The 110,281-nt window shown below is 40.7% G+C and overlaps 4 protein-coding genes across 7 annotated transcripts in view; 3 read left to right on the top strand and 1 right to left on the bottom strand.

Moving 5' to 3' along the window:
- The window catches only part of cfap65 (cilia and flagella associated protein 65), a 13,277-nt gene extending 6,021 nt beyond the window's left edge, over positions 1–7,256 (top strand). The window contains exons 17-35 of one of the 3 annotated variants that reach the window (XM_049594752.1): positions 1–117; positions 289–454; positions 892–1,020; positions 1,127–1,340; positions 1,517–1,645; positions 1,941–2,031; positions 2,170–2,255; positions 2,343–2,409; positions 2,674–2,784; positions 3,144–3,335; positions 3,612–3,767; positions 3,927–4,070; positions 4,380–4,496; positions 4,686–4,820; positions 4,904–4,954; positions 5,082–5,287; positions 5,505–5,636; positions 5,733–6,116; positions 6,243–7,256. The exon at positions 1–117 is cut by the window's left edge and continues 30 nt beyond it. In XM_049594752.1, the coding sequence (XP_049450709.1) occupies positions 1–117; positions 289–454; positions 892–1,020; positions 1,127–1,340; positions 1,517–1,645; positions 1,941–2,031; positions 2,170–2,255; positions 2,343–2,409; positions 2,674–2,784; positions 3,144–3,335; positions 3,612–3,767; positions 3,927–4,070; positions 4,380–4,496; positions 4,686–4,820; positions 4,904–4,954; positions 5,082–5,287; positions 5,505–5,636; positions 5,733–6,116; positions 6,243–6,378 (2,763 nt within the window). In that variant the 3' untranslated portion in view covers positions 6,379–7,256. Of the gene's footprint in view, positions 118–288; positions 455–891; positions 1,021–1,126; positions 1,341–1,516; positions 1,646–1,940; positions 2,032–2,169; positions 2,256–2,342; positions 2,410–2,673; positions 2,785–3,143; positions 3,336–3,611; positions 3,768–3,926; positions 4,071–4,379; positions 4,497–4,685; positions 4,821–4,903; positions 4,955–5,081; positions 5,288–5,504; positions 5,637–5,732; positions 6,117–6,242 lie in introns of those variants that run through there. The other 2 variants (XM_049594753.1, XM_049594754.1) reach the window with 2 other exon arrangements.
- A 16-nt stretch (positions 7,257–7,272) lies between these two features.
- LOC125900016 (FAST kinase domain-containing protein 3, mitochondrial-like) lies at positions 7,273–14,690 on the bottom strand. Of its 2 annotated transcripts, none has more exons than XM_049594756.1 (10): positions 14,639–14,690; positions 10,891–11,805; positions 10,550–10,700; positions 10,246–10,433; positions 9,957–10,125; positions 9,637–9,722; positions 9,307–9,478; positions 8,725–8,794; positions 8,438–8,552; positions 7,273–8,219 (listed from the first exon to the last, which is right to left on the bottom strand). In XM_049594756.1, the coding sequence occupies exons 2-10, from the start codon at positions 11,761–11,763 to the stop codon at positions 8,115–8,117; spliced, it is 1,929 nt and encodes a 642-aa protein (XP_049450713.1). In that variant the 5' UTR covers positions 11,764–11,805; positions 14,639–14,690; the 3' UTR covers positions 7,273–8,114. The 2 variants fall into 2 exon arrangements, with proteins under 2 accessions (XP_049450713.1, XP_049450712.1); XM_049594755.1 differs by lacking the exon at positions 14,639–14,690 and adding an exon at positions 12,050–12,168 and having other exon boundaries at positions 7,274–8,219.
- A 15,266-nt stretch (positions 14,691–29,956) lies between these two features.
- Positions 29,957–63,927, top strand: wnt6b (wingless-type MMTV integration site family, member 6b). Its single transcript, XM_049594615.1, has 4 exons — positions 29,957–30,800; positions 43,578–43,798; positions 57,694–57,998; positions 59,391–63,927. The coding sequence occupies exons 1-4, from the start codon at positions 30,721–30,723 to the stop codon at positions 59,850–59,852; spliced, it is 1,068 nt and encodes a 355-aa protein (XP_049450572.1). The 5' UTR covers positions 29,957–30,720; the 3' UTR covers positions 59,853–63,927.
- A 15,344-nt stretch (positions 63,928–79,271) lies between these two features.
- Positions 79,272–109,661, top strand: wnt10a (wingless-type MMTV integration site family, member 10a). Its single transcript, XM_049594614.1, has 5 exons — positions 79,272–79,440; positions 79,696–79,764; positions 81,557–81,822; positions 88,067–88,440; positions 107,253–109,661. The coding sequence occupies exons 2-5, from the start codon at positions 79,703–79,705 to the stop codon at positions 107,811–107,813; spliced, it is 1,263 nt and encodes a 420-aa protein (XP_049450571.1). The 5' UTR covers positions 79,272–79,440; positions 79,696–79,702; the 3' UTR covers positions 107,814–109,661.
- The last annotated feature ends 620 nt before the right edge of the window (positions 109,662–110,281 follow it).

The following is a 110,281-nucleotide window of genomic DNA, read 5'->3' as shown; positions in this document are numbered from 1 at the left end:
GAAAAAATATACACACTTAAACCCACTCTGACCTTCTGGCCGGTCCAGACTCCAGGATGTAACAAGTCACAGCTTACCTTTAAAGTGGTGGGGATGGGTTCTAAAGGCTTTATAGAGGTGGGAATGTCATGGTGTTTGTTTGATTTTTATGTGTGTGTATGTTTATGTGGACATGCACTAGAACTGTATGTGAATTTTCAACAAATTTGAATGGCTGTTGCATTCACATTCTGGAGTGTGAATTACTCTGAAACCTAAGCAGTGCGTGCATTTTTGTTCCCTTCCCAGGTAGAGACAGCAGTTCTGGATGTTGGGGAGACTCTGGTTGGAAGCTGTCAGTCGATTCAAATTCCTCTTGTAAACAACAGCCCCTGTTCTGTTTCCTTTGGTATCTCTGTACGGCAGATACTTCTGGATAAGGAGCTTACTTACGACCCCGAGACTGAGCCAAATGGTACTCTCCTTTTGTAAAGTTCATGCTGTCTTTTACGTACTGTGTTTACATCATAGTATTTAATTCAAACATGTGCACCTGTCAGTAAGTCATTGCTGCACAATCTGTTTGTCTTCCCAGCCCATCACACAATTGCACCATAGCATTACTGAGACCAACCAACCATTTAATGTGCTGTAAATAAAATATTTCCCGTCTTTTAGGGTAACCATTCAACCAAACTAATGGTTCCATATTGGTTTGTATGAAAAGTAACTTAAACAATGCCAATGCTAAGTCAGCACCAGTGCTGTGACCTCACCTGTCTGACTTAAGTAAAACTATGACCATATGATGACAGACACCAAAGTGGAGACAAAATCCACTACTGATTATAATAGATATAGATATAGCTGAACCAGTGTTGTAGACTACTTGTGTCCTCTTTCATTCTCTAGCCCTACAGCTGGACTGTAAGAGGGGAACCATTGCCTCACACTCCACAATGCTGCTCCGAGCCACTGTCAGACCACACAGACGAGCCCAGTACCTGTGGACCATCAGCTATCAGATGCTGAATACCAGCGGTAGATGGAAACACAGACACTACAAAACTAAATATATATTCTGCCATTTTTCTTTATCCTTAACACCTACTGACCTCTCCCTTCCTATATCCGTCTCTCTTCCCAGGGTTTGTATCCTCTCCTCCCCAGGCAGTGTGTGAAGTGCGAGCTCAGGGCGTGTTTCCCACCCTCCAGGTTATCGATGTGTGCAGTGGTGGCAATGTGGGCAGACTCAGCAAAGTGCACCTGTGGAAACTCTTCTCACTGGACAGCCTCAATGAGCACATGCTGTCCAGCCCCTCCCCTGTGGAACTCACCTACAGAACGCCTACCAGGCACAGGTTAGTGGCAGAATATGTTAATGCTCGATTAAACATTAACTCTGAAAACACAATTAAAGATCACAGCACATATTTTTTTGTGAATAATAGTTACATAATACTGTTTTAAGAGATATCCTGCATCTACATTGTCAAGATGTGGAGTGTGCATGACTGTCTTTTTTTCCTCCCGCTAGTGTGAGCAGTTGTCCTTCTGTTTTCACCAAAGCCATGTTGGACTTCAACTTCAGTGCTGCTCCCCTGAATTCAGAGCCCTCAACATTTGTGTTTATGTTTCACAACCCTGGATCCATCCCTGTAGACTGGTGAGTAACAACCAGACTGCTGGAAATACAGAAAATCCAAGTCAAAGATAACTGCATTTGCATTCTATTTATATTTGTCATAAATTGCTCAATTTGTGTATACAGCACAGTACAGTACAGTATACCAGACCAGACTGTCGTATACAGCTAATCATTTTACCATTTTTCCAACTGACTCCATTTGACTGTGGACTGTGGAGTAGAGCTTGATAGGGTCAATTTGAATAGACCTTTTCCTACCACTCTTTGAAATCTTTGATTAACTGACTTTTGGCCTCTCTTCTTTTTAATATAGGGCATTTTTGTTTCCAGAGGACCAACAAATAGAGTTGGAGTACTGGGCTGAGACCGGAGAGTTTAGCAGCACCGAACTGCACCAGATGAAGGTTTGACATGTCCCCTCTTTATCCAAAAACATGACGAAATTTTAAATATAACTATGGGATTGAAATGCACCAAGATTGTAACATTTCACATAATTTTGAAAATTTAGAGATGCAAACATTTCTCGATCACATCAACAGGTTCAAGACAACCATCTGTTCAGCATTACTCCCCGTTCTGGAACTTTGCTCTCTGGCCAGCAGAGGGCAGTACACTTCACCTACAGGTCAGAGATGGTTGAAATGAGACATCACAGAAGTCAGATAGCACTAATAACATGATCCTACAATAATCTAAATGTCGTCTATCTCAGCCATGACTTCGCTGGAACAGATCGGCTTCCTGTTGTGTTCAAACTTTCTTATGGCAGAGAGATCTGGGTGAGGCAAAAATCTATACAAACTTGCATGAGGCTCAAATTCATTCAAGTCTAACAACACACAAATTTCACTCAACTATACTTGTAGAATCAAATTTAAAATTCCACAGTTTTATATCAGTAGTACTATTCCTATATTTTCCTTTTTTTCTGGAAAGCTGGAGAAATCCACTTACCTAACATGTATCACCAAGTATGGTGAACTTTATATTTGTTGGATATTTTATTTGAACTCCACATGCATGTCTTGTGGTTCTGTGTGCAGCTGAACTTTCAGGGGGTAACGGTGGAGAGAGACAGGCCGTATCTCCACTTTGCCTCCAAGCGACATGTCTTCACTTCGGTTACCATTGGGGACTATACTCCTCCAAGGCAGGTGTGTAATTCCTGTCACATAAAGCCTTTTAGGTGCGGCACATTCACAGTGAGCAGTGAGCTGAAATGTATTGCACTCTGATTGATAGTATAATATTTTGTATATGAAACCATATTAAGTGAAACAGCTATCATTAATTTTCCTTGTGATTTCACTTGCAGCAGTGGAATCAAAATAAAAAATCTTTTGTTTGATTTGTTCATACAAAGACAAAGCGATGAATTCGGCTTCTGTGATAACTGTGTTTGGAAATCCATCGTCCAGTGTTGGACTGCATTGTTACATTACAACCTGAGATTCCCGAAAAGGATAGAAAACCCGTGTGACTTTGCACCTGTATATCTTTGTTTGTCCTGCAGATGTATGAGTTACACAATGGTGGTGCAGTGCCAGTCCATTATGAGGTGGACACAGCTGTGCTGTCACAGCTACAGGCGCACAACTTTAACCATCCAGTGCTGTGCTGCCTCAATCCAGAGGGAGAGGTCCTACCTGGGATGACGGCCACGTTGGAATGGATCTTCTCTCCATTGGAAGCTAAGAAGTACCAAGTAATGATCGAGCCATTCTCCCCTGCCTTCTCACCACTGTCCCCTTAAAACTTTTATGCAACTGGTTTGGGCAGCTTATATTGTAGGCAGCCTGTTTTCTCTTCACTGTCACCAGCAGAAGTTGGTATACTTAGATGGATATACAAAGAAACAATTTAATTACTTTTTATTCATCCATTTATTCAGAATAATGACATACACCAAAGCATTACTGCTGTTAGGTAAGTACCTAAATGTACAACCTGTGATTTTGAGTCTGTTTTTGTGCATCATCAGATGGAGATTCCTATCCATGTCCAAGGTGGGGACTCCACGCTGGTGAGGTTTGAGGGATGTGGGTTTAATTCTCCTTCACGTGGCTCCAAAAACTCATTTACATGTGATACTGAGGCAACTGCACCCTTTGTCCAGAGGCTGCTGTTTCCAGGACAGGTAAGGGGTTTTCAAAATCTTTTCAATTCCTAATTTAACTTAAATTCATTCTGCAGAATGCCAGCAGCCTACTCTTTTTAAGTCCTCTTGTTTTTGTGTCAGTGACCATCTGAGGCTGTATACATGCATCTCAATGTGTATGTGTGTGTGTGTGTGTAGGTAGTATCTCTGTCTGAGGACAGTGTCTCTCTTGGCGACATCCCTGTGTGCTCACAATCTTCACGAATCCTCTTCCTGACCAATGTGTCCCACACAGACACTATCCACTATACATGGGACCTGCTGCAGCAGAGCAATCAGCAGGTACAGTTTAGTTTAGTTTAGTTTATTTGAAAGGGACAATGCACATTAATAAACATTGTGTACAAAAAAACACACATGTAAATGCACTCGAATTAGCTTAAAAAGCTAGTTTTTCATCGATTGTACAGAAAGGTGCTCATGTAGCCTGTGAATAATGTTGCATGACAGTAAGTAGATTTCAGCATTTTGAGGAAGACACACACAGATCTACCCTTTTTGCATCGGCATGTCTTTTATAGACAACACAAAGATATGCAGGTTGTATATCAGTGATTCTCCCATATCTGTCTGTGTGTTTTGTGTTGTCAGGTGGTGCAGATCCAACCAGAGCGAGGTCATCTGTGTCCAGGGGAGAGTGCCCTTTGTGTCCTTACCTTCACCTCTACTGAGTACCCTACTGTTTATCAGCTTGATGTTGTCTGTCAGGTACTGCAGCAGCACTGGTGTAGATTTAAAGCTGCATTAAGTGGCATAAGGGTTCTGCTTGTTTTTTTGAGCCTGGTGAATTAATGTCCAATATTCAATGACATTGACGTCCTGGTTTGGCGGACGTTTAAAGTTAAACTTTTCTGCAAATTATGGATGATGCAAGATGTTCTCTACTCTTCTTCCTAGATTATCCAGGAAGCTGCACTAGCTCTGTATCGTGATGCATTGCAGCGTTGGGAGGAAGAGAAACAGAGACAGCGAGATGAATTCACAATCACGGACAAAAATCTTACAGAAAGCCCAGGAGTTCTGATAGATAAGGTCCTTCCTCACGTTCAGAGTCGTATTTTTGACAGTGATATGACAGTTTTCGTTCCCTTTATTTACCCTTTGTTTTGTTACAGGAACCTGTACCAGCTCCAGTAAGAAAAGGGCCTCCATTCAGGAAATACAAGGTGTAAATACTATAGTAATCAAATTCATTTATAGACATGCAGTAAAAAAAAGTGAACATTTGAGACATTTATCAAGCATGTCTTCATTGTGACTGCATCTTTATGTCTCAATTTCTGTCCCCTCCAGACTCTTCCTCCTATCAGTGGTAGTTGTGAGACAGTGGGCATGATATGTACCAAGCTAACAAAAGCTGAGCGGCGGGCACAGCGGGAAACAGCAAAAACATGGAGGCATCCTGAGCCCCCTCAGCCTGCTCTGCTGCATCTGGGAGTTACAGCACACTCCCACAGGCTTCTAGAGTACCTTACACACTTCCCTGATCAACACTATCGGTAAAGCATTCCTACTCAGATCACACTTCACAGCAACTCTGATGGACTGAACTTTGATGCACATTTTTTATAAAGAGTGTCCTTTATGCTAATGTTCATACAAGACCTTATTCAGGATTTAGTAAATGAGTTGTGACTTCTGTTAAGCATCCTGTAGAGCCTGATCTGTATTCTATTGTAGGAGTAGAAACATTTGCATCTGTGCTGTCTTCCTTAGGTGCCTCCAGTCAGGCAGGTCCCAGCAACTGGAAACCACTTCATCAAGCACATCCCTCCCTGCTGGGCTGCCTTCAACGATACAAGGCCCTGATAGAGACATCACAATGCACGTACTCACCTCTCTGCTCAGGTAACAGTTACACAGAAACCTAGATACGCAGAGTAAAGACTTATATTCAATCATCTGTGTGTGTATTAATGTGTCTCTCTCCCTCTCTTCTCACAGGTCCATACTAGATGATCCAGCCTTTACCCAGTCTCTATTTACTCTTCCATTTAAGCCTATCACCTACCAGCTTCAAGAAACTAGTCCCCATCCATGCTCCTCATCTCCATTTCCTCACCCTACACCCCATCCTGAGGGTCTGTTGAGTGGGATGCTGGCTGGGCAAGCAGAACAGCACAACCCAGTGGACAGTGAGGGAATTACAAGATGTTCGAGAAAAGGGCCCCCAATACAAAACATGCCACACGCTGAACACATGCCTGCTGACATAAGTGAGGATTTTCTGCTGAACACCCTCCAGAACCTGATGATGGAAGCTGTCAGAGGAGAGCCTGTCCTCACAGCACACCCCTGCACTATTATGTTGCCACCTGTTTCCACCAGGTGAAGACAAACACACAGTGTACACAAACATTTACAGTACAATAGCTCTGGTAGTGACACCTTCCACCTCTGTTTGTTGCATTAGTCAGAAATAAGATATGGCTAACATAGTGTGTGTTCTAATAGAACCAGGAGGATGTTCGGAGCCACAGCTGAGGAGGAGGGAGAACATTCGAGAAACAGAAGGGAACCAGCAGGGATGAAAGTCTCACCATCTACTCAACGCCCCAGAGGTCCAACTCACTCTGCTGTATCTATTTAAATCCAACATATTGCCCATCAGCTTTTGTCTTTTCCTCATTCATTTTGCCCTGACACATAAACTTTAGCTCTCCTGTAGCCCATACAGAGCTGTCCATTTTCTGTCCGTCCCAACTGCTTTTCTCATGTCTCTTTGTCCTTGTCTTTGCAGCCTCATTTGTCATAAACTCCCCCACTAACATTTGATATATGTTTCAGTTGTATGAAGATGTTACCAAATGTTTTGGCCAATAATAACAGAGATTTTGAGTTATTGGAATCCTTTGGTTTTACACTTTATCCAAAAACTTGAATGGTATGTCAGTGAGAGACATGGAAACTTCACACTGTGGCGGTGATTTAAAACGTAACACAGATTATTTGGCCAAGATGTAGTGTGTCCTACATTTTGTTTCTTATCGCATTTGTGTGACATTTTGCAAGACTGAAAGATGACATCTGAATGCAGTATTACACCGCATGTAAAACTGACAAGATTAGAGAGACAAGAATCTTGTATGCTTGAGAATACAGAGGGTCAGCAGTATTTAAAAGCTGTCTTTGTCTGACTTCATTTACCCGTCGTATTGCACAGACACATTTACAGAACATTTGGATTTCACTCAGTCATTCAGTCATTTCTCATTTTGTAACCATATGCCTCAAGTCCCTTTTTTTTGAATGTGTTGCTGTATGTCTGATCAGCAGCCATTAACAATATGGCAAATTGTAGAGAAGGGGAATGTCTTCATAGCGGTTATTGACTGTTAAATGCAAATCTGTTCAATACCTCAGTAATCAGTGTTTCCTGCTTTGAAGAATCAACCACCAGTCCAGAGGATAATAAGGATAAAAGGCAATTTATTGCATATCTGCAAACATCAAATAAATGAATATTTAATGTAACACATTTTTACACCTCATGTACATTTCATTTTGACCCCCCTCCTCTGAAAAAAGAGGTAGCAATGCTATGACAAAGGTGGAAGCCACAACACTCTGCCATTCATTAATCCATCACATAAATAGTCACTATCATGTCCATATAACAACAATAAGTTAACAGCAGGCTAAAAATGGCCAGTATCATTATAAAATTAAGCTTCCTGAAATTCGAAAAAACTCAGCGTTATGATTGAAATAGTCCTGAATTTCAGTCCTACGGTGCAAATATAAGAAATAGTTGCAAATCGCCAGGGATGTTGTATTTCACCTGGTAGTACCCTTCTTCAGCAGCTGTATTTTCATCTTCATCTTGACCCCTATTCAATCTGAACAGGGAGCTTTGATATCGGATACCTTAGTATTAAACAGTGATCCCTGTAAAACTATCCAATTACTTTTTTTCACTTTAAGGCTCAAAATAAGGCAGGCTGTTTAATAAAATTAAAAAAAAACTTAAGGGAACATGGGAACAAACACAAATGCCAGATCTCTCTTATGTTTTACAGTGACATCTGGTACATTAAGCCTTGGTTATTTGGGGATGTAAATGCCTTTGAAATGTTTTATTCTGCCTTATTTCTGATGATTAGTGTCCTCCCATTAGGACATGTATGTGCTGAATCTGAATATCACAGACACAATTATTTTCATTTTCTGCCATGCTTTGTATCTTCTTCATACTTTACATACCTAGTCTGCATCACTCGGCTAAATGCTCATATACTTCATTGGAAGGACAGTTGATCTGTACAGCAACTGGAAGATCATCCAGTTAAAGACACTGAGGAATCTTCCGTTGAACTTGGAAGGTGTTTACAATCCATGACTAAACTTGAAGATGGTGGGAAAGATCTTGTTGTGAAGATATTGGACCTTTTCCTCCTCAGTTATCAGTTTCTCAAATTCAAAGTAAGGGATCTGGAAGAGCGAAGAAGCAGAGAAAGACATTTTTCCTTGGATATCATGCCTTGATGATAATATGTTAATGTAAGTTTCTTATAGTGGAGACTGCTTTAACAAATATAAATGCAAGATTGATGAAACATATCGGATAACTAGTAAAGTTCCCCAAGAAGCAGTGGCAAGTTAGCAAAACTTTGGTGCCAAAATGCAATGATCTAGTGTCTCAAGCATACCTGCACCACTTCATAGCCCATCCTGCGGAGGTGTCTCCTTTTAGTGGCTTCCTTCCCCAGCAGGTGCTGTGTGTTGCTACAGAAACGGTTTTGGCCATCCAAACACAGTGCAATTCTACACATATACGAAACATGAAGAAAAAGTTTTAATTGTCGGTTAAGATAAGGCTTTGATGTTATTCAGCTCACTTGCAACACTAAATAGGCCAGAGTTCGTTCACTTTCATTCAGTGCAAAATCTACACAATTGGTGCGTCAATTTGACTGCACCTGTCTCTGAGTCTCACCTTCTGTAGGTGTGTTCCCACTGAGAGAGAGGCAGAACACATCCCTCCTCGTCCAGGTATATTTCCACATCTGGATAGCAAAATGAAACAAAATACATTGTGTCTGTGAGGACAGCAGTTTGGGTTTTCACTGACTAAATGAGCAAATAGTTGTTTAAATAATGTTTTCTTGACCTTTCACTTGATCTGGTCTCTTTTTTATTGTTTTCCTGCAAAAACTCAACTTACGAGAACTCAGAACGAGACTTCTCCTTGAGACACAATAACGAGCAGACAAAAGCGAAAGGTTCCAGAAAACACTTAATTTCTTTGTAAGACACCTATAATAGCGATCTGAACCTGTCAGTGGCAAAAACAAGCACTTAAAGTGGATGTATGTGTTGCTGGCTGCGGTGCTCTTATTCAATGCCGGACCAATCTCCAAAAATGTTGTTACCATTAGACACAAAAAACATGGGGGAAAAAAGGGTCCAGGTTGAAAAATACTAACATTTCCCTTTAACCTTTGGTTCAGCATTAATTAAATTGATATTTTCCCATCTTGATCATACATCTGTGTGCATTTACATGGTTACTGCTTACCTATTGTGTATCCACTGGGGGTAAAGGTTCTGGTGGAGTAAAACGTCCCCCCCAGCAGCTCTGTCAGTGGCCCTTTGACCTGTCTGTAAAGGAGACTCTCCATAGGTGTCTCAAAGGCCTGGTCCACAGACGAAAACCTCTTCACATGGAGGAAATAGGGCAGTCTGGGACCCTGATGAGGAAAACATCAAGGAGAGTTCATCATTGTTATCAATACTTCATACTTGTGCAACTACGTACTCTCAACTATTAAACCACTAGTATAACAGTACTATACGCCCTATTTAATATTCAAAATCTCCAAAACGTATTAAGCTGCATGAAGCTTACCCAGTAGTGAGTGCACTCCAATGAGGTGGAGAGATGGAGCTGTGTCAGTTGTCCCAGTGCATTCTTGTCCAATGGCTCCCCCTGTGCTGTTGGACAGACAAGAGCAGCTTACATTACACACGCCTTTTTTTACACACTGACATGTTGTGCATGCTATGCTGTGAAAAGAGTGGCATAATAAAAACTGAGTGTACCCTCAGTGTCCGTTTTATTAGGTACACCCGCACAATCTAATGCAACTGTCACTGATCGCCCAGAATGACAGCTGTCTTTAATGTTTTTTTTTTTTTTTTGAGTATGCAGCCATTTACAGTTTATACCTTGTAGCCTTTGTAAGAAGTATGGGCTGAAGACTCTGGACATGTAGTTGAGTGGGAAGCGCTCCAGGTGGATGCAGGCGTGCAACACTTCTATCAGGGAGCGAGGCTGGAACTGGGAAAACCTCGTTGACAAAATGCTCTCAAGCTTTTTGAACATCTCACTGGAACACTGAGGAGTGACGGAGACATTAATTAGAGCAGACTGTTTGTAAATGCTTATCTTACAATAATAAAATATGCTTTACACACTATTATAGAAACAGTATTCCAACATTATAAACAGCCTCACCTGTGGTAGATAGTTGAGTCTCCCCATGGCAACTATCTGTTTGGCAATCTGAAGGGTGGTGTGCCTCTCAGCATGGCATACAAAGTTCTCAGCAACAGCTTCGAAGATCGGCTCAGAGCGGCACCTCATTTGCAGACAGTACTCCATGACGGTGCTGATCAGCTCCGGATCACACGTTCCCAGCCTCCCTGACACCGACACAGCAGAGAACATCAGGATTAATTCTAAATGTTGCCAACCTCACATTTCTGCCACTGAATAGCACATTTATTTTTTTCCCTAAGATGAAAAAAGTAGACCTCACCTGGTAGGTGTTTCTCCATAGCAGTCAGGAGCTCTTCATCGTGCTGTCCCAGGGTCATCAGCGCAGAGAGCACCTTAATAACTTCATCATCTCTGAAAGCTTTGAAAACCCGTGATGCTCTGTGACTCAGCCTCAGCACCAGGGAAATGGCCTGTGGGACAATATTTGTATTAATATTGTGACCTTGTCAGTTTGAAAACACCGATTACAGGGTGACACTTCAAGAGACACAAACACATACATAATGGCACAGAGCTTTGAAAAAATATTTAAATGTAAGATGTTCAAAAATTTCGAAGTGAAATCTCATTCAAGAGCTGAGAGGTGGCTGCTCTACCCACCTGTTCCTGCTGTAACTTCAACAGGGACTGCAGTATGTCGCTGACTTGGCTTGCTTTCAGCCGGTGGACCTGCCTCTGTGTGTGTCTGTGCAAAGTGGACAGCATGAGTTTCTGCCTCTGGCTGGCAGGGTCGTGACACAGAGCCAGCAGGGAGTAGACTCTGGCAGCCTCCCTGTGAGAGACATCCTCTTCTACGGCACCACCTATAGAGTCCAGAACCTCTGTCACAATGGCCGACTGGCGGCCTTCCAGGGCATATGCCACCTCACCCAGGTGGCAGAGCTGTGACACCTCGATGTCCCCGCTGGAGAGGAGCTCCAGGCACTCATTTATCAGTCTGATGACTAGAGGGTTGTGGGCTGCCAGGCCAAATTCAACACATGCTCCAAGTAAAGTGGCGAGTCCCTCTGCCCTGTCATTGCTGGGGAAGCCTGCCAGCTTGGAGCACAGCTCAGGGATCACCTCTCCTTCAGTCAGAGACCGGATGTTGACTAGTGCAGCTGCATTGCTCTGTGGCTTGGTGTATGGGCTGTATGGAGACAGGTGAGGGGCTGGTCTTGCACCCGTCTTTGTTGGCATATATCTGCCAAACTGGAACACAGTCAGTTCATCCTCTCCTCTCCCTGGTATGGGCACCGGGGTGGGCAGAGGGGTTGCACTCACCTGCTGCACTGCTGTTGCGTTTACGTGCGTGTTATGGAAAGTACGCACACCGGTTACACGTGGCTGCTGTGCCACTACAGTTTTGTTGGCAAAATCCACATGAGAGCATCTTCTCACCGGACTGCAGAGACCTCGGTTTACAGGGACACAAGCTGAGGTGTGCTGACACGCTGCTCTGACAGACGATGAGAAACAAGCGATGGACTTCATTGTTGTCTGTGATGTAACAGCCTCTTCCTGTCTCAGAACAGCCTGAAGACGAGACAAGTCACTGTTAATGCGTTTTCACTTTTATACACACAGTGCTTCAGTTTGTAAAGTCACCAGAAAGATAAAAGACTAACAGATTGCAAGTTACACAAGACAGCTGTCATTTTAAAAAATGGATGTAGCGGATTTGTACTTACATGGTTTTACTCCTAAGTGTAAATGAAACTTAAGCAACATCCCTGCGCTAAGAAACTTAACTCTGTCTGTAAGATTATAAGCGACTTACCTTCAGAGAGACAGGAGTATCCCGAGGAGGAGCTGCAGTGTGTTATGGAACCCTCTTTTCAATGTTTGGTAAGAGGTTGTGTAAGATTACATGTGTTCACACGTGTGGCCACCCTGTGGTCAAACCCTGTACTGCAGGCTGGCTGCATGTTATATACACACACCGCACATGTGCTCTCTGATTGGCCGAACCGTGCCAGCCTCAAGTATTGGGGAAGTGTGAAGAGGAACTGAAGGAAATCGTGCAAAATCGTATAAGGACGGTAGTGTCATAATTGAAATGACCTTACGCTCTAAAAAGTTCATTAATGTCATGTCATTCATGAAAAAAAAAATCAGTTGGATGTCATGGATATGATTCTGTAGAGGAAATATGGAATGCATTTATTTATTGAAATAAAAGTTGTAAAATACTGTAAAAAGCTGATAAAATGTCTATTTTTTGTTGTTGTTCATGGGTAATAAATCATAATAGTTTCTAGTTATGGTACAAGAAGCCATTAAGAACATCATGGTTAAGGTTTATCTTTCTATTTTTCAGTTATTAATGTTGTTATCCATTAATACATACTTGTGGGTTTCAGTTTCAAACGCCAGTCTGCTGTTATATGTGTCAATAAGTTGCCAATGAATGTTTTTTTTTTTTTTTCAAGATTCTCTGCAGTTTTTCCAAAAGACAAAATATCCATCAGAGGGTCTTCCTTATGAACTCAAGAGAAATGATCTGCTGCTGGAGGATTTTTCACAATATAACAAACGAAATGTTATTCTTAATAATACATTAAAACTGATCTATTAAGTATGAGTAAGTTATTAAACTGATGACAGACATTGATGAAGCAAGTAATTACAACTTACAACCCTTTACAAAAGGTCTCATCAGCAAGGCCCACAGACATGATCTTTTATCCCCACATGAAGCTGCTCTCCAAATAGTCCCGTCCTTAACTAAAAACACACCAAAGCCAGTGCACACATACACAGAGCCGGGCAGGTAGGAGTAGGCCTATTTCTTTGTGTACAATTATTTTGATAACGATATATATATTTTTTTTGGATGAGGATGTATTGTTGCAATATTTTAATAGTTGACAGTTTACACCATGGTAAGTATAGGAGTGCATGAACAAAGCCATTCAAGAGCAGGAAGCAGTAGGTCTGCACACATTTTTTTTCTTACTGGGCTTACTGGGTAAAAGGAAATTGCATATCTGATAGGACAGCTTGGCTGACCTGATATTTAAAGTTTATTCTAATGACACAACCCGTTTAAATTTTTAAAGACTCAGACATAATTCCACATACCTTCATCTCTTCACGCCTGGATGACCGATACAGTCTCCGTTCTTGCCGAATCAAAAATCTATTAATCGACTCCAGGATGTACAGAATTCAGCTGACAAGAGTCCCGATCACATCACTCCAGTTTTAGCCTCTTCACACTGGCTCCCAGTATGCTTTAGCATAGATTTTAAGATTTTACTGATTACTTTTAAGGCTCTTCATGGTCTCTGTCCCAGCTATATCTCCGACCTCCTAGTACCATACACGCCAGGACGTACTTTGAAGTCCTCGGGCAAAGACTTTTGTATGTTCAAGAGACCCAACTGAAAACTACAGGGAGCAGAGAGTTTGCTGTCAGGGCCCCGAGGCTCTGGAACAGTCTGCCCGAGGAAATCAGGTCGGCCGAGTCAGTGATCTCTTTCAAATCCTCTTTTAAAACATACTTTTATCAGAGAGCCTTTCCTGAGTTTACTTTGAGTTTTAAATTCATTTAAACTGCCATTTATTTCCTCAGTTTTCACATTCCAAAGTGTTTTTTATCACTTCTTCTAAAAGTTGTTTTCATGTCTTGTCAGTTATAATTACGGAAATGTAAAGCACTTTGTATCTCTGTTTTGAAAAGCGCTTTATAACATTGTATCGACACAAAGGCTCATATATTTTTTTAATGTGTAGTCACGTGTCTTTCCCTCAAAGTGTGAATCATAATTTACTTAATAGCCAGCCATTACTAACTCTTTTGTCATCTTCCTGCTGGTCATGTAAGCAGCGTCTATGTACAGCTTTTAACAATTGCCACAAGATGGTGCTATATACAAACAAACTGACTTGCCTTAAAGGTCACAGCTGAGCGTAGTTTTACCTACATTTAAAGGGAGGGGGGGCAGGCCATTAGTAGGTATGTTATAGTGACAGCAGGGAAACTGCATTAAACATGTTATCACAGTTAGAAAGTTGTTAATTGAGCACAGAGCACCATGATGGAATCACAAAAGCTGGAAATAGAGTTTCTATCATTTGTTCAACAATGACTTTTTATTCAGTGATGTTATAGCTTTTGCTGTGATATGCAGCGTGTGTGAAATCAGTTCAAATTCAAAGTTTGCATTTTTGTGATGAGCATAGATTGTGAAATTGGAATTTAAGAAGGTCAGTACCTCAACGTGCTTCTGTTCAAAAAGCTATGTGTCTGTGCTGAGCGCTCTGTGTTTGTGTGTGGCTGGTCCGAAAGTCATCTGCACCCTATATCTCTAAGACAATCTGTGTGTGTGTGTGTGTGTGTCATGTCTGTATTTGTGTGTGTTACCCATCTGGCTGGTTCCCCTTCTATCTCGTTGCAACACCACAAGCCCTCTGGACACGAGTTGGACCAAGAAGAAAGAGTAAAAAGACCCAGAGCTTTCGAATGGTGAGCAGGGCAGAGCAGATAAGATCTGTTATAATAAAGTTACTGTTCTGCCGGTAATGCTGATGAATCACACTGAATAGTCACTGGCTGTGTGTGTCCCTGTGTGTGTCCCTGCGTGTGTTATGAGAGGGAAGTGGAAGAGTGAGTAAAAATGTAGCCAATTTTCATTTCGTCAACCAAAATATGTTCAAACGTAAACAACCAAACAACAACATTTCTGGAGCTAAATCAACCCGTTTCATCATCATAAACCATAATCATGCACAGTGTGTGCGGGAATAACATCACACCACACTTTGGCCAAATCTAATCTAATAATCAGATGTTTAGCAGTGATGTTATCATGACTCACAAATGTGACGCATTTGGAGAACATGTCTATTCTGTCCTTGTCTTGCCTTAATTATTGCTGCTATTGCATTAAAAATAACACAGCCCAAATGGTTAACTTTACTGGGAAATTTACTGGGAAAGTTAATGCTGACACTCAAGCGATTTAGAACTTGACAGAAGATGTTAAATTGGTTCTCAGCGTCAAGACTGGTATTGTTTAAGCTTAACAATGGTGGAACTCTCCTTCATGTATCTGGACTGTTGAAAGAGACCAAAGCACACACAGACATTTATCTCCACAAAGAATTTATTATTAGGACACAAAAAAGCAGTTTAATTCACTGACAGGGAGCGTATTTCACTACTTTTTTTTATATGCTGTTGGGTAGTAAAAACTGTCACAATTCATCATATTTTATTAACTGATAACAGGCTCTGAATGTAAACTTTAAAGGTGCCCTGTGGGTTTTTGTTAACAAAGTGTCTGTTAACAGTTAGTGTTACCATTGTTACTTTCCCCCAAACACATTGTGTGTATCCTATAGACTGTATAAAATAATGGACGTAGCTATCATGATATCAATCATTAGTTTACTAGTTTCACTTTAAAGCCTTAAGTTCAGCATTTTGGCCATTGCCATCTTGTTTCTTTTTGGAGGTAGAAGTGACCATATTTGTATGAGATGGTCGAGCTGTTAAGGAGTGAGGGCTGGATCTGACTCATAGACTGTAGTGAGGCCTCACTAGACTCACAAGTCAGTCTTTAGACGGTTTGCTTAACTAAAGACTGATGTCTTTCTCCCTGATTTTGTGTTTAGATGGGCGGATACAATTTCAGAGTTTAAAAAAAACTCCCTATGTTGCAGAACCAATAGTAAATTCGCAGGGCGGTCCTTCGGTGGCTCGCTGAACTCTTGTGCTCGTAAACATAGTCCAATTGCGTTAAAAGTTTTAAACAAAGTCGCTGTAAGTACTTCATTTCCACAATCTTGTGGACTGAGCACATGTTTGATAAAATGGAGTTAAATCTTTTGGCGTCCATTTTCAAGCTCTCTGTGCATTCGTTTCCTTGCGGATGAGAAAAGGGGGAGCGCACATTTCCGGGAGGGCGTGTCCTTTTCAAAAATGCAAGAGGTGTTGCTTTGTTGCCGGCCGTTTTCTTCGGTGTGTTAAACACACTTTAGAAAGGAGTGTCCCCAGACTATCAGAAGGCGGAGATCTCTGATTGTCTGGTGGCGAGACTAAGGCCTCGCTGACAGTCTGTCACTTAACGCATCCCTGCCCTTAATTATGCATAACTTTAAGCCTTGATAAAATTAAAACAGGTGAGTTACATAAAAACTCACCCCCCTGTACAGTTGTCATTAATGGGAAAATTAGCCATAGAGACCAAAGCCGTTTTTGTACCAGGCTGTAAACATTTATATTTCTGCTGTGAAGTTGGGCATTTTAACATGGGTGTCTGTGGGAAATCACTTGCTTTTGGAGTCAGCCTCAAGTGGCCATTAAAGGAATTGCAGTTTTTAGCATTTCAATGTTAGCTTCACTTTTTATTCCAAGGAGTTGCCACTCGGTTTATTCTTGAAATCAAACAAACTTGTAGAATATAAATGTTAAGAAATATTTTAAAAAGCCATTTTTTTTAACATTTGTGACCTGGTTTACATCTATATTTGCTAGCTTGTGGTTTTCTTATTCCCTGCCTTTACTGGCACACCGCAGCATTTCTTGGCGCATTACTGCCAAGCTTGCTTGCTTGGAATAGCAAAAAACCATTGGCCAGCCCTGTCTGGAGGATACATTTTTATACAGCTAATTAAAAACAGTGTTTTAGAGGGAAATGAAATGCAGGGTGAATCACATTTTCTAATTAACATAATGGGGAAGTCGTAAAATTGTAATGAATGTATCAGCAAAAAGTCCACTGACAACGTATTCAAGTTGTTATCCACCAAAACAGGCAATTTTTCAATACACTATCCACTCATAGTGACCACAGCATAATTTTCTTAGCATTACTTTTTTTTAATTAACCAAAATCACAATCTTTTCCTAACCTTAACCATGCTTGATTGCCTGAACATAGACAGGAGTCTAGAACTACCTTGGAAACCCGTATTCTGGTTTTGTATGTCAACTCTAACCATCTCCCTGCAAATCCAGCATGGTACATAGATGTTCATTAACTCAAAGAATTGTCTCTAAACAAAGTGGGCACCGTACTGTTTCCTGTAGTTTAAAAAAGGAATCTAGAAAAACACAGATCAAAAACTAAGCAATGCTATTTAAATATGAACCAAGTTTCTCTTACTGTGTTTCTTTTTTCTTGCCTCAAATGTTTTCAGGAACATATTTTAGCTTACTGTTTAACTGCGATTTGAGAATGTTTGTTACCAGCCAGCCTCCATATTGCTTTCTGTGTCAAAATGAATGAGCATAAGTGGGAGCGTTGACTGGTCTGATGCAATGCAGTGTGTTCTGGTAGTCGTAGGTGTTATACCTCTTGAACAAAAGCAAATGCCACAGCCCTTTTTCTCCGTTTTCTCTGGTCATGTAGCACCAACTTTAAAAGTATTTGCATCTTCCTACTGCATAGACAGCCCAGTTTTGTGAAAAGACCATCTTTCCAGCAGTGAAATTCTTCTTTAAAAGCATTGCTCCATAATGCTATTGGTAGTCAGAACTTTCACAGGGCACTTTTAGTATGCAAATTAACCATTAACTATAGCTGTCAAATAAATATGGAAGAATAAACAGCATATACAGTAAAGTACTTATTATAGTATCTCAAAGTTGTACTCAAGTACGATTCTTGAGTAAATGTAATCTGTTACATTCCACTGCCGCTGCTGCTGCTGCTGCTGCTGCTGCTGGGTATAACTCACCACTAACTGTCAAAGCTATCAGATGTGAAGAAAGCTAAAGCACTTTTATAGCTAGAGCTAGAATTTATCTTGTAAATTTGCTATGTGCTCTAAGAATGTAAAAGTGTTTCCAGTTTTATGTTTTGAATTTGACTATTTCTTTATAGTTCTGCCTTTAAAGCAATGAAATAATCCTCTGAAATAAAGTTACAAGAATTGCATTTATAAAAGCAATCGGACAAAACCTTGCCAAACTTGAGGGCTGAGCACAGACACCACACAGTTAAGTGTTTTCTCCTCCACTCTCTGCATGTGTAAATATGGCACTGCGGGAGGAGATGCTGCCAGAGTTAAACAATTCAGATTCCTCTGGCAATTCAAGTGACATAAGTTAGACACTTACTGAGAACCAGCTGGTACCTGGTTCATTGGAACCTTCTGGTTTAACTCCTTATCATCGCCTTGCTGCGGATGTTACATCTCATTCTTCCAGTAACTGTTCAGATGGTTGATTCCAAGTGTTTTTTATGATCCAAATAATGTGTGTCCAATTACAATAGGGTCACTGTGAGCTGACACTGGCCCAGCCCTATGAGAGAGAAAAAGCAGGATATATCTGAATCACACCAAATTATGTAGCTTTTGTTGACAGATTGCAGCCATTCTCAGTGAACTCTCTGGAACAGGGTTTACTTTCATTACTTGCTGTGACAAGACCATCATTTTGCATAACTTCGGTTCCTTCCTCTTCAAAAACAGACATTCTGCTCCTGGACATGTAAAATCATGTGGCAACGGGAGGTATCAATATTTTATACAACAACCTCTCTCACACTTTCAGTATGTGTGTGTGTGTGTGTGTGTGTGTGTGTGCCAGTTATGAAGGAATTTCATGAACATGCCTTTCTCCTGGGGATTCCAGGGATGACTGTGGTTTGTTTTTAAAAGGTTAGGGCCCTCATGTGTTTCTGATTTAGATCTAATTGAAGTTGTCATATAAAATATTAGCTCCGATGGGATTTCTAATCTATCTCGATCTTAACCGCCTGGGAATGTGTTTTGTGGACTTTGCAGTGCGGGCGAGGCATTTTTCTATGGAAAAAAAAGGGCACACGTGTGGTACAGAAAAAGAAAGACAGGAAAAGAGAAGGAGGGTGAAAGAGAATCACATCCAGAGATAGGTGGTGCATTCTGGCAGACAGTAGGAATCCATTTCACGCCCAGATGAAAGCAGTGTGAGAGGGGGAATGTGTTCGTAGCCTGTGTATGATAGGTGTGGCAGGACAGGGGTTAGGCCTGTTAGCTTTTCCTAGGTGGAGGAGGGAGGGAGGGAACACTTCATAACCCAGACCAATGCTCTTTCAGTTCAATCAGTGACAGACCCAAGGGGAAACCGAAAGTTATTCCAACTGATTGTTTATGTAGTATTTTTTTCTGTACAGATAAGCCTTCTAACAAAAGATTGTACAAATATAGTGTGATGCAGTATACAGTATAATACATTGTACAACAGTATTTTATAGGAATCTAACAAGACCTCACAGTATGATAATGCTACAATAAAAAGTCCACAGTATATTTATCATAAAATTAAATACAACTTGAAAAAAATGTTCTTTATTAAATAATAAATCTGATGTGTCCAGCATTTTTATTTGTATATAATCTTCATTTCATCGTTTGCTGCCATGTTCATCTAATTCATCCACCGCTTTCTCTCTGGGTCTGAGCCTGTCTATGTTAAGACACTAGTTATCAGCGCTTGGCCTGCAAGCAAAGGATGATGGGAATCTGTCCTCTATTCTAGTATGATTGGGCCCTCTGCTGCTCAAACAAAAATAATACAATTTTCAACAAGCAAAGACAGGAGAATGCAGCTATATTAGCAAAATACCCATGTAATATTGTGGAAAATTTTGTCACAGTCCCACAACAGCATCAAGACTTCTTTTTTCTTTTGTCGCGTTATTGTAAAATTTGATATATTGTAACACCTCTGGTGTTTAATAATGATCCACAGTGACCTGTGTGACATGAAAGGAGGGGGTACAGTATCAGGGTGAAGTTAGTTTACTGTAAATTTGATAAACATGACTAAAAGTCCATGCCCTACTCACACACAACAATGCTTTCAGCTGTATGCTAACACTAGCATGCTAACATCTGTTAAAGAGAACTGAACACAAAGTTAAACATTTTTTAAGCATCGAACCATCGAGCAGTTGATTGAATATTTACACAAAGTGGTTGACTGACCCACCACTGTTACCATCTCAAGCAACCCCCCAAGCCCCCGATACACTTGCTGCCCTGCATCCATTGATACCAATCATGCCGACATGACTTGTCAGGTAGGGGACGAAAAAATACTCCAAGTTTAGGCTAAATTTTGGCAAGGAAAAACTGCCATAGCCATTTTTGTTCACTTGAAGTCTTGCCTCAAGGTGTCTGAATATAAATTAAAAAATCTGGTCTCCCTACATTTGAGGAGGCTTGTTCCCAGTAAATGTTTTCTTCCTTACAATCGGTGTACTCATTATGCTGTATATTTGTGTTTTAAAGGAAAACGACAATCAGCCAGGGTATATCAGTATATGATTCCCTAACTCTCCATATTGAAATAGTTTGAAACTCTTCCATATAATACAACAGCATAATAGAATTCCTGAGATTCAATTTTGGCCTTGGTTTTTGTGTGCCACTCCATCTGGCCTACACTATAAAAAAATTCTCAGGGCATGACTGCAGACCAGACAGCTAAACAATGAGCTGAAACTCAGTATAAAACTCCATAAAGCCAAGTGAGGTGCTGTAGTTTTATCACGATAAGTAATTTTACCTTTTACATTGTAGCATTGTTTACACATTGTAATTTGATGCTTTGTTAGTGTATAGCCCCTTTAAAGCTGCTCTAATCAATATTTTTATATTAACAAAGAGTCGGATAAAGATGTGTAATGAAAATGTGGTAATGACAAATCAACAGAAAGTCATCAGATACCTCAGCAGGCTAGGCCTCTATGACCAGTGAACCTATCACACCATGAATAAACATTTAAATTGTCCAGGCCCAAATTCATATGCAAACACTATCTTGGCAGTGGACAATAGCTGATGCAATCTTAATCCAGTTATGACAGCTGATAGATTAGATTTTCCACCAACTGAATCCTCAGTCTGCACAAATCACTTCTAAATCAGTTTGACAGCTTGTTTGATTTCATGTGACAAATCACATGCAGCCCAAACCATGACTGTGCACCTGCTGTGGTTATGATGTGAGTGAAATTTAAGATAAAAACAGAGAAACGGAGCCGGATTTAATCCTTGAGTGGGACTGTTTATTGAACAAGAGCAAAGAAAAGATAAACTTAACATCCTTTTAACTAAGAGAGGGATGCTAAGGTATTCTATGCCTGGACCCTCAAAACCATTTCTTGCGGAGCAACTGAGTGAGCTCCACGACATCTTGAACAAGAGCTTGCTGTTTCTTTTCCTTGTTCTTCAGCTTGTCAGCATCTGGTTTTATCTTTGGAAAAGTCCCTTCCCAGGGCTGAACATAAAATAAGGAGTTTGTTCAAGTTGAGAGTAATACAGTTAGATGCTTTTTGTCCTCCACCCCATGCAGTTCTTGCATTGGCAAGTTATGTCGACTGCTTGGCCCCCATCAGACGCACTGTTTGTGTGCTTTGGTAATGGTGTGGCTGGTAAGGCCCTATCCACAAAATGCCTTGCAAAGTGGTTTTGTAAGTGCGTCTCTCAAGCCTACAGGCAGGCAGGCAGGCAGGGATCCGCCCATGTGGTGTTGCAGTGTCAACAACCTTGCTCAGAGGGGTGAGTGTCAAGGACATATGTTTGGCAGCATCATGGTTTATGCCCTGCCTGTTCATCAGTTCTATCTCTTGGACATGTCGGGGTCCTTTTCAGGGTCTGTGCTCACTGGAACAACACAGGACTAGTGAAAGGGGTTGGGTGTATGTTAGCTGTGTTGCACCTGACTCCCTTCTGGGCATGATACACTCACAGTTGTGATCCTTGATGACCCTGGAAATGTGGTGTGCAGGGTGTCTATTGTCTTTTGACTCCTGTGAGGTAAGGCCAAAGCTCCACCGAGTTTGGTTGCTTACCACCTGGGTTGGCTGGGGCCCCCTACTTCTCTGATGCAGGTTATGAGGAAGTAGGCAGGCTAACCTTTAGCCGTTCTGGATCAGTGTGGCCGGGTTGATGTTATGTTGCAACAGGGTGTTCATTCATCTGGCTTCACTCACTGTACCCAAAGAGTCCAGTCAAAGGCAGAACCTGTGTGAGACAATACAGCAATTACAATATTGTAACCCTAGTTTTATTAGCACAGGCAAAGCTCTCTACCTAGGGGCCCTGTTGCTCCTACACTGCTCACTGAAGAGGGTATAGGATGTCTGATAGTGGTGATCTGCACCTGTATATACTGTGGACTCCACACGTATGTGGGTAGGCATGTTCTGATTGGCTAGCCATGTTTACGTATATTCTTGATTGGAGGAATGGTATTACACAAAGACTACAGCTCTGACTGTGCTAATAGAACTAGGGTTACAATGTTGTAACCTTCATTATGGCATTTGATTTTGGCGGCCTCATCTGGCTGTGCCTATGAAAAATTTCTGACTTGAAACTAAATGCCTACAATTTTATGAAATGCTGGCTATAACACAAACACACTTACACTGCACTGACACAGGGAATACACTTGACAGGCCAGGTGTTATTGTGCAAATTGTATCAGTGTGAACTTGCGTGAAATTAAATAAATATGTTTGACTGAACATGCCCATATACAAAGTGCTGGAGTTTAGGGATGCCAAAGGAAACATTTGGAGAAGCTGACATTATATTAAAAAGGTCTGACCCACTTACTTGTCAGGTCATGAGTAAATCCCAGTTTTGCCTGTCATTTCCCTCTACTTCTACTACAAAACATCTTACAGAACAAAAACAATGTTATAAGTTAAATGTAATAACTGAAAAATGCACTGTTGGCAGCTCCTAGTGAAGCTCCCGTATCTATCAGGGCGTTCTCCTTTACAACATTGAACTAAGTCCCCACAGATGTATTATACATGCTGAAAGGACACGTCACATATCTCCGCTCTGAGCTATGTGATTAAGATGAAACAATCAGGGAATAAACAACTAAGGGGACTCCAGTTGATCACAAAGCTGTTTAAGGTCAACATGGCGTCATGGGAAGGGAGGAAGGGAGGGTTGAGAAACTCCACTTAAACCAGAGAACTCTGGATCCAGCTCCTGTGCTGGCTAGCTGCTGAAGTGTCTTTGAGCAGCACGCTGACTCTCTTGCTCTGAGGGCTGTTGTTGCGAAACTAACAGGCAGGGAGGAGCGAGCGAAACACTTTAAGGACCACACTGATGGTTTTAGCCCATTAACCACAAATTGCTTACACTTCTCTGCCAAAGCATACCATGCGTATTTGGACTGGTTTACTGCTGAGCAGGCAGTCACCTGGTATCAACACAATTTATTATTAAAACTGGCATGAAATTCAAAATTCACCACACTGAATTAATTCTTTGTCAAACTTAATTTGTAATTGTGTGGCAATGCAGTAGCAAGCACAGACTAGAAAAGTCAATCACTGGATGCATTCAAGGGAACTCCAACATTTAAGAGTCAGCTGGAATATTAACCCTTTTCATGCAAAACCCAGATACGTACATCATTTGTCTTATATACTGTACAGATAAAATAGCTTGTAATTAAATGCTTTCTGTTTTCAGTAGCACAGTGCGTGCAACACACAATGTCAAAGCAAAATTCCACTGACATTAATATTCATTTTAAGGAGATAAGTACAGCTCAGTGACCATGGTGGTACAGTATGATTCTGCACACAGGCAAGAATCTGAACAATACACATAATGCATAATATGAATCTACTGTATGTGGGCTGATGGCCATCTGGTTAGGGGCTGTGTAGTGTCTCCTCCCAGCAGGCAACTAAAGCTGTGAGCCAAGACCCCAGGCCCAACACCCTGCCGGACTTTGAAATCAGATCTTTATTGTCCATAAAGCCTCAGCCAAGTATGAAGAATCAGCCCTCCCTAACAAAACACACTCACCCAGCAGAGAGAGGGACAAGACGAGAGAGAACCTGGGGGTGAGTGAGACACAGACAGAGAAATTGGGCAACAAAGAGAGGGTAAGGTGGCTGAGCGATAGATGTGGAGAGAGAACAGCCAGCACAAAGCATAGGACAATGCTCACGCTCACAACTATGCCACATGTTATTTATAGGTCATTGAGAGATAACTCAATTTTCATAACTTTCTAATTTTGTTATGGGTGGTCCCAGTTCACATATCAATACAGCACTCTCTGCGGAGATCTCTGCTAGAGCATCAAAGTATGTTCTGTTTCAGCTGCTGCATGCTGATTATTCACTTTGTCTAGATATAGATATAAAGTGAGATAGGCAAAGGCAATGGAGATAGAGGCAAAGACAAAAACAAAACATGTAAAGTGTCACCCTAATGACGTAGGTTTGAAATAATGTAAACAAACAGTAAAATACATTTAACTCTTCACCGTTTCTGTAAAGCAATAGAGAACTAAGGAAGCCTGGACAAATCTGGAGGACCAGGAATTGCTGCATACCGTAAAACTTCAATTAAAAGCCTGGTCCCAATTAAAAGCCCAGTCCCATTTACTAGCCCGGTGTGGCTACACAGTTTGACAAATAAAGGCCTGTCTCAAGTAGACGCCTGGTCTGGTTGATGAGCAGTTCTTTTTTTTAACAGAAATTGAATGAGCACAAATTCAGTCATGCAAATTTATGAAACAGCCTTTAATATAAATGTTTCTTTCATAAAAAATTAGTCCAAGTTATGAGTATTGTTTTAGCAGGATAAAGTTGTGTCTTGCCAATATGCTGGGTGCTGTAATCCTTGAGTGTTGTGATTTGCTTTCTCTCTGTCGGAGCTAGATCAAATGAATTATTCACAAGTGATATATTATATGAAGCCTAATTTTTATTCCTGTTCTTACTGGTTTAAATAAACATTTTGATTTTACAATCTTTGCTGAGCAACAGTTTTACATGAAAGGAATTAAAGGCCTGTCCCAAATATAGGCCCGTTAATTTCAGTGATAGCCAGGGCTATTAGTGGAACTTCTGCGGTACATTACTGGAGGACTGCAGAAACTAAAAAACAATAGAATAGCTTCATAAAGGCCTGATCAAAACTTAACCAGAGGCTGGTCCTCCCCAGCTGTTATAAATAAATTATGAGAGAAGAAAAAAAGTCTCTTAATCTAAGACCAAAATTGTATAGACAAATTAATGAACGACTGGTGATGAGATGCAAAAAAATGAATGGAACCTGTAAAGCACTGTATGTTGTACAGACTGTAAAGCATTTGCACAAGAGTGTGATTTGGAGCTATATGCAAAATTGGCTTGACTTTACATAGACAGAACTTTTGGAGTTAAAATGCAGAAGTTACAGGAGAAAACACGCGTTTGCGTCTGTTATAGCACCACCTAGTGGAGTATCTGCATAATTTTTGGTGAGGGAGGTCTGTGTCCTAGTCTATATGTACTCTATAAATTTCACAACCCTCAGTACAATAGCTCTGCTGAAATAAATGTTTGTTGTTTATCTTGTAATAAGCCACGCCCACCTCGACCAGTCATGACCACCTTCAATATATGGCCTCAGGAATCGACCTACATCTTACCTAAAAATCAGTGTAGCCATTTAGGACTCACGCTGGACTCGTGAAATACTGCTGCTTTGTCAGAGATTTTGGCATCAGATATTGACTCACTGAGGCTGTGCTAATAAGTGTTACCATGCTAAACTATTGACTTATGTCACCTTACATACGTAACATAACGTAACATTACATTAGTAAGAACTGCACTTATTTAAAGCCAAACCATGATGTGTTTTTCTATATCAAACATGCTTTTGTTGCCTGAACCTGACCAGGGAGTTTTGTCACCTAAACTTGAGGAAATAATCCTAAAAAAAAAAGTATTTTACTAATGTAGCAAGTGTATTTCAGACTGTATATGTATGTAACAAGTAGAAACTGTACATTTCCTGTGAAAAACTCAAATGTGTTTTGAAAGGACACAATGCATGTAACAAGAGTCAATTGAGATACCTTCTATGACGTCCAAAACCGACCGAGGAAGCTGTCTAACGCGTCATATTTTGACCTTTAGAACACTGACAAAGCGGCGGTACTTGACGAGTTGGGATGAGAATGGGTTGGTCTTTGCATCGCACCAAAAGCCAAGACAATTAGAGTGTGAAACCAAGTGTCAAATTTTTATCACTGCTGAGCTAAGCTGAAGCCGTTGTTTGTTTGTTTGTTTGTTTGTTTGTTTGTCCAATGGGATAGGGTTATTGAAAATTTTGCTGCAAGTGACCTGCTAATTAAAGGCAATTCAAAACATTTTAGTTCAATTCAGGAAAATCCACGATCTTCAGTTTGTAGATGTCTACCACTTTTCAACTTAAAGCATGATAAATACTCCAAGAACTCCACAACAAGCTTTTAGCTAGCTACAGTACAATAACTATTACATTGTGGCCTCATTTAGATGTTTTGGCTAACATGTTACAAAGCCATCGCATTGCACATCCAGCAGAAATTGTTGCTAGCTTTGTCTGCCTGCTGTTTTGCAATGAGTAGATCATGTACAGCATGTTTATCGGAGTGTTTTTGGTGAAAACTGCTGCCTGCTGCGACTGGAAACGCAGTGAGAGTGAACCGAAACAATGACGTTGTGGGTTAATGTAACAGCTGAGCTGAAAGATGCTAGAACTCCATGTAAAGTTAAGGGAAATGCAGACTCCAGTTGTCTGTGGGTTCATATCAGCAAACCCTCTTACATAACACATGGTGATTTGGTCCATACTTACATTTCTGCTTCTTATTTTTTCTGCATTCCATTCAGCAGTAAACGGCAGAGAGGTGTCTGGAAATGCGCTTTGGATCAGTCCATCGCCCACAGTAACTGAACCCAAATGTCAGGATCAAACACATAATTTGTTGCCTCCACATGAGGTCTATCAAACAGCCGGAAGCAAGTCATAACCATGAAAATCTTTCCCATCACTATCTTCCACCTGACATGATGTGAATACTACGTGAAGAGCATGCTCTCCTTCATATGGTTCTGTATATCAGAGAGTAATTTCCATTTTATAAGATCATAGCCTGTGCGTTGGTGTACAATACTGAAAGTCCAAATCTGAGGTGATTTGGTGCTCACACCCGCTTTTACAGACCACAGGCAATTGGTCCTAGTGTTCTTGACTGGGCTCCGAGAGGCTTCAGTCTTCTTAGAGAACACCATAGGGATGGGCAAAATGCTGTTGAAGATGGTGTCATACTTGTTTTTCTTTTTTGCTTCTCAACACTGCAAAAAGTTTGATTTGGTTCTATCCTTAAAATTCACCTTGCAGGTTACCATCAGAAACATATACATAAAATAAATTCACTAAGTCATTTAATGTTGTCTTTTGTATTCCTGAGTGCCTAAAATCTACATTGAAAAAATGTTGATCTAAAATACCTGCAAAACGCAGGTAAAAGTTCACTTCAGCTATGGACAACTTGAGAAGTGTTGAATCCAGTTCTGATACTCCTACAAAGGCTGAATCATAATCATCCGCACGAAGCAGTAGGTGTAACTTGTGTGTCCAAGCCGATTATGGGATATTTTCATTTATATAGTGTACTAACATTTGGGTGAAATGAAATGGCAAATGCCAAAAATGACTCAGATTTTACTCACTATCCAGCGGTTATGTGCATTGATTAGCTGATTAGCCCCTTCCATAGAATTAGCCTTTATTTAACAACTGTAGAGGGTTGGCACCTGCTATAATCAGTGGAATGTTAGGTCACAACCATAGCAATGTGGATTATATGATGTGTGAAAGGTTTCCTTAATACCTTCATTTTCTACACTATATGTGTGGTGTCTTCCACATTTAAATGCCAAACTAAGATACATAGATATTTTTCCAATGTATCCATGGTGCATACAAGGTTTTAAAGTGTGTGGGTTGACTTAAAACATCTTCCAATGGATTCCTGATATCTGAGACTTAATATTTAGGCTGCCAGACAGCTTCACAAGGTAGATTTAAAAAAGCAACAAAAAACTCAGATGACAGATAATACAAAAATGTGGATTTTATGACGAGATCATGTAAATGTCACCACTTCTTGCATTAAGGCCAATTCCCATGAAAGAAAGATGATTCTGACAGCACATGAATTCACTTTTCCAGCCACACTATAATACTCTGACCAATAGAAAGCATGAAATTAAATATGACAAATTACCTCCAGCGAGCTTCAAGTCTGTACAGGTTGGTGCTCATGCTGCAGGGAAATGAATGGGAACCATGTCTGACAGTAAGTAAGGGAAAATGCATCATAAGTTCTGAAAAGCTACGGTGTGATTTGGTCTGCAGCAATGTAAAGTATACATGATCTAAATGGACCAAATCAAGCAAAAACTCCATTGTGTTTTCAATGGATTTGTTTCAAGTTGTTTCAACCCTTGCATATGGCACTGACATGCAAAAATATTTCAATGGCTGAAAAGTTTGGATAAATAAATGAAACCTGCCACAACGGGTTGGGCTCCATATTTTGCAGACTATGGGGCAAAAATTACACTTAGAGTTGAAGTGTTTCCACTTTGAGTAAAACGTGACTTCATTTTATTCATTGCACTTGAAAAGGTTGTGTCTGAATGTAGGAGTCATCACTTTTCATTGTCAGCCTTAAGGTAGAGTTACAGCCATGGTTATGGTGTGTGCATGTAAGTGAATAGAACTGAGGCCTTCATAGTGGTGTCTCCAAGAGAGCCCCCACTGTCTCCCCCTGGTGAAAATCATTGGAGGTTCACATTCTTTAAGAGGCTGTGGTGTGCTCATTTCTTAAGCTATAAAGGTGGTGGTATGTTGTGAAACTAGATAACCTAAGGCATCCATTGGTACTAATCATGTCAGCATAGTTTGTCCAGAAGGGTGTTAAATAATGCTCCAAATTTAGGTTAAATATTGGCAAGGGAACAGCTGGCATGGCCTTTTTCAAGGGATCCCTTGAACTCTCACCTCAAGATATCTGAATGAAAATGTACTCTATTGGTACCCACATCTCTCCCCTCAAGTTTAAAGCTGTTTATTTGTCTTTTTAAGGAAAAGGACAACCAGCGTATCTAATGAGGACATAGGCCTGTGACATAGTTTTCAACTAACCTATATACCTCAACAGAACAATCAAATTCCTGGAATTCAGTTATGGTTTTTGGTTTCAGTGTACCACCTCAAGATTTTCAGTGGCCCTATCAAGCCACCCCGTTGAAAAATTTCTAGGGGCACCACTGGGCCTTGTGAAAGACAGTGGTACTTAACTGGGTGAGTTGCCTTGTGTTACACTCGTGATTGATTGCATCACTGCAGTGGAACGAAGTCGGGTGTCGGGGCTTTTATGGGCGACTACAGTACAGTGGTGTTGAATTTCAATGGATATGCCCTTGGCCAGATAGGTGATAATACTACCCACTCCCTACACACACACACACACACACACACACACACACACACAGATTTAGTAATGCAGAACACACAAAATGATTCTTCTTGAGGACAACTGATAAACTATGGCTTCTTTTGTGTAAATGATTGAAGTGAAACAACAGTTTTCTCCTCTCACCACGATGAGGTAGAAAAATAATGTCATCTTTTCAGCTTTAGCCAAAGAAAAGATATGACAAGACACCAGATGACTTCAGAACGTGCCAGTCTGTTGGCACTGATATCAGAAAGGTACCACCACACCTGTGCTGACATCACCTCATTCCATAAGCTCTGATTTCGGGTCCACCGTAAACACACTGTGTGACAGGTGTGTGCATGCATGCATGCATGTGTGTGTGTGTGTGTGTGTTTACCCCCTCTCTGCTCTCAGCCGGGTCCTCCTGAAACTAATTGCAGTTTCTTTCTCTCTCCCTCTCTGAGTGACAGCGAGGATTTCGCTTCGCCCGGAGCGACGTCACACCAAGGTGGAAGAAGACGAGCGCATTTTTCTCTCCCTTTATCATCCAAAGAAAACACATCGGCAGACTGTGGCACACAGACACCTCTACCTGCAGCCGGTGCGCACCGAAAACTACTTTACCAAGTATCTTTATCTGCGCGTCACTTCACAGCGCGTAGGGCACGACCAACATTCAGCAGCGCCAAAAGACCAAGATTTTGTTTGAAGTCTTTTAAAAGCCGCGGTGCTATTTTTCTTCTTTTGTATCATTTCATTGTTTTAAATATCCCCCAAAGAGTGGCGAGACTCTGAGTGTCCTCACAACCACCGTGCGCTGTTTCGCAGTCTGAGAGGACTTTACCGCTTGGAGTCACCTCTCGTTCCTCCTCAGATCGTTTTGGAAACATGTGATGCGCTGCGACAGATAGAGCAGAACGACAATGAAGAGGTTAACCACACCTTTGAAAGCGGACATCTCTTCAGTAGCCTCTTGACCAACTTTGTTGCGCATTAAGATGCGCCCCACAGAAGAGGAGTTGGATGAGGAACTTTTTGCGCTCTTGTTGACAGATAGTTTCCAGTGAGCTTTTGCCACCGTCAGAAAACAAGGACCTCCTATGTATTTAAGAAATAATCCAACTCGGTTTTGGCTGAGCTCGTCAGTACTTTAAAACATTGCTGGGGAATCTCCTCGAGGATTTGCTGCGTTCACCATGACGGTTCGTCTATCGCGGATCCAGCTGGCCCTGTTCTTTATCTTGCTCTGTCCGGTCAATATCATCGGACTCTGGTGGTAAGTGCTCTGTATTTACTTACCACGTGTTTTGTGTTGCTCTGTCTCGTGTCAAACTGGGATTTAAATGCTCTCACCTGACTGCTGTATTTACTTTTTGCGCACAAACATGGGGCGTATATATTTTCTATATTTACCCACAGCACCCTCACTCAGCATTGGCTTACCGGCATTTCACCTAAATACGCAAAGAACTTCTAGAGTCTGGTCCAAAGACGCATATCTATGGCTGCAATCCATACAAATGGACCAAATTAAGACTACAAATCAAGATGCATGTTGCCTAAATGTGAGAAATAAATCAATTTTAAAGTGCTTAAAAATATATAATCAAACAATTATTCACACTTTATTCTTCTCAAAACAAGCAAAGCTCAATGTAATGAAAAAAATCACTCTCAAGTCAAAATATGTCTCAGTGCGACTGGGAAATACGGGTCCCCAGGGTGACGGACAAAGAGACAGAAACAGGGTGGTGAGAGAGGTGTCTGCTGCTCATTGCCTGCAGTAACACATGGAGAAGAAAGAGGACATGGAGATTGGTGGAGGTGGTGTGTGTTTGTGTGCGTGTGTGTAGTGGGGGTTCAGAGTTAGGAATGTCAGGTGGCCCTCTAGGCACAGTGGATATGTCATCATAAAACAATCCATATAGGCTCAACTCTGCAAGGTGTGTGACATTCGGACAGACAGACAGACACTGCAGATCTGCTGATAACATGTTTTCTGCTATGTGTGTCTGTCTGTGTGGTGCTCTCACTGTCTTGTGTGCAGTGTTTCATTAGACAACATCCAATATTTCTGGCTGTCTTTCCCTCTCTCTTTCTTTTATGAACACACACACACACACACACACACACACACACACACACACACACACACACAGACACTCACACAGACACAGACACACACTCGTACACACTTCTGCAAAGCGGCAGTGTTTGAATGTGAACCTTTGTGATTTTTTTTTTTTCTCCAGCGAATCCTCCCACTGTTCATTCACAGCCCAGTCAAGGTCAATGTGGGTTGTAGTGTCACAGAGGCTGTGTAAGTCGACTGAATGTCCTTGTGCAACTGGCAGATGGACTGGCGGTTTCAGAGGACGTGTCTCTGAAAGTGAACTTTTCCATTATTCTGTCACTTTGCATGTGATCATTATAGATGTGAGGTAAATGCAGGTAGTCTGTGGGGATTTATTAGAATTACATTGTTAGGAAAAATAGTTTCCGTCAGTATCTACAGAATTTATTGGATATGGAATGGAAAAAATGATCTGCTCTCCGTTGCTTTTATAATGACTGATTTGACGTTAAAGACCTCTCTCGTCCTGTTGTAAATGTGGGGTTGACATTGCATACAGACGGATCGTAAGACGGATGACACAGATCCAAGCTCCTGCTGGAAAGCATGTTATCTTCTGGGGTGTCACTCAAAGAGAAAATGCAGCTACATCTATAAACAATGAGCATCCACACTCTTGTTCCCGGGATGTTTTCTTAAAGATGTAAGATGCCTGAACAGTTCAAAATCTGTTCTTTGTCATCTTTTTGTTGGCAAAGTACAAGAGTGCATCAAAGCCAACATCTGTTAAGGGAAAGGACAGACACAGTCCAGTTACTGTGCTGAGTCTCTCACTCACTGGACATCTTGGCTCAAAAATGCTACCTGTTGATCAGGAAAACAGAAACTCCTACACTGCAATGCTGAATCACTATTTTATGATCGCTAAGTTGTTATAAAATCAACATAGATGTATGAGTGAGTGACAGTGTGTGTACCGTGTAATGGCCAATATTGATGTTAAAATTACCAATACCACTTTTCCAACAACATAGAACCGATTCTGTGCCTGTATCTGATTTTGAACCATTCAGAGCATTTTGACCAAAAATAAAATGGTTCAGAAAATGAAAAGCGGGGGAACTGTGTGAACTGTGACAACATCAGAGAGTGTGTCATATTGTACAGGCTGAAAAGAGGAGGTAGAGAACAGCAATGGAAACGTCAAGAGAGAAATCTTTGGGAAAAAAAATAGCATGCAGGATTCATTACTTGTTAGTCCATACTTTTTTGATAAAAACAAATATCTGTAATAACTAAGGCTGCCACGATTAGTCAACTAATCGATGACTAATTGACTATTAAAATAATCAGTGACTATTTTAGTAGTCGACTAATCAGTTTGAGTCATTTTTCATAGAAAAGTACCATAAAAGTACCCCAAAATACTCTTATTGCAGCTTCTTACGTTCAGATATTGGCAGCTTTACACACTCTCCCGTGAAAGTGAACTAAAACCTTTTGGCGTGAGTATGAAACAAGACATTAGATGACGTAATTTTGGGGTTTGGGCGAGACAGACCAACATTTTTCAACATGTTAACACATTTTTTTGATGAAATGATTAGTCGACTATTTGAAGAAATAATCGACAGATTAGTTGACAGTGAAAATAATCCTTAGTGGCAGCCCTAGTAATAACACAACAAAAGTTTGCAGGTAATCAATGCAATCCTTGGCTTTGCTACTGCTGTTTATTTCTGTTGTGAATTGTGCAATGTCCTTCATTGATGACCCATCCTTGATTACAATACTTCTGTGCAAAATTGGTGGACATGCAGGCTGATTCACTAGATTACTCCAAGAATCCTGAACAGACCTGGTTCAAGAACCAGAGATAATTTGGTAGAAAATGGGTAAGAGAGGGTAAGCTAAGTTAAATTGTCATAACTTTACTGCAACATAGCCACTGACAGTGCCTGAGTAGGGGTTTGCTATCGTTTTCCAAGAGCTCAGTTTTCCTTATCCACACTGAAATGCCAGACCAGATTTTTCAGAGATGGGGTCACTGGGGGCATTTTTTGAAAAGCACAGTCCTCAGGTGCCTCAGTGTAGACGGAGGACATAATATCAATGTGGACAAGTCACGTTTACCCAGAGGGGTGCTGGTCTCGGGGGAAAGAGGGAAAAACAATGTCATATACAGGGGTCATTTACATGTACGTTGCTTTTAAACACTCTGTGTGTTTGGGCTAAATTTGGCAAAATCTTGTTGTCCATCAGGGCTGAATGCAACTCAAAAAAGAATGACAACTAAAAAAACACCAACATGAGAAGATATATATATATAGCACCACAATAAAATACTGTAGATTTTGATCCTTTATGCATCAATGTGTCATTATTATCAACAAAAGCTGTATTTACATTCACATAAACACTGTTCCTAAACGGTGGTGTAATCAATTGGAAGAGATAAAAGACAATGAATCAATGAAACACAAGCGATACATCCAAATTTATGAAGCTAAATTTGTAAGAATCTTCGACCAAGTAGCTCCTTGTGTTGAAAATATATTCAGTCTCTGGAACGCCCATGTCAGCGTTCCACTGGCAGCACATTCGACAGGACTCACGACATTCATTTTAAATAAAGCTGTAGTGGATTAAGGGAATCAACACTAAGAAATCAGCTACTTCCTTTTTATCCCCACTGACATACGTTGTCATCTTCTTTCACTCACTCACTTGTTTGCTGGCTAACTTGCACACTCACTCACAAAAACACACAAGTGCACACTTTCAGACACTGATTCACATACACACACACACACAGTGGCCAACTGTGGTGCAGCTAGGGTGAAGCCACACCTGTGGGTTTGCTTCCCAGTCTGCCAAGACAATGATGCTCTCTGTTGAAAGCTGCTGGACATACCATCGGTACATCTCTCTTTCTCTGTCTCATGCTCGCTCCTCTTCAATGTCTCTGTATGTCTTTTAGCCGTACTTGTCTTTTGAAGGAAAATACCTATCATACAGATAGGTTGTCGCTGAAGGAAAAGAGAGAGAGCGGCAATGATAGACGGAGAGTGAGGGAGATGAAATGCGGGGAGATAGCTGTCCTTTCAGAGCCTCTGCTGATTAGAGCACTCTAATCATTTGGCCTGAGAGCAGAGAGCACAGCTCAGAGACTCTGGGGAGTGAGGAATGCCTTTGCTCTCTTATACTGGTTTTGACTGCAGTGCTTAGCGGAGCCAACTTTGCTCGATGTGTGTGTGTATGTGAGTGTGTGTGTCTGTGACAGTCCCAGTTTGGCGGACAGCCTGCTTGGAGCGTGCCACTGGCCTACAGGTGCACACACACGCTGCATTTGTGTGTGTGTGTGTGTGTGTGTGTGTGTGTGCGTTTCAGCTTTCTCCTTTGTGTTTATGTGTGTGTCAGTCCAAATACGTCTCCGACCACTGGATCCCGGGTTAATCTGTTTAACATGCACTCAGAGATGGACGAATACACTCATTCAGTCGTACAGTTGTGGGAAAATATATGCACATGCACACACACACGCACACACACACATGCACACAGGCTGTATAGTCAGAACCGCCATCATCACCAGAGGAGAGTTTCATTGTAACAGATCTTATCTTGTCCACTCTACTCCTAGTCTGAAAAGCTCGATGTCTAATCAGGACCAGGGAGATGGGTACAGATAAAGAATAAATGACGATGTGGGTTTGGCATCAGAGAAAGGGCTGAATTAAACATGTTTATGTGTGTGTGGGTACGTGTGGGTCTGCACTACTGTGCATGCATGAATTTTGGGGTTTTTGCAGGCTTACATACTTTAAATATGTCCCAGTGTTAGATAAAGGGTAAATATAAAGGGTAGAGGGTTCAAATTGTCCAAGAGATGTCAAAATGCCTCGACAATTTGACGAAGGGGGCAAAAACTGTTCTCATAGTTTAGGGTCAGCAGGAGCCAGCTTCATATGTACTGTAACTGTAACGTTGCTAGCTAACGTGATGGATTTCACATTTCTGCATAAAGTAGAAGTTGCTGTAGAGTGGAGCCGTCTCTGGTTCTCCTCTACTGTTGTTTCTGTACATGTTACTGTTTCTGTACATGTTACTGTTACTGTTTCATGTTACTGTTACTGTTTCATGTTGCTGTTTTTATCATAGTTTTCCAATTTCATTTGTCAATCAAGATTATAGCTTCAAATTCATCAAATTGATTAATTACTCCTAACACAAACAGCGGCAGTCTCATCAGAAAACGTTTTTCATGGCATAACTTGTGGAGTTTGCAAACTCTCACATTTAGTTGATCAGTACATTTTACATTACATTACATTTTTAACATGGTGGACCCCCCCCCACCCCCCACATCTAACTTGCACTATAATCCAGTTCAGTGATTCAGTGCTATATAAAATATTTAATTTTCTGTGCCCTTAGTTCAGATTTCAGTGGGTATGTTTGCTCCAAAGATGCTCTGTGCTTAGTCTATTATAATCGCCACAGTCTTGGAACATATGATGAGACATACTGGTTTTGAACTGCCTGTGGGAAGAACAAACATGTAAGAGTCTGTCCATTCTTGATTTAAAACTGTGACTTGCTGTCTCCCCTATTTTTTTCTTTAGAACAAGCCAATACTTTTCTCTGAGTCTCTTATTTCGCCAACTCTTGTCTCATCACACGTGTGTGTATCACATCGACCCAAGTCAATTGTAATGCCTATCAGAATGCAAAGATTTGATTGGCTGAGTAGCATCACGCAATGTTTCCATACAATGGTTTGTGTGATGTCTTATGAAAATGCATATACAATAGTTGGTATGATAACTAACAAAGTAGGGGCCCTTGAATGATATCTACTTAACATAATGTTACGTAGGTTAGGTTTAGGCAAGGAAGTTACCTTAGGTTTGGAAAAAAAACACGGTTAGTCATCTTTAGGTTTAGGCAAGTAAAGTTACATAGGTTAGGTTTAGGAAAAGAAACATGGTGACAACGTACCTTAAGATAACCTGAAATTCATTTGGTTTCCCACATTCTTGAACACCAGTCTCCTGGGGGAAAGTCCTGAGTTGTTTGACCCACTCACCACCCCAACCTGCTTCCTTATGCTGACTATTGGTCTTTATTCCACTTCCTTCAACAATGTTGTCATCGCATTGGTCACGTGATCTCATTCATTCATTCATTCATTTCCTGTAGCCGCTTATGCTTTTGGGGGTCGCGAGGAGGCTGGAGTCTATCCCAGCTTACACTGGGCTTGAGGTGGGGTACACCCTAGACAGGTCACCAGACTGTCACAGGGATAAACGTGTTTCACCGATTAAAGTAGAAAGGCTCGTAGAAGTCAGTGTACTTTTCAAGCCATTAATACTTAGTTTGTCTTTACCAATGCCTGGAAATTATAAGGAAATAAATATTGCTTTTAAAAATATTTGTGCCACTCTCTGAAAGACATCACTGACAAAGGCATCAGCAGTATCTCTGATACAGTAGCTAATATGTCACAGCTACTGTTTACTTGCCATTAGTTAATAGAGCTATTCCAAGCTGAATTTGCCTTTAATCAGTTCCACGTATGATGTCTGCTTTTCCTCTCAGCCATACTTCAGATGCCCATGTGCCCAGAAAACACCAGCCTTCTTACCAACACGGCATTCCAGCTCTGCTCTCCATGAGATTGATAGATATTTCTGAGCCCCACAAACATCCGTGCACCTTTCCCCGTACTTTTCATCTGAATATATCCATTCTTTGACAATTTGTATCTTTTGGCTGTCAGTGCTGTTGGGTGTGCCACTGTACCAAGCTGTTACAACAGAACAAACTTGTGAATGTTTTTCTTTTGTGAAATTGGTTTGGTGGTGTTGGTTTCCTCTCGGTCACACTTTATTGCTACTATTTAGAGTGGGTGCATTATAAGTTATGAGTGCTGAAACATTTTATTGAGGCAAACTTCATTATTCTCAGTCTTGTTTTACATCAGCAAAAAACAACATGATCAAACATGTTTGAGAGTGATCAACGCGTTCCAGACAGCAGGGTCAGGAAAAGAGGGAAGCAATTAGTGAGGACACACAGACCCTCTCACACTGTCCTCGCAGGAACGCTGGAAAGGTGCTGGATTTGTTCACATACATTTTCCACCTTCTTCAGTTTGGATAATGGCCAAATTTTACTTGTGTTTCATTTTTATCTCCATTTCAATATCACTTTATCACTGCTTTATCTCTCTGTATCTCATTCTCACCTTGCGCTGAAACCCTCCACCATCTCTGTTGATGTCCAGACACCCTCTCTTTAGCTGTCTCTCTCTGACCCTTTTTCTTTGCCTCTCTCACTCTGGCGTCTCAGACTAGCGCTTGTCGTGACTGTCTTCATCTCCAGCATACTTGAGGGATTAAGGAGGGATGAAATTCACTCATTCGTGGGCGGAGTGAAAAAAAAAGAAGGGCCCCGTACAGTACACCACTTTATCTATGGTGCCGTGAGATCCTTAATGAAACCTGAGGTCGCTCTGAGCACCAATGTTTAATCTCTTTCTGACCCACCTCTAGGCTCAGAAAACACTGAATAAGGCATCTATTTCCAAGACACCTCAGTCTTTCCCTGCTAATATACAGCCACAATATGAAAAACAGAAACAAATGTGAAAAGCACATCACTAATACAAGCTTATTTAGAATGTTAAAGCAATTCAAGAAACCACAAGATAAAGGTTTGGAGCAGCTGTCAACCTGTCACAGATGGGAGCAGCACTGCTATAAGTGCTTTAGATTTGGGTATTTTATATTGCTTTGTCTTGTTTTATCTGGCACTGTATAACCCTCCATCTCTGTTTTGGGGCTTCATCATCATGAAAACGTATTCATGCGAGACAGTGTTTCCTTAAAGCCCTTGATAAAATCAATGACTACAAGTTCTAGACGGTGTTGTGCACTGAGTTATCTGTTCAAGAGTTATCATAAATGACAGTGGCACTTTGCATGAAGAGGATCTGATTACTGTCTGGCTTTGTAGTTCCTTCTCCAAGTGTACACATGCTTTTATCTCTGTGCATGCCCGCACAGTAGCGAATGCATTTGCTTGGATAAATGCGCGCATGTGTGTGTGTGTGTGTGCCATAGATGTAAGATGTTACGCACAAACTGCATTTGTATATATGTATGCATCCACTTGAAACACTCCATTGGGTATTAGAGCTTTAAGAGTCTTTTTCATCTTTATATGATGTGGTAGATAATATTTTTTTATCTTATCTTGTGGCTGCATAGGGCCACAGACCAGGAGACAAACATGTTCCTAGTAGGATCTGGGTCAAGCCAACAGTTGTATATCGTATACAGTACAAGATGCAAAGAACATTACGTCAGTGCCCGATTCTGTCCTATACTGCTCCATTAAAACCAAAACAGAGTGTAGACAATATTGCATATGACATGCATGAATGACATGTTCTGCACTTAAACCTTTTCAAGCTGCCCTAAGCAATTCTGCTTTTCGTCGCACCTTCCACACGCACTTTTTGGATTTTAGCAATATTACATGAGAGGGTGTTATGTAACCCCATTTGTGGCATGACGGTGATGTGGTCAGAACCGAGGCCTTTGCACCGAGGTCTGCAAGCGTCACTGAAGTGCTACAAATGAAGTTAAAGCACACTGTCTTGTGTAATGTTGTGATTATACAACTATTACCAACAAAGTAAAATATATAATCAAAATATATGGTGTTGAGGGGCAGTTGGCTCTCAAGGTAAAAGAAAACATTTTTAACTGTAGTCTCCATTTCCATAGAAATACATGGGATCTGACTAATAACCGGAAAGCAATCAGTCATATCACTAGACTTCTATATGCAAGGGAACCTAGTTTACTACTCCAGCAAGTAGGTTGAACCAAAGTAACAACCTAGCAACAGATGCATTTTTTAGTCCCTGTAGAATGCGCCAGCCAACTTGAGCTTCTAGATATAGTGGGGTTTTCCAAACTAAATAAATACCCCAGACATAAACACAAAAGTGCTTAGCTAGCCACCTACAGATTAAGCTACTACATCTACAAACGTCAAATGTATTTTTAAGATAGTATAGTGCCATGTCATTGGCAAAGCTGATGGAGGATTCCAGAGGATGCCAAACATTTCCAATAATTCAAGAGCATGTTTCAAAAGTCAAAATTGATTTAAGAAAATAGGTGTAATCATTTCCAAAATTTACAACATGCTTTTATTCTGCTTCAATCCATATTTGATGGCGATTAGCCTTTCAAATGCAACCTTTCAACTGCGGTCCAACACCTGTATTGATGGGGCGGTCAAGCAGCAAACAGCGCCAGAAATTCAAGTTGATTTCATAAAAAATAGCAAGTTCAGAAATTGTTTTATATAAGTTAGTTATTCTACAGATGTTACTATAACAGCTGCGAGAAACAGCCTATCATGAGCATTTGTTAGATAATTAGTTTATAAGATATCCTAACAACCCATTTTAGGTGGATTTTTGCTTATCAGCTTTTCAGGTCATTTGAAATAAGGAGCAAAATGACCGGAATGTACTGACTTCATTCCTAGACCTCTGTAATTGATTCAGCTCCTTATCTTACAATGCAACATATCTGTTGTTTTTTGGTTCACATATCTTCTTCAACCTCACAGGGATGCACACTTTTATGTACTAATCTCCAAACAAGGGCAAGAATGCAGGCCGCTTACAGTCATCCTATTATCCAATTATTGCACCCCATTTTTGGGTATATCAGCGGCAATGCGCTTTTCCACCTCAGTTCACTTCACTTTCCGATTCAGACCACATTCCCATTCTCCTCCCATCATGCCCTGTTTCTAAACTTATACTGAAGACACTCCAGTAGGGATTATCAAATAGGCCTTGAACTAAAATTAAGGGATGATTTCATCCTACTGTGTCAGAAAGGGTCTCACCTACAAATACTTACTTTGATATCTGTCTTAATCGTTGAAACTCACAGCAGCTTGTCGCCTAACTTTAATGAAAGTCAGCTATGCAATTAGCCTCAAATCAATTAAAGTCCTGCTATTGCTCATTTCTCTGCTCTGACCGATTGTGTGTTTCCAGTATCCCCTTGCAACTGTTGTGCAGCTGCTCGGTCTTTGGAAGGTAGTGTTGGAATTAGTTAAATTGCATAATAAAGCAGATGACAGCATGTGAATTTATTGTGTTTATTTTTTATGACCTGTTGAGAGAATGTACAGGTAGAGAAGAAAGAGAGAAGATGCTGCTTACACGGATGTAAGACAGATCCCAGATCCATACCACATTTGCCTGAGTCCAGATCTTCTACATACCAGTACTACACAGTACTGTAGTAATCTCCAGGATTTATCCTCAGTCCCAGTGTCAAACATGGAACCTGAAGAAACTGAAAGAAAAAAAGTGTAATGTATGTATCACCGGTAGACTCACCACTCAGGGTGACACATTAAAAACAAAGTGCATGCAGATTACCATATTCATCACAAAGTGCATAAGTGCACAAAACAAGAATAATTTATAACTACTGTTACATTTGATCCTCCACCAGGAGAAATCTTTTTTCCCGGTTCTCTTTGCAGTACTTACTTTTGTGCAAAAAGAGATCATAGGGAATTTTTTTCATTGTCAAAGCCCTCTAATTGTTTCTGTCTTTTGCTTCCAGGACACCATCCAAACTTCATCTAGTACATTCACTCGTTTTACAACTCTACACCTCCCATTGTAAAAACCAGGCTAGCTATTGTGAGCTGCTGACAGAGCTGGCTTCCCAGTGCTGCCCCTTGCACGTGCATGTGCACACGCACGCACAGGCAAACATACAGACAAACACAAATTATTTTTCTCACATCCATAAAAATCTACACATACTGTATAGGAATACACTTGCATGTATCTCTCTTTCTCTCTGTCTGTCTGTCTCTCTCACACACAAACACACACGTGCAGTCTGATTGCAGTGGGTATATAATGAGAGGTTGTTGAGAGGGAGTGTACGTTGCTAAGTATTGTACCTGTACCTGCTAATTAACACATACAGACTGTCTGTATGATTTCATTATCTGTGTAGCTCCCACACGCAAACACTTGAGGAGAACACACATATTCACACACACATTGTACACACAGAACACCTGTATTGCAAATACAGCATTGTCTCCATAGCGATGTTGTCAATACACTCTCAATAATCATAGAAGGAATGCAGCAGTGGGTGTCCCAGGAGTGTATCTGTGTAGACAGCACATGTATGCTTATTTGCCAATGCACTTATGATCTTTTACTATAATTTCCACATTAAACACCAGATATCAGAGCTCACACTGTAGGATTAGATACATTTACTTCCCTTAATCTTTGGACAAATTGAATTATTGGAATGGACTACAAAGAAACCATAACTGTAATCCATGCTGCCTGCCATTATCACATATTTAAGTCCTGGTGTGTGCAGTTTGCCTCTGGATCTTCCTTTCCATGATGTTTTTGGCTAAAAAGCTGACACCAGATTTCCTGTGAATTGTGCTTTCATTCAATCACGTGTTGACATGTTAGTCTGTCATATGAATAGCTTTTTTATAAAATAAAAATCAATCGTTTTTCTTTAAAAAAAACAAAAAAAACTTCCAAAACACAGAGACTGAGTGTGCAAGGATGATTGTGCATACATGTGTGTGGGTGTGCAAATGTCTTGCTTGGTATCAGACCGCCAGGAGAGGGGATTGGCGAGTGTTTGTTCTGCTTCTTAAAACAAACTCTCGAGGCAGATGAATGATATCAGGCGGTGTGATTAACAGAGACAAGGCTGAATGAAAACCTATGAGGTAGTCTTCTGCTCACTCTCAGTCTTTTGCACTCCCTCTTTGTGTCATTCATACCCCTCCTGACACCTATGTCATGGTGAAACTTGAAGTTATGGAGCAATTCTGTGAGCTAACGGCAACTGTGGAGAAGACTTGCAGAAAGCGATTGAGTAAATGAAAGCGGGGGATGTGAGAACAGGAATAAAGTGAACAGTATAGAGGGGATGAGTAGAGGACAGCTGAGGCAAGGAGAGGAGGAAAAGAATGGAAATAAAGTCATCTCATAAAGCTACTTTCCTGTTATGCCACTGAAGTGGCCACAGATGCTGGCAGTGCCTCTAAGTGCTAGAGCCAAGCCCCTCTTTCCCATTAAGAGTTGGAATAAACTATTTATTTTTATTATATACACTCATCTGTCAAAGCTATTGAGGAGGTCCAGGGTCTGCATTCATCAAATACAAAATGTATGTATATGTATTTTAATGTTTTAAATATTTAAACTACATGAGGCATGCTTGATTTACAGGTTTAAACATTCATTTTTTGTTCTCTCTTTAGTAATATAATATGTACATTTTTCATCTCAGTGGGTTTAATCTGGGAATTGTTTTAGCTGCGCTGATTCGAGGGATATGTGTGGTTTAAGCGGTGAAGCTCTTAACTGCTACAGAATCTCCAGAGAGGCTGTATCATTAGGAAATCTACAGAGTCTGCCTTCTGGTTTACCAAAATCAACTTAGCATTAAGATCAACAGTAAACGGCCTGTCTGTTAAGAGACTTCCAACTGTTTCACTTCCAACTCTGTGAGGACCACACAGTTTTCTCAAGTGCAGTCCAATAGCAAAATACAGACTTGTGAATCTGACGTCAGAGCTGAGATGTCTCTGGGAAACTCGGTGCCCTGTTGTCTCCCACGTGCCTATTCAAGAAGCACATTGTCGCCGCAGCCGAGAAGTGGTGGGTAGAGTTGGCAGGCTCAGCAGCCACAGAAAAAACTTAACTTGCATTTGGTTTGTGGCTGCTGATGAGTGCGGCCACATTGTCTACTGTGTGATTAAGTTAACAGGTGTTGCTCACCAAAAAGAAAATTGGGAACTATTCTATTGTTATAATGTTACTGAGATATTGTTCTCTGCTCTTACATAACATTCTTTAAATTCTTCCAGGGCGGTGGGCAGTCCGCTGGTGATGGACCCCAACAGCATTTGCAGGAAGGCAAAGCGCCTAGCGGGGAAGCAGGCTGAGCTGTGCCAAACTCAGCCAGAGATTGTCAGTGAGGTGGCCAAAGGAGCCAGACTGGGTGTCAGGGAGTGCCAGTACCAGTTCAGGTACCGCCGGTGGAACTGCACCAGCCACAACAAGTACTTTGGCAAAATACTGCAGCAAGGTGAGTGAAAGAAGAATGTGTTTGGCTTGTTGATAACTAACTTTGTGTTTCTCTTTTTCCCCTATTATCTAGTACGGATTTCCATTCATACATACATAAAGCAATACTTTGACATTTAAGGAAATAGGCTTATTCACTAGATGTGAAGATCAGTGCAACTCTTTTATCTGTCTGTTCAATATGAAGCCGGGAGCAGCTTAGCTTAGTGAAGACTGGAAAGAAAGGGAGCCCTACTCCGTCCAAAGGTAACAAAAGTTGCCTACAAGCACTCTAGGGCCCTTTCACACCTACCTTGTTTGCTCCAGACTTTTGGACTTATCAGCTTGGTTCGATCCAAAATTGCAGGTGTGAAGCCTCCCACAGACAACGGTCCAAACCACACAACCGAGCCTTGGTCCAATGAAAAGGGGCAGTCTCTGTCCAGATCAAACTGAAACATGGTTTGGTTCATTTCTGGAGTGATAACAGATTTTAGATGGATTCAACGTTTGGACCAATTACAGGAAGTTTTGGCAGGCTACCATAATGTGATAAGGGTAGTGTAGCTCCTCAGTGTGTAGTGTGTTTGTATGTTGTGTAGTGACAGAGAGAGTGATGGTGGCTGGGCTCAGAGCAGACAGATGCTCATGAGCAGAGCAAATTGTAGTAAATGTGCAGTGTAGTTTTCAGTTTATCCATGAACAACGCAGCATAACCAAATGAACTATGGTAGCACATGGGGAGTGGAGAAGATGACTTTATAAAGAGTCAGCTGGAAAAAAAAACTCGAAAACATTTTGACTCTTCTCAATTACTTTCCAATAGGATGAGAGAGAGGGGATATGAGAGGACAGGAGAGCCCGTCTACAAACCGGTTAATGTTAGGGATAGGGAGACACAGCTTAAGTAGGTGATGACACCAGGGCATAGGTGTGTCATGTATGGTTCTTTAGTGCACTTGCATAATTGCAGTTAGAAACCAAAACTAACCAGATTAAATGTATACAGTGTAACAAAAATGTAGACCTTGGTTCAGATTTTCAGGTGTGAAAAGGGTTGTAAGATCACTAACATGTTATTTGTTCTATGTTTAATCTGTACAAACAAGGAAGTGTAAAAACAGCACTGTGGTTTCATTGGGGTTGGCACAATGACTTCTTGAGGGTTACAGCAATATATGTAAGATCTTTCATATCAATTAGTAAGCTTTGGTGGTGCTTGTTGACAGATTTTGTTGCCTGTGGGAAGTGCTAGGCTAACCCCTGTTTATTTTTGCGAAGCCAAGTTAACTGCATCCTGGCTCTGTAGCCTTATATCCAATGGATACACATGAGAGAAGTATCAGTCTTCTTATAGTGCTCTTGGCAAAATTCCCAAAACATTGAATTCTTACTTTAACACACACATAAAAAAACCCAAAACTGTCTTTTTCATATTTTCATTTATTGCTAGGTGGCAACCTCTAATGGCTGTAATAATTTGGATGGGAGCAAAAAAATGATGTGATGTAGTTAAAATTAGAAAGCGATCAAGTCCACGTAGGGAAGCAGTTGGGGTGGATGGATGGGTCAAACAAACACAGGACTTTAACCCAGGAGACTGTTTTTTTAGTGCTTTGTGAAACCAAGGGCAACGTTAATTATTTTCATTTACGTACGTAACTTCAGTAAATTACGCACATATGTGACTTGAGTTTAGTATGTTTTATAAGTTAGGCAATAAACATACTTATTTTAACACAAACCATGATCTTTTTTCTCAGCCTAACCAAGCAGTTTTGGTGGATTATTATGACTGTTTTACAATGTTAACCACATGTTTAAAACTGAGACCCTTACTATGTGTGCCCATCACTGGTACAATGGGCATACATGTCATATATTTTGGGAGTCTTTGGCAAATTACCTATGCTGTTGTTTAGGTATGAGGACATGTTGAAATTGAAACAGATCACACCAGTTATTTGGATTTTGTCAGAAACTTAAAAAGAAAAAAAGGTGCATGTGACTCATTTCTATGGATGTTTTTTACCCTTGACCTGGATGTACATAGCTGATGGAGGAGATATAAATTCCCACAATCATCTTTGTGGCTCACTCCATCAGTCCTTCCAAAAGCCTGTCAGAGGGTTTTTAAAGAACACATTAAAAATATTGTCATGTTCCATTTTTCAGCCATGAGTACCTTAGGATCTGAACCCGTGGCCTCATGACCGCAGCTGACGGCCTTACGTCAACTTGAGGTCAGATCCCTGTCTGATGGCACTCCAACAGACAAGGGCAGCTGTTGTACTTCAGACCAGACGTATTCACACTTGACTGACTCTCCTCTTCATCAGATTGGGCACGCTTGAAATGATCAGCGAAAATTGCCCTTTTCTCTTAACATCTTTCGCAAGATCTCTTAACATCTTCCTCCAGCTCTTTGAAGTCTGTAATATAACTGATGTTGGGTCACCGCTGGGTCCTCTCCAATTACTGTGTTGGTTTTACTCTTGTATGATTAGATTCATAGAGAGCTGCCTGTCTCTTCTTTGACTGCAACTACAGAGAGCCTTTATCTCTGTGTTTCATAAACAAACGGGGAATAACTGATATTAATATATGACAAAAGATGTGTCAAGCATGTTATTAAAACCATTTTGGGTACCATTGCTGGAATATGTGCATACTGAAGTTTTGTGCTCGCCTGTCATTAACGTCTCCATTAAGTGGCACTTGACATTTTAATCATATTAATTTTCCATGGCACAATATAACAGTCAATACTGAATTGTTATTTTTCAATCTCCTGAACTGTTTACATCAAAGCTGCACAACCTTCCCATTTTTGGAAAACTTGTGATTACTTCTTGGCCTAAGTGTATATAAAAAAAAAAGTACTTTCTAGGCAGTATAATACTGTTTGACTGTGATGCAAACTTTTGAGATCAAACATTTTCCTGTTGTTGGTCTCTGCTGAGACAAAGCCATGAAATTGACATTTTACATTATTCAAAAATATGTAAAGTAGCAGATGAATGTTTCCAAGAAATGTTTTCCTTGATCTGTGCCAGAACTTTGCACTGTAAACAAGTCTGTTATCATTTGTAAATGGTAAATGGACTTACCACATGGAACCTTTCTATCCACTCAATGGGCTTTACACTACATGCTACATTCACCCATTCACACACACTTTCACACACTGTTTGCAAAATTTGCAAGGTGCCAATTTGCTCATCAGGAGGTAATCATTACATGCACAAAGGTGGCACAGCTCTCAGTAGCAATTGTGAGTTCAGTATATTGCTCAAAGATGCTTTGACATGGGGACTAGAGGAGCTGGGTATCGAAGCACCAATCTTCCATCAGCCTGCTCTGCCTCCTTAGCTGCTCAAAAATCAGTTAGTGCATATTTATTCTGTTCCAAGGAAGATGATATATGGCTGCATTTATATACCATAATTTTTATACTCAGAAAGATAAGTTAGGATAGTGACATTGTCATTCTCAGTTTTTTGTAACTGCATGTCATTGATACGATTTTGTTCTAAATCACATGAGCTACTGAACATGAATCCACTCAAAATTAAAACTCTTCATTGAGAGCATCCTCTCTCCACATGAGGTACTTTCAGTGGTGCCACCAGAAATGTGTCATAGGGGTGGCCAGAGGGGTCCACTAAAAATCTTGGGGTGGCACACCAGAGGCAAAATCCTTAACCGAATTTCAGGATTCACTTAGGAATTTGAGCATAATTTGGCCTCACACCATCAGAAAAGTTCACATAATTTTTCAATAACTCCTGGAGCTGAGCCTAACCATAGGCTTAAAAAGCATATTTGTTTTTAATCTTATCTCTTTTGACACTGCTGGAGTTGCCAGTGTCTCTGAAAAGAGAAGAAAGGCAGAGAAAAAAAGACACAAAGATAGAGTGAGGCAGAGAGGAAGAGAGAGGGAAAAGGGGACAAGAATCTACCAGTAGAAGACAGACTTGCAATTAATCATAAATTCCTGCCTGTCTATGAGGGAGGCCAAAGTGCTCCTCTGTTTTGAAGCCTTTGTCCTCAATTACCTGGATGTGCTCTTAATGACTGTTTGTCATGAAGTAGTAGCAGTAAATGTCAAAATAAAATTTCCTTTGTGTGTTCACTCTCTAAGTGGTGTACTTAAACTCAGTGACCTCTGCTTTGATTGTATGTGATATGTCTTTCAAATTATTTTAATGACATGGGTTATTCTTTGTAAAGATATGAGACAATCCTGGTGAAGTCTTTGCAGCTTTCACTCCATTCATGTGTGTGTCCGTGGGGGTGTTGGGCATGAGCATACTGTGTGCTTTCTTGTCTGCTCTGTTTTTGATATGACTGAAATTAGAAAATATACACATAGTGGCTTTAAAGATGTAGGTCTACCTCACTTCCTCTCAGACTATTAGTGAATTGCATGTCTTACATAGCTTTAGAGTATATGTCACTCTTAATCTTCCAGCTTGCAGCCCTTTGCTGAATGTTATCCATTTTAACCATGAACCTATTTAGCAGAAACGATTCATAGTCGTTTTTGTTATTGTTCACTAGCACATGGTAAATATTCTTTGCTTTTCAACATGGGATTGTGTTGTCCATGTGCTAACTAGCTAACTAGTGTCATGACGGTTGTCTGGTTTTCTTTTTTTGAATGAAGAATCCAGACTGCCGCCGTCTGCTGGTATGGAGAGTTATTTCCTTTCATACAGGCGCAGAACATATGTGCAAGTGTGCCGCTGATTGTCGCCTTTGTGGTGTGTTCAAGTGCAACTTTGTGCAACATATCCTCTTAGAATGGCTCTTTTGGTATCTCATGAAAAATAATACACATAGTTTATATAATATCTTACAAATTAGTGCCCCTACTGGCAAAGTAAGGTCACTTAACATAAGATGATGTCATGTTATGTAACATAATAAGTGGAATGTGATGACATGAAGTGGCATGATGAAGTAATGTGTCCAAAGATAATTTGTGGACTTTTGTTTTGTTTATTTCAGGACACAGACCCCTGTCTCCAGGTTCAAAGTCCCGTGTTTGTTTGGCTTTGTTACTCTGTATACTCCTTGACCTAACAGCCTACTCGGTTTCTGTCATATGGTGGAGTAAATAAGAACAGTCTGCTTTGTGACATGTTACAGGACGGCACAGCTGCTGTGTGACAACATGTCTCTGACTGTAAAAGTTGTTAGGGGAGTAATAAGATAAGTTGAAGGTATTCTGCTCTGATGACTGACTGCACAGCCAGCATGCATGCATTTGTGTGTATTTCATTCATTCCAGTGTTTTAGATGATGAACATGATAATGCATACATCAAATCTCCAGCTGTATGGCTGAAATAACACACACAGAAACATTCATATGACATGCTGCAAATGTCTGCAGTATTTTTGACATGATGACATTTGCATGAATCCACTTGAAGAGAGACAGTGGCAGAGGAAGACGGGTGTGGAAATGTGTGCATATAGGTGTGTGTGTGTGTGTGTGTGTGTGTGTGTGTGTGTGTGTGTGTTTGTATAATAGGGGTTTAAGTTGATTTCACAACATGACTGAAACACTGCCATTTCACACCTTCATTGCAACAAGTCTGAATGAATGAACATGTCGACACAAGGATGACAACCTATTTGCATCGGAATTGAACGGACATGAACCTTTCACGTACAAGCAGCTTCAAAACAAGGTCAAATTTCTTGTTTCTCATCATAAATTGTTATTCATTATCCTCTTTTCCTTAATCTCATCCGTGTTTAAATAACATACAGACCCTGGAGCAGTCATGACTGACAGTGTCAGCCAGCATACAGTTATGCTGGTAATCACACAAGGGATGTTGTGGCTCTTTGAGCGTCTCTATAGATTGTGCATGGTATGTGTGTGTGTGGAGTCTTGTACCACTGTGGAATAAACAAGGACTCTTGCCCTAGGCTGTGCAGTGGTTGCAAGGTAATTAAACTAGTCATAAATTGTTTCAAACATTTTGTCATTAATGATTTTCACAGGTAGACACTCAGGTATAGAGACACGCTCACACAGTGGTTTTCTCCACTGGTAGGGCACCCTAGAGGGCACCTCATCATGTTTTCTCCACTGGTAGGGCACCCTAGAGGGCACCTCACCATGTTTTCTCCATTGGAAGGGCACCCTAGAGGGCACCTCATCATGTTTTCTCCACTGGTAGGGCACCCTAGAGAGCACCTCATCATGTTTTCTCCACTGGTAGGGCAATTCTAGAGGGCACCTCATTATGTTTTCTCCATTGGAAGGGCACCCTAGAGGGCACCTCATCATGTTTTCTCCATTGGAAGGGCACCCTAGATAGCACCTCATCATGTTTTCTCCACTGGCAGGGCACCCTAGATAGCACCTCATCATGTTTTCTCCATTGGAAGGGCACCCTAGAGGGAACCTTATCATGTTTTCTCCACTGGAAGGGCACCCTAGATGGCACCTCATCATGTTTTCTCCATTGGAAGGGCACCCTAGATAGCACCTCATCATGTTTTCTCCACTGGCAGGGCACCCTAGATAGCACCTCATCATGTTTTCTCCATTGGAAGGGCACCCTAGAGGGAACCTTATCATGTTTTCTCCACTGGGAGGGCACCCTAGATGGCACCTCATCATGTTTTCTCCATTGGAAGGGCACCCTAGATAACACCTCATCATGTTTTCTCCACTGGCAGGGCACCCTAGATAGCACCTCATCATGTTTTCTCCACTGGAAGATCACCCTAGAGGGCACCTCATCATGTTTTCTCCACTGGAAGGGCACCCTAGATGGCACCTCATCATGTTTTCTCCATTGGAAGGGCACCCTAGATAGCACCTCATCATGTTTTCTCCAATGGAAGGGTGCCCTAGATAGCACCTCATCATGTTTTCTCCATTGGAAGGGCACCCTAGATAGCACCTCATCATGTTTTCTCCACTGGCAGGGCACCCTAGATAGCACCTCATCATGTTTTCTCCATTGGAAGGGCACCCTAGAGGGAACCTTATCATGTTTTCTCCACTGGGAGGGCACCCTAGATGGCACCTCATCATGTTTTCTCCATTGGAAGGGCACCCTAGATAACACCTCATCATGTTTTCTCCACTGGCAGGGCACCCTAGATAGCACCTCATCATGTTTTCTCCACTGGAAGATCACCCTAGAGGGCACCTCATCATGTTTTCTCCACTGGAAGGGCACCCTAGATGGCACCTCATCATGTTTTCTCCATTGGAAGGGCACCCTAGATAGCACCTCATCATGTTTTCTCCAATGGAAGGGTGCCCTAGATAGCACTTCATCATGTTTTCTCTACTGGAAGATCACCCTAGATAGCACCTCATCATGTTTTCTCCACTGGAAGGGCACCCTAGATGGCACCTCATCATGTTTTCTCCATTGGAAGGGCACCTCATCATGTTTTCTCCACTGGAAGGGCACCCTAGATGGCACCTCATCATGTTTTCTCCATTGGAAGGGCACCTCGTCATGTTTTCTCCACTGGAAGGGCACCCTAGATGGCACCTCATCGTGTTTTCTCCACTGGAAGGGCACCCTAGAGGGCACCTCATCATGTTTTCTTCACTGGAAGATCACCATAGAGGGCACCTCATCATGTTTTCTCCACTGGAAGGGCACCCTAGATGGCACCTCATTATGTTTTCTCCACTGGAAGGGCACCCTAGATGGCACCTCATCATGTTTTCTCTATTGGAAGGGCACCCTAGAAGGCACCTCATCATGTTTTCTCTACTGGAAGCTCACCCTAGAGGGCACCTCATCATGTTTTTCTCTGCTGGAAGGGCACCCCAGAGGACACAGCCTAGATAGCACCTCATCATGTTTTCTCCACGGGAAGATCACCCTAGAGGGCACCTCATCATGTTTTTCTCTACTGGCAGATCACTGCAGAGGACACAGCCTAGAGGGTACCTCATCATGTTTTCTCCACTGGAAGGGCACTCTAGAAAGCACCTCATCACATTTTCTCTAATTGAAGACCACCCTAGAGGTCACTCATGTTTTATCTTCCCTGGGGGTAGCCCAGGGGGCACTTTTGCTGCGGTTTGTTCAAACAGGTGGAGACCAAGAGGGTTGGTCGCCCCACCCTGACCATTGCCCTTCCCGCCAAGTCCTCCAGTGGGTTTACATGTTTACACTCTTACACACTTTGTGTTGTGTTGTGTTTCACTGGTATTTAAAGTAAGTGGGTAGAGCCACTGTACTTTATATTTGGCAGGAAAAAGTATTATGCTGTGATTCCCCCGAACCTGATAGTGACACCCCTCAAGGATTGATTTTTGTGATGTTATATCATTTCAAGCCAAAGGCAGGCAAGCACACAGAGAGGGCCATACCTAAAATGCTGATTGGATCTAAATGAATAACGTAATAAATCTCAGGCTGTTGTGTTTTCCAGCTAAGTGTTTTGAAATCAGTAAGAGAGGGTGCTGCAGTTTGTTGGTTTCTACTCTTGCACATCATTTCTTTTGTGACCCAGTTTGTAATAATCCCACTTGTGAGCAGTTGCTCTTACCAGACATGTATTTAACAAATATGAGCAATCTTGCTGGGGTGGTATGTGGTTGGGAGGTAACACCACAGCTGGTTGCCTCACAGGGAGAAGTAGAGGTTTGCAGAGGTTTAAAATTTTATCCATCTCCTCTAGAACAACACAAATAGGCATTTTTTGGTCTGACGCCCCTATCGGCAGGATGAAATAATTTGGCTGTGCCTTCCAAAACTGCTAGAAATCACAGTTGAAAATGAAATCAGTTTTAAGATGTGAGAACACTATGGTTTAGGTTTGGTTAGGTTAAGGCACATGGTTAGCTTAAGGGAAAGATCATGGTTTGGATTAAAATAAGTACTATATTAAGATTAGGTAGACATAGTGGTTTGGGCTTAAATGACTACTTTGTTAACATTAGGGGACATTTGTTGTCATGGTTACAATAACAAACATGTGGTTGTGGTTACGGAACAAGCGTCATAATGCTTTAAAAAACATTCTTCCCAACATATTGTCCAAATGATTGCTCCCAACCGACAGACAAGGGTTAGAGCGACCTTCCACGCTGAAGTCCGACGCTATGTTGATGATTCCATCCACCCTGACCTTCTCTCTACATGGACTTTGTCACTCTATGATGACATCACTTGACTTTCTCCTTTGCTCCCATGGTAATTTCGTTGGCTGCTAGAGGGCTTTGTCACTTCAGTGTAAAAGATGTTGTGTTGGGGCACTTGCTTAAAAGACTGATGGTGTTTTTCTTGGGAAGCCAGTCTGAAAATGCATGAACTGATGGAACATCTCTACCTGTTAAGAATCACTCCGGATATTGCAGTCTTTAGGTGTTCAGATAACAGTTGTGTCCATGTTATGTCAGCAGGTTCCCACCAATTTAAGGTCTGCTGTCATTAGAATTTCATTGGTAAGGTTAGACAACTGTTACTTGTTGTACTTTTCTGATAGTTTATTTAGCTCATAGTTTCTTCACATTTTCAGATTGGCAGTGACCTAATATCACAGAATATCTAATCTGATAGTGTTGCAGTTATCCTCAGCCACAACAGATGTCGGCTCCCAGAGACTTTCTGGCAGACTAGATGCTGCAGGATGCATCCCAGTCTCCTACCATCCTCACTGCATGCTCCAATCTTTGTGCATTTGGAAAGAGCCCCTGATTTGACCACCAGTCGCCGAAGGTGTCACCAGATCTACTTACACAGATGATCCTCAGAATTAACACCTTTCCCTTTGAGAAAACAAATGTATTTTTATTTAACTATGCTTATCTGGACTCTGAGGGGATTTTTAACTAGCTCTCACATCCCATTACCTAAAAGTCAAAGTATTAATAATATGTTCTAATTCCTGCAGAAGGGCCTTCTGGAATTAGAAGCAGACGTAGACAGGCCCAGACATCCGCCGTGGCAGAGAATTTGTTTGGAATTCATGTCTCCGAGGAAAATATGAAACAGGGTGCCTCAAATCATTAGATTTTTGATAGCCTCTTTTACACACAACAATAATCCTCTCTATTTTATCTCTCTTTTAACCCCCTGCTCTCGCTTTTTGAATTTTCTTGTACTCTCTGTTGTTTTGCGTTCTGTCTCTTTCAGTTTGTCTGCTTTTAGTTGCTTAATATTTTGCTCCAGGTTACTCATACTTTTAATAATAAACCACAATAACAAGTTCAGTATGATAATAAGGTCAAGTACATTTTTGCTTAAATTAGATGTCATCATGACATGTTTCTTATGCAGTTTTCTTCTACTAAATGCAGTGTTTCACCAGTGCATCTGAGGACATCTGGACAGGCTCCCTGCTTGTTTGGACACAGCTTGTGCTGATATCACCATATTGTATTAATATTGAGTTGTGTGCTGATGTTTCACACACGTGTCTCGAAATAGATTCAGGGAGGTTTTGGAAACGACACATCTTGATTTGAGTATGTTGCTGCTCCTGAAAATCTCAGCCATATTCTGCTGAGCAGCATGAACACCGAGGTGTGGTCTCAACTGAGCTGCGAGGAGGCTACACAACAACAGCACACATGCACAGTTGCAGAAGTGCACCACCATGCCCATGTTAAGTAACACATTAATAAAATTAAGTGACTATTTGTCAAATGCCATAAATGCTTTAAATCTACATAAAATACTTTCCCCACACATACACATTGAAACACAGGCATGCAAACACAAATTTGCCTGGATTGGAGACATCTTTGGGTGTTGGAGTGTACAGCTGGTATTGATATCACGGCGTGCTGGGGTGTGCAGGTTTCGTCGCACGCCACCCATTGTGTGTGTATGTGTGTTACCATTCCTAATGAATCCCATTCACTGAATCATGCGATATGGAGTTGGCAGTGTTGACGGTGGTGACTGCACGCTCACTGCCTTCCAGCTCTTAGAAATAAAAGTCCTTCGCTTAGTCTCCGCACACACATACAATGGCTCGCTAAGTGGCTATTCTTTTTCTCCCCCTCATCTCTCAGTGTTCTGCCATTGGAATCATCACTGTCATTTCCCACTGCTTGGTTGTTTCTGGACAGAATTTACACACTCTTATTGTCAACAAATCCTTATAAGAGACCAACATTTAGCAAAACATTAGTCTGTCTTTCAGCACTATGGCACTTAGCCCCAAGCCCATTTGGTCCCACTCGAGACATACAGTACATCTTTTACAGGTGTTAAATATATATCTCCATTTTTAAAAAGGTTTTGTCATATCCTTTAACAGATGGGCACTGTTGTTTTAAGCAAACGTTACTCAAACTGGAGTAAAAACAGCATTTGTCAGGGATTATTTTTAGCAGTGGATGAATACACAGTCCTCTGGTGAATATTTATAGCTGCAAGAAAGTGTATACAGATAGACTTAAAATGAATACAGTGCCCATATTCATTGTAATGAGGGAACATATCACCCACTGCAATGGAGTGGTGCATGTGTTTTTGATTGTTTTTGGACAAAAACTGAGCTCCATAGTGCACAGCAATAACATATATCAGGCTACATGTGAGTCACATTGTTGGTTTTGTTTTTTTTCACGGGATTTGCTTAAAATATTGCCAGTTTCATCCTTTTTTACTATTTTGTTCGTAAGCAATATTTAATTTAATGTCAGTACCTAAACAAAAATATTTAAAAAGATATGAAAGGTCCAGAAGGTTTAGATTCCTCTGCAGTGGCATGTGGTCCATTAAGGGTGCTGGGGCTTCACCCCAGCCTTTGGAATTTCAATTGTAGAATACATATTTTGATGAAAAGTCATTTTTATTATTGTTATGGTATGTGTATGCGCATTAATGTAAGTTGTTATTCTGACATACTACAGAAACATTTGATGGCCAATGAAAACTTGCTGCCTACAGGCCCTACTTTTCTCTGCCTGACATCAGTATGTGTGTAACGTGTTCATATTTTCCTGGTGGCCCCTGATGGGTTGCCACAGTATGCCAAATATAACTAGATCTGGGGCAAAAAAAATAAATACAAGAAATGTTGGCAGATTCTGTGATATTCCCCCCAATTCGGCAACTTTTGAATGGATTATGTCAGTAAAAATAAGCTTGGGTGGGTTGACAAAATGTTGGCTTGATTTGTTATTCAATAATTCAATGGTCTGAAAAGCATCTGTACACGCTGCAAAAGAAGATTACAAAAGCGGCTAAATTACACAGAGCCCCACCTGATGAAAAAGTCACACCATGCCATCGATCGACCGTAATAAAGATCTCCCATCAAGGAAAGATTATGGTCAGGTTTTTAACAGTGGTAACAGCAAAAATGACGCTGGAAAAAGAGGACAAAGAATTCATAAGATACTTACAATAAAGCATTCTGTTATTTCAACCCAGTAGGTCTGTGAGATTCTTTCATAGCTGCAATAACTATGGATAAAGACGTGTTGAGCCGAGGGCGAGTACGATGCCGAAGCCACCGGCGAGGACAGACGATCAATTTGCAGTTGTGGTTGGACATGCCTTCAGTCAGGAGTGTTAAGCTCTGCACCCGAAATAAACCAGCAGCTGTGGTGTGTATGAGTGTGCATAAGAGAGGGAGAAATAGCCGTCCTCTCAGCACCACAAATCCAATGACGCTTGAGATTGTAGTAATGGACCAGGATTGAGAGAAAGGTGCTTTTATCCTGTTCCATGTAGCCGCGATATTGACGGACTGGATGCAGAGACAGAAGCCCGGATGAGTGAACTGATGGATGGAAACTAGTTTCTTTCACTTGCGGTGTTCTCTCTTCTTCCCAGTTGTTGTCCTGTGACTGATTGAGTATAACAATGATTAACAGATATCTGACTGTTGTGTGGTGTAATGTGTTGGTATTCATCATGGACTGTTTTTAAAGATGGACAACGCATCTCCACCTCCAAAAATGAAGCAGAAATATGTCAGATATGGCTGCTGTCAAATTTGGAGCCAGAGTCTGCACAGTAATGATCAGGAAGCGGAGCTGCAGTATCAATCGCCCATACACTTGTATAACCCAATCTCAAGAAGTGCCATTAATCGCAAGTACTTCTATTGACATACACAGCTGTCAGTCATAATATCACACCCCCTTTTTATAGCATCAATTATCTAATTAAAACCAAACTTATCAGAAAATGAGCACTTGAACATACAGCAGTGATAAGAACTACCTAAAAAAACAGAAAACATTTTGACATATACATGTACTTTGAGTACTTGGGTTTTTGGTACATGGAAGGGGCAGGGTTTATGACCTATGCTGCAGCCAGCCACCAGGGGGCAATCAAGTTGTTTTGGCTTCACTTTTGGGGAGCTGTCATGTCGCCAATTTTTACAAACAGTCATTGGTATTTATCATATACATACCATGTCACTGTGTCAGTAAAATTGTAATGTATTGAAATGAAAAACGAGAAAGCCTGCTCATTCTACTTTCCAACACATATCCTTCAAAATGAATGCAACGTATGTTGACAACTACCTGTTTAGGTTTTTCTGCTAGCTTGGCTCTGTCCACCTTGAGAGGAGGTGGTGGGCAGATCTGTTTTCATATTGCTCATATTGCTATTGCTATGCTAAGCTAAGATAACTGGCCACTGAATGTAGCTTGATATTTAGCTTACAGACATAAAAACAGGTATACTCATCTAACTCTAGACAGAAAAGCAAATAAGCCTATTTCCCAAAATGTGAAGCTGTTGATAATCGTTACCTCAGTATGGGAGAGAAAGCAAGTTTCAGTCCTCTGTTTTGAGTTTTAATTGTGTGCCTTGATACATTTGGATTAGGAATTATTCCTTGACAACTATAGTGAGATCATTTTGGTGACGTGTGTAAACCAAACTTGGGGACCAATCCCTAAACCAAACCCCTCTTTCGCTTGTCCTTTGTACCACAGATATCAGGGAGACAGCGTTTGTTTATGCCATCACGGCGGCTGGTGTGACCCACGCTGTGACCCAAGCCTGCAGTATGGGAGACCTCCTGCAGTGTGGCTGCGAGGCGACCAGGAACAGAGCACCTCCAAGGCCGGCCTCATCCTCCCAATCTGGAGATGGAGTCAAGTGGGAGTGGGGGGGCTGCGGAGATGATGTAGAGTTTGGTTATGAAAAGTCGAAACAGTTTATGGACGCCAAGAGGAGAAGAGGCAAGAGCGACATCAGGACACTCATTGATCTGCACAATAATGAAGCTGGGCGGCTGGTAAGAAATAGTTTAAGAATTCAGTATGTCTGTGCAGTTTCTGTTTACATCTTGAATTAGTAGAGTTAGAAATACATTGAACACAACTGTAATGTGTGACAAAAAAATAACTGCTACTGTGCTACACCAAACCCAGGTCTGATATTTCACTACACTCTCAAAGATTTTAGCAACGAAGGTGTTGCTTGTCCTGTGGAATGTTCCATCATTCCACGAACATGCAAAAGAGAAAGACATCGCCCCCAGCCATATTTGTGTTGCAGCGTAAGCTGATATTCTAACAAGAATCAGGTTTCTGAAACACAAAAACAAGAGCGTGCCACACATTTTGTTTTCAAGCCTCCGAGGCAGGTAGCTTCTAACGTTTCCACAGCCCTTGTAGAAGTTTAAAGTTCCTCTTTGTTGCCCGTATGAATGCAGAGTGAAGTATGGCCTCAACAAGTCAACCTGCTACCGAAAGAGAGGAGATAAAGTAGCGACTTTTGAGAGCAGTTAATTACGATCATTTGAAATATAGCTCGGTAAATCACATTTGCTTTCAGCTGTCAGGGATTCGTCTCCGTTTGTTACACCCACTTGCAGAATTGTTGACACATGCACAAGCAAAACACAGAGTTACAAAGTTCACTTTAGTTGGGGTCAAAGGCAGGTGGAGAGGAGCAGGGAGGTTTTTGGGATGTAGTCCAATTGTAGCATTAGTGAACAAACCATTTGAACAAAAGGAGAAACACAAATGCCCAGAGGTTGAGAAATAAAGGTGCTGTGATGCGTGCAAATGTCTCTTAATGTGCATGTATGTGTGTGTAGTTGTATGCATGCTTGCAAGTCTGTGTGTGTGTGTGTGTGTGTGTGTGTGTGTGTGTGTGTGTGTGTGTGTGTCTGAGCGGGCAGGTGTGTGTGTGTGTGTGTGTGTGTGTGTGTGTGTGTGTGTGTGTGTGTGTGATGGGTTAATTATGTGCAGTATAAGTGAATGATCTGTTGTCAAGGCTTGTTAGATGTAGGAAGGCCAGAGGCAATATGGAGGGAGAGGGGGGTTGGGGAGTTAAATTCCTTCTGAATAGCGTCTGCTTTTATCTTACCTATCTATCAGTGTGTGTGTGTGTGTGTGTGTAAGAGAGAAAGAGAAAGAGAGAGATCCAGTGGCTTTGTCTGCGATATATCATGAAAACACAATAATAAATTACCTCTTTAGAGAACCTGCCATTTGTCAAATGCAATCCTGCTTCACTTCAGGGTACACATTTTAAAATGTCCTTTGTCCCCTTTTTTCTGTCACATGAACCTTCTCTCTTTCTCCTTATTTATCAACCATTTGCCCTCCTTCACCTCTCTGCTTTCCCCTGCCTCCCCAAACCCTAAACTCACTCACCTCTCCACTTCTTCCCTTCCCAGGCGGTGAAGCTCTACATGCGGACAGAGTGCAAGTGCCACGGACTGTCGGGCTCATGCACCTTGCGCACTTGCTGGAAAAAGATGCCTCATTTCCGTGAGGTAGGCGACCGCCTGCTGGAGCGCTTCAACGGTGCTTCCAAGGTGATGGGCGGCAATGATGGCAAGACCCTGATCCCAGTTGGCCAAAATATAAAGCCACCAGATAAACAGGACCTCATCTACTCTGACGAGTCGCCCGATTTTTGCCTTGCAAATCGGAAAACTGGTTCACTGGGGACACGGGGGCGCATGTGCAACAGCACGGCCATGGACATCAGCGGCTGCGACCTGCTGTGCTGTGAGCGCGGCTACCGGGAGGAAACAGTGGTGTTAGAGGAGAACTGTCTGTGTCGTTTCCACTGGTGTTGCGTGGTCCAGTGCAAGAAGTGCTTGGTCCGAAAAGAGCTTAGTCTCTGTCACTGATGAACTGAGGTTGACAGCCGTCAATATGACTTGGTTAATTATAAATACTTTTTTTTTGCTTTAGTTTGGCTAGTGTGAAAGAAGGATAGGGTTCGGATTTCCATGGTGATCCTTTTGTTTCTGTCTTTTCACCAGTCACATTCAGATAACGCCTCAAAGATGTTCATTTCAAATAGTATTTGATCCCGTATTCTGCTGTTTGGTTCCCAGGAGTTTTGACAGATGTAAGAGGTGCTAGCCAAAGATTCAGAAGATACCAAAAGTAAATGCATCCACATGGCAGGGGGACTAAAAGAAGCAAAATAGAAAAATGTGTTTTTCTGAACTAGCTGTTTTTCTTTTTCTTGTACATGAAAAAGGACCAAAGAATGTTAAAAATGTTATTGTCCATCTCAATGAAAGAGAAGAAGCTAATGAGCTGGCTGAAAGTTCAGTCTCAGACTGACTTATTTTAAAATGCAACAGCTAAATAAATCAGTGCCTCCAGGATGTTGCAATTGTAACAGCATACGCAAATTCAGCAAATCTTTGTGCATTCTGCACAACCTTGCCATTGTGAAACCCTTTTAGCCTCCAAAGATTAATTACTGTTTTATTTGTTATTTTAAAGGACTACACCCCCCAAATTGTATATCAACTGCTCACCCAGTGTAACATTGAATTCATTAAGTAAACTTTGTTTTTCTCGCATGCCTCTGGTAAACAAAGAATCCAAAAACTGAGGAAGTTCTTGGTGAATCAAAGTCATTGGGGTCCACATTAAACAACATCAAAACTACATCAAAACATCCATTTAAAAACTCGGAGAAAGTGCGTGCAGTATCTAATCCAACTCTCTTTTATCCAGTTGTATGCTAAGTACTTCCCAAACAGACAGCCCTTTCTGAACAGGGAGTGAAATGTATCTGCGCTCTCCTCAAAGCCAGGCTCCACTGACAAAAACATTTATTTTATCTCACTGAATACTGGAACCGCTGGTCTACTGCTGCCTTGATCATTTAGGTTGTTTGTGTTATTGTGTGACTTTGATGCTTTAAAGGATTATTTCAGATTCACCAAAGTCAGAAAATAACACAAACCAGCTACCAGTCGAGGAAGTGGTAGACTAGCTATAGCTCCTGTATTCAGTGAGGTAACTTTAGTGTTTTTGTCAGTGGAGTCTGGTTTTGAAGAGAACATAAATATGTTTTTACTTTTTGTTCAGTTCTCTGTTGAAAAGGGCCATCACTTTCGGAAGTACTGAGCATATGGCCGGACAAATGAGACTTGGATTACACTGCACGAGATGCGTGAGAGTTCGTAAACAAATGTATCGATATAGTTCTGCTGTTGCTAAATGTGGACCCCGCTGACCTTAACTCATCAAGAACTTTCACTGTTTTTCAAATCTTTGCTCACTGGTGGCATGCGAGAAAGTTTTACTTACAAATTCAGTGAGGAAAAACAATGTACCATGGGTTGAGTAAATGATACACAAATGATCATTTAGGGGTTGAAGTATTCCTTTAAGACCTTCGGAGACATTTCTCTCAATCTACGATATGCTATAGGATCAAAGAAAGATAAGGGATCTCACTATGGCCCAATATTCTTCATGAGGCATTAGTAATAATCAGTGCATCTTTACATTTTACCACCCATAATCTTTAAAAGTGTGAAAATCAATCTGTCTCTCAGTTACAGTTACTTTAGCCTACTCTGTAAGTGAATATCACACGTCAGTTACAAAAAAGATGCTGGTCTTGACTTTTCTTTCTGCTCTTGTGTCAAAAATATACATAAAAGGGAAATGATATCACATTATCAGATTTGAAGAATGCTGTCAACACCATGTTTTGCAGGTGTGGACTTGGCCTGCCAGCAAAGACTGTTATTTATATAAAGATATGATGACAAGACTACTCACTTCCATCTCTCTCAGAAGCACTTTGGATACGATGGCTGCCGTTGGCTTCCTCAGTAGCTTGGCAAGAGAACACTTTTGCGGTTGTCTGTTTCTATTAAACCAAAGGAGAAACCTTTTTAAACATGACGTTGTTTGGTATCAAGAAAATGTATATAATGTATTTTGTTTATCTGTTATGATATACAGGGCTAATGTAATAATGCACTTTGGATGTTAGCTTTAGTTTGATACTGTATTTGCATATGTGTGTGTGTGTGTGTGTGTGTGTGTGTGTGTGTGTGTGTGCGTGCGCGCGTGTGTGTGTGTGAGTGTGTGTGAAAGTGTTGAGTATGTGTTTGTGCAGGTTGGCCAGTTATCACCGTATCCTGTAGTTGACAGTACCCTCTATATATCTCTGGTTGCTGTCTGACGCTAAACTGCATCATGTTGGTTATTAAAAGCACACTGCTCTTTGACTCTCTGTCTCTGTGTGAGGCAGACAAGATCTTTCATTTGTTTCGTTTCCAGAGGAAGTATTTTTCCCATAAACCTGTCATGTCATCTCATTTACACTTACGTTTTATTACCAGACAATGTACAGTAAGTATACTGAACTATAATAATACATTGCCTCCACTTGTTCTCTTAAGGCTGTTTGTCTCTGAGTGTAGGATCTTATCCTACCCTTAAGGATTCACTATCGTCTTGTTTTGATCTCACCGGTGATGTTTGTGTTTCAGGAAGCTATCATGATTCAGATCTGGCTGTTACATACAATACCTGCTTTATGGCAGCATTTTTTGCAGGGCCCAAATCCAATGACCACCTTGATTAATGACAAGTTATAGGATGGCTATACTGGCAATTTCTCCCAAGCCCTTTATATAATCAATGTGTGTGCAACTTTATTTGGTAACATTTCATCTAGACCGGTATGATTTTAATTCCAAAGTGAAATATCTGCCAATCAAAGAACACTGGTATGCATATATATATATATATATATATATATATATATATATATAGACTTTAGTCAGATTGTTTTTTAATATTCATATTCATATTTTAGAAAGAAATCACTCACCCATTTTAAGCCTTAATCCATTTGTATGACCCAGTATATAGCAATCAAACAACTGAGATTATTTCATGTATTTAATACTAGAATGACATAAATAACAACAACAAAACCTCACACACACACTGATTATGAAAGGAACATATCTTATCTGGCACAACAGTAAATATATGTACATGGTAATCATGATGCTTTTCATTTAGTTATTATTGCCGTAACTTTGATTGTGTTAATATAAGGCATCACGATGGTGGTAATTATCACAAATAATAGAACTACAGTAGTCGCATATTATGTATTGTATGATGTTTTGGGCTGATGTTACAATTTATAGCTATAACTTCGGTAACTCTCCATTAAAGGTCCAGTGTGTAGTGTTTAGGAGAAGCAGAAATTGAATACAGTATTTATAACTATTTTTTAATTAGTTTATAATCACCCAAAGCTGTCTTTTTGTTACCTTAGAATGAGCCGTTTATATCTACATACAGATTGGGTCCTCTTCTACACTACCAAAACAGGCAAACCAAACACTGGCTGTAGATAATGCCATTCTCGTTTTCTCTATGGCCACTATAGTTCTCCTCAGTTCAGTTGATTATAATATGCAACCTCACCACTAGATGGCACTAAATCCTACACACTAGACCTTTAATGGGAATATGTGAGTGACTCGCCAAAGTCACAATGCTGTCTGCTTTTGCGTATGTTTTAATCTGACCTGTGGAGTGACCATTTCAGTATCTGCATCATGTTACATTAAGCACATTCCAAATAATTTTGGACAACATCTTAATCAGGTTTGGTGGAAAACAACAGAATGTAGCAGTAAAAGAGCAGCAGGGAGGAGTACACATATATACACATGTTTTACCAGAATGGAAATAGTTACAGCTATGCAAATCATCTTTGGCCAACAAGGTTCTGTTTGTGTCAAACTTACCGCTGATTTGTCATCTATTTAAAGATATTCTGTCATGTTTGCTTCACCTTTCATTATGCTCTGCATTTTTGTATCCTTCAGAAGTCATTTCATATCTGGCTATGTTGAATTTTCATTTAGCATAAAACTACCGTGTGTGACTCACATTCAAAACACTATTCAAATAAAAAAGTAAAACATTAATATTTTTATTTAATCTCATTCTTTCCATGTGTCGGATCAGATTTATATAACAACAGCTGATGAGACGGTCCTATTGATAATGTAATAATAATGAATTTCACAGTGTATTTGGACTAATTTATTGTTTAAACCATGTTGACATATGCAGGTGCACATAAAATTCACTGGTTGTAAGAATCAAGATCCTCATGCAAGAAAGACAGGACAAATAAATTTCTCATATAGCATATTTTATCTCATCTCTTTTTTTGTGTATGTATAATTGTCAGTTTGAACTTTAACCATGGCTTTGAGCCCAGTCCTGACAAAAATATTCCAAATCATACCTCTCCTTTTTGAAAGACAAGAGCACATTAAACATTTACAGACTAATTTAATAACATCTTATATCACCTTTTCCTTCCAGAGTTCTTCCAGACATTGTGTGAGAGTGCCATTTATTTTATACAGGCACAGGTTCGAGTTAGTCTTTTACTTAAAAGATGATTTTCACCAAACTAGACCCTTTCTTTTTGCCACTCAGCAAAAAGAGGTGTTGTTTTGAGGTATTTATGCTGCAGAAATGAAAAGACAAGGAGGGAAAAAAAGGAAAAGTGCATGGGCCTGTATTAGTTTGAGCTGTACAAGTTGACACAAGTTCATATTTTCCAGGAATTTGTTGCACGGTGGTGTGTAGAGTCGGGCCAGCAGTTGTGTTTAAGACATGGAGATGTAGGCCAAAGAGGAGGAAAGTGCCATGGGGCACTCGTCTCGTCCTGTCTCCCCTAGTGTAGCTCCTTTGCCCTCTCCTTTCCTCTCCTCTCCTCTCCTCTCCTCTCCTCTCCTCTTCTTACCTTTCCTTTCCCCTCCATTCCTTTTCTCTCCTCTCCTCTCCTCTCCTCTCCTCTCCTCTTCTTACTTTTCCTTTCCCCTCCATTCCTTTTCTGTCCTCTCCTCTCCTCTCCTCTCCTCTCCTCTCCTCTCCTCTCCTCTCCTCTCCTACTCCCTCTGTTTTTAAGCTGTGCAGGCATTTAGTGCTGCATGGGCAAAGCCAGAGAAAATAGACAAGTGAGCAGATAGATTTATTGGAGCATTGGTATAAATATGGTAGTCTGTCGACATCTGTGTGCATGTGGCTGCATGTGTCTGTCTTTGTCAGTCAGTGTGTGTGTGTGTGTGTGTGTGTGTGTGCGTGTGTGTGTGCGTGTGTTCATCCATATGTGTGTGTCCGTGGGAGTGCGTGGCCAGGTTAGAATGGGTGTATTTTTCCATGTGTCCCTCTGAGAAAGAAATAGTGCCTGCGGAACGCAACATCGGCCCTATTAGAGATGAGTTTTGTCTCCTCCTAGAGTGACTGCTAAGTGCAAACACACACACACACACACAGCCTCACCCAAAGCATTAATGAAGGGTTGCCACTGTAAATGGATCTATAGTGTTAGGCTGCAGACAGTCATTTCCGTGGATCAGACAGATAAATAGAGTCCTCCTGTGTCTTATCTCCTACAGTGAAGTCTAGGTGGTCTCCTGCTTTTATTTACCATGCATTTCCTGTATGTATGTGTGTGTGTGTGTGTGTGTGTGTGTGTGTGTGTGTGTGTGTGTTTGCTTGCACAAAACAAGGAGAAAGCTAAAACATGGAGAGGAGGGATGATATTATTTAAACTGAGAAATGAGTGGACCAGTATAAGGAAATGAGCAACAAGGGAGGGAAAATTATTAATGAAAAGGGGAAAAGGGAAAGGAGGGAAAGACAGAGAGGAAGATAACGAGAGAGAAAGACACACAGAAAGAGAACTTAGAGGTAACCCGACACTATAATGCTCCTCCATTTGTGTGAACTCCTCCAATTCTCCATCAATCTAGCAGTGAGATGTTGCTTACACTTAGGGCACATCTCGAGATCAACTCTGTGTGGGGTTTCATCTGATACCACTGACTGTAATTATAGGAGTGGGAGAGACAGACACACGCGTTTAACACAGACTGTGAAATGAAGCAATCTCGCTTCTTTTACACATGAAATATGCACTAAAAGTATAATTTATCATGCTTTCAAGATAGAGGCACGCACATTCTCACATTTGCACACATCCGCATCAACACACACACACGCGCATGACCTCCACTTTGGCTCAGTGTGTTTGGAAGAGACAGTGATCTTTATGAGTTAATGCAGGCCCTGGAGGTGATGGCTCAGCTGCTGCCTAAGTTCCACAGGCCACCCAACTAGGCTGCTAGTGCTAAGAGATTTAATAGTTCATTTTGTGCATGACATTGCATCTCTGTCTTCTCAGGACCCTTGAACGACATTTACTGCACAGCAAAGCACATCAGGAGTATGACTTATCCTGTACAGGGTTGTTCCCTGAACATGAGGTGAGCCAAGCCAGATAAATTGCTGCGCAGATAAAGCTCAGCGAGAGTAGTTTTGTTTAAAAATGTATTTTGGCAAAATCCTCCTCGTCCTTGAGAAATATACTGCAGCTATGAAAAAATATGAGTGCTTTCCTCGAGGAACCTGTCATCATTGCAACATCCTGAAACAACAGCTCGCTGCCTTGAGAAACACTCTTTGACCCGCATCATTGTCGTGGGTGGATAAACATTGAAATGACCTCACAATGTATCTTTGACTCATCTCTTTCACCCCCGCCCCCCTAACATCTCCCCGCATCTGTCCCACATCTCCCTCTCTTGCTCTTCATCATGTCTTCCTCATGACTGTGTCATTTATCAAACCCCGTAACTGTCTCCTCCCCTTCCCTCTGTTATCTTGGGTTGTGAAAACATGGCCGCCACAGGTTGGTGGGAGACAAAGGGGGGGCCTGCTGTCTATTGTGGCTGCTTTGGCTCAGTAGTCTGTTCCTGTGTGAAGACAGGGCAGGTCTCGTTCTCTTTAGGACAGAGACAATAAACATGGTTGTTTGTGCAACAACAGTCGTGGAATGCCTTGATGGGAAGCAGACAACCAGCTCACTAAAGTGTGTGCACATGTGCATGGGCAACATGCGATCAGCGTGCAAAGCATCTGTTCTGTTTGGGAAAGTGGGTAAGAAATCATTTCGCTGCACAACACACACATTGACGTGGAAGCTTAGAAAAGACCTTTGACCTCAGCAATATGTGGGCTGCTGCAGTGTGAAGAGCCCCATTACTGTAACATACTGTATCCCTCTTGGGTAGATTATTGCACAAATTCAATAACACAGGGCTAAGCAACTATTATAGAACTCGGTTACCTCCTCTGTTTAGCAGGATAATTTCCCACATATAGTGAATGCTCTTGCCATTTTGGCTTTTTGAACACAAGATGGCGTCCTTGCAGAAGAAAGTTGATAAACTCCAGTGCTACACCTCTATCCTACTGGGGGTGACAGAGTGCACTGAGAGGACTGATGGTAATGATAATCAAAAAAGAATATCAAAAAAAGAAATCAAAATTAAGTGAAATAAGCTGTAATGAAATAATGACAAAAGAAAATGTAAAACACATCTACCATAATTGATTGTACTTGCAGAGCATTGTCAACACAGCTCTCCTTCATGTGGCTTGGTTTCAATCAACTCAGCTTTTAAGCCTATGTAACCATTATGTGTGTTTGTGTTTGTGTTTGTGTGTGTGTGTGTGTGTGTGTGTGTGTGCTTGTACGTGAGCATTAGTTTTTATGTGTGCCAGAAGGAGAGAGAGAGAGAGATTTTTATTGACATTTTTAGCTTAGTAACCCATATAATTATCCAAGTGTTCTTTATATGGCAATCTTGCTCTGAAGCAAAGATAAGGGTTTGTAAACACAGTCTTGGATCGACTGTGCCTGCTACCTTGCATACCTCCCTAGTTGAATTACACACACATGCACACTCCAAATCCAGAAGCATGTAGACACACTCTCTTACATACACACACACACACACACACACACACACACACACGCACAAACAACAACGTTTACAGACAACAATGGCATGCAAACATGTTGTAATCATCCCCAATTAGAGATACCCAGAGGTAAGTGAGGCAGGAAGGAAAGCAAGCAGTTTGATTCCGCTAAACAGAAAAAACTGAGTGTATGTGTGTGTGTGTGTGCGTGTGCGCAAATCCATACCTATATATTCCCTTTTAGAAAAGAATCTTTAGGTTTTCAGAATAGCATAATTCACCTGTCTTATCTCGTGCCCCTGCTTTGTAGCACATGTACAGAGAACGCCTCTTCCCCTTCTCAGATTGCTCTGGTGTTCTGCTAGTTGTGTTAGATTTGTTAGTTTGTTACCATACAGTATAAAGTGTCCTTTTTGGCCTTCATTAAAGGGCACCTATTCTGCTCATTTTCAGGTTCAAACTTGCATTTTAGGTTTCTACTAGAACATGTTTACATGACTAATGCTTACAAAATACTCTGTTTTTCATCATACTGTCTGTGCTGGAACACCTGTATTCACCCTCTGTCTCAGATGCTCTGTTTTAGTGCCTGTTTTTTTCAAGCCCCAATCCTTGAAAAGATCAGTCTGCTCTGACTGTGTTCAGTGGATCCAGGTCTTCCATATCTCAGCATCTTTGCACCGTCATTGCAGCCAGCAGAATTATCTATTACTGAGTATAGTGGCAATTTGTACTGTGAAAAATCACGAATAAAAGCCTCAAATCGACACTAGACATGTGCCATAAGGAATATGATTTGAAACCTGGGAGAGACTTTTAACAACATATACAACCAAAATGAAATGTTTCCCTGATGTTAGCATGTAGCTACATGTAGCAGTGCACTTACAGTTGGGGAATGACTTTGATGGAGTATAGTGCACTTGTGACGTGAAAATTCACTGATAAAAGCTTCTAAACTACCTAACAACTGGACATGTTCCATCAGTAATATGATGCAAAATCAGGGAGAAATGAACAACTTCTGCAATCAACAATACATGTTTCCCTGACATTAGCATGTAGCTATATGTAGCAGTCTGTGCTATGTAATGTAAACACCTGCAGTAACATGCCTGCAGCAGATGACCATATAAAGAAATCCATCACAAGCTAACGTCAGCTTGTCTCCAAAGCAGAAAACAAAACAAAACATTGACAAAAAGTATTTACAACAGTCTGAAACCTGAGGAATTTGCTTACAGATATTTATTTTACATATGCTTACCTCATTAGCCACGTTTAATTTGAACATTCAGCATTATTACACATAATGCCAGGAAATAAGGAAGAGCATAATAGGTCCAGAGAAAGCTGAGGAGGGATGAGGTTCTACGAAGGTCCTGGACTGAGCTCAGATCCAGGACATCATTGTCATACATACACCTTAGATCAGTGGTTTCCAACTGGTCCAGCCACAGGGTCCAGATTTCATCTTAGTCATTAGTTCAAGGTCCACACAGTTTAATACATCCAGCATCATACTCACATTTGGTCATGCCCTCAAGCAAGTTTGCTGTCTCTGTCAAGTAGCTGTCTGTAAGTTACACACTCTAGCTGGAGACGGCACTTCAAAATAAAAGTGCTATTCTGAAAATTCACCGTACTAAAAAATAAAGTGGGGTTTTCTTTTCAGACTTTTTCAAACTTGACACATTTACAAGTCACTTGCGGTCCATTCAGAATGGACCTGCGACCCACTTTTGGACCATGACTCACCAGTTGGGAACCACTGCCTTAGATCATAAGGAAACCTCATAAAAGTGTTGTTGAATAAGGTACTGAACCCCTATCTGCTTTCAGGGACAGAAATAGTGGGGACATCAGAATGTGCGGGTATATGCACAAAGTACAGTACATAGCACCATCAGAAGTGCAGTGTCTGCTTTGTAATGTAATCTGTGATAAAACTTTCTCTTTTATTTCTTGTATCTTTCATGATACCCCTAACAAAGTTTGAGGGAACAAAATAAGCTGAATGACAAGAGGTAAGCATAAGAAGTAAGGCATCAGTGTGACCCCATTAAAAGTCCACGCTGTTTTTGAAATGAACAACTACTATAGAACCTTTGGTTGAACTCAAAATGTAAAATATGACACTTTCGCTTTCTGCCTTTCCCAAAAAATACAGCCCCAGAAATATTTTCTTTTCCATTCAGCGAGGGGAAAAAAAGTCACAGAAGTTTAGCATCCCACGTTGGTGCCTGTTTTGTTAAAGGATCCTCAGCGAAGTTTTACCTCCCCTCAGGCATGTGTTCTCTGTACATTCTGTGAATCGTCAGGATCATCCAAAATAAAGCCGGTTCTCACAACCCCAGGATATTTTCATTCCCCGCAGTGACGGGTTAATTGATTAGAACCACACTGGGGTCTCGGCATGGGGATTGCAACACAGATACAATACATTGCAGTAAGAAACCGCTCTGTGACTGCTTTAATAACATGCATGTGTTACTGGCACTGGAAGGTACATAAACATTAGATCTACAGCAAAGCATAGCATGAGTGGATGTGTGGTTTGTAGATTAGTAAAATAAAGTTGTGGATTGAAGTGTAACGCCGTAAATGAGAGAATATTAAATGTCAATCACCGTAAAGAAATCCAGAGTCCTGCTTATTTGTATGCTGATTTGAAAATGATAACCCTTTTGTGCTGTAAGATAAAGCTGCTTCAGTCAAACTGTCCTGGGCTAAAGGACTCAGACGCAGAAAGAAAAATGAAGTAGAGTTCGGGGAAAAGGAGAGTAACAAAGTTTTCATATGAGTACTTTTTGTTTTTAACTTTCTCCTTCAAACACTTCAATCACAGTTGCCATCGATCTGGAATACTGATTGTCTAACTGGCAGCCCTGTCATTTGTCTCAGTTCCCTCTGGTGTAATTGCACAGCTGTCCCGTCCTTTCCACTGTTTGTCCTGCCCTGCCCGCTCTCCACATTTCACGCAGAATCACAAAACATGTGCCCCTGCATGCAAAAACATACAAACACCCGTGCTTATTGACAGCCTCGTGCACCCACTCTCTTTTTCTTCCCTCTCTCTGTCTCCTACGCTCGCACAAACACACACACGCAGGGCCAAGAATTTGCTTGTTAGAAGTTTGTTACTAGAGTCGAGCCTTGTAATTGACTAACCTCTGCTCTGCCGCGCTCTCCTCTGCTTTGCTCATTTTCGTCAGCTCGGTGCAAAACTCTCCAAGAAACATGAACTTCACTTGAACTCCCTTCTCAGAGAGACACAGAGAGTGAGGGTGTGACAAACACAACTTCTGTCAGTTAATATACTGCGCACTGCACTGTCAAAGTGTTATTGGTCCATGTGCTGCGAAAAAGAAAGGTATAGAAAGGCCAAGACTAGCCAGAGAGAGAGGATGAGGGTTTTGCAAAATAGCCACAAGCTATCTTTAAATTACTATATGTTGTAATTATTCCTGACCTATCATAAATCTAATCAGAGTAAACTACCTTCTACATAATTTGGGATGTATGAGATCCAAGGGTGACAGTTAACAGTGGTTTGGGCTCATGATAGTCCTTTGCATGCATTAAATGGTGGAAGTAACCATAACACCCGCTTTGCTATTTCTGCAACAATGAAGTCAATCTTAAAAAGTTCATGGCAGTAAAGGGGGGGACGATGCAAACTAATGAAAGCTCATTGCTGTACTGTGTAAAATGCACCAAAGTCAAGACACAATGGAAAAAGGGCAGTAATATACCACATCAACACTTATGTACCACCTTTGAGTTTACAAGTGTGACAGAGGTAATCAGACCAAAGTTACCATGGTTTTCAACCGAGTGCAAAAGCAGCAATGCAGTTGAACGTTGTAATCCAGGTTTATAACATTTCGGGAAGCTTATTCGCTTTCTTGCATAGTCAGATGAAAAGATTGATGCCACTCTTCATGAAAGCCTTAAAAATTAAACGGGTGAGTTAGATAAAAAAAAATTCACCCCACATACAGTTCTTATGAACGGGGAAATTAGCCATAGTGACCCAAAATGTTTTGTGTACTAGGCTGTAAACATGTTTGTATCTGCTGTAAAGTCTGGCATTTAACATGGATGTCAATGGGTTTCAAACTGTTTTTGGAGCCAGCCTCAAGTGGCCATTTGAGGAACTGCAGTTTTTGACACTTGTGCTACATTTTTCCAAACCAATTGCCTGTTGCCTTCCAAAAATAGTTTTTTCAATTAATTGTGTAACCCTGCAAACCACAGATATGTTACACTTAAATGTTATTATGTAGAGGATATATTAAAATTTTACATTTCGACAATGCTGTGGTTAAAGCGTGATTAGGTTTAGGCGCAAAAATCACTTGGTTACGATTGCGAAGAGCATGTTTTGCCTAAGAATATCTGGTTTTGGGGGCACAATCCCCGCTGGAAAAGCAGCGATGTCTAGGTAAAAAAAGATCAGTTTTTGTGCCACTGTCCTGGCAAGAAAGGCAGTGATGTCTTAGAAAACAAAAAGCTTTTTATGGCACAGGACCCGCTGGATAAACAGCGACAGGTAGCTAAATAACACTCAAGTTTGGTACCTAAAAGGCGCTGGAAACACGACAATTATTTGCTAAATCACTGGTTTTGTTGTTTGTTGGACTCAAACAGACTCAAACAGACATGATATGATATGTATGGAATGCGCAAATTTACGTATTCATGGTTTGTGCAATGCCAACATCTTCTGGCGACTGGGTGGCATTTTTAGCCCTGAAGGTTGCCACTCGGTTATATACAGCAGTTAGATTGTTTTCTTCCTATTATCTACAAAGTTCAACTCTATTGCTGCTTTTGTGCTACTTTGATCTGTCCCACTTGTATAGTCAATGCTGATATAATAATTAAATATGTAGGCATGACTGTGTATATAGTGGATATTAATCCTAAATGTGTATCCAAGTAAGTCTCCAAACACTTAACAACTATTAAGTGTTTGGAGAAAAAAAATCATTACTTGATGTTTATGCAAGTTCACTAGTAAGTGTGTATGTAACTAATATGTAAATCACAATCATTTTGTCAAGTGCCATGATTACTTGTTTTACTTTTGTTCCATCAAGCATCTGAATTAGTGATGGGTGAACACTTCTTTTCACAGTTTCACTTCCTTCAAGTTGTTACGTGAAAATGTGTCAAACCTTTTGACTTTTGATACTATTTTGGAAAATATGGTGTCAGTTTCTTCGTGCACTCCATTATAGCATGTTCGACAGTTAGACATCCCAGTTACCACTGCAGTTGTGTGCTGCATTCATGTGGTGTCAGAATGATCTGAAAAATAAGTTCCTGATTATATTTCATGGGTCATCTCAACTGTTTCCTTCGCTCTTCATTGTCATCATGTTGTTTAAATGCTCTGCGCAATAAAATACATACAACACATCTGTGTGATGATGATGTTTCCACATTACAACTTAAAGCTCATGAACACAGCGAAATTGGAAAAACAACCATTTGAGGAGCATGCAAATGCACCATTGGCCTTGGCTGGCAGAGGTTCCCATTCAAGTCAAATGCCAGTGCTGCACTAAGTCACGACATGTTACGGATTTATGAGCACTTGGACGTTTGACAGACTCTTCCGGTACATGGCAGACATTAAAAGGAGTTGTTAAAAAGATTTGTTTATTTATTTTTGGCCATCACTGTTTTAAATGTCACTTTTTTCATAATATAGAAAAACAAGTGTGGCGGGTGTTTCCCTTTCTAGATGTGTCTTGCTTTGTTTTATATGTAATCTAACTTTTTAGTTAAAAGTTACCTGGCACAGAAGTTACTATTTATCATAGGAGAAGATCGCTGGTAAGGAGCTAACCACTGTCTTGATGTGACACTTTTTCTGCTGAGCCTGAGGAGAAGGCCACATGACAAACCGAGTCTCAACACTTACTGTATTAAGGTCTTAACCCCAACATGAGCTTTGAATTTTACAACTGGATTTGTTTGCCATAGCACAAACATAAAGATAAAATCTTATATTTCCACGTGTTACATCTCAGTAGTAAATCACTGCTGTTCCGTGATACAGCCACACTAAAAGTTAACAGTCTGATTGCACAAGACGAGAAACTATATTCATAAATACTGTATGACCTAATGTGTTTACATGGCACTCGCCACCAGACTGTGAAAACTTAGCCTCGACCGTGTCTCTCCCTGCAGGACAATAAAGTTTCAATTGAACCAGACACTGCAACTCGACAAAAAGGCCGGCGCTGTTGGGAAAACTCTGTGTTTTTCTTTATTATTGAATTAAATGTTCGGCAGGTTCATATTTCATGTAGCGGAGAGAGTTAGAGTGAACAGCGCAAGATAAAAAATAATAAATGTTTTCAAGGGCCACAGGAACGTCATGTTGAAACAAAAACGTTCAGGCACAAAATAGGGAACTATGAAATGATCCTGGCATGAGCATTTGACAAAAATAAAGTCTTTATGTCTCTAGACACAAGAGTTGAGTTGAATTGGGACCAGCACTGAAACGTTTCCCATATCATTTTTAATGAAAGTAACTGAACGTACACTCTGGTGAAGAATGGGAAACAATTAAAGGTGTGTGTATGTGTGGTGTGTGTGCATGTGTGTGTCAGAGAGAGAAAAAATGAGAAACACACACAAAAAGAGGCAGGGTGAGAGTAAGACGGCAGACCCAATTCCTTGGCAGAGGACTCCAGTCCAGATGTGGAAGTTGTGTGTATTATGTGTCTGCATGTGCGTGTGTGTGCGTGCACAATATCCTTTTCATTATGAATAATGTGTAATAAGTCCACAGCATGAATATGTAACCCGTGCGTAAAAACAGTGTTGTTCCCTGCTGGGATCTACACTTGTCATTCAAGTAAAAAAAATGAGGCCCCAAAGTCGTCATCCCCGACACATTTTGAGAGTAGTAATGCTCAAATTAAAAACAGATTCGGGCTTATAGATCCTACTGATATTTGCTTAAGACACATTGACTCAATTGTTGGTTGATAATTTGAGGTCAGTGACATTTAATCTGAGCACTAACTTGACATCTGTAACTTTGACTTGTGGATCACATCAAAGCATCTCAGTGGAAGCTCATATCTGCGGTGAAATTAAAAAAAGATAAAAAGTTAGTATTGATCAAAATTTTAAAAAGTACTCATGGTAAGTCATTTTGACTTGCTGTTTTATAATTCTGACTTTTTCACAGTCTCAAAATGTTTGCTTTGATCAAAGTTTTGACTACCTTAAAGTCAAAAAAAGGTAAAAGTTGAATGAAAATTAGATTAAAAAAAAAAACTCACGCTTTAGATAAATAAATAAAAATGCTTACAGTATGTCAAATGCCTACAGTCTCACAGTATTTGACTTATTGTCTCATTCAAGCGAGACTGTCACTTTTTCTCTTGCAAATTAAAAATTAAATTTGTCAAAATTACATGTAGTTTACAGTAGCTAATGTTTGATAACGTTAGAAACGTTATCAAACAGCAACAACGTTGCCCTACAGCAGTCAACTTGCTAGCTTTATTGCATTTCTCTTCTTGCACTCTTGTAACACTACATTTTAGATGAGAATTGGCTTTCAGGTGTCAGTTGTGGCCACAGTGGCACCTACTGTTACTGCACGTGAACCTGCTTTAAACAATATGTGAACCAGAGAACCTACATCCAGTGGCCACTTTATTAGGTACAATCTATTATAATTCAAAACAACAGCTCTGCCATGATGTCTATCATTACCTTTTTGGTGACATTGTTGGAAACATGTGCATTAAACTCTATTTATTACTGAGGTCAAAGTTGAAGGTGGTGTTGTACTGGACTATATTATACTGCCACTATACAAACTTTTCCTACCAATTTACAAACATCCAAATATTAGGAACACCTCTGAATATGAGCAACCCTGTCACTATATGAGATCAATGTTTTTATAATGTAATTGGACTGGATTGCGTTAGATTGTACAGGCACATCTAATCAAGTTTTTAATGAGTATAAGTGACAATACATACAACTGTTTGTACGTTATCCTAGGAATTAGCGCCCCTCGAATGACAACATGTCCTTAAATTTCAAGTTACGTCATTACCGTAAGTTACAGATGTTCGGTTTAGGCAAGTAAAGTGACCGTGGTTAGCTTTAGAGAAAAGAAACATGGTGAGGACGTACCTTAAAATGACTCAGAGTTCCCTCAAACTTCACATGGTTCTGAACACCAGTGTCCTGGGGAAAGTCCTGTGTGTTGTGAACCATCCATTACCCCAACCTGCCTCCTAAGTGGACCACTCAGGACCGCTTCCCTCTTTACTTCCATCAGAGCATTGGTCAGGTGATAACAGCCTTCCAAAGTACGTGGATTATGCACAAATTACTGGCTAATAGTTAAGTGGGATATGTATGAAGTTGTGCATTACTTTTTGCTGGAAATGTACAAAGAGTACTGAACAGCCTGACCAGCAAAACCAGTGAGCATACTGACCTGAGCAAAGGTGGGCTTTACTGCTTACAGATTCAACTATCCATGTTTAAGAGCACATATGTATCATGTCTTCTTTCAAAGTTAGAGTTTAACTTTTTTCAGAATTTTGATTTTATAGTTAGTTTTTTTAATCTTATAATTTCAATATTGTGAATGTAAATTTTGACATATTATGGGAATTTTTATATTTATTATGACTATATTTTTCATCTATTTCTGGCAGTAACAGGCTTCCATACATTCCAGACTGTTTTTTCACAATCAAGAAAAAAGGACATCTAACACCTTTTCATGATTTGGTTTATGGAGCTGCCTCCCTTGGTCACAGTGGCGTCAAAATAGCGCTCCCTTCTGCTTTTGATTCACCAAGTGGAGACAGGGAAGTTAATGTATGAGTCATGTTTATAAGGAACTGTGATTCAGAAAGTCATTTTATCATCAGTCATGATGAGAGCAAGAGAGAGACCGGGATGACAGCATGCAACACATCCTGCTGTAGAACTGAACTCAAAGTCTCAGAAACCACTAAGTCTACTAACAAGCCTGCCACCCTTACATGCCTTGAAATAATTAAGCACAAAGTTGGCGTCTCTGCCAAATCTTCCAGATCAGGGTGTTGTGATAAATCCTTCTGGGAGAAAATGTGATGTGGGATTGTTTTCCTGATCTTCTAAATTTGTGTATGGCAACTTAATTGCGTCTGAATGCTAAACCCGTGTAGTGTTTTACTACTCTGGTGACTCCATGCTGGCAGAATGCTTGCTTCCCTCCACTGGTGGGGGAAAACCTTTTTATTTGTGGTTTCTGAATCTTTATTCTAGGCTACTCATAAAGCACTGAGATGAGTGATATCATGTGGTCTTCATCAACAAGGGAGCTTTTTGTTATACTTTATAGTCATTTAAATTGAAAGATTAAAGGCCATGACACACAGGCAACGTTAGAGAGCAATGAGAACTTCAGCCGACAAGTTTAACAAGCGCTCATTTTTTCATGTTACTTTTTCTACTCACAGAGAAAAAGAGAATCCTCACAGTGACAAATTCAGACTTTGGAAACTCTAAAACACGTATTATTGCTTTTAAAGAGATGCTTCTTATTACTGTAAAAGAGAACTCTGCAGATTTACTACAACAAAATCAGTTTACATGCGGTTATTAGCACGACTCAGCATGTAAAAACAGCCGTCTGTAGCTCTGGACAAGCTTTCAGAGTCTGAGAAAATAAGCCACCCTGGTGATGTAAACAGGGGTAACCAGGAAGGAAGGGTGTAATGAAACAAAGTATTCTCATATAATGGTTCATATGATATCCAATGAAAAACAGTTAGTATGATATCCTACGAATTAGCGCCCCAGGAATGACGTTACGTCCTTAGCATACAGTTATGTAATGAATGTAAAGTTAGGGAGGTTAGGTTTAGGCAAGTACAGCTACTGTGGTTGGTTTAGGAAAAGAAACATGGTGAGGACGTACCTTTAAATGACTCAAAGTTCCCTTTGAGTTCCCAGATTTGGGTGCATTACTTTGGGAACAGCCTGAATGAAAACTGAAGATGAATCCAGAGTATTTGGAGCTTGATCCACACTAGGGATTAACTCTACTGCTCAGTCTTGACCTTACTTTTAAAAATGTCTCTTTAGAGCCCCCCAGAGCCCAGACACCAGAAGAAAATCACATTGTACATTTGTATGTTTCATATGAATCATAATGTATCAGCTTTTCTAAAGTGACGTAATATATAGGCTTACTTTGTCATCAGGAGGTGAAGGGGAAGTTGAATGGCATGTCACCTTGGTGAGACCAACAAACAACAACACTGGCTGTCTTTTGACGACCCTTTGTGTATTTCCATCAGTGTTAATGGCACTGAACTGAGTGTTTTTACCAAAACATTACGACATTTCTCAGCGGCATTTGAGCCACCAAAAATGGTTGTTTTAAGCCAAAACATTTTTTTCCCTAAACATAACCAAGCGATTTTTGAGCCTAAAATCTAACCACACTTTCACCACAGCGTCATTGAGAAATGTGAAGTTTCAACATATCTGCTACAAAATAATGTGCAAATATAATGTTTCTGTGGTTTGCAGAAACGTTCAATGCAAACATTTTTCTGGCAATTGGGTTTTCCTTACAAAAGTGAGCCACGAAATTTAAAAAACAAAGTGTCCCTTTAATTCAAAGCACTGTTCTGGCTGAAGCGATTAAAGCTCACAAAAATACAAAATAAAGAAAATAAAGAATTAAACATTAGTTTTTAAAAGTTAATGGTCTGCTGCCAATTGCCTGCTTCCCACACACCCCTCATAAAAAAGCCATGTTGGAGATATTTGAGGTAGTTTGAATTTAAGTACTAAAGTTAAGAGTGAAATGATGGATTTAAGTATAATAAAAATAATTAACCCCCCCTATTTTATTAGCTCTTTTTATCATTGCCAGACACAAAAAGTCTGCCAATGTACTCAGATGCAAACACACACAGTAGCTGAAAATCATTGATTTGAGGATAAAAAGCGAAGGTAACCTAATCTGTTTTCATCTTCATCATCTTATCATGATAAATCACCTTTTTTTTTTAAATAAGAAAAGTCAGTCTTCCTTGTGTGGGCTTCCTCTTGCAGCTAATAATCAGCTTCATCATTCTAACCTCATGCTTTCTTCTCCCTCCTCATAATCATCTACATCTTTTTGACCAAATAGTCAAAAGTATTCTTCACTTTTGCAATAGTCCACTCTCTGTAGTCCACCTCCTCATCCTCAGTATCGCTCCTCTAGTCAATATAAATGTTCTCCCCCTCTCAGAGGGCGCAGGCTAAGTGTCTCTGGTTTCCTTATCTAAAAGGATCTCTATCCTGCTCTAACGAGGCACTTGACCTCCCTCGGCGCTCCTCTTCTCCCTGGGTGACGCAAAAAAGTGGGCTGGCGAAGCGCTAAGAGCAGGAGTTTAGAAGACTATCGGAGCGCACCGAAACATCACTAGTCAAGCAGACTTCATTTAGAGCGCCTATCTGGGTCCAGCGGTCTCTCTCGGATGTTATACCCATGCAGATACCTCGGCGGAGATACCGGGATGTGTACGGATGTGTATGAGCAAGACAACACTGACTTTTCCTCAAACTTGTAGCAGCCTCCTTCATTCAGTAAGTTTAGAGGTGGATGAAACTTTTTTTTCTTTTTTTTTCTTTTTTTTGTGAATGAGTATCCCGCCGCTGGCTGGCACATCTGGACGTCGTCGGAGCTGTCAAGTCCAGCGCCAGCGTTTAGCCGGACCTGACCTGACCCCCCCTCCTCCTCTGTTTGGTCCTCTCTAAACTTCAAGGCGGAATACTGGACTTTAAACTCTTGTATCTTTATTTTTAAAACTTTTCTCTCTCTTTTTTTGTCATAATTACAAGGCACAAAATGGAACACTCAGTCCTCAGAATAACATGCGTCTTGGTGGTTATCTGTCTCTTGGATAAAAGGTGAGTTGAGATTAATAAGGAATGAATTCAAACTAAAAAAAAGTTCGCCTCTGTGCTGGTTTAATACACTGAAATTGCATTTCTGTTTTTAATTTTATTCTAAACTGTGCTCCTCAGCTATGCATATTTAAACATTTTCATCAAAACCTGAATTATTAGTTTCTGTAATTAGATAATTATCTGCTTAACAACATAAAAGTCAGTTTTCATTCATGCAAGCAAAAGTTAAATGACTCACAGATTTGGCTGACGTGACTGAAGCTAACAAAAGCACAGAATAAAGAAAATAAAGTTTTTATACATTAGTCTTTTTACAAGTTTATGGTCTGCTGCCAACTGCCTGCTTCCCATGCACTCCTCATTCCCAAACAATGTTGCCAATCAATAAAAAGTTGGCCTTTGGAAATATAGTTGTTGAAACAGGTCTACCCTCAAAGCAGGAAACACAACAGGTAGCAACACAAAACTGGAATTACAGGGGCACACAGTTCAACATGCAATGCCACCTAGAAAGTAGGGCACCAATATGCAAAGCCACAACATTTGATGTCAGGACAAGTTGCATTTTTAGACTGTAACAATCCAAAGCTTGTGGTTGCTTTTTCAGTCAGACGGAGTGAACTTCTTAGTCTGAGAGGCTCACAGAAGAGAAACTTGCAGCAGAGGTTGCATGTGTTGATGAAACCATGGAAAGAAATAGCATGCAAAGTTTCTGCAGCTGTGCAAGTGTCTCTCTGTATGTTACTTCACTCTCCTCCCTACACCTGGGTATTTGTGTGTGCACGTCGGGGTGTGCTTGAGCATGTGTGCATACAGATGTGTTTGTGTGCCCACAGCAATGCATGCTACCGTCTTGTGTGTCTCAGTCACACAAACGCTGCTGCGACACACAACCGGTGTTTTGCTTGTAATGATAATGAAAAAGAAAAAGCTCGGCTCTCAAGCCTTCATCAGCGCAGCCTGTGTTTTCCTTGTTATTGCTGTTACAGTTTCTCTGTGAAGTGAGCTTTGACCGCTGTCGGCAGAATTACTGTTGTTCACATGATTGATCTGCAACAGAAGCAGCAGACAGTTGAGTACAGAGACACACCTTGCAGCTAAAAAGTCACTGGATTTACATGCTAACTGATTTCCTGAGGATATTTTACAGCATGAGGTGGGAGAGTTGCTTTTTTTTCCCCCTGCTGTGTATCTGAAACTGTTACTAGAACTATTGGATTCATGCCAACTAGGTGGATGCTGTTCCTTCATCCCCCACCTCTACTCATCTGATTTACTGCATAACTCTTACCTTGCAGTGTCAAGTCAACACCTAGGAGAAGATAAGGTGACAAAACCTGAATTAAGCATAAATTAACACTAAATGACATGTTGCAGGTTTTGACACATGCATTTAGATCAGTATGTACCCACTATCACAGTCAACAGTTTCTTTTTATATTAGTGACAACTCTGCATGATCGCAAAGCAAATCAATCTAAAAAAGGACAAAAAAAATAAATAAAAAAATAGATGTGAGAGTGCATTTCGCCTTCAAACCACCAACATGTGGAGATGGTTTTACAACCATTGACCCACAGTATGTGTATAACTGAGGTTGTACAGGCATCAGCTTCACTGGGGACCATCGAGTCAGCGCGTCTGTTTGGCAATGTAGGAACTGAGCATTGTTGTGAAACCCAAAGAACATTAACAGAAACCTCCAAAGTCCTCAGCAGGCTTTTGTGAGCATAAAAGATGTATGAGTTGGACATGTGTCTTGTCAATAACCTGGCCTTTGTGCTCCATGCAGGGTAGACTCCAATGAAATCTTGGGCCTGAAGCTCCCCAACATCGACCCAATCCTGAACGCCAACACGGTGTGTCTCACACTGCCGGGTTTGACTCGGCGCCAGCTAGAGGTGTGCATGCGCAACCCAGATGTGACGGCTTCAGCAATACAGGGAATCCAGATTGCCATCCACGAGTGCCAGCACCAGTTCAGAGGTCACCGCTGGAACTGCTCCAGCCTGGAGACTAGGAACAAAATACCCTACGACAGCATAGTCTTTAAAAGAGGTCAGTTTTATGGTCACAGCACTGTACTACAGAAATATGTCCTCTCTGTATGATTTCATTTGAATTCACATCTGCTTTTCTTGTAACCATTTTGCATCTCTTCCATTAACAATTTGAGTTGCAACTGAGGGAAAGAAAATTTTGTACATTTCAAATGTTACAAAATGCAAAAATCCCATTAGAGAAAGATACAAGGCACCTTTAGGGCAACAATGTGTAGGCTGCAGAGGTAAGATGTCATCACAGGGTACCTGTTGAGGAGGAAAAACAATGAAGTACAGGCATGCAGTTCAAAAGTTTGGTCTTCAAACAGGCTGTGGTTTCATCCTCAAACACACTTTGATAGAATACCTTGAAAGGATCGGCTTAGAAAGATTAGCCACCACAAAGATACACGTCCTAAACAAGCACTGCTGTAATATTATTCTCTAAACACAGTCAAAAGATTAGGGGTAATTTTCCTTCATAGATACAGTCCTTGAATGTTATCTCACAGGTATGAAGTCCTCCAAGTGGTTAGGTTATCTCTAGTAACTAGCAGACCGGTATCTGCTTACGAACCCTTTCTGTATCTCCTCAATAGCCCGTACAAAAGAGCACGTAACTTCAAAAGCAGTTAGTCACCTCAAGACTACCAAACCTCATGCAGATCAATTTTCTCTGACGGTTAGTAGAGCTTGGAGCTTTGCAAGTTTGCCACAAAGGATGAAAGAGGATCTTTAGAGTTGGGAAGCCTCGTGATGGACTCATCCCAGGTTATTGACTGGAAAAGGCATCAATTTCCTAATAGCCAGAGCACCTGGATGGATGAACAGCGTGCAATGTGGTCGGCAGTTTGGGGCTTGGGTTGAGTTGGCTTTCAATTTCACCAAATGAGAAAGAAGATAGTGTTCAAAACTAAATTATTAATAGATTTCTGTGTAAATGTTGCATTGGAAATGTGGTGAGCAAATTAATTTCTGCTGAGAGGACTGTGGCATGTTAGGATGAAGTGCATCATCAGCTCTAATGACGCTTCTTGCATTGTAGAGCATTGGCTTCGGTATGACATTACCTATCTGTTAATTTAAGTTTTGAGCTATAAGTGTAAAATAAAGTCTAAAAAACAGTCTTTTTTAAAGTATCATTTTCCCCGTTGTCACTTGATTGTTGATGGAATTCCCCATCATAAAAAAAACTTATTAAATGCGTCAGATCTTCCCGGAGGGGTGCTGCTATAATTTATGTTCTCCACAATCCTGAAACTTTTGGTAACCCTCACTGAGGACTTCATACCCTGTCACCTCTGTGGATGATAGAAAAAAAGAAAACCTATTAACTCCAGTATATGCTTACACACCTCTGGTCTTAACTTTCACTCCTCACTGACTCATTGAAAGGCTGTTTGGCATTATTAGTAGAGGCAGTTGCTGGTTGTCTGGCATCCCTGGTTTGCCTCGGGTGCAGAAACTCCAAACCACTGACATAAACAAGCTCTTTAAATCGGGTGATTCATCTGTTACATGTTGATACGTTCACAGAAGCTCCACAGAAGCTAAAAAAAATGACACAAGTTAACCCCTCTGCAGCCATTGTTGCGTGCAGCTACCGTGAAAAGGGCAGTGCTTTCTCTGAGACAGATTTTCAGACATGGATTAGATGGAATTGTGGAGATTAACACACGTTTTCAATGTAACTGCCCATAGAAAAATAAATGAATGTCTCACACAAAGCTTATGTACACCAATTGGTATTTTTTGCTTTATAATTAACATGCTATAATAACAAGGTTATCTATGAAGCAATTTTTACATATGACATGAAACCATTACAACAAGACACAAATGAAATACTTTTTCGGAATTGGAATCTCACTTGTTCAAATATTCTTGCAGAGCTTTCCCAAATTTTCTGATGTTCTACAAAGTTTTGGAGTTACGTATCAGGGGCTCTGCACGTCAGTGTTTGTTTTGGTGTCTAATTTTACTACATCTGATGCTGCTGGGATCCTCTCTGGCTCTGCCACGTATCTCTCTGCTGATGGATTCTGATAACTTTTATGGGCCCATGTTCACTCCCGTTTAGCTTGCATCAAAAAACTAGGCTAAAGAGGACGTCAGGCAAGACATGGATAGACAGAATTAGGAGAATCTCCTTCTCTCTTTCTGTCTTTCTCCCTCCCTCTCTCTCTCTCTGTCACTGTGTCTGTGTCCTTCCTCGCTGGGCTGCTCCTAATGCTTTTACTTCCCTTGCCAGTGCAAGTGCTTGTGAATTTGCTCTCAGCACTTTCCCAACTCTCGGCGGCAAAAGCATAAACCTGTTTAGTCGGTTTCTGTAACACAAAGTGACAGTTTCCTTTGAATCTTTAATTCATTTTGTCACTTCCTCTGCCATCAGTTCAGCCGGGCGTGTCGCAGCCGGTAAATTATTTCTTAGATTGATTTGTTCCCAGTCTTCCGGGGGCCTGCGTTGCAGAGCCCGGCTCAGAGCAGAGCAAGAGCTAAAACAGGCTTTCTATGTATAAGGATGTGCTTAAGTGCCATCCCTCTCACTTCCCCCACCTTGTGTGAGTCCAGGTGCGAGGGTGGAGGGGGTGCAGATTGTGCGTTAGTGAGTCAAATTATATATATAGTCAGAACAGTTTCAGAGTTTGTGTTTTTGCTGGTACAAAACTAATTTCGCAGTTACCCTCAAAAAGATGTTGCACATTAGAGCTGCTATAAAAGAAACATTTTTTCTAATAACAAGAGATGACATGAATACTTGTACGTTGCTATGTTATAAAGTGAAACAAATGAAAGTGAAACAAAGTGCCTTAAACCTGCATTCTTGCTAAGGGTCAGCAGGGGGCGACTCCACTAGCTGCAAGAATTGTATAGAACTCTATGACAAATGACTCTACTTCTCACTTGATTTATTACCTCAGTAAAGATTTTCCAAATGAGTTGATGGTCTCAATTGCTAGTTTCAAGTCACTGTCAATACAACATGGTGTCTTTGTGGAGTAAAATAGATGATAAAGCAGGTTATGCTTTAGGGTGTGGCTACCTTGTGATCGACAAGTCGCTACCACAATTCTCAGTCAGATCCACCCCTCACTCCCCCACAAATCCTCCCTCTTGTCCAAATATGGTCACTTCTGGCTAAAAAAACCCAAAACAAGACCAAAATGCCAAACTCCAGGCTTCAAAATGTGGATGACAGCATGTTAGCTACGCCTACTTACTTCTTTTATACAGGCTATGATAATCACGCAACTCTGCAGTTCCCCTCGGCTCTCTGGTTTAAATAGCGTCACTGTTTTGGTTCAGTCTCACTGCTCCCATGTTTCCAGAAGCTAAAACAAAGCTCTGTTAGCAGTGCATTTAGCTGCTAAAGAGACAGATATATCTCTCTGGAACTGGTGGAGACCAAAGTAAGAGCCAAAAGTAGAGTGTATATTGTGGTGGGCAGAAAGGCGACTCCATGTAAATGCTTCTTAACAACTGGATGTGTTACTAACCAACATTTTGCTAACTAGGTCATCAGATCAACCTAAAAAGTGATGCTACGCCTATGCTGTGTGTACAGCTATTTTCCAATTGTGGCCAAATTAAGTACTGCACTTTAAAGAGCAGGTTGTGTGCAGCTAGAGACACTGTGGGTAATGCTGCCAGCTTGTTGTAATGAAGACTATTAGCCTCCTTGTTAACTGAAAATAAACCTGCATCTGGTCTGCACACTGCTTTTTTTAACAGTCAGACTAAAAACAGCCCCTGTGTAAAGCAGTGCAGGGGTCTGCTTTGGTGGGGTCTTGTTATAGGCCTGTTTAAGGTTAATGCAGTGCCTGTGTTTTTTTGACAGACGACCCTGCACTGTTCTGCCAGAGCCCCCTGTGTTGGCACCCTCTCTGTGCCGACATTGCTCACTTTTTTTCACAAAGTGACAGTAGTGTTGCTATTACTTGTAAATGTGCGGTACAGTTGCATGAGAGAACTACAGGCTGTCATTTGCTTTATGATGAACTTCACCTTCACTCCTAAATGTGCTGCCTCCAACCTTTTATATGTCACGTGTCAAAGATACAAATAAGTCCAGCATAACAGCAAATATTTCAACCTTTACATCATACCTCACAAAAATAAAATAATATTAAGTTTGCTTAAATATAAAAATAAGGAAGTAACATCAAACAGTGCTCAAAGGGGCAGTTCCAGTTAATAGCCTTTTATTTGACTCCTACAAGAAGCCCGAATAATTTCCCCTTCAAGCAGTGTGCTATAAACTCCTAAGTGGTTTCTTTTCATGTTTTCTTTACAAGTTTCCATTATAATCTTCACTGTTTTCTACACCAGTAAGTGACTGCCAGTGGGGCTGCTTTTATAGAACCTGAGGGCACCATGCTCACAGGCAGTAAGCTGAGATCTAACAACAAACACTATAGAGGGTTCGAGATCAAGCGCTGCTGTCGCAATTCATCCTTCAATATTCACGGATTCCTCGATTGGACGTGGATTTTTTTTTTTCTTTATTTGTCACAGAAGTACATCAACACGGTCAGGGTGAATGTGTGTTTATATTGCCAATGCGTGTGTGTAAGAGAAGAGCGCTGTAACATTAGTCTGCTGAATTACAGATCAGTTGTGGTGGAGTCATTACATGTGCCGCATGCAACTTAGGCTTGCTGTCGAGGAGAAAGGGATGTGTTTAGCTGTAAAGGCAAAAGCAGTCACACGTCGTATGGAGAGATTACATGCACACAGTCATTTAACCGCCTCCTCTACACGCAGTAGTCCGTCAGAGCCAGTTGAAGGTGATTACAAGGCAAAAGCTGTGGTGTGGCATAGCCAGCCTCTCTAACCTAAACTCAAGCACGTACAGTAACACATAGTTTTGGTCCTCATTTTTCATAGCTTGATATGAAATGACAAAAACAGACAAAAGGATCGGCTGTCAAATGTCCCTCAGGCCGTCAGAGAAGTAAGTCAGTGAGCAAGTGCCAGTCACTCCAGAGTAGCGAAGCTAATGGTTACAGGCTGGATGAAAGATCTCTTGAAAGATATTGGAAACACTTGTAGAGGAAAGCATGGGGAAGATTGATCGAGGCAGGCATACAGAGCCAGAAATGCATCCAACAGTACGAATTCAGGGCCTTGCACCATTCTACTCACGTACATAGACATTACATGTAAGCAGACAGGAGTGAGTTGCACAACCACATATCTTGCATTAAGCAGTAGGACAGACAGAAGGAGACACAGCCCTGTTTAGTGTGCGAGTCCTCTGTGGGTCCACTGGTGGGAGTGGCGGGTGTCTGTTCATGTTCAGCTGGCCTGCAGAGACCAAGTACGCAAGTGTTTGGAACACTTAATTGGTATTGTCCCAGATGTTTCCCCAGGCTTTATGAGTTTTGCCATGTGTGTATATACAGCATAATCAGTGAATAAGCTCTTATGTGTATATTTATCAAAATAAAGGAAGCGTGTATGCTGCAGCGTTACTGACTGTGTGAAACAAAGCGTGCAAAGTCAAATTTGACATGTTGCTGACAGAAAAGATAAAAGATTTCTTTGCTCATTTAGCTGTTGTTAAATTAAATTTCAGGGCTTGGAAAATCACTTGACAACTTGAAGTTGTATCCAGCAGTTTTACAACGGGACTTTAATGAGGCGAATGAAATAGTTGGAGTTTTATTTCTGATGCTGTTGCAGTTAAAAATAGAAAATGTAACACGACTCAAAAAAAACAACAACAACAACAAAAAAAAACACTTGTAAACAGCAGCTTAGTCATAGTGATCTGAATTTGGATTGTTATCAAATGTTATTCTCCATCGACCTGTTAATCCTCTCATTCCACCTGACAGCTTCATGACACATAGTCACTGGTATGTTCTGCCTGCAGGTTATTGAAAATTTGTTGATGTTTTACATAAACTCCATGTTCTAAAACTTGTCAATTTGTCTCCAGCGGCATTTTAAAAGAAACATGTCACACCGCTCAGTATTGACACAGTCTGCATGTCAGCTTTTCGTGCAATACTTACGTCAATTTGGACATTGCAGTGACGCACAGTGTCAGTTAAGAGAGTCTAAATTCCATCTTCCTGTTGATGACTGCAATTTTAACTGAAAACGTGTTTGGTTAAGCTCAGAAACTATGTGTTATGACACGTTTTTTGGACAAAATATCTCTTTCCTTTCCCTAACACAGTGTCCTGATTGCAACACTTCTTATAAATTTCAACTTCCAGACTAGGCCACTATACTGTTGTTTCACCCCACAGGTTTCAGGGAGAGTGCCTTTGCGTATGCCATCGCAGCAGCAGGCGTGGTGCACGCAGTGGCAAACGCCTGCTCCATGGGCAAACTGAAGGCGTGCAGCTGTGACGAGAAGCGGCGTGGGGACGAGGAGGCCTTCCGCATAAAACTGCACCGTTTGCAACTAGAGGCCATCCACCGGGGGAAGGGTATGGTACATGGTGTCATGGAGCACTTTCCCGCTGACCTGCCGGGCCCCCAGGACTCCTGGGAGTGGGGTGGCTGCAGCCCCGACGTGGAATTCGGCGAGAAGTTCTCAAGGGACTTCTTGGATGCCCGTGAAACCTACAAGGACATCCATGCCCGTATGAGGCTGCATAATAACAGAGTTGGGAGACAGGTGAGAAATGAGAGTGTGGATGTCTGAATGCATGTGTTTTAGTTTCTTTATGTTTGTGCCATGGTTTATATTTCTAACATCTTCCATTTGCAACATTGCCCTGTAGCATTTTCTCTGAGAGCAAGATTTTTATTCAGTTTACCCACTCATATTTTCACATTTTTCTGCAGAGAGCCTGTGTTACAAACCATAGACATGGAGTTTAAAAACATGTGCATGTAGGCAGGGAGGATCCAACAAAAGTATGTAATGTCTTCTAGACTAAAGGTCAGGTCTTTGCTGCTTCTTTTGCTTAAGCAAAGAAATCTTTCATAACTTTATGAAACTAAATAAGTGAAGTGCTCCTTCTATAGCTCGGTTGAGTAGGTAGTTTGTGCAAAAATAATATGTTATAATTACCATTACATTACCACATATCAAGTCTGGGTGCTTACATCTAAAGTTAAGTTAAGTTGTATCTAACTCTGCTGTTCTATATGTATCTACAAATCTGTGAAGGAAACAAGTTAGAGACATCATTTCCCTCTGCTATCAGTGTAAATATTACAATGTCTTTAATTTGATTTACACAAGAAAACACATTACACAATAAATCAGGTGGAGAATGGGTGGGTCAGGTGCTACTGGGCCAATGATAACGACAACCTGATTTTGTTGGCTAGGTCTACATTAGCCTGTCATTATTACATCACTGTTTATTTCTGCTGGCAGAGACTGTGTGTGCCTGTGTGCATGTGTGTGTCTATGTCTATAATGGTTTTGCCTAAGCTGCATCGGCAATAATGGTTACTCTGCAGTTCAAGTCTTGCAAAAATAATAACACTCAGTCTGTTCTTCGAACGTAGCTTGATCAAAATCGGATGTTTCCTGCAACGCTGTATATTTATTGCAACAATTCTGATAAAATGTGTTTCAAATAGGAAATAGATCTAATCACAGTTGTGGTTGTGGTCTGCCCAAACACACAATTACTACTGTGAGAGGGTCCATTTCAAACAATATTTTGTTACACCACAGGGCAGCAGATTTTTTTTATTCCCAAAAGAATTATTCGAACAATCTTATTAATGGAGTACAGACAGGGTGTGAGGCTGCTACACTGGTCGCTATTGTTACTGTATTTTCTTTTAGTTTTCATACACTAAAGAAGAAGGCTGATATTGGTGAGGGTTACACAGGGTGGAAAAGTGTCAAAACATTGTTTCATATCAGGGCCTAACAAACAAGCTGTGCTTAAACTCTACGTACAGATGTTTTACGAACAAATCTGGGTTTCATCACTAATTTCGTACCTAAATTTGTTCGTACTTTTAACACATATTTACACTAGAAATTAGTGGCGTCTTCAGTGATCTTTCCAGCAAACTTTTCATCCTCCACAGTTGACTTCATGTTGAAAGCGCACGACACGACAAGGTGTCTGCTAAGCGTTCTTAGCAGACACCTTGTCATGCTGGACATAGTCTTCAGCCTTGTACTTCTCAGCTTCCTGGACCATGTGTTCAATGTCCTCCTTGCTGAGACGATCCTTGTCATTGGTGATGGTGATCTTGTTCTCCTTGCCAGTGCTCTTGTCTACAGCAGAGACAACAGCACTGAAAATGTTATTCAGACCTTTTAACTAAATACACAGCATATTAAAACCACATCCATTACAAAGGCTTCAACAGCCAATTTTTTAAAAGTTACAAATGTATGCACTCATCTGTTATTGCCATAATTAAAATATTTACCTGTAAAAACTGAGTGTCCCAGTCCTAGCTTACAATGGAGTATATGAGAATATCCATATTGAAATAACACAGTTTTGTTTTTTATTGTTTGTATTGACAATTTCACCACTTTCTCCATGATACACCTCTTAGCAAATGTATGTCCTTATATAGAGAAAAGGGGGTGTGGCAGTATACTGATTGCAGGTAGTGGACATGTGCCTGTCTGATTCACTTACATAGACTACAAGGTGGTAGAAACAAAACCGGCTGGTTTGTACTTGTAATGAGTCTAACAGTAAAATTGCATGCACATATATTCTGTGCTCTTGGTGTCCAATTAGCCATCTTGTATGCTGGACTCCATCTCCTGTAGTTACAGTTCAAAGGGAGCCTTTGCCCTTTTACTCTCTCTCAGTGCAAACCAAAGAGAGGAATGTGTATTTGTTAAGGTGGCCACAGTGGGAATTCCTAATATGACGCTGCGTTTATGTATTAGGGTTGCTTTAATATCAGCCCTGGAGATTACACTTACACATACAGATGTCTGGGGTAACTTTCCACTTTATTCAAACTCTGAATTACAGCACAGTATATTAATGATCATAACGATGGTGTAATATTTTGGAAATATTAATCTGAACACTTATTGATGAAGATGTAAAAGTTGAAAGTAGCATTTTGGTGGCGTTACCTTGTTATGGCATGTTTACACTTTGTGTCAGCCTGTTGCTTGAGTCACCACTTCTTTATTTAGCTGTATCGTGCCCCTATTTTATTGTTTCTTCAAGGAATCTCCGGCAATTTCTCCAACTCTCAGGACTGAAAACATTCACAGATTAGTCAGTCCCCGTTTGACAGATCGGGGGAGGTTGCCAATTTGGGCTAACTTTGTTTTGTTATCATGTTGGCCTCATACTCACTGTGCTCTACCAGTTACTGTAGTGTCCGATCTGTCAGGAAGCTTCATCTTTATTTTAAAGTATTTTTCCGGCTGAGAAGTGGACAGTTCCTTTTTTTTAAACGTAGGTACCCTTACATTTACACTATTTTTCTCTTGTAGTAATCACTATATTGTAATCAAGACACCCTATGACATAATCAATAATCATCACCATCATTCTTGTTATAGATATATTATAAGCTAAAGGGCCAAATTAAGTATTTCAGAGTCAACTATCGATTAAAATTTTAATTGTATGTTACTGTAGTAATCAACCATTTAAACACTTATAATAATAATGATATAATAACATGCTCCTGCAGAGGCTTCTGCCTGGGGCTGTGGGAGAGAAGAGATGTAAATGACAGTGATAAGCCTTGACGATATGCAGCAGCACTGTGGTGGAACAGAGACGAGAAGCGGCCGTAAATTGCTCATTGTTCCCTGTTTCCTCCTGTGTAATTTGGGCCTGTATCTCTCCATCAGTTTACTTCTGGTTTCCTTGATTATGCAGACAAAACACAAATGTGGAACGCGTCAGCCGAACTCAACAACAGCCACCCTGCAGTAGCCGTCATGTGAGACAGAGACATAGATGTAGAACTGGTGAACTGGTGGTGGTTATTGAGTGGACATAGTCAGTACATTTGGCCTCGTGTATGTTGTCTTTACTCTGTCCACTCTACCTCTACCGAGGCCACATGCTGCCTAATAATTGAAGCCTTGGAGGATGGCAGACTTATACACTGTCCCACATCCCAAACAGGTTTGATCCTGCTTTGTCTTTCTGTGTTAGTCAGTGGTAGCATAGTATCTTGTCCTTGAGCAAGAAGCTGAAACCTCGCTTCTTGGGAATAGGTGTGGAACTGAGTCTCTAACGTACAAATGCAAAATGATGGGTTGTAAAAAAGTAGTAATAGGAAGAGAAAAGTGTAAGCATGAGCTTTAGTGAGTAGATTTGGAACATCTTTTACTTTGCCTCAAAACATGCAGCCTTTATTTTTCAACAGCATGTGGAGATGGTCATATATCATTGACACTGATTGCTGACTTTACATAATGCCCTTTATCTGAGGTGTGAAGACAGAGACAAATTATTTTAAGGCTGCTTTTATTGTACAATAGACACAACCTTAACAACATGTGATGCATGACTATTATAGAGATCTGTTAACACTGGCTAAGAAAAACATCACAGATGAAATTGACAGTCTCATCATAAAGTTGCAGGTAAAAGAGAATCAAACGGATGTTTTTCTTATGTTTCGGCTGAGACTGTCTGGCATTATAATGGCTTTATGTGTGATATAAAATGTCATAGCCAGTGGGATGTTTTGTGAATTTATTGAGCTAGACATGCCAACTTTACCTGTAGATGTGAAGTCAATTATAGGTTATTTTACAATAGCAAATTATCCACATAAAATGATGACCTCTTGCAGATCATATGAATTGCAAACAAGCTTATCAAACTAAACCAGTTCCACCATTTGACAGGTGAGGTGCCCTGAGGAAAAATCTTTTAGAATCCAAATGCGTAATCACACCCTGTAAACTTCCAAAAGAGCAACAGTAGCGCAAAGAAAACAAACTAAAACTGGCACGACTTTGTCTTGTTTTAATTCAAAGTTTGATCTTTCTAGAAGGTTATTTAGAAAGGCTAAATATTGGCTCACAGACTCCTCACAATAAATTTAGTTTACTCTGTGCCAGGCTGCAAATTTCCAGCCAAGCGAGCCAAAGCATCAATCAAACAAGAGAAACTTCAACTCAAAGTCATCGACATCAAAGAGGTTGTACCTCCTTTTTCTTTTTGAGATTCCAGTTACGACCAGTGAGGACTAACACCCACTGGTCCTGACCTTAACCTCTTGTAGTTTGACACGAGCTTGACGACCCCTGATGACCTTAGTAGAGTTCAAAGCTGAAGTCTTTTGCCACTCACGTCTCTGATAGAGCCGGTTATACATCACTGATGCACAGAAAAAAAATGCTGTTAAAAAAGGAGATGAGATAGAGGAGAATCTGTGTTCTGCTGCTATGCTGTTAAAATTACAAAATGAGCTTAACAGATGTCTTTCATTATAAATTAAGACCTAAAATTAGGGGACATTGTGAGCTTTCAGTACAATATGAAATCAGTGTTTACATGGAGATGCTCAGAGGGGTCTGGCTCACCACAGGCTGGAGATAAGCGTTTGAATGAGTGTAACATACAGAGGAAATACCTGGTCAGAGAAAAGAAAGGAGAGACAGAGAACAAGTGTGAGTCATTGCTGAGTTGTTAAACTGTAATATACCGTGCACCTTGATGACTTCAAATGGTGTAAAAAGCCGCAACAAACCCCCTTTAAGTCTTGGAAACACTCACACCTACACACACACACACACACACACACACACACACACTCACGGCCCCTAGAATCAAACAGAAAACCCTGACAGGTGGGGCCTCAAAATAATGCCTGCCCTTCCCGTATCTCTTTCCTCCCACCGACCTGCCACTACCACCACCTAGCCTCCCTCCGCCCCGCTCCTCCTCTCCCCTCCCCTCCACCCCCTGCCCCGACCCCCTCCCTCCTTTAGAGAGGTAGTCTTTAGGCAGAGGAATGCGGTGGTTTTTTAGCGGGGTGTGCATGTCGCCTCATGCCCACCCCAGGGTTCTCACGACGTTCCGTCTTGTTTTTAGCCCTAATTAGTGGCTGCTGGCAGTTTGGAAACAGATGTTTAAAACCCTGCAAAAGATTTTAGACTTCAAACACCGGGGCGGAAAGTAGAAAGAGATTCGCCCTTCCTTCCCTCCCCTCTTCCCCCTCTCCTGCTCTGCCTCCTCCAACTTCTCTCCAGCAGGGCTGATTACAGAAATAATACTGTACTCTGAGAGGGCACAAGAGATTATTGAGGAGGGGAGTTTTATTTACATGTGATGTCAGCATAATGTCATACAAGCTGCTTGCTCACATTTGAAACAAACAAAAAAATAATTAGAGTAATTAGGTAAAATAAACATATTTAAAGCATTTGAATTGTTAGATAAAATCCCTGCAACTAAATTAAAAATGTGTAAATGAAAGTTTTTTTTCTTATCAAATATCCACTCAAGTCTTTTTTATTCAAGTGATAAATAATTCTTACATTTTTCTTCAGATTAATGTGAATTGATATCTTTCAAGTACCCAGTGTTTTTGCCCACCATGCTGTTGTTGCATTGAACCAAAACACACTACTGTTCAGTAGTTAATATGAGCGGCTTAAAGAGCCTGACTGCATGTTTAAAGTGGCTGCTCGTGACATGGAAACACTTCACCGGTGCAGTAAATTTCTTGGCCAAGTCTGAGCGTTCTTCTCAATCGTTTAGAGAGCACACCTCAAAACAAATGCTTGGCACGCTCTCATGTGTTCATGTTGCACAGCTTAGAGCCATGCAGAGGTTCTGTTGAGTCCTGTCTGTTCATTAGGCAGGTGGTGACAGTGCTGGCTATACAACAACAGTCTGCTGTGTTACTGGCAAACGTCATCTGGTAATTACAATTTACCATCAGGGCTTGACTTCAGGGGAGTAAGTAGAGATGCTATCCCCACTTTTCAGGAAGGAACTATACATTTCAACTTCGTTTGACACCCCTTTTGAAATTTGTAACGCAGCCAATCTGCTGTTAAATACCTGGAACTGATTTTGAACATTTGAGCTATTTGCCCCGACTCTCTTCAAATTATTTTCAAGGGTTATGTTCATGATAGCACTTGTGTGTTTGGTATTTTATTGACTCTTGGTGATCTTCACAGTACCAGTAAGTGGGAGTGGAGGTACACTCACAAGAGGGATTTGAATCAAATCCTTCAGATCTGATTGGATCACAGATTACATCAATACATTACACAACAACCATGCTCTTTGGGAAATGTAAACAAAGTTTTCGGTGCCTGACATCCAAACATACGCCTCTAGTATGATGTTGCCATGCTAGCTACTACAAGCCACAAGCTAACGGTTAAGTGCAGTTCTATATGATGGGTGGGGTTAGCAAGCCGCAAATTGCATTTGATTGGATTAAGATGAGTCATGAAAATATTACGGGAAGAGAAAAGAAAGGGATTTTGATATTATTGGTTTATTTGGCATACACCAGTTAACACAGGGACACAGATGTAGGATTTAGAAAATGTATTTTTTATTCCATTCTGTCTTTAAAATTAATTTGCTCTGTACGTCTGCTCAGGCCATGTCGAAAGCATTCACCACAGTTTTGTACTATTTTTGCAGCTTCGGCAACTGATTCAAAGGCTCATTTATATGAGCAGCAATAGAAATGTGAGTATATACTGTGACACAAATCCAAACTGGGGATTTGGCAGAACCCTCTCGCCAGTCCCTCTATCATATGATTACAGTTTAAATGCCCACTTGCCAAAGTCAAAACCCAGGGCAAAGTGAGGGCTTTGTGTTGCAATGGTTACCTTAGGACCAAGGACACACAGCAACTAATTATGCTGACCCATCTGAGGCTAATTTAATTTATATTTTATCTATACCGGTATTTACATTCTTTCATTGTACCCATTGTACAGGAACATCAATGTCTCTTGGCACCAGCTGCACCAGCTGATAATGTATCACAATGTACTGCTCAGTGGTAAAGGAAAATACATGTGGCTGGATTGATTCAAAAATAAAACAACCTCAGCCACCCGCCACTCACATCTGAGATATATGTGGTGAGAACTGAGAAGCCACCAACTGTAAATGTTTGAAAAAACGATATTTTCAGGCATTTGGAAACTTAGGTTGACTCAAGGGGCGGACTGATGACAAAAAGCAGCCCACAAGTTTGCTGTCAAGCTGCCCCAGTTTGATACACTAAATTCGAACTGACACAACACGTTTGTCAATCAAGGAATCATAATTTCATCAATAATTTCTATTGTTTTTGTCAGGCTAATATGTAAAATAATGAAACAAGGTTTTCTTCCTCATGCTTGTTTATATGAAATTTAAAAAATCAAAGTTGTATCAATGTAATGATCATCAGAAACCTAATTTGACTTAATAGCCTGCTTTTCAGAATTATTTAAAATACTGCCAAACAATCAACAGTGTTAAAACATAGAAATAAATCAGAACCAGCAGACTCTACTAGCTATGTGCTAGTACGTATTGCACCAATCAACCGTATTTTCACTCCTGTACGATGACCTATCAATATCTATATAATGCCAGGGTTGGGAAAAAAAAGACTGGCCGTCACATCAGCTGCCCACTTGAAAAATTCCCAAACTTCTTGACGCCCAGTCCCTGCCTAGTGAAGACACAAGAATGCTTTGTATTGCATTATATATATGTTCTACTGCAAAAGTGATTTAAACCATAATTGAATCGAGAGCAGCACCCCCTCCAGCTTGATCCAAACCAGCAACAGCGGGACTCCTACGATCCTTTAATGCCGAATTTAACCCCGCGATGATAAACTGCTCTGGGGAGCCCATTCACGTTAATTCATTGACTCAGAACCCACACGAAAAGCAGAGTGTGTTTGATCAGAAATAGCAACATTAGTGCGGGGTTAGTCCTGTGCTCCTCAGGGGCCATTTCATATCATCAGTGGTGTGCAGGGCATTCCAGAGTCCTGACAGTACAGCGGCTGGGCATTTGATCTGGCCCACCACATACTGTACACACAGCAACCCATGCACACACATACACGTGCATATGTACACACCTCTCCTTAACTCACGCACAAACGCAAATATACACAGAGGCAAATGTTTCATAGAAGCTCAGCAGGTGGAAGTGCTTATGCTGGTAATAACATTTTATTAGAGTCTCTAAATAAGAGCTGTGGACATTGTGTGCAATTAACAGTGAGTAAATACTACACACACACACACACACACACACACACACACAAACAGACTGGTTCTAATGTAATTCTCACTGTGTACTGTAGAAGTGCTTTTGCTCGGTAATTGCATGTCATTGTGTTTGCATATGTGTGTGTGCATTTGTCTGCGTTCGCTTAACTGTTCTTTTGAAGCGAGGCGTTTGATTTGTTTAAAGTGATGTCTGGGCTTAATGTGCTGCTGTGGGATTTGTTTGTGTGCTTTGATATCGCCTTGGCTTTCTGCTTGGCTTTAAAGATCCTTTAGTAGATTGTCTTTGAACTGACAAACACAAGGCAGCATGCAGACCTAGCCTGCTGTTTATCAGCAAGAAGGGTCGATCGTGGGACACACAGACATTAGATTAGGATTTTCCCAAAAGCGGTTAGTGGTGATGACACAGGGATTGGCCAGTGATTAAATCCGATGTGCCTAACAAAACAGGAGTAAGGCAGAAATTATATGTACCGTACTGGTACGGTGAAGCGGGTTATGACTGGCAATGAAGTTGCTCACCGACTTTGCCACCACATGGTGAACATTTACTCTATATAGAGATAATGAAGAGATGGTATCTCTTATTTGACAACAAGGAATATTTCTGGTGTTGGATTCTTCATTAATGTTGTCACAAGACAGACAGACAGACAGCATATTGCCCAATTCCTCATTGGCTTTTGCCTCCTTCCATCAGAGATTGGTGGTGTTATATTTGTCATGCCACAGGACTTTCCAACTACTAAAAAAAAAGCTGTGTTGTACTGCAAGTCATCACCAACTCCTTCATTACCATTGAGTCAGTACTGACTCAACCATATCTTGATATGCAGTCAGAATGACAAAATCAGGTGTTACATCAGGCTAAAACGAGTGTGGGAACACTTCACCTTTGGCATACCCTAGTCGTGGATCACAGTTTTTAGTATGACAGGACTGCAACAGGTACTTACACGCTTTGACTGAAGAACTGCCTCATTAAGTTTGTATATTCTAGAAAATGATGGCTATAATAATTGATAACTGCTTGATTGAATGGGTGCTATTGGTGGTTATCAGCCTCATGGATATGGGTTAGAAGGGGTCTGTTACACCTAATAGTAGGTTCAAAAAGCTGTTACCAGACCATTAAATGGCCATGTTTACTGCTAGGTGGTGACCTGTGGTGATATACTGATTATGACTAGAGCAAAGGAGGGAGTTAGGTGATGTAATGTTGGTATAAAGATCAAGAAACAAACAAATAGGACTTTTACCCCTGGGAAAGTGTTTGTGCCCCGTTTGAAATCGAAAGTCAACTGTGACTTATTTTAATTGACGTACGGAAGTCTGTCACATAACATTATACTACAGTACAGTACCCAACAAACGTACTCATGTTAACCCAAACTATGTTCTTTTTTGTAAACCTAATCATGTAGCATTGGCAAACAAAACTGAAGTGAAACCTAACACTCCTGCAACTGAAAAGTGATAATGGCCATTTAATGCGTTGATAACAGCCTTCTGAACCTATTAAGTGTAGCAGGGGCCCCTCTAACCCATATCTATAAGGCTAATAATCACTGATGATATCCATTCAGTTTAGTGATAATATTTAGAATGTGTGGTTATACATGTGCACAAACATTGATTGAAGCATATTGTACTTTTTAAAATTAATTTTAACACAAATTTAAAAAAAAGACTAAAATAGCAACTTGCTGACCAACTTCAGGCCATGTGGCAAAAAATAAATAAATAAAAGTACAGTTGTCCTGGTTGTCAAATACTCCACCTAACTGAAATGTTTGTTGTTTAATTCTTGCATGTGTCACATGTCATCACCCTTTTAGTAGCCACCACAACGGCGTGGCAGCTGGTATTGTTTTCACCTCTTGAGTGTGTGTGTGTGTGTGTGTGTGTGTGTGTGTGTGTGTGTCATCGCGCTAAAATGTGGTCCTGGTAACACCAATTGTAGCGGGATCTACCACAGAAGCTGTTTTGAGTATTTTATCAAGTGTTAATATGTCTGTCTGTCTGTCTGTCTGTCTGAAGACAGATTTTGCCAGTGTGGTAATGTCGCAACCATGCAAGATGAAGTCATGACACTTTACAGGAGTGTAGTTGAGATCAAAATGAAGCCCAAGTTTTAAAAAAATGGCAGTGGTCTGAGCAAGGGTGGCTGTAGGGAAGGAGTCAGAGGTCCCCCCACTTTACATACCTGGCAGTCATTCACTTTAAATTACAGATGGCTGTATCGCAGCTTGAGTGATCCCATCTCAAGCTTCTCTGCTCTTGTTTTCTGGACTTTTTCCTGCCTGCAGTTTGTTCTCCAGTAAAACCAGAGTATCAGATTGTGGTAGAGAAGCCAGACACCAGCTCTGATCTTTAGTTTACTTCATCCACTCCTCCTCATTGCATGGTAGTCTGCTGTGCTCCACTCCAGCATGCTGCACTTTTCCCCAGTCTACTGTATTATGTAGCCTGCAGTCCTAATCTGCCACCAACATGTTGTATTTGATCTCTGTCTGGGGTTGTTTTATAGACGCCTCTGTCTTACTCTCCAAGCCAATTAAAACTTGCCAGATGTTTGTTTCTAACTGTGGTCTGCCATTGACTTTGAAGCAATTACATCTCTCAGTGTATGCACAATGTAAGCCAACATGTAAGCAATGGAATAGCATTAGCAGGTTTCCGTTTTTTTTATCTGGGAACAAGTATTTTCAAGAGTTTTTTAACTTAATGTTCAGACAATTACTCTGCCTAACTTACACTGAAAGGCTCGTAATGGAACATGGACTGTATCATTGTCACTTGTTTCATCCATAAAACATCAGCTCTTTTCCTCGTTTAACATTTTATTCTTCACAAAGCCAGACTTCAGGCCACCACTGAGTCTCTGGTCACATTAACATGCACCACCGTAGATGACAGTAAGTGTGTTATGCAAAGTTTTCTTTTCAAGCAAGCTTTTTATAGCTTGTATAAAGTGACTCAAGCTGTGTGAGGTGTACAATATTTGTATATTCCCCAGCTCACACTGCCAAGACAATCACATCTGATGACAGGTTAGATAGGATTGCAGATTACAGTCTAATCTATTGGTAATAGCAGCAGGACATGATGACTGAGCCTAGATAGAGTGTCAACTAGATGATTTGTAATAACACCCACACACACCCTCTCATACACACACACCCACCCTCACACACACAGCCTTTGTGTATACAGGCAGTGTAGGGACAGCAAAGAGATAATCCGAAGATCATCTCTCCCTCCTGTCTCCCTCCTTTCCTCTCTGGTTTCCTCTCTTCTACCACCCACCCCCTTCTCCACACACGTGTCCTCAAGGCTAATTTTCAAGATCAAGAACAAGGCAACAATAAATCACTGCATCACTTTTCTTCCCCTTTTCTGCAGTAGTCAAGTCAGATATCACAAAACTAGACACAGAGACAGACAGTTAACATTTTTTGGTGTAGCTTCTCTCTTTTTGTTAGTCATAGCCCCAGGTACTGATGAGAGGGAACGGGAAGAAACCAGAAAATCCCAAACCTTTCATCTGATCATCAATAACCAGTTAGGAACTTGGAAAATACAGCCAAAATCATTTGAAGATTCATAGGTAGATTAGTTCTGACTCTTGTGGTATATCTCTAAGTGAATTATCAGGGTTCACTGTTCCAATTTGTTTCTTGGTTATTGGATTGAAAACGATTTCATACACTTGTTTAATTTTGCCAGATACCTTGATTTCCTATTTCCTATTACTTGTTAAAGGTCTTGATTTTACCTGAACAATACTGACATTTTCCCCACACATCAAATACTTTCCATCCAGAGTTATGTCCTTTTGTTGAGGTTTTAGGGGCCCGCAAACTTTTATTAAGTTTTGCCCAGTTACAGCACAGGGTGTGCAGCATGCTGTGTGTTTAATGGATACAGAACTCACAGATGTCATTCCTTTGATGTTGAAAGAATGTTCATTTTTAAATGGTGTGGTGTTCCTCTTTAAATGTAAAAAAAAATGCTGCAAGACTCACCATTGGTTAACTGGTTGGACTTAGCTGGGCAGCAACAGGTTGTAAACCTAACTGGCTGTGTCTGACAGAATGAATCAAACTTGTAGGATGCAGCATCATCCATTCATAGTGACACATGTAGGGCATTACATTAGAAACCAGCTATTATGTTTTGCTGGGCCATGCATCCATTAGGACTGGGACACATGCTATGTCTTTTACCACCTGAAAAATGTGAGAATGGGCACTGGTTGCTACTCTTGTGCCTACTCTGGTTAGCCCTGTACTTAAATGATCGACTTCTTCTTCATATTTACCACTGACTGATATTTACTGAAGGAAGGAAAGATATCTACCTACTATGACTGGTAGTTCCTTGTCACACGAGTCCAAAAGTTGAACTTTGTTTATCTCAGGGAAAGGTTTTTCCCCTAAAAATGAGGCGCTTATGGCATCGCCCTTGCTTTTGAGTGTGCCTTCCGCTCATCTACATTGACAACAATGGATTTGAGGGGGCAAAATAAAAGTTAAAGTCCCACTGATTGTCACACACCTGAGTGTGTGAAATTTGTTCTCCGCATTTTACCCATCCCCTGAGGGAGCGGTGAGCAGCAGCGGTACCACGCTCGGCAGTCATGTGGTGATGTAACCCCCCAATTCCAACCCCTGATGCTGAGTGCCAAGCAGGGAGGCAATGGGTCCCATTTTTATAGACTTTGCTATGGTCATATGGCATGTGCACAAGCCCATTGCTACTGTTGCTATTCCTGTCAAGCTTTCTGTTCTCACACAGTACCTATGCACTTCACAATTATAACAGTGGCAGACTAAGGTCTATCACTTCAAATTCTTGGTATTTTTTTAAACAATGGGCCCCTGATTTCGGATAAAAGTAAACAAAAGCTGAGTTCTCATTTTTAGCCAGGAACTATCAGCTTTCCTGGCTTAAAGGACACCTGTTGCTGGCAAAGTTTAACAGCCGTAGCTAGCTTGCTAATTAAACTTACATGGGTATTTAAGGCTTTACATTTACTTACCTGTTTGTATTTTCAAACAATGTGCTTGAATTTTAATGTTAAAAGAGAAAAGTCTTCAAGGATGTGGACTAACTGAAATTTGGCAAAAACATAATGCTTGGATATCACGTGTACAAACTTCCTCAAATCCAGTTAAGAACAGGATGTAGCTGCTAAGGTAAGCCAAACCTAGGATGGCATTCAGGGTTAGGGTCCATGCAGTGGGAAAATGATCAACGTTGTTTTTTTTAACACAACCTGCAGCCCCCCAAAATGTAGTAGTTAATGATTTGCTCCATGACCTTGCAAGTAATGTTCTGTTACTACTAGTTAAGCTTGTTAGTCTGACACACTAACAATTTAATTTTACGTTTGAGCGGCAAACTGTTGATCCCATTCCCTACACTTATGCCCTTGTGTTTAGGGCTTTGGAAAGACTAAAAAAAATAAAAAGACACCACCCTCTAAACTCTTTAAATGCAGAATTCTTACCACAGCCCGTACACACTGCTTTGACATGTGAAGAAATCCCCAGGCCTACCATGCAAAGCAATGATTGGACAATCCCTGTTTGGGGGAGGGGTTTAGCGAATGGTCAACTGTATTTAGCTAAATTCTGAACGTTACGTATGGAAGCCAGGCATGCTGTATTACTGGGGGCATCACAGTTATAGTGAGAACATTTCCATATGCTGTTTCTGCCCCAGGGAAATATTTTCCCTACTCTGAGACACATATATTTGAGTCATGATGCTGTGGTTCATAATCTCCCAGAACAATTTGGCCTTTTTCCCCCTGCCAAAATATGACAAAACATGTCATCAGAAATAACACTTTCCTCTGTTTTTTTTTTGTTGTTGTTTTTGTGCCCTTTGAAACCCCTATCCTGCTGTGAATGTACCTTCAAACAGAAGCAATGTGGATGCAATTATGTCTCCTGGGTCAGTTTGTCCCTTTAAGGTTTAAGTGGGTTGGAGAGTTTTATGATTACAGACTTTGCTGTGTGTTTAAGGCCAGCACATTTGTGATTCTGGGGTTGCCTCTGCCCCTATGTAAAAACTGAACCAAAGGCTGCAATCTGAACTCAGTGCAAGTGCTGTTTGAGCTATTATAATGTTGTTTACTATAAAGTCTTACGGCCACTCCTCACCACAGATCACAGCTTCTTTGAATTGTGTTTTCAACACTCACAATAACAGTAGAACCATGTTTATCCAAAATGCATACTTCTAAGTCACTTTCTGTTATCCTGACACACGTTATGAACAATATGATAATTCTGAATTATTTTAATCATTATCATACAGCATGTATTTAGAGATTGTATACATTTGTCAAAATAATTAAGAAATTAAAAATTACATAATCCAACCTGAAGTCTGTGAACAACTTTACACTGCCTTTTTTTTTTCGTGAGGAAAACCACATTTCTTTTATTTGTTGCAGCTCCAGATGGATGCATCATAACCTTCCCTGCTCCATGTTTTTCCCAACTATTTTTTTTTTAAAAATTGTATTACTTTTTTTATCTCTTTGTCATACATTGGTTTTGTGTGTGTGAGTGTGTGTATATATGTGTGTTTGCAGCTTATCTCGCAAACTACTGGACCAATCAGTCTCATATTTTGTGTCCACATTTATGATACGTGGGTGATTCATGATTGTTGAAAAACCTGTTCTAATGTTTTATGGGTCATTTTTACACTCCTCCTAACTGGTTGGTAGGGGCCTTAAATTTTCCCGAAATCAGCTCGGCTAAAAAACAAGAAACACTGTCTGTTGCGGGCCACATTTTGGCCTTCATCGTGGCTCATAAATTGACATCCATAGAAATGTTTGGTCTCATTTTGAACTGAAGTCAGGCACAATAAGAGATGAATATTTGACCACCAGGCACAGCTGCACTGTTTTCCAGCTGCCATGGCTGTGACCTGGTTATGTTCCGTCTGCCACACGGGGTCATACCACACCAGGAGCGTTTTAGCAGCAGAGCCTATTTTGCCTGTCCAGTTTTCTAGACCTCTAGACGTTTTAGGTATTTTTCCTTGATATTTTTGCTTCTATCACAAGTAAGCACTTTTTTTTAGGTAAATTGTTTCTTTGTTGGTCTATTTTTTATTGTTATTTCCTACTGTGTTGTGCAGAAGTTTACAGACAAAGTTGATGCCTTCAAAAGTCCAGTCATGAATGACATGGATTAAAGATTTATGTCTGTGAGTGAGTTTTTCATAAATACATTCATCCACATTATTACATTGTATTTACATCTCACATACAGTGAAATGTAAATACAATGTGCTGTAGCTCTGTCAAAAATAGATAAGACCTGTATTTTTATTAACTCATGGGACTTTCAGATACCTGCTGCACCACGTCTGGTGCAATTACAAGAATTATCTAGAATCTGCGATCATCTCAGGTGGTCTTTCCCTATTGAGTGAACTTTTCTAGTTTTGACACTGTGACTGATTACTATTAACTCTGACACTTTGGCAAACAAAAGTGTTTTCTTTTGCTGTTCTTTTTCACTTTCATTTCAACCAGATGAGTCAAGCAAGTCCATTTATCACCATTTCGTTGTCTTGTCTATCTCTCCACTCATTCATGAGAACAAGGAAACATGTTTTTTTTTCTTCTTTACTGTGCGTGGTTTGCTCAACTGGAAAACCCACAAGACAGCATGCAATGGAGCCTAACAGCACGCAAACCAAGCCCTCAACAACTTGTTTTTGCTCTCTCTGAAATAGGTGGAAGCAAAAAAGGAAACAGGAAAAGTGAAGCACCTGATTTTGGCATTGGCCCAAATTGACCTTGACTTTAGAGAAGTGCATAACTGGATTTTCACACGCAATAGATACATAAGATCTCTCCCATCTCTCTTTTTTCCCCTCTATCTTTTCGTTCCAACTGCTGCTTTTTTTAATGGATGAGATCCTGCTTAAATAATGGAGGGGGTTCGACTATGTAATATCTTTACTAGGAAAATAATCCGTGTGATGCTCTTCTTAGAAAAGTTTTATGTTCTGAAGCAAAGCAAGCGCCTGCAGGGTCATTCCTGCACAGACACATGTGCATCCAACCATAGGCACAGTATTACCATGTGCACAAATGTTCTCACTATAACTGCATGAACACATTGTAGACATGCTTACACATACACATACACAAACAATAAACTCCTGCACTCATCTCTTTGTGTTGCTCATACCCGTGGTTCACCAGTTCTGTCTCATTCTGCGTTGATGACACAGAGTGTGTGGGTGACAGTCATGTTTTTGTGTGCGTGTGTGGGGATTAGCATTATTGCTAGCACATGTGCGGAATGTGTTGAACTGTGCAAGTGTCCAGCGTGTGTGTGTGTGTGTGTGTGTGTGTGTGTTGATAGGGGCGGCAACAGCAGCAGCATCTGTCAGTACTCTGGGTGGCCTGGTGTTCCTGTTGGTAATTGGATCTTAAAGTTTAGAGCAGGTGATGACTGATAAGCACACGCAAACACACACACAAATATACATACTCATAGCCTTGATGAAGATATGACTGAGATGGACAGGATTTATGCCATATGGGATCTACCTGTGTGAGTGTGTGTGTGTGTGTGTGTGTGTGTGTGTGTGTGTGTGTGTGTGTGCTGGTCATGCTTTAATGGAACCTTTTTTTATGCTAGTTCTTGCGTGCAGAAGTACTTCCGACATCAGCAACGTTCTTTTAGACCCTAAAGATCCAGTGTGTGGGATTTAGGTAGATCTATTGGCAGAAATGGAATATAACGTCCATTTTTTATAACCTATTAAGGCCTTCATATCCACATCTGGTGCAGGTCCTCCTCCATAACTGTGCCATGTTGCTCCACCATGGTTCTACAGTAGCCCAGAACAGACAAACTAAAACACTGGTTCCAGAAAGGCCTTTTCACATTTTCATGTGAGGGGTGAGCAGAAGGGTAGATGCGGCCAAATACTACACACCATTAATTTAAAGACTCTAAGATTTAAAGGGACAGTTCACCCCCAATCAAAAATTTATTTTTTCTTCTTACTGTGGTGCTATTTATCAATTGAGATTGTTTTGGTGTGAGTTGCAGAGTGTTGAAGACATCAGCTGTGGAGATGTCTGCCTTTTCTTGAATATAATGGAGCTACACTACACTCGACTTATGGTGCTTAAAGCACCAAAAAAAAAGTAAAGAAATGAAAACTCAAGAGCAGTTTATCCTTTTTTCTACTGAAATACACCCATCAACCCTATCACTGCACAATAAGAAGCGTGCATCTACTGCTAGCTTACCTAGCACTACAGCTCAGCCGAGGAGGATGCCATTATGTTTACCTCTCATGCTATCACAAGCCTCTCACAACAAAGTCTGTGGGTTATTCTTAGTAACCAAATCATGATTTCTGCAAAGAGAAACTGCTGTTAAGTTTTTCAAGTGTATTTTTTTTTTTGATGGTTTTAGCACCAAAAGCCGAGTGCCATCTAGTTCCATTATACTGAAGAAAAGTCAGACACCTCTATGGCCGATATCGCAACAAATTGGCAATTCACAACAAAACAATCTAGAATGATAAACATCACTTCAAGCAAGAGGTGAAATATGTATTTTGGATTTTGGGGTGAACTGTGCCTTTAAATTGTACTACTTTGCTACAGCAAGCAAGCACAGTTTGATAAACAACTCCATTATGTGTGTTAAAATGGCTTTCACAGTCATGCTTTTTCCTGTAATGTAATAAAATGAGAACAATACACAGTGGCTGTTGATATCGATGTAGTTCCATTAGCCAGCTAAAAACCATTGAAGTGAAAATATAATAATATAAATACTGTACTACTCTAATGTGCAGCTACATGTCATGTGAGGAGTCCTTTACCTCATGCCAAAAGATGAGTAATGACACTACTGTCTGTTTGGGTAATGCCTGCATCCATCTGTGTTATTCGATATCAGTATGTTTGACAACAGGCCCAGAGTCAGACCACCTGGCTTGTTAAATGTGGGACCAATATTCCTTCAGGGTACTATGTGTCATTTACTACACCTTGGAATAGTGGTGTGCTTAGAAGAACAAACAAATTTTTAAAAAAGCTAGTTTGACATATGACATGGAGTCTGCAACAGCCTGTAGCCTCCCTGTATTAAACTTCATGTGTAGCCAGTAATCAAGAAAGTCATTAATCCATCTCATTTTCTTTCTCCCCCTCCTCTCACTTCCTCACTCCATCCCACTCTCTCTTTTTGTCTGTGCCATCTGGGTTTTCATCGCAGGTGGTGCTCGACCACATGAGAAGGAAATGCAAGTGCCACGGGACGTCGGGCAGCTGCCAGCTGAAGACATGCTGGCAGGTCACCCCCGAGTTCCGGGTGGTGGGCTCAATACTCAAAGAGCGCTTCCACATCGCCACGCTCATCAAGGCTCACAACCGAAACACTGGACAGCTCGACCACTCCAACCACAACAACAACCACCACAACCACCATAACCATCACAACCACCACAACCACCACCACCATCACCATCATCAGAACAACCACCACAATCACCACCACTCACATCGGCGGCGACCAAGCATCAATGAGCTGGTCTACTTTGAAAAGTCGCCAGACTTCTGTGAGCGCGACCTGGGATCGGACTCAGCAGGCACGCAGGGCAGGATCTGCAACAAGACCAGCCCCGGCATGGACAACTGTGAGAGTCTGTGCTGCGGGAGAGGCCACAACATCCTACAGCAGACGCGGAGTGAACGCTGCAACTGCAAGTTTCACTGGTGCTGCTACGTGGTGTGCGAAGAGTGCAGGATAACAGAGTGGGTCAGTGTCTGTAAATGAAGAAACACACACTAAAAGACTGTACACAATAAAGAACACAAAGAAAATGACTTTTTTTTAAAATCAAGACTATTAATTTGAAAGGGGAATATGACTGTAGTATATGTGCCCCATACCTTTTTGCGGTGGACTGCTGTTTTCCAGAAGAGCGAGGACAGAGTGCGAAGCAGTTGAGCCAGCAGAAAGATAGATGCGCATGTTGGTAAAGAGTGTGCACATGTGGCATATGTCTAAAGCTGCCACAATGCAAAAGAGCTTGGATGTTTACTACCTTCCTCTTGAGACAAAAGGAACATAGTTATATCAGATAAATATCTGAAAGCTCCATGGTGACTGACATACAGCTGCATGAGACTCAGGTGAGCAAAGAGGAAGTAGAGAGTAAGCAGTAGATTGCATGCAGAGCGAAAATCATATTGCTTCATAGCACCAGCAGTATATAAGGTGGAAAGGTTGAGACAAATATAGACCTTTTCACACATCAGGATTCACAATGCACAGGATTTGACACAGCACAACACATCTGGAGCACTTAAGGATTTAGTGCCTTGTTCAAGGGCAGTTCAGAAGTTTCAGTGTTTATAGCAACTATCGTGTTACACCTAAAAATACAGCAGGGCTCAATTGACACTCTGTAGATGTATCAGTCAGTCTTACTATGTTGTATGCATAACATGTGATCCTGCTAACAGCGATGGCACCCCGCAATAAATACATTCACATGAGTCCCAGGACACTCCGGACTATTTAAATGAGCAAGTTCCATTTGAGGACATTACAGCAATGATGAATCAGAGTGGCTGAAGCTGAGGTCAACCAAAAGACAGATCTGAAAGTGTCATTGTTGGTACGATTCGTCGTATCAGACCCTTACAACCTAACTTCCTTCCTTCTAGTAGACGATGACAAATTAAATCCACACATACCAGCTTCCAGTAGAGTCAGGAGAAGCACTAGTTATAATGTTAATTTTGTGAATCTATTCAACAACCATTGTGACAAGAGGTTGTATAGCTGTTTTGAAATAATATATTACCCCAAAACAGAGCACAGATACATTGTCCAAAATGTTCCATGTGTTGTCTGTGTTGTGTGTGGTGTGTTATATGTACGAGGACTGTCAGAGCAAAGTGCACAGTGGACCTTTATTTAACAAGTACAGTTCTCATCTTCAGCATGACCTGAACAGCATTGTAAATAAAACTGAATAATGCTGCACAAATACCATCAATAAATTTAAAGCGCCTCAGGAAACTGAGCGCATATGAACAGGCTTCAGTTCCTCACACCATAGACATCCTAAGCTGCCATCAGTCAAAGTGTTTCCTGTTTTGTGATGCAACATACTGTGTGCGACACTGTAAGCTTCTTGTGGTGTATCTACACTCACCTTCTTCACACGTCGTCGATGTGTGCAAATAGGGATATTCTGATGTCAACTTCAAGGTATAGAAATAGCAAAGTTGATACGGATTCCTGCCTGTGCACATTTTAATATTAAGATCATATTTGTTCTCGAGAAATGTGTATGAGCGAGGCTCCTTATCAGACTGTAATTTATTTCAAGCAAATATTTTTCTGTGTTGAAAGCAGAGGAGAGAAAAAAAAATCTGGAATTGTGTTTCCAGTGTAACAGATTATTTTGATCCTGATAAGTAGTTTGCACATACAGAACTGTGTCCAGGAAAACTCTGGGAGATATCAGCAATATGCATTTTTCTTCATGTCATAAATGTAATGTATGTATGTATGTATTTTTATGTTTTAATATGGTTATTATCTAAGTTATTTTATTTTTGTGGATAACTTAATATTTGTAAGACAATAAAGAAAGACCATAATATTGAAAGGGGCTTTAATGTGATGAATAATAAAATACATGGAAGCAGTGTATTTGGTAAGAGAACAGCTCTATGTTTATTTTGTCACAAGTCAACTGCCAAAAGCATACTAATGATGATGAATCCCTTAGTTACTGTATGCTAGTGTTGTATGGTAAGATTATGTCAGAGGTCTCCCTTCAATGTGAATACATAGCCTATATTCTAGTTATTAACATTCACAAAGGAATCAGGCAAAGATGTCATGAAATCCAACATGCTATATTAGATATTGATGCCTTTTGAAAGGCCACTCCAAAGATTTAGTTCCAAACTTCCATAAAGTTGACTTATAAAAGACAGATTTAATTAAAAAAAAAAAAAAAAAAAAAAAAAAAGAATAGTCATGATTAAGGCAGCAGAGTTTGACATATCCCAATATTGGGTCATCTTCCACTAGCTTCTGTTGCTCAATGCAATATCTCGTCCAATATTTCTTTCATAAGTCTTTTTAAAGAATAGAGTTTGCCTACTGTTTACTGTCCATATTCTAAGACAAGTCACCATCCACTGCAGCAGATGCTATTAGAAACTGAAACAAAAAAAGAAAGTGAGACCTACATATCCCGTGACAAACACAGCAAGCTG

This window comes from Epinephelus fuscoguttatus, linkage group LG13 (genome assembly GCF_011397635.1).
Source record: "Epinephelus fuscoguttatus linkage group LG13, E.fuscoguttatus.final_Chr_v1".
NCBI classification, from domain to species: Eukaryota; Metazoa; Chordata; class Actinopteri; order Perciformes; family Serranidae; genus Epinephelus; species Epinephelus fuscoguttatus.
This window is presented reverse-complemented; position numbering and strand designations above follow the sequence as displayed.

What these genes read in the sequence shown, in the direction of transcription:
- LOC125900016 (XM_049594756.1), bottom strand. Translation starts at nt 11,763, where the DNA reads ATGAAGTCCATCGCTTGTTTCTCATCGTCTGTCAGAGCAGCGTGTCAG. An exon ending in TATGGAGAAACACCTACCAG is followed by an intron (nt 10,434 to 10,549) that starts GTGAGGTCTACT and finishes TGTCGGTGTCAG; the next exon opens with GGAGGCTGGGAACGTGTGAT. An exon ending in CTTCTTACAAAGGCTACAAG is followed by an intron (nt 9,723 to 9,956) that starts GTATAAACTGTA and finishes TCTGTCCAACAG; the next exon opens with CACAGGGGGAGCCATTGGAC.
- wnt6b (XM_049594615.1), top strand. Translation starts at nt 30,721, where the DNA reads ATGACGGTTCGTCTATCGCGGATCCAGCTGGCCCTGTTCTTTATCTTG. An exon ending in AATATCATCGGACTCTGGTG is followed by an intron (nt 30,801 to 43,577) that starts GTAAGTGCTCTG and finishes AAATTCTTCCAG; the next exon opens with GGCGGTGGGCAGTCCGCTGG. An exon ending in ATAATGAAGCTGGGCGGCTG is followed by an intron (nt 57,999 to 59,390) that starts GTAAGAAATAGT and finishes TTCCCTTCCCAG; the next exon opens with GCGGTGAAGCTCTACATGCG.
- wnt10a (XM_049594614.1), top strand. Translation starts at nt 79,703, where the DNA reads ATGGAACACTCAGTCCTCAGAATAACATGCGTCTTGGTGGTTATCTGT. An exon ending in ATCTGTCTCTTGGATAAAAG is followed by an intron (nt 79,765 to 81,556) that starts GTGAGTTGAGAT and finishes TGCTCCATGCAG; the next exon opens with GGTAGACTCCAATGAAATCT. An exon ending in ATAACAGAGTTGGGAGACAG is followed by an intron (nt 88,441 to 107,252) that starts GTGAGAAATGAG and finishes TTTTCATCGCAG; the next exon opens with GTGGTGCTCGACCACATGAG.